General features: G+C 40.7%; 1 protein-coding gene across 1 annotated transcript; it reads right to left on the reverse strand.

The window, feature by feature from the left end:
* Positions 1 to 7687: 7687 nt before the first annotated feature.
* Positions 7688 to 110194, reverse strand: CHRM2 (cholinergic receptor muscarinic 2). The gene is made up of 2 exons (XM_026119715.2): positions 109836 to 110194; positions 7688 to 15222 (listed from the first exon to the last, which is right to left on the reverse strand). The coding sequence occupies exon 2, from the start codon at positions 15182 to 15184 to the stop codon at positions 13784 to 13786; it is 1401 nt and encodes a 466-aa protein (XP_025975500.1). The 5' UTR covers positions 15185 to 15222; positions 109836 to 110194; the 3' UTR covers positions 7688 to 13783.
* Positions 110195 to 144179: the final 33985 nt, after the last annotated feature.

Genomic DNA, 144179 nt, shown 5'->3' on the forward strand with positions numbered 1-144179 from the left:
CATCTCGCCCAGGAGGCTGCAGTTGCGCCATTGCACCAGGCACAAAGGATATTCTTTGTGTCAGTGCTCAGCCTCCTCCTCCCAGCTGAGGAACAGAACAAAAACAGGACAGGAAAAGTCCATGCTCTAAACTGAGGAAAAAGTATTGCTTTTCAGTGTTTTTCTGAGGTTTAAAATAGTTGATTTCTTTCTTGGTCTGTTTAAGCCGTACTAACGGCACAATGACATTTAATACAGATCTCTAACACAGATTTCTGTGTATATGTATGCAAGGAAGACAAGAAAATAGCAGAGACTGATACTTGAAATCTGGAATTTGCAATTCATATAAAACTCAGAAATTATTTTTTTGTTTAGCTTGGAGCAAAAACATATTCCCACAATTTCCTATGAAATGGCAAATCCTGAAGGAAAAAATCTGTTTTGAAAATTGCATGTTATATGGGGCATGACTCTCACTGATTTGTCATAACACCATACATGAAATATATACAAAATATCTATGTGAGATATATACAAAAAGGAATGAATATATGATGGAATTGTGTTTTAAAAGAAATTTTAACTTTTACTGAATTTTTCATTTCTGGTTTTGAATTGCTTTTTGTGAGGCTTTTGCTGATATAGGTATGACATTGCAAAAGAAATCATTTTATCTTTAATACTATTTCCTAACAATGAAATGGGTAATATGTATTCACAGATTGTTACTGAGCACATATTTGCTCTGAACTGAAGGTTAGTTATGAATTTTTTTCATGTGATCTGCTGACCTGGTGACAAACAGCAGAAAACAAAGATGAAACCTGTAGTCCTCCCCACCCAAATTCTACATTTTCATCAAGGTCTTCTCCTAAGCACTTTGCTTTGGGACAGCAGCAGTCACCACCAGTAACATATTTTGTCATCAACAGATTGTGATCACTCTTAGCCACTGAGGAGCTAGAGATGATTTCAAGGCAGTGACCTAGAGACGAGAGGTACTTTATCTCATTAGAAGATAATCAGAGCTATCTAGGCCCCTGAGGAATTACTGTTTCATGATTAGGCCAATAACTAATGGAAAATAAGCCCCTTAGAGGAGGTGACTTCGAACACTTGGCAAAGGTAATACAGCATGAGATAGCCTGTGCAACTGAAATTGCTCAAACCAGAGTCTCAGTGCTTCTTCTGACAAATGAAAAAGCCAGGTTGGACTTTTTTATCAGTATATTCATTGCTTATCCATCACAGCCACAACAGAAGTGTCCAGTGTAGCAGGAAGAGCAGCAGCTTGTATGGAATTGCCTGCAAATATATTGTTTTTAATCTCCTCTGCACAAAATGCAAAGTAGGGGAGAGAGGGAGGGAAGGATGGGAATGGAAAAAAAATGTGTTGAAACCACTGCCTGTCACTACTTTGCCCTTTGGGGTTTTTTCACACTAGCCCCTTACAATCAGATTGCCATTTCCTTTGTAAGGCCCATATCATTTCAGGTTAGTATTCATATGCGATAATGTTATTGGAAAGTGACTTTCATAGCATGTTAGGTAAGATGCACGCTAATATGCAGTGATGGAGAGGAGCTAATGTGATGGGGATGTCAGATGGTGTTAGCAGTGCAGTGCTGCTCCTGCCTTTTCCAGCTCACTTTACCCCGAGTAGGAGTGTCAGGATCTGAGCGTTTCTTTAATTGCTCCACGTGTAGTGCGGTGCATGGGGTGAGGAGGGCAGCTCCACTCCAGCCCCTACCACTAGCTTCAGAGCAGAGGAGGAAGACCACTTTCATATGCCCTTCAGAAAAGTATCTCAAAGGTTGTTCTACAGTGTTCAAGGACGTGTGAATTTGGACATCACAGGATCAGCAGTGGCTGTTATAAGAACCAAAAAATGCTCCCAGAGGGGTGCAGAGTAAAGATACTCCTGGATGCTGAGGGAAGGCATAAGGAAGAATTTGTTTTATTTTCTGCCTTCATCCAGCTCACAACTTTGCATGATGGATCTGTCTCCTTTCCTCCCATCTCTACCTTTTATCTCCACCATTACACAACCCATATCTGAATTAGTACATTTGAGACTGTATCTCTGACTGTGAGCACAAATAACTAATTAATCCTTAAGCAGTAGTTGTTTTCCAACATAATCTCAGTTACTATGATTACTGTTCAGCTGCATCTATAAAATCTAACAAAGACTGAAACCCTGGGGCCCTGCACACCTGGGCTGGGATGAATCTCATTTAACTGCCTCTGTTTAAAAGGAGGTATTGTGAGCTACTTCCCTGACCTTCCCAGGGCTCTCTTCCCTAGCTCTCTTCTATCAGTATAGACAGAAACACCTGTATCCAAAGAGGTCTTCATCTCATGCAAAAAAAGGATCCATTACTAGGGAAAATCTTGTCTCCACATTGTCCCTAGGAGGATGCCCTACTTTTGACAACTGATGCATGACATACCTCACCTCCATTTCTTGCAGTAGCCTCATAGTTCCTTGCAAACAGCATTGCCTTTTGCTTTTCAGTCTTTTCCACTCTGAACTGCATCTGCCCAGGGACTAACACATATTTGAACATTTATGTCTTAAAATATATATTTCTCCCTTTTATAAATAGCTCCTATGTGCAGGGTCCAAAGTATTAGTGTCATTAGTGTCAAGTGTGCTGCTTGTCTGCTCTGGAGTATGAAACAAGCGTACACTGTGGAAAAAAACAAAAAAGCAAAGATCATGTGAAAAATTACACCCCAAGCAAAACTTTTAAGCTGCATCCTCTTGCCACATAATGGGCTCTTGGCAAGTTTTGACAACTCTTGCATGGCTTAGACAAATATCACAGACACTAGACCTGACAGTTTCAGCAAACAGGCCTGGAAGGGCCTCAGGAGGTCGCATAGTCCATCCTCCTGCATGTGGGCAGGTGCAAGGCTCAGCTGGGAACAACAAACCCATTCTGTTGCTGGCAGTACATTTTCCCCAAGAACCTGCCAGTTCTACTCTTCCTTCACCAAAGAGAAAGCCAATCTGTAGTGGTCTGATGGGTGAAATATTGTCACTTATTTCTCTCTGACAGAGTAGCCCTCTGTTCCCAATGAATTGCTATGGAGATTTCCTGATGCTTCTTTTGGATGGTGTGTTTCTTTGGTGTCCTCTTCTCAAGGCTGTGGCAAAGCCATACAACCTGTCCCTGGCCTGTGCAAATTTGCAGTGAGGTGTTTGAGAAGCAGCATTTGGCTGGCTAAGACACCAATATCTATTCATAGTGTAGTTAAATATGATTTCTGCAGGTGTTGTCTGAGCAGAACCAACCCCAGTGCAGGCAGGCACAGCTCTGGCATGGAGCCCTCCCTGCTGCCTGAGGTGTCAGCCAAGCTGTGCTTGACCATGGGAAATGCCTGCTCATAAGAACTAGTAACGTGGTAAAACAAAGATGGTTAAAGCAGGCTGTAGATCAATTTGGAGACTGAGCTTTTGTAAGCACACTCTTGAGAGGTAGTTTCACTATTAAGCACCACCTGGAGAGTTGTGCACAGGCACTGGTGTATGCCAGGTGCTCTGGTGACCATTGCACAAGTGAAACAGGTAATGGGGAGATGCATAAGAGAGAATTTTTCCTGTTCCTGCCAAAATCTTGATGAATAGTCAACCTCAGAAGAGTTTTATGCCCTCTTTCCCTCTCCCCAGTCAGACTGGATAAATCAATATATCAATTAATGAAAGTATTTCATTTTTATATTGATTTTTTCTGTAGTTAAGCTTTCTAAAAGAAAGGTATTTAAACCAAGGGTCTCTTAAGACAACTTTGATTTTTTCCTAAAACTTTTCAAAACCAGGCAATCTATTGAAATTGTTTCTTTCCCACCAAAAAAGAAAATAGATTTAACAAATCAACATTTTATACTGGAGAAAAGTTTCACTGGGAAGTTCCCAACCAACTCTATTATTTTGCAATTGTTTAGCTCATGTCCTCTCAGCATGTGAAATCCAGCAAATAGAAGAGATCCACCCCCTTATATAAAATCATGATTTTTTTTCTCCCGTAGGTGTAATGGAAAATACACCAATCAAGACCTTTGGTTTCTTTATATTTCTCTGTGGTAAGAAGACAGCATAACAAAATCTGGGATTTGGTGTCTGTATGTGAAATGCCATATTTATTTCTTCTATAGAACATGCATTATTTTAATAAATAAGTCTGCATACAGTGTATTGTGCTCCCAGACTTATCCCTTGCCTCCTGGCAGGAAAATTGAAGTATAACCTCTTGTCATAACACATGTTATTATTGACTGTTGCTTAGCTTGTGTTACCGAAAAGGACAGCCTGGCCAAATGACCCAAGAGTATCTCAATTTGTATTAAAGAACATAGCTTTTACAGAGGGAAACACTTGCTCCTTTGGGCTGCTGGCACTTCTCTAGAGTGATCAGTCTTCCCATCTATAAGGGGAGCTGAGCTGTATCTTCTGTGCCAGACGGATTTAATTGCTTTGACCTTGCTCCCTATTTTTCCTTAGGCTGGAGTTTCAGCAGGGTTTGAAAGAATTTTATGAGGCCACAGATCCATTGTGGCCATACTCCTAGAAAATGATTTGGTGCAGCTGCCACCAATAACACTTCCATTTGTGAATATTGCTGCTGCACCATATGGGTCCAATCAGTCCTGCTCAGCCCTGTTCCTGAGCATTTTTCAATTGCACGCAAAATCATTGTAGTAGTTAGAGTGGGGGAGTCAAGGAAAGCCTTTGGTCTCTAAACTTAAATGAATTAACTCAGGAGCTTTTTGAGCATTCCTTCTTACCTCCTTCCCTCTTACGTTGCTTCACATTTTTAAGCTGAAGGCCTTGCTTTTATAGTGATTTATTCATCACCTTTAGCAAGCTGTTAATGAGAGTGTGAAACCTGGAGAGTTAGCTGAAATGCTTCAGGGGAAATAAAGAAAGAAAGAAAGAAAGAGAAAGAGAGAGAGAAAGGAAGAAAGAAAGAAAAGAAGGAAGGAAAAGAGAAAGAAAGGGAAGGAAGGAAAGAGGAGAAGGAATGGAGGAGAGAAGGAGAGAAGGACAAGAGGGAAGGAGAGAAGGAAGGAGAGAGGGAGAGAAGAAGGGAGAGAGGAAAGCAAGGAGAGAGGAAAGGAAGGAAGGAGGGAGGGAAAGAGAAGAAATGATTGCGGGCAGAAAGAGAGGGGTATTTTTTCTATTTCTCTGAGATCATTCTTGCTGGTTTTATTATTCCCCCTGGTTCTCTGAGTTGGTGGAAATGAAAGCTGGCAAGCTCCGTTGAGGAGAAGGCGGCAAAGTCCATTTCCTGGCACAGCCAAGTAGGTTCCCATGTCTAGACAGTGCGTACAATGGTTGGCAGAGTGCCAGAAACAGAGTTAATGGATTTACAAAATAGCAGCATTTCTCTGCATTGATTTTCTCAGGGTGTTTCCAGAACACAGTGAACAGTAGGTAGTTATACTGCACAACCTTTTTTGCTAATAAAAGGCCTCGGAGGTAAACACTTAATAAAGATACTTCTGGTGTGGGTGACATTACCTAAAGTTCTCCTCTCTCAAGAGGGGGGCAGGATGAAGCATCTAGATATTACACTGAGTTTAAATATTACTGGCTATATATGGAGGTTCAGGTGGCAATATTCATTGTGTTTAAGTGTGATTCTACACCCTCAAAGAAAAGGTAACCTCATTCACATCCCCGTGGTGAAACGACGAAGGAGTGAGTGATGGAGGCAGGAAGATAGGTAGTTTGGCACCAGCCACATCCTTTCTTCCCTGTGTGTGACCAGCTCAGGCCACAGTTATTAAAATCTGTGTGGTCAGTGAAATCCTCCTGCATCTCTTCTGGAAGGACAAAGGAAAAGAGAATTTGTCTTTGTCTCAAAGCAATGTATGTACACTCTGCACCAAAAAAGCTTAACTATAGTGCCCTGAATTTCCAGGTACCCTTAGTTGGAACTTTTCTGTAATTTTAAGTGAATTTAAAGCCTGCATACAGATAAAAAGCACTGCATACTTGAAAAAGGGTTTTTTGGACCCTGCTTCCCAAAGCATACAAAGCAGAGGCTAGTTAAATCTTGGCATGCCATGCTGTGTTTCAAATAGGATTGACAACCTCATCCATTTGGAAGTTAACCCTCATATTTGCTGAAACCTCTGCCATCTGTCAAAACACTCACCTTTCGCATCCTGAGACCTTTCTGAAGCCACATCTTGGCAATTCTAAGATGTTACAGTGTGTATGTGGGAATTATTTGGACCATAGTAGTGTACCGGCAATTAGAGTTATGCATATGGTTCTGTGACAGGATGGTTTTCTTACTGGAGTCTGAAACCAATAATCTATGCTTTGCAGAGAAGAGATGGTTCAGAAAATGATAGATTGTGGCTTGTTGAAGGACCAGTTTTTCTCTCTATTGTGACCTTGACAACACCCTTTGGACCTTCAGAATCCAACTGTAAAAGAGACGTAATAGTATTTTCTCATCTCGCAGTGCTGTCAGTAGAGTATATGTCTTGCAGAGTGCAAGGGACTTAAATACAGGGCAAACAAAGGATTATATTCACACAGATAAATTTATATGATTGTTTTGGGGAAAAGGTAGATTGCAAAGAGACTTTTCAGGCTTTCATTGTGCAAAGCTCGGGAACTGAAAGATGGGGAAATGGCGGAAGGTAAGGAGGTAAGGCTGGACTGAAGAAACTGCAGAATGAATGGCAATGGTGGGCAATCTTGCATAGAGATGGCAAAGATGGATGTAAAATCCTAGAAAGGTGGAAGCAATAAAAATCATCAAACAGTGACAAAGGAAAAGATTTGAAAAGAGGAAGTCAATCACAGACCATTTTATTAAAACTACTTTCCTTCCTGGAGCAACTGGGCTGATATCCTTATCTGTAGTGAAGTTGTTATTCCTCTGAAGGATCCTCACAGAATTGGTGTATCCACTATACCCAACATAGACAATATTTATGACACTAAAATCACTCATCAAAGTGACAGACTGACTTTGTGCACCAAAACCAGGTTTATGTGGGCAGAGATGGTCCCCAGCCACTACCACTGGTGTCCCATACGGCATCTAAACCCTGTCTAGTCCTAAGGTGGGAGTGACACAGTATCCTATGATCCTGAGAAGCTGAAGATATGCAACTTATATATTTTCTCTTTCCTCCCACATGCTTTCTATATCTACTGTGTAGCTAGGTTTAGATTTAGAAAGCAAAGGGAACTCATAAAATATATTTGATTGCTGGTGGTGAAATCTTACCTCCACAATTAACCAAAAATCTCCTTTGCTTTGATGTAACAGATGGCTACAAAAGCATCTTACCTACTCCCTTCTAACACTGTTAGATGACAGAACTATATGGAGGGATGTCTTTATTGAAGACCTGTGTTGCAATAATGAAGGGACCTTGCAGTTAAAGGTGAAAATTATCTGAGGGAAGCGGAGTCACCAGAGAGGTGAATTGAAGGGAGAAAAGGGAAGTGGACAAGATGAGGACAAGTAGTATAGCATTTTAGACCTCTCTTGAACTTCATGCTGACCAAGAAGTTTGGAGAAAAGAAAGTTTGATTTTTTTCTCTTAACAACAGTCTCACAGTCCTGTAGCTACTGTGGGGTAGCTATTTTTGTCCACTTATTATGCCAGTTTCACATTTTGCAGGATAGTTCACTCAGTAAAAGGAAAAAAATTAACAGAGATACCACATACAAAAACATTTTTATTATTGTTATAATTTGCGGCTTAATGCAATGCTTTAACTAGGAATACAACTCAGCGGAAGTACATACACATATATTGCATGTAATTTTAGTTGTGTCTTGAAGATGTTTCAAACCCTCATTATCTTAGTCCTTCATGAATTGTTTTGGTGACACACCTTTCTTTTTCATCCTTCATAACACGTTCAAAAGTTGCTGAATAACACAGACATTTTTCCTCCAAATGGAGCACAACATTACATCCAGATTCCCAGTTAATATGACTTTATCAAACTTTGCTTTCACTGTATGAATGCTGTGTATAATATGTATATATCTATACAGTATATATAAATATATATCTATAATGTATATATAATCTAGTGAGTCAGCTTTACACAGCCAACCATAAACTTGTGCTTATCTTATTTATATGAGATCAAATGTACTGCATCAAGAATTTGATCAGTCCCCAATTTGTGACATCCTTGGTTTCCAGTCTGGTCGCATTGTAATATGATTTTGGATATCACGTACATGTAATTGCATTCCCTTTTTCCTTGCGGTAGCATTTTCTTTTGAAGAAAAGAATGCAGTTGTTTTCATATAAATAAATAACAGGTTTTACATACCTTTAAGTTAAAAAAAGTCTCAAGAAGAGATGAGGTCCTTCCTCGTAGATACAGCTTGAAGAGTAGTTGGACATTCATTGTAGATATATTTACATTATAATCGTATCTCGATAGTATTACACATAATGTATTATTTCTGTACATAGTCAGGATATGCTGTTGGTCATGTTAAAACACACTGTCTAAAGGTATTTACAGACTACTAGTCTCTAACTTACCAACCACCTCCTCAAAGTGGCACCAGAATTAAGGGATAAGGTATAAGAAGGTCTGTTTTTGGCAGCCATGGCCTTCTCTCAGCATTATTATTGTTATTACTATCACCAGTACGACGGCGATGTGCTTTGGAGAAGGGCTGTCTTTGGGTGCAGGGACAGAGCCACCAGCAGAGGTCTTCCCCCTCTGCTGCCTGGATGAGCTAGGGGAAGCGGAAAAGAAACCCAGCCATGACCTGTCTGTCCCTTTAGGGGGCTGGGGCACGCCGGGCTCATCCCCCTGTGCTTTCTTCAGTGCTGGCAGTGAAACAGTCTGAGCGAGCATGGAAACACTCAGAGAAATGCCTTCCTTCTGAAGGCCTCTTGAATGTACACTGCATTAATCCAGCATCAAATACCACCGATACCCAGTTCTCCCAGAGAGTCAGAGCACCTTGGGGCATCTAAAGGAACAGAGTTTCTATGTGCTTCTTTGCAAGTGTTGTCTGAAAAAGGAAAAGTAACCCAATGTCACTTTTCAGGTTATCCACAGTCTTGGAGGGGGAAAACATGCCAGAATTTGTTTCCCGTTATTCAGTTAATGCTGTAATAAAACGTGAATAACAAACCTGTCAGCTATCCTGAAATATGAGACCTGGGAGGACCAGCACACGGGTGTAACACACTAGTTCTATAATGCAGAAAAGGAGGTTGTAGCAAAAGAAGGGAAATAAAAATAGAGGAGAAATAATTGCATTTGTTGTGGTAAATGATTCATGTCCAGCTCAGCCTTGCTATAATTACAAACTTAGGCTTGGTTTCTTGGTGAATGCTCTGCTAGTACCCTTTGGAATAAGAGGGAGTTCAAGGGAATGAAGGACTGCCTGACTGACTGCATGAGGTATAAAATAAATCTGTGCATTTTGCTGCGTGATACTCCACCACAAGAATATTCACTCTTTACCATTATCTACTCTTGTTTCTTATTTGTAGATGGCTTATTTACAATTGGGAAGGGAAGTGAATTGCTTTGGCTTTGTTTCATGTACGTTTTTTTTCCTTACAACCCATGCAGAAAGGATTTATGAGTCTTCTCACTTCACAGAAAAGTTTTGACTTCAGTGGAGGTGATTTGCATGTTAGAGAAGGCAATACTTTTGCTGGGGTTAAAGTGTTCGAATGCCAGCTCTCACAATGCCTGAAAGGCAAGAGAAACTGCACACCTGTCACTAAAACACGGGCAACAGATACTTGTTAAAGTGAGGGAAAAAGAAAGCTTTTTGTCAAAGACACTGACAAAAGAGGGAAGGCAGGCAGAGAAACAAGAAAGGAAGCCAAGACAAATTAAGGACCATCTATCAACTTCCTCCAGGGAAAGATTTTCTATAATTTAAAAAAGAAAGGATTCTTAGAAGTATAGAGCTTTTCGTGATCTACAGGAACAATAAATGGGATATTATATAGAAATCATGTCCACAGCAAGTGTCTCTAGACATGTGGCATAAAACATCTGTAGACCCAAGGGAGGAAAGAGAAGATTGCCTCTTTATAGCTTCTTGTTTTCTACCATTTGCACTACAGCAGGCTGTGAGTACAGAGCCATCTAAGAGGAGATCTTTAAAAATATCGAAGGCTGTTAGACTCCAGACTCACTACCTGCCAGCATGCCCAGTGGCAGAGGAGACATGGGGGCATGTTCAGACCGAGCAGAAGAAACAGCAGGAAAGGTCCTTCCCCTCCACACCCAGCTGACTATTTACCCCTGTCCTGGCTGGGATGCCTGGGAAGCAGCAGCATTTCCTTGCTGCCCCGTGGGGTTATGCAGGCTGCTCATGCTCCAGCCACCCTGGCTAAAGACGCCTCCTCTGTCAATACATTTTCCTCCATGAGCAAAACATAAAACAGCCAGCTGATAGACTTAGCAGTTGCTTTTGACCCCGTCAGGCTCTGTGGATACCAAACAACTGCTCCTGGGGGTCAGTTTGAACATTCCAGTTCCCATGAGCACTTGTGAGGCAAAAAAAAAGAAAAAAAGAAAAAAAGAAATCTGGACTTTACTGATTTTTTTTTGGCTTTGGACTATTTTTCATCAAGCAATGTTTGAACTCTGTGATATCTCCAAATGGACCCTCATGATTCCTAAAAATCAAGAGAAAATCCCAGACAGAAAGCTAGCAGATATTTTCCATAGGTTTTGTACTCACTGGAGAATAGATTTCTCAATATTACTTCAGCTGACAATTGTTATATCTCTTTTTTTCCCCCCTTTTTTTAACCACAGATGACTTCAGTACTCACAGAAGATGCCATTCAGATTGACACATCTGCAGGCTGTTGCCTTCTCTTTAGAGAATAAAGGTAGGGATGGCCTGTGACAGTACAAGTCATCCCCCACAGGGCTGTCAGCATGACAGATCCTGCTGTAGCTGGGCTACTGTAAAGGGTAAGACCTCTTCAGTTCTAGCCCCTTTCTGGAAATGATTAATAAAGAAGAAGAAAAGGGGAAGGCAAGATGTGCTCACTGCAGGTTTTGGTTGTTTGTTTTTTCAATCCATGAATTACCTGCACAGTTTGCTCAATTTGTGTGGGAAATGACAACTGCCAGCCTGGTATACAAGGTGGAAGTGCAGCTGGGATCCTTTTGCCATCCGTGGTATGAAACAGCTGACTGGAGGCTTTGAGGGGCAAGGGGGCGACAGGGGGCTGCCGGGAGCACAGCGGAGAGCAGGCGTAATTGCAGCCTGTAGCTTGCACTTAACCTGTGTATGTGCCCTTAGCTGTTAGGGGAATTCGCAATTCATGAACAAGTGCTAGCTTCAAAGGTCAGAATAAAGCATTTGTACACCTGCTGGAAAACTGAAGTTAAAAGGTGGTTTATAAGAATATACAAATTAATCTTCCCCACTTTGGGAATCTGTACTACTGCTGAAAGAAAGAGCAGCTGGGTTTCTTTCAGAAAACTTTTCTAAATAAATAAGATTTAGAAAATGAACAGATTTCATTTTATCTTTGACTTTTATCTGGATTTTCAGCACTTTAAGAGAATAAATGATATAGAAATGATCATATAAGTCTTTCCTTTGAGCTGCCAAGATAAGCCTAGGGAATGTAGTTTTGAAAGACACACAGCGCTTAGTTTTGCAAGCCTTATCATTGAGTAGTTCTTCCTTACAAGCGGGAAGATGAAACTTGTGATAGTAAATATGCTTCAAGGTGAGTGAGGATTGCAAAATTAGATCCTTGGCTGCATGGGGGACACTTAGATATATTAGGATGAAATCACTAGGGGTGTTAATGAATGCATATTAAGACATATTAATGCCAGGTTTAATATGGCCTTAATTTACTGCAGTTTAATCCTCCTCATTTTCCCTTTCTGCCAGGAACTTGTACCTTGAAACATGAAAATTGTCATATTGCCAAAATGCTTTGACACTCAGTTCCAATAAGCTTCTAAAAAGGTAAAACTTGCATATGAAAGATTAATTTCCTCATAATCCAAAAAGCTGCTATTTTGAAGTGCATTTTGGAAGACTCTAATATGGTGGTATGAAACAATAGGATGATTTGGTGTTCCATTTGGTAGGTGGCTTTCACTCCAGAAGACAATCCCTCAGGAGACTGTCGATGCAGCAAGCTACTTTTTGGAAAACAAAATCCATGGGTGTACCTTCATTATCATCTGGAAGTTAGAGTTATGAAGTAGGCGGTAACTGGAATATGCAAAACTCACAGAGGATAGCTATTTTCAGTAATTTGATACACTTTATCCAATCCACACAGTGCTTAGTTGTGCTACAGTAAATATCAAATACTGAGATAGTAAATTCTTCACCAGGCAGAAAGAATCTGAATTTGAGCTGGTGCAGAGTAGCAGATAATATCTGGAACTTAACCCCCACCGGCCCCCATCCAGGCTATTTCCGAATCTGGTTTTGTATAACCACTGTTTTCCCCCCTCCCCTTTTATTACTATTATCCTTTGGCATACAGTGAAAATATTGCTGCCAGCTGGCACAAGGTAACCTAGCCAATATCTTTTCCACAGAGCAAACCTCTTGTCCGGAATATACCTAGGAAGGACACCGGTTTTGTGGTAGGGGCTTAGGCAGAGCTAGTCTCATGTGAACACACCAGTCCCTGTTATTCTCTTCCTCTGCCTCAATAAATCAGTATGGATCCTCTGTTGGCTGGCCAAAAGCATAGTCATGTGGTATTAACTCTTCACTCTGTGGTGCCTCAGCATATCTCTTCACCTGCATATCCAGCGTTAGAAGGATGTAACCTCCATTTTCCTAGTAATAACCTTTGGTTTCTAGTCCTCAGCTGAGGCCCTTAATCTGGCCATCGTGGTGGCTGATTTGATGAGACCTTCGAATTTACGTTGTCTTTTGATATTCAGCTCTTGTGCCCTGGACAAGTAAGGTATAGAAAGGAAGAAAAGGCTGATGGAGGAAAAAGACAAATCCATAGGGGGGTGTTACATAAAAGACAAAATAAACAAAATTGTCCCTAAGGCTTGGGCCTACATGGATGCTGAAACAGTCTTAGGGTGTAGCAATCTGGGAACAACTGCGTTTTTCACTTTTATCCTGACTTGGTGAAGAGATCATGAGACAGAGCTCCTTAGAAATGGAGAACTGTCAGATTTTTGAATAATAAACAGATTGGCAATGGTTACATTTTGGGTGGAAATACACTTTCAGAACCAATGCAGTTTTGGAAATGGGAGTATCATAAACATCATAAAACAACCATCACCATGATTTGCCTAACATTAAGGTTCTTACACGAGAGTGACAAATTAATTTAGTCAGCTTTAAGCTTTGGAAACCTTCTACTATAATTCATTTGAACGGTCCAAAGTCCTTCTAAACCCTGATGACTCTTCCACACTGTTATTGTTAAAATTCCCTTACACTTCCCTCCCCACCCCCCCAGATGAAGACATATTAAATAGATGTAGGAAAAAAATAGTTATAGACTCTAAAGCCCTTCTGCAGAATACTCTCAGAAAGCAAGGAACTGTGCCTCCAGTCCACATACTTGAATAACTCCTCATATCATCCCCATGTCCTCAAGATTTATTGACAATAATTAAAAAATGGTTTTTAGTGTAGTTCTCAGGGATGGAGCTGATGCCCCATGTCAGTATTTCCACTAACATCCTGGATTGCACATTCCACAGTGGAGCATAAAGTGCTGTGGCATTGTTTTTTTATTCAGCTTGGAACTTCTTCACCCTTTCTGTTATTAATTTTTATTATTATTATTATTTTTACCTTGTAGCTCCTATATTCTTGTAATGACACATAAGAAGGTGCTTAAAGGTCTTCTTGAAAGTAGCATTGCAGAGAGCATAACAAGCAGGGTTGATGGTACTGTTGATATAACAGAGCCAGTAACCTATAGTCCATACGGTACCGGGGATGCAGGATGTGCAGAAGCTGTTGATGAGCACCATCACATTGTATGGGGTCCAGGTGATGATGAAGGCCAGGAGAATGGCCAAAATAGTCCTTGTCACTTTTTTTTCTCTAGAAGGAGGCAGTTTCTTTTTGGCTGGCTGCTTTGTCATCTTGACAATCTTCCGGGCTACACTGTTTTGCTTCTCCTCCCCGTTGGTGCCTACAATCTCCACGGTTGTGTTGGTGGATGCACAGCAGTCACCCTTTTGTGACTTGGTGACTATCCTGATGCACGTCAGCTTGGAGTTCTCCACTTTGAGATGGTCCTGGGAGGCAGAAACCTGGTTGGCCTCTTTGACAGCTTCATCCTCTTTCGTGTTGGAGGCGACAACACTGACAGAGGTGGAGTCGTTGGAGCTCTCCTTCTCCTCCCCTTGAACACAGTTCTCCGTCACAGTCTCTCCAGTGGTTTTTCCATTCTGGATTTTGCTGTGCTCCAACCCATCCCCACTGGTTGAGATGTTGTTATTGTTTGGTTTCACTATTTTACCTTGAACAAGGCTGGGGGAAACTGGATCCTGGTTTTGGACAGCTTCCTTTTTCCCTTTTTTTATCCGACTCTTGCTGGCTCGAGAGATTTGCCAGTAAAGGACAGTCATGATGATAACAGGCAAATAGAAGGCTGCAATGGCAGTGCCAAAAGTGACTGCAGCATTGGAAAAAAACTGGATGTAGCAATCCCCATCTGGGACGGTCCTTCCCCCCACAATGAACTGCCAGAAGAGAATTGCAGGGGCCCACAGGATGAAGGAGAGCACCCAAGCAGCTGCGATCATCATGCCTGCCATCTTAGTGGTCCTCTTTACAGGGTATGTCAGAGGCTTGGTGACACAGAAATATCTGTCAAAGCTGATAATGAGAAGGTTCATTACGGAGGCATTGCTGACCACATAGTCAAGAGCCAGCCAGAGGTCACACACCACAGGCCCTAATGGCCAGTAGCCTATCACAGTGTAAAGGGTATATAGGTTCATGGAGAAGACGCCGATGATCAAGTCAGCGCATGCCAAGCTGAACAGAAAATAGTTGTTGACAGTCTGCAGGTGCCTGTTGACTTTGATTGACACCATGACCAGGATGTTCCCAATTATGGTGACTAGACTGAGAGACCCTGCTACCAGAACGATGAAGACCACCTCAACAGTTTTATAGGGACTCTCCAGAGCCATCACATTTTCAGTGGAAGAGTTTATGTACGTTGAGTTATTCATTCTGTGCTGCTAACAAGATACCCAATTATCACTTAAGCCTGCAGAAGAAAGAAAACAAAATAATACTATTATGAAATTATTCCCTTTACATTTGACAATGGATCCCAGAAAAAATATATGGAAAGAATTTAAAAGTAGCAGACTGTGTGCAGAAGGACCATTCAGCTCTGGCTAATTAAAACACCTTGCAACATATAATATTCCATTAGGAATAACATACCAATAGGATTTGACTAAATATGTGACAGACACACATTGTTTGAATCCAGACCTAGATATTTAAATCTTAACATGTATTTTTCTCTTTGTGCTATTATAAAATTTAGAATGACTTGAAAATTTTGGAACTGGATATTGATTCCCATCCCATGAATGTACAAGTTCAGTTTGTTCATTTCAAGTCCACGTCCAAATAAAACATCCAGCCCTGACAATACATCGTTATTGCAACCTGATGTGAAGATGTGATTTACAAGGAACTGGATCACAGAAGATGATCTATCTTTCCTTCATGTTACAACTGGTATACTTCTGTGACATTCATGGAACAAGTTTGTGTCCTCTCACCCTCTCATTTTCTTACATCACAGTTGCTTTTTTGTCAGCGTTTGCAAAGATGCTGGCACTGCATCAAACTGAAATTATTAGTCTGCTGATAAAAAAAAAGCATAGGTCTGTTGAAGTCAAAAGAAATATAAGACTCAGCTAAGCATCTGGCTATCTAGTTAGATGTATACAACATCTTTTTTGTTGTTCTCATTTCTGAGTTAAGTGAGATTATTTAAAGCATTTTTGTATGTCCTCTTGGCTATTTGTGCTTGGAAAAAGGGATTTTTTTAACATGAAAAGGTCATCTCTTGATGCTCGTTTGCTTATACCTTCCTCATAATTTTCAAATAATGATACATTTTAATCTATATCACATAAAAAAGTGACATAAGGCATGAAACAGCAGGCAAATGAAAAGAAAGAAACAAATAAAAACCAATTCTGTTCATACACAGCCATCCCTTTTCTGCCCCATATAATCTATTGACAGGACTCAATAAACAATAATTAAAATACTAGCAATATATGTGTGATAGAAGACCAAGAAAACAGCACATGCTTTTGCCTTCGGGATATGTGCTATCCTTTTGTGCATCCCCTGGAAATCAGCAGAATGCACTGGAATTGTATAGCTGGTCTCTGAGCGCTCATTTTTTATGAGCTATGCTCCAGGGATTACTGAGGCATGAAGGCCAGATGTGACGGAGAAGTTAGATCATTTCTAATTGGAATATTTTCCTTTTTTTCACCCCACAAAGCACCACTTCTTTAGGATAGATATTCTAGAGGTACAGGTATAACTGAAGGAAGACAAAAATTCAGTTGGCTTATGTTTGGCTCCTCTATACTTCAGGGATAAAGAAATCCATCTCTGGCCCCTGTCACAAGTCTGTTGATGCTTAGACACATACAGTCCATGTCACTTCAACAGTGTGATGCATTTTCATTGTCATTTCATCACTGCATATTTTTTTTCAGATGCAAAAGGAGGATGATAATGCCAAATGTGAGCACAACAACAAAAAACCCTTGTGACCTCTGAGAAAAATAAGCAAGTCTGTGTCTGTGGAAAAGTCAAAATGCTACAACAAGGTACAGGCTCTCTATGTGAGGTAACTTTGTGATCTTGCAATTTATACCCAAAGAAATACAACTGGCTGAAGATGGGGCTCATGCACTTGTCTTTGCTTTTAAAAACAGATGAGATTTGTTTGACAATTCTGTGGAGAAGTGAACACTTGAATAAACAGACGAGCATAAGGCTGGACAGACATTTTTTCTTACTATCTGTTCACAGGTACATCCCCAGAAGCGTTGGCATGAGATTCAAGAGAACAAAACTGTGAGGAGGAGGAGTCTGATGAGGGAGAAATGCTTTAATTAAATATGTGCTTTGTACAGTATGAATAGGTCGATGAGAATATAACAGAATATTTACTCTGTACAAAAAATAGACAGGAGAATAGCCTAGACATCTTCAATCTATAAGGACTGTCATTTCAGCAATTCAGTATGTGCTTTTTCACCTTACAGCTGGGCAGCTGGCTATCCAGTTAGATGTGTAAGATATTTTTTTGGGACAAGCTAAGAACTTCTCCCAAGCAGAGTTGTTTATGAGCATTTTTGACAGAATGCATTTTTGATGAAAAGATGAAATAACTCACAGAGTTGTATTGATTTCAGAAAAGATTTCAGCTGAAAAGAGTTTGTGATCCAGGGCTCTCCAGCTACCTTTGGTAACAGAGAGTGAGAGACGGAGCAAGGCATGCTGGGGAAGGCAGGGAAGAGGGTGAGAGAGAGGATGTGAGCTGAAAAATTCATGCCTTTTGATCAGCAAACAGGTGTTTTTGTACACTTTCATTTTGCAAAATGTTCAGAGGTTTTGTTTTCATTCCACTGAAGATCTAAAATTAATTTTGAAACCTTGAAAACTGACATGAATGGAATTACCATCTTCTAGCTAGCTTTATTCCTAACCCTTTTCAGCAGGTATTTTTACCTACTTCCAGTATGGATATATTGGTAATTCAGGAATAAATTCACTGGAGATAATTATCGGGGGTGCAAGGAGCTGGGTGAGACCTAAAGGCTAATTTTACTTGATAGGAATAGGATTTTGGTGTGTTCTTTTGAACAGAAAAAGTGCAAAGGAACCCTTTTCCCAGTGATCTCTCTTTGCACTAAACTTCCCTGCCATGACCAAGTTGGTAGTTCTGCCCTGTAAATCACCTTGGCTGCTATTGCTTTCTTAGGTACAGAAAGACATGGGGACAAATTCTTCCATCAGTTACTCTGATACACTCTTCCCTTGCTTGCATCAGTATGACTGTGAAATGAAACACATTGTATGTGTGTGTGTTGATGAGAAGGTACAGGACTGAAGAAAGGTCTTGATTTCAAGTAACATTTCATCAGTGTTGACACACTGTTTTGCACACATTAGCAGCAGGGTATATGTGCTTCCTAATCCAAGAGTCTCTGAAAGCTGCTGGACTGTTTTCTGCTCGCTTCAGTAGGGTTTGAATCAGCCCCATGTTGAGGTTTCTGTTTCTCATCGTGGCCAGTTGCTCCCTTGGTACAAGACTGCCTGTGGACTGCTTTTGTTTTTTTCATGCCACTAGCCCATCTCTCCTGCTGGAGAGGCAGTTGTTACGGAGAGAGATGTTGTTCATCAGGCAGACCTAAGGGGCAGAGGCATTTTAAGGTAATACGACCTTCCGTTATGAGAAGTACCAGATCTTATTCTTGAACAAACAGAGCGCTCCTCTGCAAACCCATGGGTATTTGTGCGAGTTGCACAATATGGCACCGACTCCTGTGGTCTACCATAATTTATCCTTGTATACAAAGTGCATTCTTGCTAAACAGAGAATATCCAGAAAAGGCATGAAATCTCTCTTGTGAGCTGAAAAGCAACTATTTTTCAAAATATATTTTAAAATACGTATGACCGTGTGCTATGCAAATGCCATAATTACTACATGGAAAATGTCCAAGGACATGAAATTCACATTTAAAATAATTCATTGTTTGATAAGTACATGGGAAACATTTCCAGGGCAGTAGTTTCTCCTCTCTAAAGAATTACTTCATAGTGGGGAAAACCATTCCCATCTCCTCTTTTGACTGACAAAAGGTTTTGGGTAGAACCGGAAGATTTAGTGGCCCATACCGTATGTGCACCCTTGGCGTGGCATGACCCCAGGTCTTTTTGCAGCGAGCAGAGCCATGACAGGCAGAAGAGGGGCACTGGTATGGGTTGCTGAACCTGGACCCCTGGCACCTCCCAGTGCAGTCCAGCCTGGCACAGGCTGCCGTAAAGCTTCCCAGGGCATGCCAGAGCCACAGGTCTTGGAAAAGAAATGTGTCTGCCACTCTTTCCTTCATTTCTCTCCCTAGCAGTCACTAGGAACAGTGCAGCTGAGGTCTGCTGAGTGGTTTTTTTCCCTGCAAACTGCTGTTTTACTGTATATGGGCACTGCAGGGCAAAATGATGCTGTTCAGGACATTCATCCTATTCTTTTGTAGGCCCTGAAAAGGCATGCAAGAACGCAAGGGTAAGGAGAAGGGACAAGGATTGGATGTCACCCTTAGGATTGTTACCCTTAAATACACCACACTTCTGAATTACATCCTACTGACTGTGCTTTTCACCAGCCCTGAGAGTATCCCATGCCTTTGACACAGATGAATCTTGTAGCGCTCATTGCAATTCTTCATTTAGAACATATCTCCAACATCTGCCACAAAACTGACTATGGAAATTCTGCGTATATTGGAAAAATTGGCTGATACGTCATGCCTGTCAAAGTTTATTAGACAAATCTTTCTTTCGTATTGTGTATATTACCGAGTTAAATAAGGTAAGAATTTAACAGCTTCTTTGAATCCTATGAAACCATATAAAGGCCAAGAGATGAAAGAGGAAGCAAACAATCTATTCCTGAAAGTTATATGTGTGATTTAGATGGGATTACCCAGGAACCTATCTGAATTGTTACTTTCAGTGCTTTTCAGCATGCAACTCTCAAACAAAAGTAAAATACATTTTTCTGGCTTCTCCTCTTCCTCTTTGATCCAGTTCCTCTCCAATCCAGAACTATGTAAAATGGATTTGATTTTTGCTGGCAGCAAGAATAGGTTTCTGAATTTTTCCCAAACTCATTTTGCTGCTGAACTGCACTGGTTTGGATTCTAAATTCATTCTTGGCACCATTTACAGCCACAGAGTAAAAAAAAAAAAAAAAAAAAAGAGAGAGAGAGAAACAAAACCCTAAGACCATGACAAATATACTAGGCACATTTATCAGAATTTGTCACAGACTTTAAAAGAGATGACAGATCTTTTCTGGGCTTTTCATAAAAAATATATTTCAAAATATTCCCAAATATCAGAAGATTAAATTCTTCCCTGCATGGGTTACCTTTTGCAATCCATCTGAAAGTAGAGACATGTCTGCAAAGTCTAACTGCCTCTGTCTGGTCCAACCTTCTTATTTCCATGCACTTTTGTTTCTCCCAATCAATACATGTCCTACAAAAAAGATATTTCTAGGGGCCTGTCTGGACCTACTTTTCCCCATCTCCTCATGAAGAGTACTTAAGTGCAAAATAAACAATTTCTGCACATATCTTGAAACAATCAGTGTCCCAGAGCATTAACCAAAGTAAACTAACACCATGCCACTGACAACAACTGAAATAAAGCAAAAATAAAAATACTCCCCCAAAAGCAGCAGGGAACTGTACATGAGTAGGTGGGAGTGCTGGCACCAACATTACTGCCTCAGTGCTATTGTTAGGGCCTGAGGATTTGTTCAGCACTTAATTACATCTTGCTCACTGCTGTTCTAATAGTCTACAGCTGATTAATATAGTGCCTTGAGCCCAACTGGTTTGCATTCAAAACTGCACAAGGGAAAGTATAGGCAGTATAGTAAAAAATATAGTCCCTCTAGTTTCAGAAGACAACCAAAAGGAAGCTGTTGTTCCTCAAAGGTCTAAATAATTATGTATTTCTACTACGTTGGTGCTGTTGTTGTTATTATTATTACTATTGTTATGCTGAGAGTCACCCACTGGTAATAGGGCACTTATTCTACTATCTTTCTGTAAGTGTAGTTTGGCTGCAGGTATGTCTTTGCTGCTAGTGTTTTTCAGGATCTGTGTAATCAGGAAAGTATTTGCATTCTGCCTTTAGGCAGCTGACATCATTCCAAGTTAAATTCTGCTTGTTATTGCATTGTGTGAATCTGAAAAATATACTTAATATGCGTGATTTTATCTGTCTAGATCCACAGAAAGGGATTTTTACCTCCTGGTAAAAAGGAGATATCTTCCCTCACATGTCTCCTTGTTCCTACTAGGACTGTAGATAAAGAACCCTTCATCCCAGAATAGTGAGCAAATAGCCAACTCCCATGGATGAGATATGGTAAGGCTTTTCTCTGTGCTCTGGTGGAACCATCCTGGAGTACACAGGTACAGTGTGGTTGCCATATGATTACAGGGAGCTGGATAAAATGATCCACATCACTCCCTATGAATACTATGTGTGGCTCTGCACACCTCAGCCTGTCAGAAGTTCTTACACACTGGAGGGAACTTGCAGAATGGTGATTGAAAAGACAAGATGTGTTTCACCACTGGCTTTCAAGCAATATATATAGTTCAGAGCAATTTAGCTTTGGAAAGCTAAAAAAAAAAGTAGAATGGTAATTTTTCCTTTTTCAGGTAAGCTGGGGGGGTGGGGGACTGGAAATCTGGTTACTAAGATCAGAACAATTTTATAACCCAGAAATCATTAAGAAAACGAAGTGGTTTTTGGACTATGAAGCATGATAGGCAAAATGGAGCTGCTATTCAAGTAGGACAGAAGAGGCTTTTGCTGTCCTCCTCACGTCCTCGACATTGACTGGTTTCTGTGCCATTTCACCTGACATTTACAGTAGCTGCAAGTGCAGGATCCAGGAAAATGAGGCTCCAACCTCAGTGCTTTCCAATTGGATGCCAGTCCTTCTGTATGCATCTCCAAGGAGGAATGGGGAAAGAAAAAGAAATGAAAAGAAAGAATGGGGAAATATTTATTAGCAGCATTATTAGTATCATTTGCAGAGCTCCTTTAAAGGACTGGTTAGGGAAGTGAAAGCCTCTGGAGAGCTGCCAGAAATCATGTCAGCTGAGGACAGGACAGGTACTGTAGGAATCTAGCTGCCCATAATGATGGGCTGAGCAAAGAGCAGTGCAGTTGTGTTGGAATGGTCCCATGACTAGTGGTTATTTTAAACCCCATTTGTACAAAGAAATCTTATCCATACACAACCTGGTCCACAACCCAGCACATATTGTCAATTAACTACAGTACTAGGGTTCCCCAGTAAAAGACAGTGTTCAAGAGCGTATCTGCAGCTGCAGACAGCTACAGCTCTTTAATGACATAAATATAAAACATAAGTAGTACGAGGCTGAAACTCTCAAAGATGACTCAGACATTTAGATGTGCAATGCCTATTCAAACAAGTGGAGAACTCTGCAACTCTGCAAGGTGGCTTAGGAAATCTTAGATGTCTCAATACAGTAGACGAAATGATGTTTAGATATCAGAAAATGTTATATGTCATTAGAACCGGGGTATGTTCGGTGAATAAACTATCTGTAAAAGTACTGGCTGCAAGACTGGCATCAGCAGTGTCCTTGCAGTGAGATGCAGAGAAGACTGCCTGTCTCTCTATTCACTAAGCAAAGGAGGAGAAAGAAAAACACAAAGAAGAGCCTAAAGTGAGGAAAGACGCCAGAGTACATGATGCCACTGCACCCTGCCCCTGCAATGGAAGCTGCACGATAACTCTGCTGGTGCTCGGCAGCTCACGGCAGTGAATGCCTCCTCGCCCGTTCTCCTTGCAATCAGTCTGATTATTTGGGCTCAGTATGAGCTACAGGGTCTCACTCAAAACATCAATAACAGAGTGGAATACGTACCACATACAGTTGAGGAAAGAAATCTCTGACCCAGATGCCCTATGCAACAAATACTAGATACTAACAAGTGTCTAGTAAATATTAGAAGAAGGGTATATTTTTTAACGTGGCCATCTACCTCCCTGTTGTAATTTTCAGTTTAAGCAGGGTTTTTAAACCAGGTGCCTAAATTTCTAACCCTACAGCTCTCTCTAGAGGGTTGAGTTAAACGGATAGGATCTCCATCTAGAGGCGCACAATGGCACCTACCATGTAAAGCAGGCGTTTCCTACAGGAGTGCTTCAATACGTGCTGAAAGTTAAGGTGCAGGTTAAAGATCTGTAAGGGGACCTACTTTTTATTATAATTCTTTGAGGATCAGAGATACAATTTAATGAAATGCTGAAACCATTAAAGTTGGATATTCTTGTAGCAAATGATCTGAATACTGAGGTATAATTAGACAGGGTTGTCTACTGCACAGATACATGGGCTCAGGCCTGAGCTTTCCCCCTGTAACCAGTATTTAGTCATCACTTTGGGCTTGATCCAACTCCAAGCCCAACTCAAAGTGGTGTTTCCGAGTAGCTCATAAATGGGTCAGAAGAATGGCTGGTGTCATCAAAAGACAACAAAACTAGGGACTAGCTCATGCCACTCACACAGCTCTGTCAATGGACCTATGTTCATTTCCACTTGCAGAGGTTATAGGCTGGCTATAAAAGGGAGGGCAAAATGATAGATTTCAGTAAGTCACTTCCCTTCTCCTCCTTGCATTGCCTCCCTGTTGCTGTAAGTGGGCTGGAATTCTTCACCCTTGTCCACCTGAACAAGTCAGGTTTTATCTAAATATAAGTAGCTTTTTCAAGCACTTTAGATAAAATACTCATATTAGAACTTAGATTAAAATTATTCATATCCTCAGTCCCTGAGAAAGGTTCCATCAACAGAAGAGTTATTTAAGCTTCTGTTAAGATTGACTTGAACATCATCAGATTCCAGGATATATTCTTTGAAGAAGCAGTGCCATGATAGAGAAGTACTCCCTCCACAGCCCAGTATGAACTGGAACTGCAGCACATCATTATCCTCATATCACCTACCATGCCTGTGCTATTAAATAGAGAAACCTCATGAGAGCTACTAAAAGTCCCTGGGTGACAAGTGGCAAAGCCAGGGCGGGAGGAGAAGGTTCAGAAGGCAGACTAAAACTAACTCATAATTTATTCTGAATACTTGGAGCTAATGCCTGACAGAAATACATCTCTTATTTAAAACATATGGAGGTAGATGTAAAAAAATACATATTCTTTATGTTTTTACCTAGTTGGAAAGATTTTTTCCCCAAAGCCTGCAGTAATATTGGTGATAAAATAATAATGGAGAACTATAACACAACATACAGTGTTTTTCAAAGAACGACTGATTAAACCCCTCAACCTGCCAATGAGTCTAGCAAAGACGCTGTGATATTCTGGCAAATCTCTGCAAACCCCTCCTAGTCGTGGAGATCCTTTTGGGATCCTGAATAAACCCATGGAGACTCATGCTGTCCCTCAGGGATTTTGCAGCCTTCAGCTGTGTCTCTGACAGGAATATTAGCATACAGTGGGCCCAGAGAGACTCTTACTGAAGTTAAAGAAAATCTTTCCTTTTCCTTTGACTGGAACTGGTGCTAGCACACTGCTTTTAGCAGTAATTTCTTTATTATCTAGCAGAGTCACATGCAATACCTCTAGCTGATCTCCACATCTGCTTTCAAAAGCACTCTGTGTCTTTACTCAGCAAATACCATCTAGACTTTTTATCAGTCGATCATGGTCACTCTTACATGAAGTTTTCAAGAGCTTTAAAATCCTGTCCATTCTACTTCTGTGTCTAGTGATCTTGGACATTTTTACATATCTCCTGTCTTACTGAACAGCTCACCTAAGATGTAGATTCAAAGCATAGAGAAGAAAACTACCCAGATATAAAAGGATTGGCCCAAACTCTTTACAAGAATTTAAACATATATTGAACCCAAATTCAAACTTATTTCTGAGAGAAAACAGCTTAACATGTTTTGTTTATGTCTGTATTTGTGCAGACCACATTTAAGGCAGCGATAGTGAAGTAGTTTAAGAGACTAATTAGTGCTTACCTTACCATAAGGGAGTGGTACCTAAGTTCTCAAATCAAAATTTGTATTTCTAGACCCATTTTGCAGTTTGAAAGATGAAGTTTGTTTGGGAAAGGATGAATATAAGATCCAAAAGCTTGTGTTCCCCCCTTTTCTGGAAAGGTGATAACAATACTTACTTTTGTAAAACATTTTGAAATATCAGATAAAATGTCTGCTATAGCTAAGTACGAGCATGCTGATCACAACTATGAATCTTTAATGTAAGCCTCTGTGATCATCTCCTCTTTTGCGAAACAGAGAACCGCAAAGATTTCATCTTCCTTGACAAAGGAAGGCAATATTTATTTAGCAGTTTGTCCGTAGCATTTATATTCACCGTTACTACATAATTAATAGGCTGTCTAAGTCTCTGGCTGTATCATATTTCAGTACCTGCTTTAATTACAGAAACTGTAGTTGCAGTCTAATTGAATTTTTATTCTACTACAGGTTTTAGAAATCTGTGTCTACTTCTGGCTCTGATGTATGGCTCCAGATATTGGTTTCAACACACTGCGGTTACACTTAACAAGGTAAAATACCTTAGCTTTGCATACGAGTAATTCACTGTGGCATTAAGAGAAGCCCTTATCTACATTAAACAATAGCATAATGTTTAACAAGGTTAACTTAATAACAGGAAATTGGGAGACTTATCTCTGACCATGTACCTTCTGTTAAAAATATATTCAGCATCACAGGGCCAGGAAGACTGAAATACACAAGCAAACAGTCTCAAGCTTTCTCCTCATTTTAATTTTTAGAGAGACATTGCAAAGGTTGTCCACATCAATCTTTGATATAACTTGTATGCTTCCAAAAAGAAAACAATGGCAACGTTTGAAATGCAGGCTTTTGAAAGTGCTCAATGGGATTATTTGAAACCAAAACTTTTAAGAGTCTGAGGGGTAATAACTAAGACAAGATAGAGAAGTGCAGGCAATTATTGTATGCAGGGAGCTGCACTGTGAGATATGAAAAGGCTCCACATACTGTAGTCAGTTGATGCCGTGGCCTCAGTTCAGCTTCTCCCTCCTGAGGGGCAGCAGCCTATGATCATTAAGCACAACTCCTTACGTCCTAGTCCCCTGTCACAGACACTGCTTGGATACACACGTGTGGGGAAGGTACTCTATCCTACGTGGGGCTCTGCAAATCGCTCATGTCACTTCAGCAAGGAAGATTGAGATAAAGAGCTTCTGCAGGGTGATGGTGATGAATATATGCAATAGTCCTTGCACATCTCAGTCTAGTTCAAAGATGAGTTAATAAAAAAGAAAGAAATTTAGGGCAAATAGGTTAATTTTGAAATTGAGGCTTGTAGAGATTGTGCTATTACATTTTATTGAACAGGAATTGCTTTTGTGGCAAAAAAGCCATGTCAGCTTCCTTACTAAGACTATTGCTAGAATGATTTGACTTCTATGAAGTCATTGCTCTCCCATTTCTGGTATCGAGGATCTCAGACTGTTTTTGATTAATATCTTGCACTTCCATAGCTGTGCTATAGATTACTCCTTGCCTTCCTTTGGCAGGCTTATCTGTTACTTCTGCATGTCTGCCATTTCTAGTTCCTCACTTCAGACCACCTTCCCACAGCAAATACGTCAGAGGGGGAGAAGACTACTAACTAATGCACTGAGCTTCCTGAGGTTTTGTTTTACCCTCATCATCTGCAATGTCACCCACGTGACCCAGTTCTCTCAGTCTAGCACTGTCTTTACTTAGCTCTTGAATAGCGACTTGATGACGAAGCAAGCTTATGGAAAGTGAAATACCATCTAGAAATGGAAATGCTATCTAGAAATGTACTTAGGGAACAATCGCCTCCATCAAACTTGTAAGTTCCTGGGGTGCCGTTTCTGAGATTAAATCCTTCCCACTGTGCCATGCAACAGCAGCAGAATTACTCATTAGCAATTGCTGCATTGTAACGTGCTTCTGCAAGGGATAAACCTGTTTGGTGGGCACTGTAAGAGAAAGGCATACCGGGAGGTGCGGGGCAAGAGAAAAGAGAAAGTAAAGAAGTTGAAAGTGAGAAGAAGGAAGTTTACAAAGAGAGGGCTGGAGACAAGACTGAGCAGTGAATGAAGAAGAAAGGAAGTGAATAAAGAGAAAGCAAGAAAGAGTGACTGCAAGAGAAATGAATGGAGAGCTCTATGAGAGCATTCAGCTGGCTGAAAAATTAGAATTTCATTCCACCACCTGTGGATGAAATGACAATTTATAGGGGTTTCCAGTTCTCCTGACACTTTCTATTTTTTCAATGCAATAACTATCATCTTTTCTGTTAGAACGGAATAACATCAAAATGAATATTTGTTAACATTTCTTTGAATGCCAGTGCCCTTTCTTACTCTTCAGCTCTCCTTTCCTCACAAGAAAAGAAACAAAATAAATCAAACATGTGAGTAAAAACTCCTAGTCAAAATCCCTTGAATTCAGTTACAATCAGGACTATTTTTCAGTTTGTTTTGAACTTTCTTCAGAATACTGAAACACTTCAAAGACTAGGAAAATTATTTACGAATATTTTCATGTAGCTCAAAAAAGTATTTTTTTCTCTTGCTGTCATCCCTTATTGCCTGTTCATGGTAGAAATTCCTTACTAAGCCTACTTCTATTACCTGTGTTATTCCACGCCAGCCAGTGGAGAGATGAGCTAGCATTCCCTCACGTCTTGCACATTGAGTAAAGTTGTCAAGGCACCTTGGTGACTTGAAGATCTGAAATCTCACTCTCAAAAGTCCTTCAGACTTTTAATTTCCCAAATCATACTGCTGTTCACTGATACTTAGTCTCCATACTCTCTTTGGAGAAGGAGATCGCAACGATTTTCTAAAAAGTTATGCTTCATTCACTAATTGTGAATTCCAGCATATTCAATTTTCCTAGAGATATGAGCAGAGAATAGGATTTTTTCCCTCCATAGGTTGCTTTCTCTGTTTCCTGTGTTATTATTAATGGTTATGGATATGAACTTATTCCCCTCTTGCCCAGCCATTTTTTCTTGCTCAGTTCTGGAGCTAGTCTCCAAAAAGTATGAGATTCAAATAACCAACCAGAAGCCCAGATGTAAAGCTTGTTTCAGAATGGCTGAAACCATTTCAAATGACATTTCTCACAGGGTTTCTGTATTCCTGCCTGTGACCCTTGGTGAGTCCAAATCACAAGCAAAAATTAAACAAAAAGAAATTACAGAAAATAAACACAGAAGAGAAACTGTAACTGAACTCCTGGGACCCCTGGAAGTCAGTGTCAAGAAGACAGCACCTCTGCTGTCTCAGCTAAATTGGCAGACACACAGCTTAGCACTGTGGAACAGCCACAGCTTTGTGTGAAGTCATGTCCCAGGGATTTGAGTTGTCTTTGTATCATTTTTTTCCCCCTCCTTGCTTTATTACTAAGTGCTGCCTCCGCATCTCTTCTCCTTCTTAACAGCAACATTCCTCCCTCAGATCTCTGCAGTGGCTCTGCTGGAGGGAAAAGCAGGATATCAGAGCTGATACATAACCTGTGGGCCTGAGACAGACCCAGATCACTCTCCGCTTGTTCCTTTTCTTTTCATTTTTCCTTTCTTCCTGGTGCAGCATCTAGTTCTCCTCTAGCCTCTCTGGCCTTTCTCATGCTCTTCTTCTGCTCTGACTCTTACTCCCTTTGCCAACAGTGCTTGGCTCCCATTTCTCTGAACGCTTCTGCTCACAGAAAAGCAAAAAGGTTCATACAGCCTCATGGAAATCTCATGAAGGGTCCAGCTGGAAGCAATGCTGTAACAACACACCGTGGTGCTGCCTTCCCACTCAAGGTGAATATTGCGTGAAGCCAATCACCAGCTACACCAGACAGCTTATAGAAACACATCTAACCTTCCTCAGCTTTTCTCTGAAGTTTGTAAGAAACTGATACTTCGGTATTTCAGAAATCATGAGAGCCAGGCTTGCTCCCTATTTGAGAATTATCGGTGGGGCACAGTACACTTCATATAATGTTCTTTATGTAACAGAAGTAATGAAAATTGATGAGAATGAGAAATGCAGAAGACCTGTGAGTGGACTGTCAACAGATGCACCTGGCCAGGACTGATGCAGACCCATGCATTTGTTTAGGAAGTGAATCAGATCTGACTAAGCAGAAATTGTTTTTGGTAAATATAAACCATGGTATTTTGTGAGGGTAATTTGAATGGACAACATTACAACAGCAAAGGAGTGGCAGTATATTTTTGAAAGTGAGAAGGTGTCCAGGACTAACAGAACAGACAGTGCAGAGGGGAGCAGAAAGTGATAAGTATACATAATGTATGTATGTATAAATAAATAATTATATACATAATGTATGTGTATATTTGAATATTTGCTCAGAAGCAAAATTAAGCTCATTTTGTATAGCAGCAGCACTACCCCAGGGTGGGAAGGTAGAATCAGGGTGGGAGGAATGAAGGGAATGTCTACTCAATTTTCCCTTGCTGAAGTTTTAGTTGTCTGCTGATCCCAGAATCTGAGGCTGGACAAAGCCTCAGTAATGCCATGCTGATTTGCAGATGTCATGTACTCCAGTCATATATGCCTTGTGATACCTTTCAAGAAGTCTATGGCTCAAAGGCACATTTCACAGCTCCTTGCTCTCAGTCACTCACGCTATAAGCTTATACTTCAAAGGAATGCTTGAAAGGGAATGTTTGGAGAAAAAAAAAAAAAAGAAAAGAGAAAGATTGTCCACTTGTTGCCTCTCACCCCTTTTTTTCTCATGATATAACAGGCTTAGGATACTTTGGTATAATTGCTTCTCAGTGGGTTATTTTTTCCTTCTTACTTTACAAAGATCACAAAAATCAATTGGCAGCAAGGAAGAAAACGCAGCTGTGATCCCAATCCACACACTGTCATCTTAGACTGGGCTTGTCAAAGTGCACTGCAGAACAGGCAGGCGACTTTCCATCTCTAAGCAGATCCCTTGGACCAACCTGCAATGATGTCTGAGAGAGTGACTTCTAGCCTTTTTCATACCATGACTCTAAGCAGTAGCATACGCGAAAGTATGTCCTGTTCCCTGCTGCCTATTCAGTTATAAAGTAAATAAGCAAAACGTCTGAGGACTATTGGTGCTGCTTTTCCAGACTATAGGCAATATCACTAACATGATGTTTTCTTTTATTTTTATGTGCAAATGAGGTTCAGTTCTAAATTCAGTGTACTTCAAGGTTTTAAATGTGATATCAATATCAATGTCTTTCACCCAAATGACTAGCAATAGTGAAGTCCTGAATGTTTTTTGAGTAGTGTCTGAAGTGTGTCTCTTTAGGTGGGTAAATAAGTATATGTAAGGTAGGATTAGTGGGATTTTTGTTTATTTTTAATGATTAATTTGGGTTCTTTTTGTTTTAGCCTCTGATATGCAATGCAATCATATCAAACGGTTGATGCACTGCATGACGCTGACTGGTTAAAATGCAGCCAGTCTTGTTTGTAGAGAAACATAATAGAGGGATTTACAATCAGGTTGATGTTTCACCTCTTAATCTTTTTAATGTTATGGTTGGAAAATACCCTTTAAATTTAATTAGCTGCCTCTTTACATTTACTACTTTGCAAATGAGCATTTTAAAATGTCAGCCATCTCTCTTTACAGAGATCTATAATAATTTTGCATCTACTCATGAATGATGCTGGTCATCTAAGAAAACGTCACTCAACCCACCATGCCATTGACAGCATCATTTATTCCCTGAATTGTCCAAAGCTTGCATATCCCAAGAGCATGCAATTGAAGGAACAGTTTGCTTTCTCTTTTACCCCACTACATATTTGAAGCATTCCAAATCTTAATATATTATGGTCTGGCACATAAATGAAGAGGTTCTTAGTAATCTACTAGGTAAACATATTAGTAGTCATTTGGGGATGGGTTAGGTTGTCCTGAGAAAAGAATAATTCCAATTTGAGAAGAAGATCTAAACTAAAGTTCATATTATGGACTTCTTAATTCCTTAGTAAACAGAAGACATCTTAGGAAGTAACTTGGTATGGATTCTCCGTAAGATACAAAATATCTTAAGGCACATGCTGTCAGCATGTTATCTGTATTTTCATATCAGTCTCTCAAATGTTTGTAAGAGCAGGCTCTGATTTGTGATTTTTTTTCATGGGGGATGTTGTAGAGGGGTTTTCTGTTTTGAAAATAGTTGCCATTCTGACTATCAGGTACAACAGAAGACATGAAAATAATCTGATTCAACTATCTGACAAGGATGGGTGGTGTAGGAATGTCTGGCAAGGAAATACTTATCAGCATCCAACAGTATTTGGGGCACATTGACCCTCCTGCATGTTATCAGCTAATGATCCAGGCTGATTGCCATTCTGAGCTAGCTGGTCAAAGAAGAATGAAAGCACAACCAGGTCAAAAAAATAACTCTACTTTCTCACATCTCATACTTCTGCATACAGGAATGGGATGCTCCATGGGGGGCTGGGGACTGTCTGCTGAGACAGAAAGGAAAATGAAGAGTGGTACCATCACTGATTTTTGCTTGTGGTGCTATGGATCTTGCTCCTGTACAGGACTGATAGGTATTTTAGCCTCAATGTTCACTGAGAAAATTGTTAATACTCCTACATTTAAGGTATTAGGATTTTCTCTGTGCAATCTGTAGAGAAAGATAGATTCTTCCCCAGGGGAGACTAGGAGTGTTAGGTGCTCTGAAGTGCCTTATGGAGAAGTTCCACCTTTTTATTGATAATACAGGAAGACTGCATGCTGAATTAGACTCCTGAATTTAAGTGCCATTATCTCCCTTTGTGTCTACATTTCTACCTTTGTCTACACATGAACTTTCTGCAAACATATCTGTGCCAATAAGCATGTGCATCTGTGCTATGTATGAGTTAGACCTGATTATGTGTGAGTATACACATATAAGCACAGCTTATGTACAGATCACATGTATGCTGATGAGGGAGGGCTAGCAAATATTTTTGAATTTATTGGGCTAGATTCATTCTTCTCACTAACAATGAATCTAGTTTACTTGCATCAACCATCTTGCTTATGCTTCTAAGACTGGCCCAAGGGATGTCTCAGTTATCCACACAGGCTGGAAACAGGACAAAGTAGGAACAAGGGACAAAAAATGGAAGGGATGTGGAAAAACACAAGACATTTGCTTACTTACTTCTTACACAGAAGTGTACTAATTCTCTTTTTCATTATTTTCAAGGCAGGTATTACAAACGCGTAATCCCTTTAGATCAAAGATAGCATATTTGTATTGCATTACCAGTGCAAATAAGATCAAGCATCCAAAAGATGGTATTCCCAAATAACACTATAATAAGACAAATGATAATAAGACAATAATAATAAGACAAATGTCTGTCTTAGCTATTCCTTCAGGGTCTTGGAATTTACTTCATTCATGTCCCACACTTCTGCACAGTCCCTTTATAAACAAACATAGTAACACAGCTCATGATTAGATTCAACTGAAGATACAGCAGAGAGATTAAGAGAACCAAACTCTGGCACTTTTCAGAGACAATCTGTCCTCCTTTCCTCATAGTCTTCACAGGTGAAGGAGGTTTTTTGCTTTCTATCAATGGACTGACTCAGTGCTCTAGACAGTGAGAAACTGATACAATTTACCTTGAATTTAGCAGAGCCAATATTGCTTAAACTGCTATCTAAATACACCTGGACTTCAAATACAAATAGAAATTTGAGTTTCAGGCACTCTATGAGCTATGTCATGGCCGTATTGCTCATGGCTTGGGATACCTTCTGCTATGGCAATACTGAGAAATAGAGTGACTTTTGAGAATGAATAAATGATGGTCCAATGTGTTCTGATGAAAAAAAACATACTGGTATTGGCTAAGAATAATGACAACATAGTAAAAGGAGGAAAAGGTCATGGGTTTCATAGTTTTTCTTTTGCAATTGCGTGATGCACATTACACTTCTGTGCTCAGACAGTGGTTCAATCTACCTGTGCTTGCTGCAGTCAGTATAAAAATAAAGCTTATGCGGCAAGTGTGGATGGGTGAGACAAAGGTTTTGGCTCTACAAGAATTTCTACAAGAACTGATAAAATGTGTTTGAGATTTTACTCTCTCTGAAAAGGAAACTCTTAAAGCTGTTTTTGAGACTTATGAGCAAATTGACAAAAATACTAGTATTAATGATGGGCAATACCACGAAGCTTAGGGCTTCACTTTAGATACACAGTACATAGTTAGAGTGCCCATATATGACTTTTTTAAGCCTGTGAACCCAGAATTGCTCACAGGAATGTGACATTCCCTGTTTCTGGACAGCCAAGACACACCGTTTGCGGCTTCCCCTGATCTGTCTCCTTGGAGCCCAAGAAGAGAACAGTGGAGATACTCCTGGGAGAAAAGCCATATTTTCTCCAGCCTCAAAAGAACAGCCTGAGCTCCCTGTAGTGACTCAGGTATGTTTGTCTCTCCCTATCCAGGGAGATTAAAATTAGGGCTGAGGTTTAAAAAATGTTTTAGAATCTTTGGAGTTTTGTTTATAAATCCTTTGTCAGCTAGGTCAGGGTGGCTAACGGTGTTCAGACCCTGATGGAGCTGTTTCACTTGGAGTAAGAAACTGGTGGTACAGGTCAAGTGCTTGTTGGTGAAATGTCCAACAGGAAATTTCTGAGTGAGTGTCAGTTGGAATTGCATCTGATGTAGCTGAGCACTGTGGGGTCCTTATTGTGTCTGAAGCCTCTTGCTAAAATATCAGTTAGTGCACAAGTGTGTTCATATATGGCAAATCATAGCAATGGTATATGAAGAGATCTTCCAGTCTCCAAAAGAGCTGCAAATGTACTTCTCTCAAAGTAAAAGTTTAAATATAGTTCTTAAAAGCATCCATGATTTGACTATTGAGTGCAGTTTGTAGATTAGGCTTTGTTAAATGTGCAGCTTCACTTAGATTATTACTAATATTGATTAACAGTTACTCTCCAAAAATTTCCTCTCTTGTCCAGTTTTCTCTGTGGTAAACATATTAGCTAGACAGAAGAGGCAATTTTAAGCAGGTACCTGTGAGGAACTGTGCGTATTCAGTATAACCCCATTCAGCATAGCTAGCTAAGTAGCGCAAGCCATCTCCTGCCACTTTGGAAATATTCAGAACATACCTGTGTGCTTCTTTCTCTCACAGGACACATGTATGGAACGAAGAGTAAATGCATCCCCATATCCCAGCTGTCTCTGGCATCTGTTTTTTTCCACACAGATATTAGGTCCTCTTGTGTGGTGTATATCTGATCCTATTCAGTTCAGCTGACACCGTTCTAATTCAGTATTGAGTGTTTCCTTCTTTTTCTTTTATAACCTGGGTTCTGGTGCTTTGTTCCTCTGGTGTTATCTTGGTTATGTCCTCTTATCCTTCTATTGTTATTTAAGGAGCTGTTATAACACCAGCAGTGACAGCCGCTACCACAGAAAATACAAAAGGTGGTCAGGGCTAATCGCAATTCAAGCAATTATTTTTCTTGCTTCCTCAAAAGAAACCTATTCAGCAACAGATATAAAATCAAAAATAAGCACCATGCTTGTGAAATATAATCTCTCTCTGTGTGTGGGTATGAAAAGTATATTTATATTCTATTATAGTTTTATTATTGCCTATCCTTTTGTCCTTTACTGATGTTATTCCTGATACAGTTGATCGATATTGCATTCTTTCCTGTTTATCTGTCTTCTTATTGTCATGTACACAAGGGTTTTGGACAGAACTGTGAATATTAGACAAAGAACAGTAAATTCACTATAATCCAAATTATACAGGCTAATTAACAATAACCCGTGTTTCAGTCAGAAAGTGCAAACCCATTGAGTGTGCAGTATCTCCAATGTCTCTTCCTCTGTTTTGTTTGTTTTTGAGATTCACAGAATTAATCTGAGCTTGCTCTGTACCTAACAGAGCTATGTATTCATGACAAAAATGCACAGACAGTATTTGCTTGTGTTGGAATCACTTCCTCTGCTCTGCAAACATGCTTTTGTGCTTGTTTATGTTCTTAAGGATGAATTATATATTAGGGTGCTCATAAAAACAGCCCTTATTAAGAGAATATTACAGAATCGTCAATGAGTTGTGAGTTTCCACACATCAGCATTTGCAATAGAAGCCTGCCTCTGATGGATCTGAGAGTAGGGGTCTACTGTATTGGCTACATTCCTCATTCAAACTCCAATTCTGGAGTCTGAAATCCTATCATAAATTGCTTTGAAACAATGAAGAGGCCAAAAGCCCTGTGTATATCGATCACAAAACTCCTGTTGGTTTTGGTGGGTTCTGGATTTTTCTGCAAAAAAGGAAAGAAACAGGGTTGATATCTGGGGACTGATCCCAGTTTATTGTTTTATTGGGTCCAGTACTATGTTCCCCTGTTCTCTGCTGTTAGCTGTGCTGAGATCATGCTTGCTATTCATCGTTTAGGAACATGGGCTTTCTCCAGGACGCCTCTGTAACATCCAAAGTGCCCGAGCAAGTGATTCCTACTTCTACAAGATAACACTTTCCCTCTTTCGCTTTTGCAAAGGGTCATGCAGAATTACCTAGGGCCATGATTACTGACAAGCAGCTGGCACACATAATTTAAAGCAGAGCAAATATGCAAAGTAGAAGACTGAGTTGAGGGTTAGGGTCTAATGTGCTGCTAACTATCCCAGCACAGTAGATGCAGTGTATTCTGCAGATTTTTTTTCCAGGTGTGTTAACTGGATAGTGCTTCCCTGCTTTGGAGTACCTGTTGCAGTTCACCTGATAAACATCTGCATTTTGTTTATGGCCAAAGGGATCTCTGTGCATATAATTTGCATATCATTTCAAGTTCATAAATTACCTTGGAATCCTCAACTAATAAAAGCACAGAGGATTACAAAAACATCGTAACAAAGAGCATAGTAATAATACTATGAGGATAATAAACAGCAGAACAACCAAGGAATAAAATTCCATCTTTGTTATTCACCTGTTCTACAGAGAACGTACGGATAATCCACATTCTTTGATTAACTGCAAATTAAAACTAGAAATTAAAAGTGAGGAAGTAGCTGCAGGGAGCAGAGTTACTGGAATGGAAGAGAGGAGGTCCTGGCAAAGACTGGGTTGCCATACTGCTGACAGAAGGGGGAGAAGAAATAATGTGTTGCTGCTGCAGGCAAGGGTGTTTCTGAATAAGTTCTAAAACAAAATAGATCTAAGTCATTATCATTTTTTACTCAGCCCTTGGTATTGAGTGGATAGGACAAAAGAATAAATAAACATCGACAAGACAAAACCAACTGTCCCCCTGCCGTGAAGCCCCCCCCCCCCCCCGCCAAACTATCCCTCTAGTAGAAACATTAATGCTAGATTCTGACATTTCTTTAGATCCTTTGTGCCACTCCTGTGGTGTTAGGTAATGGAAAGGCTATGAGGCAACTAAATATTTACTCCCTGCAGGAAAATCCCTGAGTGGCTTAGACCCAACGTTTTAAAACACTTAAAAATGTGAATAACTGGAAGATACCACAGGTGGCCATGTCTAATAGTTTAACACAAAGGGCACTAATTAAAGTCCTCTCTGTATAAAAGGGGAGGCAAAAGGCAGTGCTATATTTATGTTTCCCTCTCCAAAAAAATCAATGGACACCAACAGGAAATTTCTAAGAGAACTGCTGGGTTGAAGATTAGTTCTTTTAGTTCAGTCACTGAACCAGTACAGAATGGCAGAGGCAATGCAATATTCCTCGTGGCCACTGGGCTCTGCACTACATGACCTGGGGGAAGCATCTCTGCTGGGAGAAATGTGATGTTTCCTCCTTCAAGACATTTTGCTCTCCGTCCCTGTTCTCCTAAGAGTGCTACCAGTGAAGCTAATTACAACTATGATGATGGTGGCTTTGATTAGATGCCTGCCCAATGGGCAGTGGCTTTGAATACCTCCTCATTTCACATAAGCCATGGGACAGAAGGCAGGTCCATGGAGGGCTGTGGTCCAGCAGACCAGAAATATCTGCAGTCTAGCAGAGATTTTTTAATTCATAAATGCGTTTGCCTGGTGACTGATGCATCTTGGAAAGTAGTTTTAGAGCAAACCATAGGTCCAAGATCAGTGATGGAAGATATACCATCTGATATCCTGGAGTACACACCTGGTGAGGAGAGGCTGAGGGAAGTCAGCCTGTTCAGCCTGGAGTAGAGATGGCTTTGGAGTGACCAAACAGCAGCCTGTCAATACCTACAAGGAGGTTACTGAGAAGACAGAGCCAGGCTTTCCATAGTGGTACACGGTGAAAGGATGGGAGATAACAGGCATATGCTGAGACGAGAGGTTTTGACAGCATTTAAGGGAAAACTCTCTCATCATGAGGACAGTCAAGCAGTGCAATGGGTTGCCCAGAGAGGTTGTGCAGTCTCTATGCTTGGAGCGTTTCAAGACATGATTTAGTAAAACCCTGAGTAACCTCATCTGAGCTCAAAGCTGACCTTCCTTTGAGCAGGAGGTTGGACTAGAAAGCTCCTGATGCCCCTTCTCACCTCTACTGTGTTTCTGTGGTTGTGTGATTCTATCATATGCCATGAAGTTCAGTTACCAGGGACTGAGGAAGCAGAAACACATACACTCTTGGTAAATATGGACCCAGATTTCATGAAAGCAACTGCAGTGATTGTGCAGAAAGCAATCTGGGAGTCAGGCAAAAACACGTTAGAAAGAAAAAGGAATCAGTGTAATAGAGCTTCTTACTTCTGAAGTGACTTCTGGCTTCTTTCTCAGAAGTGACATGTACAATATCAAGACTCCCACAGCATCAGGGCTGCACTAGATCGACTGTCCCAGGATTTGACCAGATGTCACCAGCCTGCAGCCTGCAATGCAGGATGTGTGTTGATTCCTAGGAGACGGACCTAAGAGATTGCCCTAAAGAAACAGAAAGGACACATATCTGTTCTGATTTTGTCAGCTCTGACTTGTCTTTGACCAACGGTTACCTACAGCAGCCAGTTCAAAAGAAAGGGGCCTCCAGGATGGATGGAACTACCCATGGAGAGTGGTGCAAGGCAACACAAATTGTACTCTTACAGTTCTGCCCAACTTCCAGAGCTGTCCTGGTGCAATGCACAATGTAAACTCCCCTGATGGATGGGAGTCAAGCTGTCTGCTAGTGATCCTCAGCCACAAGACTGACTTAGATACATGTCTAAGCCCACAACAGAGTAAAAAGGCTTTTAAGCATGAATTAACCAGGCCTTATGTTTGTCTTTAACCCTCATTTCTTTCCTTGCCCTTCACAGGTTCACATACCTGCTGTAATGAAACAAGTGAGAAGATCTCAAGCTGGGTATTGTCTTCCAAACAATGGCTAGCTTATATAAAAGCCAGAGAAACTACTACTTTGGGAGGCCCAAGCAGACTCACAGAATACTAATAAACAGGATGGCAGAGGCAAGCCTTTTCCTCTCTCTTATATGATGTGTGTCTTTTCCCTCTCCTCCAAACTGCCTTTAGCAGGAACAGCAGCAGCTGTCCACCTCTGGTCCCAAGCATGCAGGCCTTGAAGGACCAGCTGTTTCCTCTCTAAGTATAATAAGCTTGACATGAATGCAGCCTGCAATGATCGTTCTGCTTAGATTCATTTTCCAGTGCAAAGGCTCATCACAAAAACAGCAGGAAGATTGGCCACATACGGTTCAGCTACAAAAGCTTGTGGTAAAGTAGCCAAGCTCCTTGTATCATCATTTGAGCGGTTTACATGGCATCCCTGACTCTTATCCATCATTGAAGTGGATGACAGCGTGAGGATTCACACCATTTAAAGAATAGTCCCAAACTGATACTGATGCTTGATAAGTAATTACCTCCATAATTAGTCCCGCTCTGATTACAACCCAGCCAGATCAAGATTGTCACTTTTGGCTATCCCAACATTATCAGAAGGTTAACTTGCAAGATACTTGAGTCTGAAAGATCCTGGAGGATGTGTCAGGGCATGATATATCACACTACAAGTGATATCACACTAGAAGTAATATTAACATTACACACAGTGACACCTACCTTTGAAGGAATGAGGGTTTTGCAGTCAAGGCACTGACCTACAGCTTGTCTGGATTCTGTCCCTGAAAAATGTGGTCATAGCATGTCACCCTTGACATCAAAGGCACCTTAGGCACCCAAATACCATCGGTTATGGCAGTCTGTTCCTCCATATTCAGTCTTTTGCCTAAGCATTTTATATCTTTCTCCTGCTCCAAGTTTATCTTGCAACTCAGACCTGAAAGATCTACAGGGCAGGGGTGATCTCTCACTACACATTTGTGCTGTGCCAGGCACACTAGTTCTTCAAGGTGCTAAAGCAGGTACATAACCATACTGCATGCCACAACTCAAACTACAGGAGGGAGCTGGAGGTTTGTACACTTTTTGCTTGCTTATTTGTTTTCAGGCAGGACATCCAGTGAAACATGCAAAGATTGAATTTATTTTTAGCTTTGTGCTCTCTGTTGTTGCTCAGAGCCTGTGCTTGCTGGGAGCTGGTGGGATTTCTGGGCATATTGCTGGTGGTGGACGTTTCCATATACACGCACAGAGCTTTTGCTAAGGAGGGCTAGAAAAATGCTCAAAGATAAATGGGAAAGCAAGGTCTGAGAAAGGAGTAAGGGAAGTTAAAAGAATTCATTTAATGCAGTGGAGTTGGGCTAAAACTTGGATCAAAGTCTTGAAGTGATACCACAGAGTCAGCTGAGCCTGGCAAAACTGGCTCAAGTAAGACTTAAAAAATAACCGGTTAATGCTTATTAATATCCCCTTTTCTTCCATCTTTATGAGCTGAATAGTAAGCAAGCCTTTGTTCCATATCACTGTGTTCAGTGAAACTGTAACTAAGCAAATGTTGAGCTCCAGCTGTAACAAGAACTGGCAAGAGCCTGACAGGTTTGCAATGTTTTTCTTAAAAACAGCAACAACTCCCAACTGCCACTACACTGTTTATATATTAAAATACCCTGGAAACAGATACTGTCTTCAGTTGTTATATATTACCGCTTCACCTGCCTTGAAATGGGAACCACTGACACTTTGATAAATGAGCTGTAAAGTTGTTGATGTTCAGGGTAACTTCTTTAAGAGCCCCTGTATCGTCAGCCAATATGCAACCCTGTAATTTCTGCAGCAATTTGCTTCCCAGTGAATCACTGCAAGAGGAATTCAGCCTCCTGCAGAGAGGGACACTAAGGGGTGTGTGTGTGTGTCTTTCCTCCCTTACCAGGACAAAATTAGTCCAGTGCCCCAAAGTATTTTATCAACAGACAGAGAAGCTGTAGCCCCAGCAATTCCTGCTTTTTCATGATGAGATGGGCTTCAATCATATCCCAGAGCCAGCTTCTAGCATCTATTAGCTCTCCTATGTGCTAGGTGTCTCTCCTGCTTAGGCACTTTTGTAAGCCCCATTAAATGACTATATACATCTTTAGGCACATAATAACTCACTAAAACTTGGTTTTAAGCCTGTAAATAATCCCAGTGATGTTAATGGGAGTACTTGTGAGCAGAGTCTCATTTCAGACTGCCCCACAGGAACTGTAACTGAATCAATGCATCAGTGTCAAATAGAAATGTTCTGAGACATTTTCTGCCAGTCAGAAAATATTGGGGAACATCAGGAAGAAGATACTACTGGTAAAAATGCACACTGGAAAATATCCTCCCTTCTCAAAGCCCATATTAAGTGAGGACTTTTATCACATAAATGTTTAACTTTCTTTTTAGTATTTTAGTTCATCTTTGAACTGTGGATCTAGCAAACAAATTTAACATTCAGCTTTTTCTGAATACTGAGCAAAGATTACTCCTGTGTATTTGTAGAAGTAGGCTAGCTAATTATTAAGGTTACATTTTGATGAGCCATTTGAATAATATTGTAATGACAGAAGCTTGCAAACACTGAGAAGATTTTTTTCCTTGATGACAGCACATCTCAGGCACCATTTTAGGAGATGTCATGACTTGTCCAGAACACAGTTTACTTCATTACTTTATGATATGGTTTTCATGAGTACTGAATAAGACAGCTCTGATAAATACAATGGTTTAAATTATTTTTGCATGATTGTATATTCACCAGAGATTCTGTATGGTATGCGTGTTAAAACACACTCTTTTCTTAAAGCCTTTCCACTGCACTTTTAGCCCTTGTCAAAATTGCTAACATGCTTTTAACTTAATCTTATATTTCACTAAAGAGTTTTGAAATTGCCTGAAATGTTTGTACAGTGAGGAAAAAGAAAAGCATCAAGGCAGTTCATGGATATCTGTTCCAGGAACATAAGAACGATCTTTTAAGCTGGAAAAGAAGCCAGTGCTTGAAACTTTTACGTTAAGAATTGTACAAATGTTGCCAATTTGAATGTTCTATTGAAATGTTTTGCTCTTCAAGTCTCAAAGAAAGATAAAGATTGTTGCTTGCAGCACAACTGCATCCTTCCAAAGGTGGAAAGCAACCATGAAAGGTGGTCTCTGTCCTCAGCCACAAAGTGAGTGAATTATGTCATATGCCCCCAAACACCCGTGGGCATTTATAGGAGAAATGGATGCAGCTGGGAGAAACAATGCTTCCTTATCTCTCCCAGCAACTGTGTGAGGGGAACGCTAAGGCTTACCAATCTCTTCAGCTTATCAGTCACTTCACACCTCTGAAAATCAGTGTTGTTATTGGCTATAGGGTCTTTGATTTACCAGATCTTTCTTATTTTGAGAAAGGTGTCTCCAGGGAAGCTACTGTTGAAAAAGTGACTCCAGTGTGAAACCACAGTTGGCTTTGGTGAGTGCTCTGTCCTATGACATCATGTGCTTGTCTTGCCTGTTTTGCCTCTATAGTTTTGTCACTGAATTATTTGCTCATAAATCATATCTGGTTGGAGTGGTCTGGGGTATATTGGAACCTATTTATGACCTATATTTTAGTGAAGTATTCATAAATTGCCTTTCTGAACAAATTAGGTCTTCAACTGTTATTGATAATGTGTGTGTTACACAGTAGGTGGTGATTGGAGAGAGACATCAAAACATAGAATCAGGAACGTGACAGAAGGAGTGTGATGAAGAATCACACCTCTGTGGGGCTGATAGAGGGACAGACTGTGGAGAGGTGTATGGTGGTTTATTGTCAGATGTGAAACTGTGGGAAGGAGCCCAAACAGTTGAGAAGATGGGATCATGGGGATGCTAAGGAGGTAAAGAGCAGCAGTGTTGAGATGAAAGAAAGAAATGATAAGGGATAGGCCTGAGACTAGAGGGAAAAAATGTAAGGATATAGTAAAAGACAAAGGAATAAAAGAAGGAAAAAAAAAAAACAGGAGGGAAAGCAAAGGTGGAGTAAAGCAGAACTGAAAGCTAGGAGAGGACTTTGTAATAAACACAGAAGAAGAAAGAAGTAGAGAAGAAGATTCAGAGTGAGACACAGCTATAAACTAGACTGTTAAATTGGGTTATTGGCTTACAGCTAGTTTGTATAGCAGTCAGTGTATGCTGATACGTCTGATAGTAGATAAGGTAGTAGATGACAGCTGAGTAGATGGGCAGATGCCTTAAGCTGCATTATTATTATCAAGATTGCAAAATGAAGTACAAAAAATAAGAATTCTTGGAATCAAGACTATCTGCATGTCCTTAAATCAGGCTATATGTAGATAGGCACAGTGGTACTATGTCATTCAGGGTTCCTATATATTTACACTGAGAACCAGAGAATCCCTTGGAGACCAAAATTTAAGTGTGTAGGTATTGGTACTGGAAGAGTACCTGCTATTTAGCAAACAAACCCCTATGTATAGATCCATTATGGTGCTCTCAGTGTGAGGAGAATCAAGACCTAAACTTTTATCATTACTCATTCACAACATTCACTGTCCTTTAGAAAAGATATTGGAAAGCATAATTCACAATACTGTAGGAGAACAAAAATATCTCAAGGAATTTCTATTTGTCTTAATAAATTATAATGAGTTTTGACAGAACTATTTTGGTATCAGTTTTTACTACTGATATGAGCTAGACTGTGCCATCATAAACACTTTTCTCTGGTGTTAAAAGATCTATCAGGGAATCCAGTTGTAGAAAAATTCCCTTGAACGCCTATACATTCTAGCTCATTAATTCAACCACTTCTATAACTGGTCCTCTGATGCTTTTTGAAAGAAAACTGCAGAAAATAAAATGTATTTGCTTCCCTGAAGATTGTCGATGCATGGCATGGTGTGTTCTGTCTTTCATAGCCATGAAGCTGTACACCAGTTCTCTCTGTTCTGTCATTTGCCACCCTCTCTGGAGATTAGCACGGATAACTTATTTCGTTTTTGATGACTCCACTGGGATGCTTTCAAAGTGGAATTTTTTCATGGCTGTTTTTCTACTTACAGAAAAACCTTTCCTTCTGGAACAAGCTTCTGAACCATATTCTGCTTGATACTTGCTTTTCCTGATAATCTTTTCCTCCAATTTTGTAGACATTTTGGCAAATGAAAGTGCCAGTTCTGAGACCAGAAGCACTGAGGTGCTTAGAAGACATTTAAGAGTGTTTCAAATGGTTAGCGTACTTTCATTTCAGAGCAAGTCATCTGCATGTGATTGCAGCTTCTGCAAATATTTGTGCAAACTTTCTGAAGGGCCCTCAGAGACTAGCAGAAAGAGTCCAGCATCGAGAGAACGAGAGTGCCTGTCTGTCACTTGTAGCTGCTTGATGCTGTGTCTCCAGTCCCAGGCCTCCATTACCAGTGATGCCCTAACAAGCTAACATAGCTCCTTGCAAAATGATACATGCATCCTCAAATTAATGAGCTCTCAGATTGTTCTAGCCCTGTTCAAATGCTCTTCCTATCTGTTAATGAAACCGATGAAGTAGGGGGATCTATTGCATGTAACCTCTCTGTTGCCTCCCAGCGCACGGCAGGAGCATTCAGCCGTGCAAACCATGTTCTCTGCTGAAACACTCCCTCAGACATTCACCACGTCAGCTGGCAGATACCTAATCAAAAACTACTAGGTTATTTCCTCTTGCCATCTCTGCTGGCCTTTCAGTATGGCATGTGAGCAGGGGTTCAACCACTCCTTGCTCTCCTGCAATTACTCACCAGTCTGTCAAACTTTGCTGTTCATGACACAGAGCAATAACTACCAGCGTAGATTCTTCCATATATTCACTGTCTAAATTCACTGTCTAACATTCAGTTTCTCTTTCACTACTACTTGATATGTCAGAAGGACTTGAAGTAGGTTGCCTTGCTGCAGCACTCTTTACCACAGTCTATGGCTACCACATATCCTATTTTCTATGCTTATTGACTTACTTGACATATTTTTAAGACCTCAAGAATTTCTTCAGATAGTCCTCGCTTTGTGTTACATATTCTAAAAATATTTGATTGTTTCCCAGAAAACAGCTTGTTATAGTCATTCTCTAAAATCTCCTTTGTGACTTTTAGATTAGTTTATTCCTTCACAGCAAAATAAATACTTGAAATACCACTTTAAAGTATACCTTAAATGAAGAAGCTCACACTTTAAAGGAAGGTACAATTATCACATTCCTTGCAAGAAATTGCACATTACGGTAACTAATTTGAATCCTGTAAAAGAAGTTAAAGTATGGGTGGTAGTATCACTCTCTTGATTTACTGGCATACTTGATACTATTTGATAGGATATAAGGAGCTTTCTGCAGAGAATATTCCAGCCAATAATTATACTAGTTCTTTCACCTCAGAAATAAGCAGTTCTCTGAATGCCCTTGTGTTTGACTGACCAAAATTGTGTATTGAATAATTGTTATTTTATTATCTTCCTTCCCCTTGGTGTGTACCTTGGAATGTAGCATCCAAGAATAAGACTCTTTCACGTGAGCAAAGGTCCAGCTGAAAAAGGCAGCTGGACTGCCTTCCTCTAGGTATTTTTTTAGCAGCTTCACATGACTACATTACGTAGACTGGCCTCTTTTGGTTATCAGGACCAAGAGTATCAGCAACTTTAGAAGAAACAGCAGCTGTATCAGAAACCCAATGGGGAAAAGGAAAAAGATGCAAGACTGAGTCACTATTGGCAACAACTTCTGTTTTCATAGCAATACTGATGACGGCATATTATACACAAGAATGGGCAGAATGATTCTGTTCAGCACACTTCTGTCTGACGCAAGCTACCCCGACACATATTTCCAGTGATTCCAGTCTGATTTGCTCAGTGCCAAGGGCCTTGAGGGTCAGCAGAAAAGGAATCATTCCTGGATTGTCCCAGGAAGTTATGTGCTGTGTTCATCACATACCTACAAACAGGAGCTGTATTTTTCAGCAATGTGGTAATGTTTGTTTTCAGAAGTGACAACTCATGTTCACTATTGTCAATATCATGCTTTGGCTTATGAGGTATTACCAATATAAAACTGGAAATTGGTAACAAAAAAATATCTAACAAGATTTTAGACCTTTGAAGAGCAGCTGACAAGCATCTAGGGCTTCTGAACTCTGATCTGATTGGGTCACCTCGCTTAGTTCTGGTGACTTGCTTTTCCAGTTTGTCAGAATTTTATACAAAGCTTTACAAATTACAATTAAGATTGCCTTTGATTAAATCTGAAAATAGAGAGGAACATGCAGGGCATTGTGATTGAGATGTGTGATGTATGTTAACTTAAAGCAGATATTCTCTCCACCAGCAAGCAGGACTGACTCTGCTACCTTCATGCTTTAAAATCACTTCTGCATGGACAGTAACTGTGATTATAACAGCCTTACAGACCTTCTCAGCCTCATGAAGGGTATGAAACGAGTAGTCCCTTTTTGTGAAATTTCATGAACCTGTTCAGGATAAGGCTGGGATTATGCAGCTAAGTTGTGGAAAGTAAAGAAATAAAGAGTGAGAAAACGTGAATGTCAAAGAGGGAGCAAACCTGAATAAAAGTTTGTGTTCATTGATGGGAATAAAAGCCATGTAGATGAAAAGGTATCATGATAGAGATATAAGGGCCTTACTATGTTAGTGCACAGTTCAATATCTGGCTTGCAGCAGTGGTTACTAGCTAATTCCTCCAGAACAAAAGAGAATAGAGAAGAGAGGTTTCATTGTGGTGCCTAGGTTAGCAGCCTCATCTCCAGCTCTGTAATAAATGAAGACAGAGAAGTTCTTCCATGGCAGTTTGGCTCTTCATTGCTCTGAATTACCCTCTTGAAGTCTTTCTCTCCTCTCTCCCCTGACTATAAAGACAACCAGGCTTCTAACCCAAGCACCTCAGTTGGGTGCCTGGGGATGTGTAGCATGAATCCCCACCAAGCCAAAAAGTTAACTGTGCCATATAGCCTCTGTTATACATCCTAATCCTACGGAGTGTTTCCGTTTCTCATCTCTCTTCCACCCTTTATTGTGCAACCTCATCTGGAGAAAAATGACAGTCTACCAAGTCTGTTGCAAATACCTTGAAATGAGCAGAGTAAACAGTGGATAATAAAGCTGGCCAGCCAGCCTCCCTCATGAGATGCTTTTTATTACATTCAGCTGCAAGTGTAATTTCCCTAATGCTGCCCATTCATCTTGTACCTGGTTACAACTCAAATCCACATGCACTTTTGCTCTCTTGGGGGCGGAGAGACCCTCTAGTGGCCAGTATGGCAAATAAACTGTGTCATAAAACTGCAAGGGTTCCCCCATAATTTATTCCCCTTTCTGTTTTGTTGCTATGGAGAGGATGGCTGCAACTGGACATTCCTTGAATTCCTTGGCCAGCAAGGTGGTCATGCATCACTTATTTGGGATGCCAGAGCAATAGCGGTGAGATTCAAGGTGGGGAATAAAGGTCATGCTATAGTTTAATCAGTTGTACAGTGGTAGTGTAGCTGAGGGTAGATACAAGAAACAAGAGTTCATCTGCTGCTATAGTGAGCAGTATAAATTTACCAGTACTCCACTAGTGTGACAACTTGCATCTGGGAGTATATTTTTGTACGGGGGAAGGGAGAGGGATAGACAGACGGACAAGGAAGTGAGAAAAATTCAAGCACGTTACTGTAGTGGATAATAGTGCAAATTGCTATGAAAGCAGTTGCTTAATTTCTCACTCTGAGTCAAACTGAGGCAAAGGGTCAGTGAACGCAGTAATGGCATCTGTGATGGCAGTTCAGTATCAATTTCAATCAGCAGCAAAGTGATTTCGCCCTCTTCAGTCTTTTGACATGAAGAAAGAATGCCTTGATTTTTAGCACTTAATAAAGCTAAACCATGCCCAACTCCAGAAAGGTCAACAAACCTTCCTGGTTAATATATTTCAGAAATCTGCATCAAATTATCTAGCTAATCTCAAATCCTAAAGCAGATATTTCTAAAACTCCATAATATTTACGTTTTCTATTCCTGGCACTACAGGAGGCAGAAGCTTTTTTCCTGTGTACTATAAAAGTAGATTTTCTGCTCCCTGTTTTTCTATTGAGCCATGAAAAATTGCCTGCTAGAAAAGATCCAAGCCCAAATTACATCCCTCTTTTTACACCCTGCTTTGATATTGTGGGTTTCTCTACTTCAGAAGTTAGCTTAAACACTCTGTGTTGTCCAACAAGTAAGTAGATAAACATATAAGCAATTTAACTATGAGAGAAAGAAAAGCTGATTTTCACTGTTTACCACAAAATATTCTAAGCAATTCTGCTTATATAATGGCTACATTGAGTTAAGGTTCTTCTCTCTGAACATTTCAAATCAAAATATGTCTTTTACCTCCTCTGCCTCTATCAAGGTTTATTTAGTGGATTCCATTCCTACTGAGAGATCAAAGAGACTGTCACTGTTTATCTTGGAGAAAAAAGTGAGGGGACTTAGTGATAACATAAAAAGCACTCAGTGTCAGAGCAAGGATAAAACGGACACTTATTTTCACCCTTCCCTCTCAAATAAGGAGACACTAGAGAAATTTGAAACTCCACAGATATAAACGTGGTACAAGGAGGTAGATTTTCATGTACTGCACACCTAGCTGTGGAGCTAACTGCCACAAAAGAGCTTTGCGATCAAGGGCTTAGCTGCATTTAAAAAGGATTGAACATTTGCACTGTAAAGTGTTCATAGAATGTGCAAGGAGTATGGGGAGAGGTCATGCTGCAGTTCTGACTCACCCATGTTGGGATTTCAGGTTTTAGGACAATTTCTAAGCAGTCTGACTTAAAAAGATTTTTTTTTTCCCTAGGAATTGTTATGCCAACCTCATGTTTATTTAGGAGGTTCTGATATTTCCCATAAGACTCTTTGAAGCACTGTTGGACAGGACCAGAGACAGGATACAAACTCACTGCACTGCTGGTGTATCCAACACAAGTGACTCCTCTGTTCCCACGTTCCAACACTGTCTCTCCAGCTTAGGACAGGCTGGAACCACCCTTGACTATACACACCTCTTCAGCCTTCATTAGACCGTTAGATCTCCCAAAGATGCTGTTCACTTGAAAAAATGTGCTCCCCCTCTACACCTTTGTCTCTAGGGACCATGGCTTAGTCCTACTCTGAGGATGTGGAAGGAAGGCTAGGAGGGGGATCTTGGCTTTTGTAAATGAAAGTACTTACATTCACATAATTACAATTATTAATAGTGGTAAAAGGATGGGCCCAGTCCATAATCTGAGGTAATGTTTGGCAATTTGTAACAATGTCTAGCAGTTACATGATTCATTCATTAACTGAGTAATGCTTTTAATTAGTTAGCATTACTTTTAAGATGCTCTCTCTCATTTTATTGTGTAATTTAAGGTCACAAACATTTTTTAGTATGTTATAATTAAATTTATATTTATATGAAGTCCCCGCTACAAACAGATACATTATTTGCTTTAGTTTTAACTATCTTTTTTTTTTATACTTGTGAAAAAGAATGTGGGAATAGTGGAAAGTCCTAAAAGTGCAGCCTGTGATATCTTCCCCGTTCTGTATGAAGACTATGTCTGAGAGCCATAGTGCCGAGCCATCAGAGGATGTAAAGAGAAACTCGTGGTACATCTGCCAGCCTGATGTTTCAAACCCTTTTTGGCTGTAAATTGGCTTAATTGTGTTGAAGCTAGGAGAGTTCTACCAGCCAAAAACGGTGAAGATCTGGCTTTGAGCAGGGCCCCATTCCCCAGTCAGTAGGTTTCCAGGTTGCCTTTTGGTCAGCCAGACACCTCTGCAGTTCAAATTAATTACAGTTCTGCCAGCTGCTTCTTCAAAAATCCTAAAGATTATGTGGCCCTAGGGCATGGTCCCAATGTGTTGTGTCAGGCCAAAAGTGAGGGGCTCAGACAAAGGAGTTCTGTTTTTTAGACATCTGAATAAGGCACCTTTTTCCAGCATGGGCTTCATTTCCATTTTTCTTCAAACATATCTGATCAGGTAAGTGAGAAAATCCCCTCTGTTCTGCACAATCCCATAGTTTATATTTAAGCTCTCCATGCTCTCACCGTCCCTAGAGACATTCATCCCTGCACACTGTCACCAGAGGAATGCAGACGGAGCTCCAACTTTCTGAAAGAGCACTAAGACATCTTTAATTGTGTAATAATTGATGTTTTTTATGGAGTTCCAGATCATTCCCTGATATTGAACACTTCAGTGGCTTAATCCTTCCTCACACAATGTGGAGACAAATAACAGCTTCATGGACTTCATCACTCATGAAAGGCAGACAGAGCAGGCGGGCTAGCATGAAAATATTTTAATTATACTTTGTCAGAAGGATATTGCAAGAGATAAAAGTGCTCTCCTTTGCTACTTTCATTCAGAGAATTTATCACAGACTAAATTTATTTACTATTAAAAATTGCAGTTGGGTCCACAGAGTGGACTTCCAGAGGCTAAGACAGAGAAAGAAGATTGGAAGAAGTGTAAGAATGAAGACTAGCAAAACACCACAAACCCTTAGGAGAGCAATTGCTTGCTTTATGCCATGCCTGAAAAGGAAAAGCTTCTTAGCAAATAGTGAGTATTATGGAAAAGAGGATAGGACAGATCACATGTTTTGATAAGTCTTCGCTTTGTATAAATTTAACGTGGGCCAATACTGTACAGTCTCCTGGACACAAATCGGAGGGGTTATCTCACTGCAGCAAAACTTTCCTTTGGCAGATGTTCTCTAGACGTTTTTTCCTACCTTCCCCAAACTATGTTTTTAAAGGATAAGCACGTAGAGATGCAAATGAATGGCACATGGGATTGATACAGGAATGCAAAAAGCTGGCTTTTCCATCACAGAAAAAGAGGTTATGTCATGAATCAAATTCATTTCTGGAGTTGAATCAAACTCATTTTTAAAGTCAGAGGGATTTCGTCCAATGGACTTCAATAGGTTTTGGATCAGGTCCTTGTGAAACTTCCCAATATCAAATGGAATAGGACATGCTGAAAAATAGGGTTGCTGTTAATTAGACTGCTCAATTTCTGCTTCTGTTAGTATCATTAATTTTTATTTTGTGTAAAACACCACCTGGTATGCGTTGTTAAATTTACTTCGTCTACAGTGCAAACATAGTATTGCTTTTATGTGTGAGTGCTGATTTGTTATGGGTTGCTTATCTTCTAACAGAATGGCATAGTAAGTGACATGCCAAAGAATCACGGATAACAAACTGGGGTAAACAATACAAACAATTCTGTTTTCTTTCTTGTCAATTTGTTTTATAGACTGCAGGCTCATGGTACTGCTGAGGTAGATAACATTAAAGGAATAAGGATAAGAAGTAAAGTGTCTAGCTGGCCTTTGATGTGTGCTGGAAAAGGTCAATAGCTTGTCTGCCACCTCAGTTGCCATTGATTGGCTCAGACTGAGAATTAGAGGAGTGATTTCCAAAAAGTACTTAGAATTTGCTTTATTCTGTTGCCATTTAAAGTAAATAACAAAATAATCCTGGCATTTATAGTAGTGGGGCCATGGCATGGCAGGGGGTCTTGAAATTCTTCCTATCCTAACAGCTCTCTGTGTACTTTACTGGCAATGGGATCAAGCCGTAGATTTCAGGCAAGGTACCATATTTTGCAACCATGTGTCACAGAGGAAAGTTTTCTCCAGTCTTCTGTAATCAGCCAGTTTCCAAAACATCGGAACAGATACCCCATGTAATTCATACTAACAAAATCCTTTCTTGAATCTTGCCAAGCTTTTAGTGATGGTAAAATCTCCCTGCAGTAAGGAGCTCCAATATAATTAAATGTTGCATGAAACTGTATTTCTTTTCCCTTGTTGTACATTTGCTGGCTATTAATGTATCCTGCATTATTGAACTCAAGGTAAACAGACATCGCTATTTGGCCTTCTCTATGCAATTCATTTGTTTTTATAACTCTATTATGACTGATACAACTCTTTTTTTAAAAAGTAAACTCTCTTAGCCTCTTCAGGTGCTTATATGAACGTGCTTCCTCCGTGCCTTCAGATCTTCCAATTTCTGCCTTGAGATGACTGAAACCAAAGATGAGAGGACTGAAGCCACCACAGCTGAGGTATATCATATTTCATTTATTTCCAGCTTTTTCAGTGTTTTGTTCCTCTTTCTTTCTTTCTTTTTCTCTCTTTTTTTTTTCCGACTCCTAGAGTGACTAGAGGTCCTTAATCACTATTTTCATTCCTTCATTCCCTAGAAAGATTACTTTAGTTTCAAAGTCTGTCTGTGTGCATGGACAGTCTCAGATGTATCTATATTTACCATCTCGGTATGTAGTGTAATTTTTCAGGAGTACCCCACCACCCTATCTAGATATTGTCTTGGCTAACCTAATCACTGCCATCAGCTGATCTTGCCAACTCAACATTGACCCTCAGCCTATTGACTTTTCTAGGCTGCTAATAACTGTAACTAATTAAGAGCAACCGATTCAAGAGACATTCCCATTTATCAGTCTGATCTTGTAATGATGTTTGACCATCTATTATTCCTGATGTTTTTCTCTCTCATTGAGACCTTTTTTCCTCGAGAGGATGGTCCTTGAGGGGGATTAAAGGATGTCTGTGAAGACTCCTTTGCTTGCACAGGATGTTAAACAAGTCTTAATAGGACATGAGGGTATACAGGTACTTTAAAGGCAAATGCTCTAAAATCACACAGTGGCCTGAACAGCTTCTCAGTCAGAGAAATATGGAAAATTTAATCATCTTGCTGTGGGAAACATTAATAATTTGTTTTCAAACCACACTGATGAGATGTTGACGTTGCAACTATTTTCACATGAAGTTGAAAACAATGTCAATTCAGAAATATTATGCTGTAAAATGTTTATTCTCTTGATCGAAGAGAAGAATATTAATCTCAAAAGGCTAATGTGTTTGGGATTCCAGCATATCTCCAGTATTACTGACAACAGAAATATCAGGGTTTTTTTTATTAGAATAAGGTCTTGTTGGAAATGTTCTCTTTGAAAAATCCTATAGCTGTTGTGAAGAACATGCTGTTTTGTTACTTGTTTTTCTTTCTGTGATAACCTATATTTCATAAGGAAAATTTTCAGTCAAAAGTTTTTAGATTCTTCTCTCCCCTACTCCAGTAGTCACCTATTTACTTTCTAGCAGAAAAAAAGGGAAGCAGCATCTTTGAGATAGACTCTCATCTGGTTCATGAAGGTATAGGTCACCTCAATTTCAGATGCAAGCCTTCTACCTATGCTAGGGAAGGGGCATTTGGAATAGAAGTCATGTTAGAAAGGCACCATGTCTTTTTACACGAGCTCACAAATTCATTTCATTTCATCTAATGACCTTGGGCCACAGTTTATTGCTGACACTCTGGTTAACATATTTGCTTAACTGCACCTAGCTTTTATTTTCATTAAAATGCTTCTGATAAAAATATGATAATGCTGTCTTTGTTCACTGTTGTTGTCGTTAATTTAATGCTGGGGAAAATAGCTGAGAAGTGAACTGTGTTTAGATGTGAAAATGGAGCCCAATACACTCGTATTGGGAATAGAATTAAATGCAGGAAAAAAAAAGAAAAAAGAAAAAGCCCAGTGTTTATTGTGGAAGTACTAAAATCTTGGTTTTGAATTCAGATAAACATCTGTGAAACTGGAACATCTTTTTTTCACAAAAAAAAAAAAGTTGACAAAATTTAATATTCCAATTATATTGGTTTATTTAGATGAGAGAATTCTGTGGAAAAATACATGCTGCCTTTCAAATTTCAAGGGGACTTCATTTCATCTGGTCCTCAGCAGGCAGGTAGCTCATGGCACAAGAACCCTCCGTGCAGGCTTGGCTACCTGCGGACGTGCAGCAAAGGCAAACGGAATCAACTAATGGTGGGAATTAAAGTGCATTAAACATCCTGCGGGTGTTCTCATTCAAATGTTAAGAGGCTGTATGTGACTTCAGTTTAATCTTTCTCTGAGGAGGGCTTGTCCTTACTGCAGTGTTAGCATAAGGTATAACTCAAGAATTGCTCCTAACTCAACTCCTGCACACACAGAGAAGTCTCTAACTTGAATTAAAGAGTGATTTAGATGCCTTTGCCGCATTTTGCATGCATGCTGGAGGGTGAACTGAATGCCAGGTGTGTTGCTTATCTAGCTTTGGAGGCTTGCTAACAGCTGGCATACAGTCTGCCTTACTGGAATAGAGCCGAATTAGCTGATTTATCACAGGTCTAGGTTAAAGGCTGAGTAATGCTTATTTTCAAACCAGCGAGAGGGAATTCAGCTAGTCCTGCTAATCCCTGCACAGAGCATGTCACCAGTCAGCCTCTCCCTGCAACCTGAATATTGGCAGCGTGACTGTGTTTGCTCGAGGGAGGTCAGCTCCAGAGGAATCAAGCCGACTCAAAGGGTACATGCACACGACTGAAAGCAATGGAGTTACTGAGGCTTTACAAGTTACCTCCAGTCAGCTGAGGAGCTGTAACTCAATAAGCTGCAGAGATTTTATTGCTTTTAATTGCCTGTGTCCATCTTTGGTAACCCGAGTGAAGCCTGCACTGGTGGTGTTCCTGTAGACACTACAGTGCCATATAGGCAGAGATGTGAATGGGTTGGAGAGTGATTCTTCGCTGCCGCCTTTGGCGAAGCATGTGAGCTGGCGAGTCTCTCTGGTCTTCTCTAGAGGCAAGGAAAGAAGGGCCTCTAGGGGGTGACTTTGAGGACATAAATTAGGTGCTTACTCTGAGTCACTGGAAGAGCTTACCTCTCTGCACTGGCCACAGAAGCTGTTAGAAAGAATAGCCAGCTATATTATGCACAAGTACTTCCTTTTTTACTTAAACGAAATGGAAAGTGGGCTTTTGGAAGCCTTTGCCATATGCATCTTTTTTTGCCGACAAATGATGAACTTTTCCTGCCATAAACTGGTTTCTGATGCCAGCAGAGGCCACGTACATGCGTAACTCAGAACAGGCTGTGGTTTAGTTACACTGACCTTTTGCACAACATAAATTTAACTTTTTAGTTAAACTTCTTTACTCCTTCAAATGCTTTTTTTCCCCTCTAAATTTGGTCTGTACAAAACCCTGAGTTGTTCCATGCTGATAGGCGATCTTCCCACTTGTCCTGGAAGTGGCAGTTTTATACTGGTTGTTTGCAGTGGGAATGAATAGCACCAGGTAAGGCATGATATTAGACCTACACTGCTGCTCTCCAGCAGAGCCACCTGAAACAGTGGAATGGGATTTTTCATTTTTTAGTGATGAAACATGAGGATATCATGTTGGGGAAACCCAGATTAGATGTGACTGAAGAGCTTGGCAGAAGTAAATTATTGTCAGGGTTCTTTTTTTCTTTCTTTTCCTTTAGCTGCAGGCTTCAGTCACTATATATTTAGATGTTGCCAAATTACAGAGAGAAATAACAGCAAGGAGACATTTCATTTTCTAGATTAGCACTGGCCTTTCATTCACCTTTCCATCCTCCTGGGTTATCCAGCTACATATTAGAAGTATTTCTCTGCCTTGCTTCTATCCCCCTTCATTGTTTGTGTAATTGGAGAGAGTCAGTACAGCTGTGCTTTTGTGGTTTGATTTTAGTTGCTCCTGCTGCTAATTGTGTAGAATATGGCTATATGTTACACTTTAGAAAATCACTTGTATACAAAATCCTTTCACAAATACCAGTTCTAAAAGCTTTTCTGTAACTGCATGGGATACGCAGCTTTTCTGAACTGCGTGCCACCAAGTACCTCGTCTCAGCCCACCTAATGTAGATTTGTTTTTCTGACTAACATACTTCAACATCTGAACTGTCTTTTGTCAGAGACCATGCTGTAAACAAATGTCTGCTGTTCCCATTGCCTACAGATCACAACTGTGGTATCATAGCATTAGATACAATACCTTGTAGGATTAACTGCTGTTCTATTATGTATTGTGAATACCTGTTGGTGCAATAATAGACAACATGGTGCTAAATTCCTTGTGAAAACCTAGGCACTGATATGTAGGTATTCAGACTCCTGAAGTGGACACTGTTATCACTGTAGCCTATGCCTATGTCTGCAGCATACTTACTATTTTAATCCACTTTTATGTTGGTATGCCTACATGAAAGCAAACTACATTAGAGCAGTGTAACACTGTAATAGAGCAGTGGTGAGCTAGGCTCCACTCCTTATAACTCAGCTCATTCACACCTGCTGTTCAAGTATGTCTGTGTATTCATATACATACACATTTATGTATACCTATAGTGTGTGTGTTTATTTGTTTGACTTTGCATATAAAGTCAAAGGGGACTTTGACTTTATAGTCAAAAGGGACTTTTGACTATAAAGGGACTTTTTTCTAATTTGCATACTTATCTAAAGTTAAGGCTGGGTGATCTAATTAATAAATAAATTAAATTATATTTTTGATTATGCTGTTGAGTCCATTTGCCCAAGCTGGGTCCTTAATCCATTCTCTTTCTCTTCCCTTGACTTAGAATGAGTGTCATTTTGTTCATATGTGACAGTTTCAAGAAATTCTTAAAAGAAGAACTTAGCAAGAGCAGCAGGGATTGTCAGCTATTATAAAATCCATAGACATAAACCTCAGAAAATGTTTAACAGCACAGTCTGTCTGGGTGTCACCTAAATTATCTTACAGAAGTCACTGTTTCTTGTAAATGCATTGCAGTGATGTGTTCTGGCCTATGCTAATGTTTTGACTGATGAAATCTTTCTGCTTATTTGTCTTTGTTTCAATTAGCCTGCATCAACAGCTCTCTAATGGTGGGAGAGGTGCAGGTTTGCAACCAGTACTATCATACAAGACAATTCAGACACTTTTGCATGGAAATGAGACATGAATGACTATACCCATCAATGTTTACAGGAACTGTTTCTATAATATCTCTAGGAGCAGGCATGAGAGTTGGTTAGGACACAATATTATAATTGATGTTGGCGGTGAAAGACACTGAATGCCCTAACCGTGCTCCATGCATCTGCACCACAACAGTGAAGATTTTTATAGTATGCCTGTCACTAAACGCCCGCTGTACCTTGTTCTGTGCATGTTCAGGCCCATCTAAGGTTTGTTTTTTCTGCTAAGCTTCAGGGATTTGGGGTACAGAAACTGTCTTAATGGGTTAATCTGTGGCTGTATCGCCCCATTCACAATGGCGTATTTATGCCTACATTGAGGGGATAGTATTAGTTCAAGTCTTCCCTCACCACTTCCCTCCCTGGCATTCCTCACTGCACTATGCCCTGGAGGTGTCAAGTCTACTGATGCATATTGCTGGACTCAAACTGTACAGGGAGCCTAAGCTAGTAGCTGGGCTTGTGCCCATGCTTGAAAAGCAGTTCAGATGCGTAGCCAGGATGAGAGGTTTCCAGACAGAGGTTTAGTTCCTGAGCTGTAGCCTAAAAGGATTGAAACCAGCTAAAAAGGAGGAGATAGGAGTGTGTTTTGCTATTTTTTAAGACTCCTATCCTCCTGCCCCTAAGGCTTTGGACTCTGAAATCCTTCTGAGTTGCGGGTGGCTGCTGACTGCTGCCAGAGGTAGGGGTGCCATCTCACACTATGCCACCTAGAAAGGTGGCTGGGACTACGGTGGCACTAGAGCTGTGACTGTCTTCCACAGAGTTGCACTCAAAGAAAATATCTGACAAGCAGGTTCAGCAACTCCAGGGCTGCTCTACAACCTTGTCATCCTGCAGCCTCAACATTGAGTAGGCACTAGGACAGTGCATACATTTTTTGTTAATGAAAACTTGAGACTTCACACACAAAATTAGATGCACACAAATACATGTACCAGTTTAACCTTCAAAATCCTAAGAGATGCACTAATGTGAGCCTTCCATTACAGATACACATGTATACAAAAATAAAAGGCATTGGTGTTAGCTAAATGATCCCATTTCTGAAGATATCTTTTGCAAGGTTTTCTGTTAAAGTGAAGAACAAACTAAGTTTGTTCTGATTCATGTATTACCAGCAAATAAGCCAGATAACTAGATTATAGTATTTTCAAATTTCAGTGCTGATGTCTGAATAAAAAAGAAAAAATATAGTAATTTTTTTCAAAAGACCAGAGTGAGCTTAAGATACTAGTAGTAAAAAGAAAAATCTTCTTTAGACATTTAATTAATGACTTCTTTTTTGAAGATTCTGGGTTGAATTTGCAGTAGGTGACCCTCTGAGTGCTTAACTGAACTTAGATAAGCCTCCAAGAGTTCAGAACTCTTTCCAAAAAGAAATTGAATTTGTCTGATCCTTGCTATAAAAATCCTGCTGAAAATCTTGTACAAATCTCTTATTTTATTAAAATAAAGCAAAACACAATGAAAATTCATTTGCTGACTAGCTTTCCCCTCTGCTTAATGCCATTTGAAATGCTGCTGGGCTCATTCCTTGAAATTTTGATGACTTTCTTTCCTGATGTATCTGAGAGTTCCTATTTCCTGTGTATTTGAAATAAATTTTAATTAGAACAATCTTTCTTTTGCTCTCTTGGCATTTTTATGTATGGACAAATAACAAAAGAACAAAAGCATACATAAACCAAATCTTTTCATAATTGAAAATGGATTTAGTTTGAGCTTCAGGTTAATATTAAGGTCATTTCTCATTTTAGCTAAACCGTTTATTTCCACTAACCAAACACTAGTCTCAGTTTAAGCCAAAGCCTAATCTGAATGTGAGCCTTTCCCTCAACAAAGACAACATTTCCATGGGCCCTTCTTTTTCAAAATTGTTTGTTATAGTTTGAGAAGGAGCTGCGGTTCATTAGGATTCTCCTGTATTCACAACCACAGTGTTCTCCAAGTTCAATGACTTTCAGGTAACACAGTTCATGGCCAAACAGAGATTCTAATAGAGAGTTTAATCTAAGGCTTCAATGTATTTAGACAGTACACTCCCTGTGAAAGTGAAACAGGGTAGGGGACAAGCATAGGAATTGACACTGTCTAGAAACTGCATGCTTATTTTGGCAACGTTATTAACTTTTTAGAATCTAATGGAAAGCAGCAAGATGAAGAAGCACAGAGTGACTGCAAAAGATGATATTAAACATGTCCAAAACCTGGGGAGCGCAGAGGTCTCAACTGTGCTCATCTGAACCGACGGCAGTTCTTTTCAAATCTGTTTTGGGGCACGCATCCTTCCTGACTTTGAGATCTCAGACCTAGCAGGAACAAAATATGTGGAGAGATATAACAACTGTTCTTTTAGATTTCCAAGGCAAAATCATCAGCTGAGATAAATCAGTATAACTCCATTGTGGCTTTAATTTAATTATACCAGTGTCTGAGAATCTTGCCATTGAATATCTGAAGAAGGAAAGTTTTGCCTCCTTATGAATTTATCAACACGATAGATAAGGATGGAAGAAAGGGAATGTTACTGTTCATAATTGGCAAGTAAGCAATTAAGAGATAAAGCCATAGATAGCTAGATTTTCTTCTTCATTATACAGTCACTACAGGAGAATTAAGGAAAACATCAGGGGCATGAAGACTGGCATAAAAGAGCTTTGCTGTCTACGTGTCCTCTGTGAAGTGCAGAAGACAAATGCAAACTCCTGTTGCAGTAAATTTGCACTGTCTGAGGAGTTCTTTTGGGGGAATTAGTAGCAAGGAACCTAATCATTTTTGCAGATAGTGTGAGGTAAAGTAACAATAGAAAACCTTGTTCTGAACTCTTTTCCAAAGGAAAGCCTAGGAAATCAGAGTATGGTTTGGAACCCAGTTCTGAGGATGAATCTAACCTTCTAATTCAGGAAAATGACCTTCCTCCATATTTTATTTCTTATGTCTTTTCTCCTGGTTGTGGCAATACATTTCCACTCTCCAAAACATTTTTGTTCAAAAACTAAAAGCACACATTTTGTCAATCAAAATCAACCACATACAAAAAACCTGGATGTTACAAGAATCATTCTACCACACATTTAGAGATTCCTTAGCCACTACTGTATTTGTCTCCTGATGTTTTCCAGTGCAACTTTTGTTCAGTTTAGATCACAAGGACATAGATTTTAATCTCCACTACATACTTTTCCTATTAATCTTTTGGTTTGTTTATACCTGCTTGTATTTAAAGAGACTTTTATCTCCTCTTTACATGAACTCTTTTAAATTTTCTCTTGACTTCTACTTTCCTCTATTCCTCCAGTCATTGACCCTGTTATCAGACAAAGTCATTTTGTGCACTGACAAATGAATTCTTTATTCCTATCTCAAGTGCCATCACTAAAACTGAGTTGTATTTTGAGTATTGCACTTCAGCACAAGCTAGATCCTGCCATAGTAATGTGTGCTGAAACACATTAAAACTTACTTTAAAGGAGATGACACTTTCTGAATTTTAGTTCACGTACTTACATCCATTTACTATGCACAGGGTCTGCATCTGGCATTTTTCAAACCTCCCTACAAAAGTGAAACTGTGGCAGCATATCTATCATCTGACCAGGAAGCCCTTGATTCAGGAAACCTGCTAAATATATTAAGTATTTTTCTAATATTATCTTTGCTGAAATGATGTGCTTGTTATGTGACTCTGTGGAGTCACAGATAAAACACACAGTGAGACACAAGGTAATACTTCTTTTCAAACTTGGACAAGTACAAGAACTACAGCTCTATTTCGCCTACCTATGAGAACCACACACTATGGTTTTCATTTGAAATAACAGTAAAAATACCCCTGGCAGCACTCCATCTTGTAATGTCCAAGAAGATAGTTTATCTTCTTGCTATAAAGAAGAGGAGGTCTTTGACTATCAGCAAATTTCAAAACAGATTTTGGATCTGCTTGCTGCAGAAATCAGGCAGCAATTAAGTGGTAGCTCAGAGTCAGACAGAAGGGACCAGTGTTACCAGTTCTCCCAGGTGGCCTAGGCTGGAAGATGAATTTTCCCCAAGAGGGATGTATTGACTGTCTGCAGTGGCTGCCATGATAGAAACCCTATGGTCAGTGACATACTTGCCTGGTTTAACTACCTATGTTCCTACAGAGAAAGGCTGCTAAACCCTCATTCCTTGGGGAGAAATAAGGAGGATAGAAGGAAGAAGGAAAATGACCAAGCTCTACAGCGTAGATGATATAATTGCAGAGCATGTTAAAGAGGTATTATTAAGTGAAGTGGGTTGGATGATTTGTCTGAAACATGCTCAGTGAAAATTTCACACTGAGAGGCATGGGGAGAAGCTGAAGTTAATCATCTGAATGGCTTGTCCATAACAAGCATTCCCTACACCTACCCTTACACATCTACCTGCTCTTTAAAAATTAAAATACTGTAATCAGGGAAGAAGACTGGAAGATGAGACTCTCTACATCATATATTCAATATAAAAATTAATATTTTAAATTGCCACACAGTACTAATGAAACTATGAAGCTAACAGAGTGTAAGGCGAACAGCACATTGACTTCTACATGAAGTGTGCATTTTAAAGTACACTAGGACATACCTTTATTTGTAAGAGGCTTTGCGGTACCTAGATAAAAGGTGTTTTATAAGCCAAAATTGTTTCTGTACTATTACACTGCTCATTAAAGATGACAAATATTGAACTAGTCTTCCAGACTGTTGGATTTCTTGAAGCCAATTTGATGTCGCTATCTATGACTGGTGTCATATTCATGAGGGAAAATAAGATCAGAGCACCTGGCAAGGGTCCTTTGAATTGCAAAATTCAGTCCAATGCCAGACACTGCATCTGGTTGAGAAGGGCAAATATATCATTTGGATTGTCCACAGTGTTTGGGAAATTGAGAAGTTTCGTACAACCCATTTCACTGAGGCATCCATGCTAATCCCATTGCTCACAGCAATCCTCAAATTCAGTTCTGGTTTGCCGAAGTTTAAGCAATTAATTAGGTGCCTAGTTAAGATGTATTTTGTAGGTTATCTTGTCTTCTGACAAAAGAATTTAATCTTCTACATTTCTGTGCATCTGACAGTCACATTGGGGGACCAAAGAAGACCTTAGCTACTGCTATGACACAGAATTATCTTAAACATTCAGAAAGTATTCTGAAGACGCTTTCAGTCTGGGGTTATTGAAGTGTTTGTTTTAATGGTTTGTGTGTGAATTTACAGGAAAATAGTGCAAATTCCTTATTTAAAAGCAGATAAATGTGTTCTTGTTCTCAAAGATATCTGAAAAAAAATTTTGCCATCCAAAGTTAAACTTTGGAGGAAAATCGCCTACTGAATCTGATGTAAATTGAAAACCTCTCTCTTTCTGTTACATTTAAAATCTTAACCGAGATACAGAATTTAGGATATTGATAATTTTAAGTTGTGGTGTTTATTTATCATGTTAGGCCTGGGAATTTGCAGTCCCCTTATAGCCAATATATTGATAACAAAGAACTGTAGGAAAACATGAGGTATCACAGTGTTCCCTGTGGAGGTTGTTCGTCCCATACTGTCAACATAGTTCTCAGCTGTCATGTCTTAAATACACATGCAGTGATCGGCCAGGGCGAAGTTAAGTACAAAAGAATAAACAAGTGCTCAGGAATGATTTGTTCTTTAAGCCTTTTGCTACGGAGGGTGGTAAAGGTTGGATAACAGAGTCTAAAGATGTCTGACAGTCAAGGACCCTTATATGGATTGTGCCACTTCTGAACCCCATTTAATGGACTTGTAGCAGTGGGGGGCCAGGCCCACACACCTGTACTTTTGGTTAATCATCTCAGTTCCCATCTTGCTTCTAAAATCAGGAGAGCGACAGGGCTGGCATACTTCAAAGCAATTTTCTGCTTGCAATTTGTAGCATAGCTCTGACTTTTTCATGCCAGCTGAATTGTGCAGTGGGGCTTCATCCAGGATTTGAAACCTCTCTCCTTGCACGTGCAAGGCTGAAGGCCACTTCTTTGCAAAGTCCTGCTCTGTAGATCTCAAGTGACTGAATAGTGGCTGTATAACACTGGCCATACCTTACATAAAGCTAAGGAAACAGCCTTATAAAGCCAAGACTTCATTCCAAGCAAGGAGAGGATTGCTTTGTCCCTTTATATGTCCTCGAAAGTACTCAAAGAAATGTGGCTGCTGCAACTAACACAAGCTCTAAGCAGAGCAAAGCCTTCCCCTTGCAGTGAGCAATGAAGCCTGGAAAAGGCAGCTTTCAGCTGTGCCCTAAGAGGCTGCACTGCACTGCATCATAACCGCGCCAATTGTTTCAGATCACAGACCCCTTCTTAGGAAAGCTGTGTGATTAAAGGTCTAATTACATTGTTTTCCCTGTACTTGGTCTGTATGCCCTGACCTGATATTAGAAGTCTCATTTACTTAAGCAAATGAAAGATGTCTGTCCCAGCTAATTTATATTTGGCAAAGGTGCTGCAGACATTTTTCAAAGAAAACGTTCCTTCTCTCTTCTTGCCAGAGGCAGGTAAATGTGATGTGAGTGACAATCTGATTGCTGGCTGTGAGTTAAGAATGAGGTGAGTGAGACTGAGACTGTACTTACTGGTACCACGGAAACACACGAAAATGCCTTGGAAGTAAGGCTAGCACGTTGCAAACTCTCTGCGCCTTCAATGCCAAAGTTTCAAGGCTACGTGAAATGCAAGGGAAAACGTCACGAGGAAGAGCTGGATGTCAAATTCAAATAGCCCTTTGCTGAGGAAATGAATCACAAAAAGAAGAAGAAGTTCAGGTTTCTGTTTGGGTGATTATGAGTGAAATGAAATCACATCTTGTACCTGGCCATTTTTCTCCTCCTTTCTTCTCCAACAATAAATACAAGGATTCAGTTATATTCCATTATGACTAGTCCCAGTAGCCTGACTTTCCACCAAATTTTCTTCTGGAAAAATTCCATTACAAAACTGGAGAAATCCATTGTTTATATTATCAGAGAGCTTGACTCATTATCCTCAGTCATAAACAGACACGATTGCAATTTCTGAGGTGTGCACAGGCTGAGGGAGGTTATCAAAGTGTAGTATTAGAAGGGCATTAAGTAGTAATAGGCATTTTAGTATATTTTGCTTATTAAAAACTAGTGGGAGTGGATGAATAAGTAAACAAATATTTGAGAGTCAAGAGAAAAACTGGGATAATCCTTTTACTTTCGCGAAATTGTATGGGACAAGGAGACCTTTCTGGATGGACAGGGAGGGAAATGCTAACTATTGTGCTTAGAAGTGGGAATTATCCCTCTTGAATACACAGGTATGGCAAGTCTGAGAAAGTCATTTACAGAAGGTCCACACATGTTGAAGTAAAGAATTCTGTGTTAATTTAAGCTGAAATGTTAGCAATTATTTCTGCTCTACCACTAAGTATATTAAGTACTATGCAAATGTCTCATTTAGCTGTATGGCTTTGTGCAATATTAAAATTCAATAAAGAAGATGTTGGGATCTGTAAGTCTAAGGAGATAACTGCAAGGAAAATTTATTCCAAGTACTTCTCCTCCTGTCCTTTTTATTCCATAACGTCCTCTGAAAGGAGCGAGATGGGAATAAGCAAAGTATTTTAGCTATATTTGCAAATGTTGAACCAAGTTCTGTCGTAGGTGAATTTGGAATTGTTCTGTACAAAGAAATGGTGAAAGCTCTGGCAGCAGGACTATGAGCGACCCTCTTAGTGTCACTAATGGCACAGCACCTTGCACCAGCACTGTGTCTGCCAGTAAGAGACAACTTGGAATGAATATGACTTTTTCACCTCTAGCTGAAGACGACGTGAGCTGCGTTAGTAGCGGAGAAAAAGAGAAAAACCAAAATATGCCTACATGATTTCAGAATGCACAAGTTTAAAAGAGCAGCAGGGTGTCCGTAACTGCGGTGAGTTTCAGAAGAGATTTGGCTTCTTAGTCACATACGAAATGAGGCTCTCTTAGAAATGTTACCTGAGTTTTGCATTAATGGATAATTTTGTGACATGCCCAACATCCGGTCATGCAAGCAGACAGTGACCTTCTAGTCATGTGATACGGGAGAGAGAGAGCAGCAGGAAGGGGGCTCCCAAAAATACTTTCACCCTCTCACACCTCACCCCATACCATCTCTGAAATCTCATAGGAGTAAGCTGCAGACTGGGTTAGCTGCTCTAGTGGGTCATGTCCTGCCTAAGGCAGGATCCCCTCTGTCCTATGTTTGAGTTACTGGGTAATGTTTTCTGAGGCAATTCCCTCAGATGCTTTTGTTTTAGCATCTTTGGAAAAACATTTCTGTTATGATTTTGTTTAAAAAGTCCCCAAACACATTTAGCACCAGCGATTTATAAACCTAGAGAAAGAGATCACATTTCCAAACCCTACATTTGGAATCAGCTGTACAGCTGTTGCACTAACTTACCAATGTTACTCTCTCAGACTTGAAAGGATGTTTTTCATCTAGACAGGCAACTCAATTAAAAGACTCTTTCCTTGATAAATGTTTATGTGATTAGGACTCCAAAGAAAGGCTGTCCTTCAGGCTGTGCTCAAAGATAGGTTGTCTGGTTATTGATGGCGACATTCAGCATAGCTAATGAACAGGCTTGCCTCTTCTCTGGCAAAGAGATTCAAAAGAGAAAGGCAGAAAAAGGAACAGTGTAGGGATCAGCTCAAAGGCCGGATGGAGATCAAGGACTGGCAGCACATGCAGCACTGTTGCACTGGTCTCTCGCATTTGCTGGAGCAGCAGAACTGGAACCTCTATTACCCTGAGCTTTGGGGATAGTCCGTGGACCAGGGTTTGAACCCTGCTGTTCTTGCATTGCTGCTAAACATGCAAAAGCTTGTTACGTCCACAGTACTTTTGGTATGAGGCAGAGGATTTTGTTTCTCAGAGTCATCAGTCAGTCTAATAACTTTTATCAACACGGAACAACCTTGAAAGAGAAGTGCAATCTGTTTAGTTTAAAAAAAAATTGTCACCTTAAGAATGTTAGAAGACAATCAGCATCTGCCTATTGTAATCATCTTTTACAGGAGAAATGACATGTCCCAGTCAGGCATCCTTTGGGGACATGACCTCTTTTAACACAATGCTTATTAGAGTGGACCAGTGGTCCTAGAGGCTACCTAATGAATACAAATCCACTTGCAGCGTAACAACATTCCCTCTGAAAGCCTTCTGCTGCTCCTGGCTGGCTTGAACACAGGCTGTCCTGTGAAAGGTGAAACTTTATTCTGCAGTTATGTCTCTGGAAGATCCTATTTATATTAATTAATGAAACCTCACAGTGGTCTCATGAGTTCACTGGCTGTGCCTTGTCAGGTCCTCAGCAAAAGTATGGGTGCTAAAGTCACAGGGGCTCTTCTGGGGGCTCAGGGACTGAACTACAGTGAGTAGGTCCCCAGCTCTAGCTAATCACTGGGATCCAAGCACTCTTCCCTGGTAGCACACTAGACATCTCTAAGCTGTTTCATGTGCCTGCTGTGAGAGCACCTGTTTTTCCTTTATCGCAGGTAAGAAACCTTTGAGTAGATGAACAAAGGCAATGGGAAATGTATGGGAGGGAGAAAGATCAGGGAGGAGGAGAGAAAAAAGGGAAGAGTAAAAGGCATGAAAAGGGGGAGAGAAAGGATGGCAAACCAGGAAAAAGGAAAATTTTCTGCTGCTTTCACAGAGACACAGCACAGGTTTTCCCTGGAGGATTTGTCCAGTGATTGTAGTTGGTGAATTACCCAGTGTTTAAAGTTTCAGAAGTTGCAGGCCACCTTCTGGTTACACCGTAGCTGGAAGAGATCTGGGATTAGTGAAGTTCCTTGCTCTTTTCATGTGCAGGAAGAAAGGCTTGGGCTGTTTGAGCCTGTTGTCAGAGGAAACAATGATTTTTTCTTTGCCTTTTTTTAAGGTAAGAAAAATTAAAGGGAAAAAATTTCTGTTCCAGGCACATAAGTAAATAACAGATCTCGGACACCTATCTGTATTTTCATCAAGTAGACATTAGTTCCACCTTTGGAAAGATATATGTGGATCTTGATAGAGGATATTGATAGAAGAATGAAATACCATTAAAAACTTGCTTTCTCACTGTGCTTCAGGATGCTCCTGTTCATCCTAATGCTTTTAACTACAATTGAGTGTAGTACCATTTTGATATCAGATAGTGACTCTAAGAGGAGACTGCATCCTGCCCTGAATGCACTTAGCAGTATTGCGTTTTCTATCTGTAACTGATACGAGCCAGTATACGACATGAGAGCACCGCATTATGCCATGCCACTATGACATTATGCTACACCACTACTGCACTGAGATGCAGCCTGATGGTGTTATCAAGTTGTTGAGCTTAGTCCCGAAAATAAATACTTTAAAGGTTACAGTTATAAATAGACCGGTACACTACCTTATCACCTCCATAGCCTGAGCTGAGGAGTAGCATCTGGTGCTCACAGTAAATGAGATTGATGACATATTCCCTGCCTGCTAGGACATGTCACAGAAGTACCACCAGGGAGGGCCCTGTGTTTTGCCAGCTGTGTGAGAAGCTGGGTGCTTAATGCACTGGAATCTGGGCTGGATCCTATCTATACTAGCAAGTGGTATTGTTTTAACCAGCTCAAGAAGCATACAACCAGTGTTTGGTTGCTGTATTCTTATCTATGCTGATGGGCAGACCCAGCCAGTGCCTACACTGTCAGACGACCAGAGGAGTAAAGCCGCTCTGCTTTGCCTATGCCACAACTCTGGAAAGCCTAGGTTGCCACTGGTGGGGGAAAAGATAAGAGATGCCCAAAAGCGGATACTGCTGCAGTGGTGGCTCCTGCCAGAAACAGTAGCTGCTGCCTGCTCCCTGGGTGCCAGGCCTGGTTCCTCAAAGCTCTCAGCTGTGTCTCTGTCCACTTGTTGCTCCTCTTTTCTCTCCCTAGTCCTGGCCCCTGTACTTGAGGTAGCAAATTCTGATCTTAGCTGTTCTCCTAAGAAGCCATAGCCCAGCGCTCAATTACATACATCGACACCAGCTAGCTTTATTGAAAGCAAAACAGAGTGTACAATGAGTACGAGAACCTAATTTCAACAGCAATGGGTACTATAATATAAATGAATAACAGATAGAATTGTTTTATTTCTATTCATGTCATATGCCATATCTGCATATTAATTTTGCATGTAACACTCTAGGAGACACATTATAAAATTATTTTCCAAAATGAAGGCATATATTATTAAAACAACTGATTTTCATGGAATGTTGCTTTCCCCAGAAGCACTAGCTGACTTAAATATGAACACTGCTGTCTGTGGACTAAAGAAAAACAAAAGATTAGAAACACAGGATATTGGCTGTGATATGGTTTGACTTGGGGAGAGACATCCTCTAATGTGGCTACTGGGAGTGCTGTTTGGTTTAATTTTATTTAACATATTCATTAATAGGAGAATATGAACAGCTTAGGGAGGAAATGACATGAATATGTTACAGGGAATAACAGCAGATGAGAAAATAATACAGATAGATTTGGGCTCTGATTTGGGAAAACACTTAAGCAGTCTCTTAGCCACGAAAACACTTAAAAGTACATGTCAAATTTTAGGAACGTATCTTTAGAGCTGACAGTGGCCAGGATATTGATGGAAGATATTGCACCTCTTTTTTTTCATCTCTCTCAGTGTGTGCACTGTACTGAAGGAATGCGAAGAAAGGAGGAGTTATTTTCCTCTTAGCTATGAAATTTGACCCTGTAATTTTGACTTAAAGTTCAGGATTACAGATAAGCATCTATTTACACCCTTTTTTGAGAGGATATTTTCATGAGCTGGGTTCTCAGGAGATTTGGAACCTGGGCAGGTGAAAAGCTGTATCAATTTTCAAGTTTTAGGAAAAAAGATCAGAAATGAAAATATGTAATAAAAAGGAGAAAAAGAATATTGAGAGACCTGAGCAATAGTGAACATTAACTAGATGGTATATAGAGACCACGGAGCAATGAGATTTTGCACTTTGCCCTCCCACAGCTGTTTGATGAAACTATCACATGGACTAGTGCATTTCTTTGAGTATACCAAGTGATGACAAGCTACAGAGGACTTGACAAAGAGGATAATCCTTCTGCCTCCCAGAAAACCCTATTGTATTTGTTAATGAGGATCATCATATAGCCATGACTAAAGGAAAAGAATAAAAAAGTTGTTTACATGTATGTATGCCTGCATACATTTGGGGTGGGGCTCATCTCGTCTAACTATTATGAGGAATTAATTTTACCTGCTTCCTAAACCTACATGACTATGTCAGATGCCTGTATGATGAAGCTGATCCTATCTCATGGGTGAGTCAGGGAATGAGTTGGGGTTAGACTGAAAGAAGGGAATGGGATGAAACAAAGAGAACTGAAACTTTTTAGCAATGTGTTCTGAGAGTCTGCTAAGCAGCACTTGTGTCAAACAGGGAGGGAGACCTGCAGCGAGCTTTTCTAAATTTGATACTATTCAGTACTTTCTTTAGTGCTTTAGATAGTAGAAGAGAAAGTTCACTCGCAAACTTTGCCAGTGTTACCAAGGATAATAAGCACCTGGAATAAGGATCAGAATTTTAAAAGTTCCAATACACTGGAAAGAAAAATCTGAAATCAATAAGATTAAATTTAATAAAGGCAAGGATGAAGTGTTACACAACGGAAGGAAAAATCAAATGCACAAATAGAAAATGGAGAATAATGGGCTTGTGTAGGAGATGATCTGGATATTAGTAAAAATCAACATGCAGTGTTGCTATGAGAAGATAAATTTAATTCTGGCATCTGTAAATTTGTAAGTCAAGGTAAATAATTACTCCAGTACTTTGCACTAATGAGGACTCAGCTGGAATATTGCATCCCATTTAGCACCTCGCTTTAAGAAACACATAGATGTGGTGTATGTCAAAGGTCCAGGAGAGAGGAACTGAACTGATCAGAGGTTGAGAAATCTTGCAGATGAGGGAAAGTTAGGAGAACTGGATTTGTTTTCTCTAGAGAGGCTTGAATATTAGAAGGCTGTTTTGAAGGGTGAGCAGTTGTTCCCTGTGTTCATAAATAATAGCAAAGTGAATAATTACCTTGCCCTGCACTAAAGGAAATTTTGGTTCATAATTAGGAAAAGCTGTCTAACTAAAAGGAGAGTTAAACACTGGATCAGTGTACCAAAGGAGTTTGTAGCTTCTCCATCCATGGAGGTCTTTAAGATCAGGTTACACAAATATCTGCTAAGGATAGTCTGGATATCCAGGAAGGAAGAACAGGAGCATCTTCTAGCCTCTCCTTGTTCGATTTCTAAAAGGTTTAATCACAATACTTACAGTTAAAGTGCTCACAGGAAAACCCTAAAAAAGAAGAGGCATACACTAGTAGGTGGTTTAATAGCTCTTTTGCATTTCTGCTCACCATGATTTCCACCTTCACCTTATTGTGGCTTTTTTTGGCTGTCTTAAGGAGGACTAGCAAATTCTGACACAATTTTAATACAGTAAATGTTCATGAATGCATAGAATGGCAATGCTATCCTATAATAGATTGGGCTAAATTATATAAAAAATAGTAATTCTTCCAAACTAAGAAGGAGGCTAACTTATATACCAGATGCACATAAGGGAAAAGGCAAAGAGACCTCTTTCCCAACTGCAGGGTATCTATGTAGCATGATCTGTATGCACCTCTCTTCCTAAAAAGAATAGCTTGAGTCTGAGAACTGTAATGAGCCCAGGAATGATAGTCTGGAGTGGTCAGTGGTAGAAGACCCACAGATGTGGTGGTGGTGGCTGTAAAAGTAAGGAGAAGAGAATAAAAAAGTATTTCTGGTGAGGCTGTGAGTATGACCAAGTGTTCATAATTCATATTGACATAATTTGAGGAAGTCACTTGTTGTATCATTTTGATCTTCTAGAAGGTGACTTAAATGACTTGCAGTCATAGGAAGAAGAATTCGCCGCACAATGCTCCCTTTAGCTTCCTCGCTCTGGAAATATTATGGGATAGCTTCTTGGCTACAGCAAATTGCCATTCTATTGATTGTAATGGAGCTGTGTCATCTAACGTTTACTGAGACTCTGGCATTAGGACTAGTTAAAGATATAAGGCCTTTTGACTTAATGTGATTTCTACTTACAGTCATTTATCTTTACCTACAGTCTAAAAATACAAGCATTCATCTATTTATGATTTTTAAATCGAGTCACTTTGTACAAGTACTGGGCTCCCTAATTATTTTTGCCAAGATCAAATAAAAAAATTAATGAGCCAAAGAGTAAAAGGAAATAATATAAGAATTCCTGTATAGATCTTTAGAATCTAAAACCAAATGCCAGTTCCAATATTGGTAAAAATGCCACAGGGTATCACAAAGGTGAGTGGCCTCAGAGTAAAGCAAAATCCCCTCATACTTTTTGGGTTTTAACATTCAATTCTTTACCTAGAGAACATCTAAAATCATATTCAGCTGGGCATTACATTCAAATATATGCCCATTCTGAAAAGGTTATAGAGAGTATTAATAGTTCAAAGTAATCTTTCACAGTAACAGAGAAACTGAAGTCCAGAAATTGTTAGTATACATTCATTAAGATACTGCACAAAACTTAACTACACTATAAATTCAAATCTGCCTAGATTTATAACATGGAATTCTCCTATGGTGGAGTACTCAGACAAAAGCATTTTGCACTTTTTAACACCTCTGAAATATTTTGTTATAGCAATTCAGTTTTAGCATACCCTAAAACCACATAAAGAAAAGGCAGTTTGAGGTCTCAGCATTAAGGCAAGTTTTAGTTGATCCAAGACTGATAAAGTATTGGTAAAAAAGAAATTACACAAACCACTGCCCCAAATCAATAGCATTTTTTGAAGTCTGTAACTTTCAAAGGGGAGAAAATTGCTCACTTCCAGCCTTTGTACCTGCCACCAGAAAAAAAAAAAAAGTTTGAAATCCAAATCTCATTGTCAGAAATCCTGTTTATTTTAAAATTAGTAGACGACTAAAATTAAATGCTCACATGTCTTTTGATAACTTAGTAGCTAGTTTCTCAGCTGGGAAAATAATTTTTTTGGCATATCAGAGGGTCCTATACATAGTTAATGTAATTATAGCTGTTAATCAGTGCAGATGCAACTACAGCATGCTGGTCTTTCATCAAATGAACATCAGTTAGAAAAAGAAGTTAAAAAAAATCCCCCTGCTCCTCCTCCAGAAGATCTGTTTTGACATAAAACATCTCAGAGCCACTGAGTTGGTTAAAGTAGGAAGGGGATCTAAGGTCACTGTAGGCAGGATCTTGATGTGTCACTAGTTACATGCTTATTTCTGAAAGTAATTCCTTTCTGGAACTTTAATGTCCAGGGAATTAAGCTGTCTGGAGCTGAGCTGGTACAGACTGTTTGTTGGTTCAGCATCCAACACAAAGGGAAACTTTCTCAGGAACTTCCAATACTGTTCTATTGACACCCTTAATTAAATAGGAATTAAGTCTGACAGTTGTGGGCATATCTTTATTTGTTAGAAAAAACTAATACATGGAAGCAGCTTGCTCTGTTGATTACAACTAAGAGTATTGGTAAATATCATGCTGCGGCTTAGGATACATTCCACGCTCGATGCCTCAGATCTTAGATATTTTCTTTTTCAAAAGCGGGTTTCTGAAATGCTTGCCATTGTGCTAATGCAGAAAAAGTTCTTTATAGACACCTTGCCCTGTTGTTTAATCTGCTGCTGCAAATCAATGAATAACTGATTAATTATTGGAATGAATAATCCCAATAACTTCTGCAGAGCAATCTAAAGGCTCAAGAAACAAGGTGGTGTGAGAGAAGAACAAGAACAATCACTTCTCTCCAAGTATCAAGGGACACATGCACATCCTGCAAACTGCCAGAGCCTCCCTGTCTCCTTGGCGATATCCTACTGGAGCACTCATGCCTACCTGAAGATACTGCAGAAAGCCCTCACCTTCACCAGCTTCAGCTGGCCATCCTTCGCCATCTAGAACCAAGTTCCTGCTCAACATCTCAGCACTTAGGCAGGACAAGCCTCCCTGAGGTATGCATATGCCTCATCTAAAAGGGCTCTCTCTCCATGTCAATATCCAGACAAGACTAACTCCTCCTAACAGCTACTTGGGATGTGCACCTCCATAATGCACATTTCAGCCCTGACAAAGCAGTTTGCTATGTCATGTCAGTCAGCAAGCACAGCGATCTCTACGGCAGAAAATATGAATATGTTGGAGGCAGACCAGATATCTTTTTTCATGCCTATCAGACTCCTTCTGAAGTAAGGAGACCTTCAGATGCCAGCAGGGACAGTCCATTAAAGATCACAGCCAAACAAATTTGTGGGCTGGCACTGTTATTTCCTCACTCTTTGAAGCTCCAGGCAGTCATGCTATCATCTAGCCACTGATCCAATCCAAGGCTTTCTGAAGGTTCATAGGATGGATGGAAACACATACAGTATGATTCAGAGCTCATCAGATTTCTTATCCCACCCTGAAAAATGTTGGGCACAATACTGTGATATACATCCTGGCCTAGTCTGTTGTCACTAATACCTACTGCCTGCTGGGCTATGATCATTACTGGGTCTCTGTCTGCTACTTCTTTTTATTCATACTGCATCATAAGCCTTACATCAAACACTATGGGATGGTGTCACTTTCAAGTTGAAACAATTATTCATTGGATTTTGGGGCTGGAAGAGAAGAAGAGATGTGACACAGGCATATGGGTTTCTATCCCATGTTTCTCAGCTTATAGAGATTTCTATGCAGTATTTGCTCCGTGCACAAATAAAAAGATAATCTCAGTATCTACAAGCCCTGCAAATCCAGCCTCATGTCTAAAACCTCCTATAATGTAAGCACAGTGACTAAGATGTAGCTGACAATTTCGCTGATGGCGCATACATTAAAACAGAACACAGCTCATTCCTTCGGATTGTAATAGCTGCAATAGTGCATTGCTAACAATAGAAAATCCCGGTCTGGTAAGTAAACAAAGTAGAAATCTTCAAGAACATATACATAATGTGGTTTCAGAAGTGCCTTTTTCACTGAGTCTTTTACTCAGGCTACATTAACCCTACAGAGTTGTGCTGTGCTGTTCTTTCTTGACATTGGCAATGGGATTGCTCCACCACAGCCCATCAGAAGCACTGGCTCATGAGTGCCTGTACTGAAGATCTTTGATACAGAGAAGCAGCAAACCTCTTCCTCCACATCTTCAGGAAGGCAGCAAACTGTCTAAGCATGAGTGGCCAGATATTAGCTAAGGCCAGAAATTTAGTCCATGGTCTCTCCTGTCACCTAGCCCTCAATGAAGTAACTTGTGCCACAGGGGCTGTAACAGGGAGAATTCCTTAGGAAGGAACATGCATCACAGTTGTGTTTGTTCTCTGAGCTGCTTCCCCCGTGCAATTATAGAAAGAAAGGGACAGTATTAATCCAGCTTGTGAATAGGTTCTGTTCCTATTTAAATCTGGCTTTTCATCTTACTGAAGTCCATCAAAAGAGTGTTAATTTCCTTATCCAATAAAATAATATTGAGTAACAAACAGAATTTTAAGCTTCTCAGAAGCTCCAGCTGGGGGAAGAAGCCATTACTGAGAACTCACCTTTATTGATGTTTTTTTCTGAAGATGAGAACAATAATCCAGCACACACACACTAAAAATCTCTGTAAATCAGATGCAAAATCTAGGACTGCCAGATCTTGTAATCTTAATGTAAGTCATATGTTTGTTCTTTTTTTTTTCCCCCCTTTAAACCCCAGTTCTGTGATTCAGGTAAAAATAACATCTAACATTTTGAAAGAAAATAAGTTTCTATTTCCCATTCTGCTACATCTAAGAGTTCCAACATTTGAAGGGAATTGGGAAGCACCAAAATGTTTTATTTTAAAAGATGTTTAGTAAGCGACAACCTTTAGCATGGGAAGATTCCCATAGCTGAGGATAGGCTAAATCCAGATCTGATGTTTGTAAAAAGGAATCACAAAGATGCCATTTAATGTCAGATGAAACTTTCACTTATGGCCCTGTGTAAAGATTTCTGTGTATGTTGTCTAGCTTCCTATATATGAAGCAGCTGTACTTCTAATAAGCACTTCTAATACAGCTCCTGATAAGACACTAACCCTTAGTATGCTGCTGGTGGCATGACTTAAGACCTTTACTCTACTAGCTTACATGCTAGAAAGAGATTTCCTTCACGTGACTCTGCTCCTTTTCCTGCCCATCTGTCTTTGATGACAGGGAGGAAGAAGAAAGGGAAGTTCTAACCTCTAATAGGGAGCATCATGCTGAAAAGGTCTAGAAAACATCCTCCTTGCTGTATTAAATTGAGCATCCCTCTGATGGATCTGTTTTACAGAGTTTGGTGTACCTGGTTTTATATGGACCAGCTTCATACAGTTTGCTACATTGTTTATCCAGCCATACCAGAATGGAAAGTATGAATTTATAGCCCTTATAAAATCAGCAGGTTGAAAAGGGCAACTTGATTAGTCAGTTTGCAGTATGCCTTACACTTTGCAAACTAAACACGCCAGCTGGAACTCCTTAGCCTGCTAACAAATATCCATATGCCACAAAAATTCATAAACAACGAAAATGGTCATTTTTTCCCCTTTAGTTCAAAATGTAATCTTTTAAAGTATGTTTGCATTTTTAAGAACCCATTGCAATGAGACAGAGAGCAACTGGAGTTAAAGCTACAGCTATAACATGTGAATAAGCAGCTGTCATAGTGTATTGTAATTCAGCACCAATCACAGTCTAAAAATAAAAACTATAAATAAGGAAAAAAAAAAGCCCTAAGCCCATAAAAGTTAGAGCTGAGTCTCTTAAAGGAACCTGAGGGAGTAGGAAAGCATTTTCTTCTTCAGGAGGTGAAAAACAAAAACAAAAACAGAAACAGGGAACCACTGCTCCTTACTCTCTCCAGGCATGTCTCGGCAGATGGGTACAGTCAGACCTGAGCCTCTCTGCCTCAGTAAGATCCTGCTCTGTTCCAGAAACTGCTTGGGTGCCTTGGATGATACATTCTGGGGGAACAGTAGTCTCAAAAACAGTAGGGATCTGCTTGAGCAAAATCCACTCAAACAGCCAGAACTTAACACAGTGCATTACAAAGCTCTTACCGAATAAGGGAGAACATTCAATTGTTCTCAATTAACAAGATTTTGCTTAATTATAAAGGTTTGCTGACTTCTGGCCACTTTGGAATCCAAAAAATTTCATTTATAACATGAGGTCACAAGCAGAAAAAGACACGCGGTGTGTTTTCTTGCCCTCTGTCTGCCACTGGCAAATGGTACTCCTCCAGGTTGCTTTGGAGAGGGCTCTTCCCTCTGTCAGCTCAGCAGTATGCTAATAGAGCACTTGAAAGTGAATAATGCACTGCCTCCACTCGCCCTGGTTCCCAGCTCCCCCTGCTCCCCAGTCATTGCCAACAGCTCTAGGGGCTCAAGTAAAAGAATAAAATGAATAGCTACTCAGCTCTGGGTCCTGTACCAATTCCTAACGCACCGAACGGCCATAGCAAAACAGAGAGCAAGGGAGCTTGTAATTCTCTGTAACTCACAGCCACATCACAATCAACACTGTATAATGCAGATGCATTGTTCATCTCCAAAAGTCATTTTTCCTCCAAAGAATTCTTTTTCTCTCTTTCTCTTTTTTCATTTTTTTTTCTAAAGAAAAGAGAAAAGCCTTAAGGAAAGCAAAAGAGGGCTGTGAAAAATCCATCACTTTTAAATTGCTCATCAGTGGCAGCCCGGATATATTTAAATTACAGTTCGGTGCAGCATGCATAAGGATATATTCTGTTTTACAGGGTTCTTGCTCATGTTTATTCTCTTCCAACCTCCTACTCAACACCTCAAAGAGAAATCTTGTATAGTGAATACAAAGTGTAAGTAAGTCCAATAAGCAATGGCCTAAACCTGACCATTGACAGGTCCTGAGAGCAATGCTGCCCGCTTGGCAGTGCTTCATTGTGTGCTCCTTGGAGTGCCTTAGTGCTCTCACACACAAGTGAGTTACTCAGCAGCACCAAGGTCTTTGAACTGAAGAGATGTATTTTGCCCCAAAGTAATTCCTCTCTATCAGCATGACAAGGACTTGCCTTGCCCAGGTGAAAACCTGAAGAGTAAATATTGAAACAAACCAACGAATATAAATATTTGTTATCATGCAGAACACATGATTCTCTGTAGGTATGTCTACATTGCAGGTGAGGAGAGGGCTCAAAAGTGGATGTAAGGAGACCATTCTCCATGTCCTCAGTGTCTTCCATCCACAGTGGTGTTTGCAGCTCAAATGTCCATACTGTACATGGAAAGAGATGGATTTGAGATATCGGCTGATGCTGTGGGAGCATAACATGCCCAGTCTTTCCTCAGCCAGCTCCACCTATACCACTTACACAAGAGTCTGGGACCATACCAAGGCTGGGAAGGGGCTCAGGCTGTCCTCTCTCAGGGAACTCATAGATTCACCTAAACTTAGAGCTGCCAGCACCCCTGCAGGTAATCACTGTGGATGGAAGGCAAGTCTGCATTGGAGAATGAACTCACACCCACAAATTTTTGATAGTGTAGGCATGTCCTTTCAGAACATGCCTAATTTCTTTGCTTTAACTGTTTACCACTTAGTATTTTAATTACATGACTAAGGACATCATTTGCCCATTCAGCCTCTCCCTTTGACAAGGACTGGAAATCTACAGCGTTCACAGAAAGATGCAAAATAATCCACAAAAGAAGCGGGTACACTCACACACACACACACACGCATAAACACACTTGCTAACAACCTGGAACTCTCCTATATCAGTAGTAACTGCATTAATCCTCAACAGCTGGATGTCTTGCTCCATCTTGTCATTTGTGGAAGGTTTTTGGTTTCCCACCTGGGTAATTTCCTCCAAAGTGAGCACAAACAATGCAGTCAGAAGAGCTCCAGCGACAGACAGGGAAAATAACCTGGTAGCTGAGAAGAGGTTATTGGCTTCCGCTGCTTGTGAACAGCTCAACAGCATGGAGTCCTCCAGGTTGGTGTATCTCTATAGTCTTGACCCACCTGGAGATCCATGGTGTCGAACCATGAACTTATGAAGACAGCACTGCCTCCAATGGGTGGGAGAGCTTCTCTTCATCCTCAGCACGTTGAGCAATCCAGGACTTGCTGCATCCTTTGCCATTTCTTCTATTACAGGCAAATTGCTTGCTTTCTTTTACTACCATTTGCTTGCCATTGTACAGTTTAATACACATGGATGGCAAGAGGTGGCACATGCCTCTCATTACAATGTTTGATAAGTGGCAGTCACTTCACACCTTCTGTACTCATAGTTTCCATATCACTTAGAGTATCGAGGAAGACACCCCCAGCAGAGACTACAAAATCTCTGATTCCTTTCATGTTCTAACCATTTCTAAGCTAATTTATTGGGTGCCTGTTCTGTTTCGCAGCGGGGTGAAGAAAGCAAGAAATCATTATGAAAGGCATTCTTGGATGGCCAGGAAAGCTTTATTGAACAAGGGGGTTTCGCAGTATGTCTGAAAGACGGCTATATTCTGGTTTGTCTGTCTATGTGCTAAATAATATTCCTTCCAAACCCAAGTCACATGTTTATTTCTGGAGAAGATTAGACGCCATGGAAGAGCTGCTGCTGATCTTCCAATATCTTTTCCTACCATTGCCAGATATTGAAGTACAATGTCATAAACTGTTCTTTGGTTCCACTGACTCCTTATTTCACTGTATACCTAATGAGACCTCTTTCCCAGCCTATGGCTATTATTTTCCAGCTTTCTGGCTTGCCCATTTCTCTCCTACAGTTTGGTTTTGATGTATAAATAATAAATGGCCAGCATGAGAGCTATAGGAGCTTTATGAAAAAGTATTGTGAAATCTTCTTCCTGTGAAGTTTTAGATACATTAAAGAGTAAATTTCAGCTGACTGCTTGACATTAATTAGCTTAGCTTTACAACCCCCTGCAAGGTATTATATGAATTTTACAACATGCTATGCATTTTACAAATGGGTATGCTGAGATCCACAGAGAGACTAAATGCCACATTACTCTTTTATGCAAATAGCTGACCAATGTGTTGATTAAACCATGTAGTGATACACTCTTGGCAAGAGTCTCTAGCTTGCTGCACTGGGGAGTGATAGCAGGACATTTTGAACAAACAGGCATCTATTTTGGAACTCATCCTCTCTACTGGTTTGCAGCCCAAGTTTATTAATTTTTCAGGCACTGTGCAAAGACAGTCTGATTAAGCTGTGATTGGCTATTTTTGTGGGTGAAAGATAATGCAAAAAAAAATCATCTGAAGGGACAGTTTCTGGAGACATCATGCCTCATAGATACCTTCTGAGGTTATGGACACATGAATGGAGAGGCAAAGCTTGAGGGGTAGACTCAGAATAAATTGTGCAGCTGTGCACAAACAAGACAACTATATATTGAAAAACAAGCATTACAAAGATCTGATATATTGGTAGGAATTTTTTCAGGTCAGCCATTCATATTTTTGTGACCTGAATTACGTCTTTTTTTCCTTTTTTGGAACAAGGCAGTTCACCATTCACTACTGATATAAAGGCAATACATGACAGCATTTCCTGGGGGATGGAGCAGAAGTGGAGACAAGACTCCTCACACATGCACCACCATCCTGGCACAGGGAAGAAGGACACAGAACCAGGTCACTCTGTAAAAGCCTGGACAATTCAGGGAGGAGCATAAGAGGAAATCATGCATCCATTTAGGCTCCTGTTCAGTAGTATAGGAAAAGTTAATCTCTAAACCTCTCTTTTTCTAGAACTGTAGAACAAGAGTGCTATGCTATAATTACAAGAAAGTAGGATCTAGTGTTTAGTTGACATGTAATTCTAAAAATTTATAAAGAGATGCCAGTGACAATTCAGTTTTGGAAACTCAGCTGCATCAAGAAAGTACTAATTAAGGTAAAAAAAAAAAAGTATTACTGCATTTTACAGTGCAACCCTCTAAACATGCCTCCCATAGATATCTTCAAAATATTTGATCTGAAGTGATTTCTGGTTTCTACAATGGGTATGTTTGGTGTTTCTTGCCTTTTGTGTTGTATTGCAATGAATATTTGCCCAGAGACAAAATACATGAGCTGAGGTCGAGGGGTTTTAGGCATTCATCTGTGCTTGCTGCTTAATTTTCATTGGAAATTACAACAAGCCTACTTGTGACATTAACTTTAGTTGCAGTAGAGATGATTATGATGTCACAGCAGGGGCAAATAATGAATATAAGCAGCGAGATCAAAGAAATTCCTGTGCAATACCTAACTTTCATGCACTTGCCTATAGTAATCCTAAGCAAACACATACATAATAATTCCAGTTCTCATGTTGATGATATATATTTAGTTTATACAGTGAATAGTACATTACTTCCTGGGTTGCCTTACTGAAAGCTATGGGATTCCTGCTTACTAAGCCATAACTCTGCAAGTAGCCCAATTGGAACATATGCGTTGCTACCGAGCAAAACCATAGAAATATATGGGTCTCAGAATGAGAAAATGTGGCAGAATCTGACTGCAAGGAAAAAAAGAGGAGAGGAGAGGAGAGGAGAAGAGAGGAGAGGAGAGGCTGCTACAAAACTGTGTTTCTGAAAGTTTCCTACAAGACATCACTAGCTTCTTGATCACTTTATTGTATAATGGCAGCGTACATGACAGTGTTCCCTATTGCATTTCCAAAAAGCATGAATCTGGCCAAAGTTTTACAAAAGCAATTGGCCCGAGAAAATCTTCAGAGAACAGGTGCAGGGAACTGCCATAAATCACTAGGAGAGGTGAAAGACATAATAAGATTAAATTTATGTTCCCACCTTCCAAACCTCTTTTTCTTTTCATATAGTACTCCTGCCTCCTTCCCAGATCTTGTAGGACTGTAGACCAATACTTTCATTATACTGCTGACAATGTGATAGCACATTGCAGAAGAAAGGTAATTAATGTTGCATTCAGTTACTGTCACTTATGGTGCTATCACTATAACGGTACATTTCAGTGCACCACAAGAGAAAGTTTCTTCAGAATTTCCTGACAACAGAGCAGACTGATGCATATGCTAATTAAAGGCTTGAAATGTTCTTTCTTGGGAATAGGATGTAGAAATTATTTAGCTTTGGTTTCTGCTTGTGTCAAACATCCTGGCCAGGGATTTGCTCCAAGATTTCTTTAACACACGTAATCATACAACAGTAACTGCTGGCTGATGGATCACTGTTGATCTAACAGAATTGTCCATCTCCAATAATTGGCTGCTTTGGAGAAGGGGACAACACACTCACAGGGTAGCCTGTTCCCTCTGTTTTCTTCCTTCTTCAAAAGGCAAATGGGAATTTTAAGAGTCTGTTCCATCCAGAACCCATGAATTCTGTCAGTGATTTTTGTTTTGGATTGGAGAGTTCAGATTCACTGTTATATTGCTGCAAAATACTATTTTCTGCAAAATACTAGGCCTCAATTGAATGTTATTGCAAAGTGCTTCAGAGGTTGTTTTAAAGCTATGTGAAATAACTTCCTCAAAGCAGATTTTCTTTTCTTCTTCGTTTGTTCCCTTAAATGGCTCTGTTTGGGTCTTTCTCTTTTCACATTACGAAGGCTGGATAAAACTACCCCCAGAGACCACAAGTATCACCAGCAGTTTATTACCAGCAGTTGTGCTTGACTCAGAAGCCTCTTTTCTCCAGTGATAATATCCTGTATTAAGGAGATAGGCAACTGTTATCCTAATACAACCTGGGTAATTAAATTCCTATATTTCAAATTCTACACGGCATTGCAATGGGATACCATACTCCTGTCCTCTGATATCATGTAATACTGCTGAACATTGTGAAGTAGTTGGCATGTTTCAATCTGGGAATGTACTGATTGTAGTGCAGTGGGGAGTTTTCAGTGAACTCCAGTTCAATCAACTGGTTGCATATTTTATTACTCCTTTCAAGTGATAGATAACGTAAACATGTAAACCATTTCCAATCCAGCGTCCTATTAAGCATAATAGAGAATCTATCTCGGAAGCGTTTATTTTGTAAGTGCTTATATGATAATATATAAGTGCTTACATTATAATATGTAATTATGTATTATTTATATTATATTATTTTACAAGTGCTTGTATTATAATTAAATACAGTGTAATTATTACATGTAAGTGCTTGTATTTTGAGAAGTGTTGAGCACTGACAGTTCCAGCTGAAGGGTATGGAAGCAAGAGATTCCTAAAATCTCAGAAAAATCACCCCCATATGCTTCCCTAACATGCTGCCATTTTAAGACTTCACTATAAAATATTACTAGCAACATAAGGGAATGCAGCACAGACAAGATGAAAGCTGTGGTCATATAGGCATTTTTATAACCATCACAGAAGAGAAAGTTACACACATAAGATGAAAGTCCTGTCAAGTCAGGGCATTTCCTGCCTTTTTAAAGCAACTAGTAGAATGGACTTGTCATAAAAATTGATTAGTATTTGTTCAAATTTTTAACCAGGATGGAATCTTGGCTTAGTGAATTCCAGTAAAAAAATACCATTTATTTCCAAGGGGAACTTGATGGAAGACAGAAACTTCTTTTATGAAGATGCAGCCTCCTCACAGGAGGAGAAAGGTCACATATCTCTTAGGAGGTCTTAGGGTGTACTTTTGCCTGTTTATTTTAATTTGAAGTAATCTATTTTCTAATACTACCTGTCCACAAAGGCATAACATGAAATCTTGTGACCATCCAAATCAAAAGGAAGTATACCCTGGCTTCTGTGGAAGCAAGATTTCACCCATGGCAGATACTTATGACCTGAGACTTCTACCTCATGGGCAAGCCAGCCAGAATTTATTTGATGTGAATTGTGTACTGTGTACCATTGAACTAATGAATAGTTGCTGATGGATATTTTATCTAGAGGGCATTTCGCTTTGCTGAGTCATAAAGTTTTTGCAGTATGTCAAAAACGAAATGATTCTTCTAAGGGCCAGCATTTTTCTGAAGACCAGTAAAGACCAACATGCAGCTAAAATCTTTTTAAGAGACAGCACAATCCATCATTTCAGGCATGATTTTGACATTATCCAATATCTTGGCAACTGACCATGCAAACTGCCTGTGACCAAATGCTACCACATGACCTCTTACCTCAAAGACTTGTAACCAATAGTGAAATGATGAATTGTTTACTCCAATTGCTTTAATTGTCATATAAAACCAAGCAGCTATCTGGCAATACTGTGGCAGGATCCAAGAGAAAAAAGAGAGGTCTGAAATGATCTCATCCACACTGGGATGTGTGATTAAAGACATCAGCATTGTGAAACAATTGCTCATCAAATGCATCCATAAAAAGAAAAGAGAGATGTTGGTTCCTAAAGAGTTTTAGATAGAGCAGTGTTCTAAAATATTACCAGACTGATTGTTACTCACAGAAAAATCAGAGGCTTCTGCCACCAGAGGAATTTGCTTGCAGAAGAAGTGACTACCTGATTAAACAAGAGACAATCCTACCCCAGGCCACGGGTGGTCATTTCCTTTAGGGACTTAAATAAGACTTCCTTTTGGAAAAAAACACACCTATCAGCTCTATCACTATGTATTGAAAACAAATAGTCTGCTAGGGATCAGTTTCAAAAACCTGTCTCTTTTGATGGGTTTAGCTTCTGCTGCAAAAAACATGGGATGTTTGTTCTCAATCAAGTGGGACAAGGAACACCCAGGCCTCCTGGCACTTTCAAAAGAAATTACCTTTCATATTAAGATTTTTAACTCCTTGACAGCTCACAGCTCAATGTGTTAGTCATTTCCTGAATGCCAGAGAATGAACCATCTGTTTGAATTTTGTGTGGAAAAGTCTCAAGCACAGCACACAGCAGTTTGTACACTAAAAAGCTGAACTTCAGATTCAGGATAGCCATATGGTATTTTAACAAACTGTGCTCTATTTGTTACACTATCAAAAACTTTGGCCTGTCAGAAACAGTCCTTTTTCATAAAGCTGTTATAGGAGTAGTGCATTTCATAACTATGTTTTAGACAGGACATTAATCCTCACATGTGGAGGATAATTTTTCACAGTAACATAACTGTGGTGTCAGAACAGCTGTGGTTTTCACAAGGATTCTGACCTATTAAGAATTCAGCTCTATATTTTATATAAAGAAATGATCTTGCATGGAGTGCAAGTGGCTTTAACAGTAGGATTTTAATTAACATCACTGGAGTTTTGTTTCTTATGCTACTTTTGAGTTTTTGTTTTTTTAGACGAGACAAACAGGCATGATAAAACAGAAATCAGTGAGCGTGACTGGAAGGCAAGGCAAGAGAGGACACCTCACTCTCGTGTGTCAAAGCCTTGTGATTCTCCTGTAATGTTAAGCTCAGGAAATGAGGAAATGAGGTTAATTTGGGGGGGGGGGGGCATGCTGCTTTGCCTCTGCCTGAAAGCTCCTAATTTCTCTGAGTCTGCTATGCATCGTTCCACAGGTAGCAAAGAGAAAGCGCACTTCAGAAACAGAGGGCACCATGCTACTAAAACAAAAATAACAAACTAAGGGCAGTAGTCCTATGCGGTAAAAATCATGTCCTGTTTACTACAGAATGCATGAATTTAAAAATGGAGGTGTAGAATATGAGGATCTTTTTTCCTCATTAACGATACTGACCAAACTAAACAGAAAATGAGATATTTATGTAAGGGAAAAATTACTCTTTCAAAACAGATATGTCTCCAGCAAGATGTTCTTATTTAGAAATGGTTTTGTTTGGAGACTTAATTGGAAATCCAACTTTGGTTTGGGTGGTTTTTTTTGGGGGGGTTTCCTACTTTGTAATGATTTTGTCTAAAAGCTAAAAGGAAGAGACAGGCAGGCAGAGAAATGTCATAGTTAGACAGAGGATAAACTGATTAAAATGAAGAATATAAAATTACATTAAAGGGTTGTGATGTGTTGCAAGACAAAAAGAAAAAAAAACAGAACAAAACCCTGGAAGAAGAAGACATTTATTATTTTTTGCTCTCAGAAAATGATGATTGCTTTTCCTCCTAGCTGAAACACTATTTTAGCAGAACTAATTTTCCCAGTTAAATAGATGGATACTAGACTTCCTCTCTGACTGCTGAGGTTCCCAAGGAATACAGTGTTTTTGTACATGCTGTCGTGCATATCATAGGTAACTGGGTAGAGGAGCCTGGTAGCGCATGAGACATCAGCAAGAAGTTTAGAATACAGCTCAGCTCGGTGTGCAACAACATAAAGACCAGGGCAGAGTTTCAGTGCTTCTGCCACTGTGAAGTTAATTCCTAGAAAAACTGCATTGCAGAGAGGTAAGCAGTGCAATTGAGATGCGCTGCATCTTGTCGGAAAGCAGGTAATGACCCGGACAGCAAGCAACCCCACAGTGATAACCTGGATCAACAAAGGTATTTTGATCATCTTTGCTGTTGTGGGGCTTTTTGCTATCCCAAGCTTTAGTCATTTTCTGGACTGATCCATACTTTTTACTTTAATAAACAGTAAGATAATGTCTCACACAGAAGCTCCATTTATCAGCAGTCAGGCAACTTCCCAATATATCGCAGCCATTCTGCCCAGTGGAGGGCTCTCTGTAAATCTTTGTTGGTGTTTATATCACCTGCAGACTCCAGTTACCTTGTGAATTATTTTCCTTTCCCAATCAAAAGACCAAACTACCTACTAACTTATTTCAGGGTAAAGTGGAAGACTTGTTTCTACTGTTCTTGGATAAAAGGATATTAACAACAAGCAGCCATGAACAACAAAGCGATTTTTATTCAAATATTATCATTACCAAGGAAAACACTCTTTTTGAAGAACACTAGTAAGTGAACAGCAAGCAAGGCTTTCAGATTAATCTTTTTACTTCTACTAAGCCTTCCAGGAGCTTTTTCAATAACACTTGAAGAAAATCCATACAGACATACAAAGTATAAATAAGAGGAAAGGAAAAGGAAAGAATAAAGAGTCAAGTTGTTTCTGTTGATTTTAAAAATCTACTTATAAATACAAGGAAAAGTGATCTTTTGCTGCTACAGAACATGAAGATTGCAATACACAAAAGCACAAAAAGATAGAACCACTGTCTACTTTATTTTCAGAGCAGCCGGGACTTTGAGAAGAACTTCTTCCCCCTCTCTACAGCTGAAAGAAGGTTCTTTTCACCCCAGGAAACAGAGCCTGGGAAAAATTACACTCTGCCAGGTCTGTCCCTGCAGATGCTGAGCCATCTAAGACAGCAAGCCTCCAGTCATTGATCCTAATATGCTCACAGAGACACTCACAGAGAAAGCACCAGGTGGATGTAATACATATGGACAGTCCAGAGACCCTGGAAATGCCCTACACTCAAAACCTCCACTAAGGCAATACAATATAAATGGAGACGACAGATGTATACTCCTGTTTCTGTTCCAGGCCCTGTCCACCCTTCAGGGCTGGAGACCTTCGATGTGCCTTTGGCCTGCCATTGCCAGTCTGTCTAATTTAATGTTCACAATGTTGCTGCAACTTTGGGCAATGCTGGCAGGGTGTGCACTGCACATTTAAGGGAGTGGAAGCAGACAAGAAAAGTTGTTCATCTGGCACTTGCTGCCCTTAAAATAATTGTTGCTATTGGTAGCTGATGGTGTGATGGAGACAGATTTCTTTCACTCTCTTTTCATGTCCTGATATTTCTAGAAGAAATATAAATGTAAATGCTCTGAGTGAAACTGTCCTAGTAGCACAGCCTCTGCTGTACAAATACCAGGGCAAACCTCTTCCAAACGCCATGGACGTTAATAATGTCAATGGGTTCAAGACTGAGCCCTCTGTGCCAGCATGTACCTGTGGGTATAATGGAAGGCCATGGGTGAACTGGTACAGCTTTGCTGGGAACCAAAATATAAGTAGTCTTGGGGTAAGTCTGCTTCAGTCACCCTGCATGGCAGGGACTGGAAGACTGACACATCTTGATGCTGGGAGATTAAAGGAGAGCCAGAAAATGAAAGTGAATTTCATATCATACTCTCAGGTGCATATATTGAAAGTAAAGTAAAAATCTGGTCCCAGAGCTGTAAAACAAATCCCAGCTACTTCACTTGGTTTTAGGAATGCCTGTGTGACACCCTTGGCTTGCTGGAGCTGGAGGGCAGAATCTCACCCCTTTCTTCCAGTCCATTTGCTCTATGCAATCCCCACAGCTGAGCCTATATCCCCAGGGAACAAGTGAAGAGGAGAAAGTAGAGGCAGGAAAAGGCTGGGAAAAATCTGTATGTGTGTGTGTGCATGTGTGTTTGTGTGTAAAAAAACCTCTGAGGTCAGCCCCTGTCCACCTTTTGCAGTGACATGTCCTCCTGCCTGATATTTGTGTAATCCTGCAATTCTTGCATTGGTTTGCCCCATCTCTCCCTGACCAGCAGCCAAATATCACTTTCCAGCTCTGTCTGGCTTCCTCCAACCTCGAGTGCTCCTCGTGCCCTTGTACTCATGCCACGGCTCCTACCTCTGCCAAGCGCCTGCCCGCCTGCGGGCTGTGACCAGCTTTAGTGCAAACGATTGTTTGTCAGACTGCTCCGTTTTCTCCTGTATTCATGATTCTCCCTGTCCAAAACGCATCACTTGCAGAAACACCATTGCCGAATGTCAGCTGACATGCAGTTTGACTTGAGTCAGATGTATGCACATATCTATATGTGCTAGTGCTAATGTGGAAAGGAAGAGGGCTTTTGAGGGGGAGGGAGAGAGGGTGGAAGATCCCAAAACACACAACCCCACTTAAATCTCCAGCCGGTGGGAGAAACCGAACCAGGTGACAATTTGAGGAGAATCAACTGCATAATGTAGTTGCCTAGTAGTCAATGCCCTCATGCTGTGACTGCCAGGCAGTCCCAAACAACTGTGACAGTAGTTCACCCTTTACAAGTCGCTGTGCTTTATGGTGATGTTACCAGAAAGGCTATATCTCACTGCAGGATTTTCAACAGAAAGAGGTGGAACAACACTTTCTTTCCACATCTAACACCCCTACTTTGCCCCAGGGTATATACAGTCCCACAGAAGGCATGAGCAAGTACTTCTGTTAAAAGTTAGATGTGAAAACTGTGTGCAGTTTCAGAAAGTGCATTTGTGGCAACTCAATCTATTCTGTTTTGAGAAATACTTAAAGTAGCCTGTTAACAGAAAATGAGATAAAATTACCTCTTTTATAGGAAATTGTAAGGCATTCTAAATGTAAATGGATCCAATCAAATTAAAACAAAATGTACTTTCATTTTGTTCACCAAAATACCAAGCTTTTAGGTCACAATTTTATCATTTAATGGGCTATGTCACAGTAGTAGCAAATACCTTTTTATATAGCTACCATTAGTTATGAAATGATAAGCCATATTTGTCCTTACTCTTTCTCTTATCCCCACTAATTTGGCTTCTCCACATATACTTTGCCTACTGTTGTGCTGGAAGTCCCTGTAGCACTCCCTTTCTCTCTCTCTCTCAAAAAAGAAAAAAAAAGTTGACAAAAAAGATGAGCAATATTTTTAAAATTTTGTTGAAAAAAGAAATAAAAGAAAATCAAACAGCTTCAGTGAGCTGGCCAAAAACTTAGAGAATGCACTGCTTTGAATTCCTAATGAAAAAATGAATCTTGGTTTTTTTTTTTTCTGGGTCAGATATTTTCTACTATGATCTTTAGCTAATAGAAATCAAATATTCTACTGAGGAGAAGTCTTAAATAAATAAATTAAAATAATAACTCTGCTGAGTTTCTGCATTTTTTGACATTCATTGTTTTTTAATACATATAAATATTAGCTGTTGGCAGCTTGAGCTGTTTTATTTCTGTCTTCCTTTGCCATTAGGTGTTTTCTAGTGTTTATACATAGGAAAAGAGTTTATCTAAAAGGAGATAAAGTTCCTCTGCTCTAAAATGTTTTATTAATTAGAGACAGCAGTAATTCTATAATGTATAATATAATAAGGAAATGTAATGTGTAAAGATTCACTATAATGACTGAAACTGAAAGAGGCAGACTGTTTAAAAAAGACTCTCTGAAACTGAAATGGGAAGATACTTGCAACTGTGATGTTAGCTCAGACTCTTGCAAGTAAATTAGGGAGTGGAAAAGAAAGGGACAAAAAATGGACTAAAATGATAACACTTGGTCCTAATTTTGGGTCACTGAATAGAGGTAAGCATAGCTGCTGTCTTACTTTTCAGTTCTATGTGGTGAGCAAAAACACATCCCAGGCTCTACTTTATGCAACAAACCTGATGATACATTTTTTTGATTCCCACTGTTGCCATGAGCTCTGAACTTAGACCAGTCCATGCAGCATAATTACCCAGTTAATGCCATATTATCCTAAAGCAACACCATATCACTTCATTAAAGCACTAAAACGTGTCCATTTTTTGCCTCAGACAAACTCTCCTAAGACTTGGAATGAACATTTTGTCTTCCAAGGCTAACTGTGTACTAAAAAAGTTGTGCTTTTGTGTCGCTACACTGATGCACAGCTAACTTAGCCTATTAGGCTTTTACAGTGAGCTGATGCTGAAAGCTAGCAAATTTTCTCATACCTGTACATGTACACTTGGATTATATATCATCTAAAAATAATAATTCCTGTGCCATGACATTAGCAACCTTCCTCTGCAGAGTTACAATACATAGGTGGGAAATCAGAAATGTATCACCCCCTCATTGTTTGGAGACAGTTGCTGTAATTGCAAAGAGTGCACCTCATTCCCAATTAAGGAGTCCGATTCTGCAGTCTGTGCTTAAATGAACTGCTGTTACTCATGCAAATCTCCTACTTATGTTTGAGGGACCCCTTTCGAGAGTGACAGCTTCAAAGTTCTGTCAATGGGAGAAAAACAACCCTCTCCCGTTCAGGCTAAGGACACCACCGCTGCCTCAAAGGTTGCAGCTACACAAAAAGTATAACCTGAAGCACTTTTTACTATTTACAGACCATAGGGAAAATAAGCCTTCAAACTGAATCATGAGTTGCTAATGTTGCTACAGTTACCACCAAATGCAACTTCTGAGGACTCTGCACAGGCTGGTGCATACAGAGTTATGCTGTATTCAGGTCATGTACAGGTACACTGTGCTGGCTGTATAAGTAGCAGGTCTAACAATTATAATTTTTGTGAATATAAAGGTCAACTAATGTTTTACACATGTTTACACATAGGTATTAAAATAAAAAATCTTTATCTTAAAGAGCACTTTTTCTGTCCAAATTAAAAGGCAATATGGAAATCTGCTCTCTAGGAAGGCTCTCACCAGAGAAAGAACTGGCATTCAGGCAGCCACCATCTTTGTTTTTTACTTCTTTTGCTCCACATATTTTGTTACTGCTCTCTTGAAATCTGAAACTCACAAATATACATTATCCAACACTTGAGATTTTGGGATTGGTAGGAAGAAATGTTTTTAAACTGTTAAGTGAATTTTTGATGACAGATATCTTTAAAAATTCATTATTGGAGCATTCTCACCAATCCTGTGATTTGGTAGTAGTGTCCAAATCTGACACAGATTAAGAAACCAGTTTCTATTGCGAGTGTATTACCTGGGATTCACACCACAGGTTATCCAGCCTTTTAATACGGGTGACTTCATTCTCTGACAGTCCCACCTCAGCATGGACCAGCAAGAGCTCCTGTGTAGCCCTGCACCCCTCTTCTGCTGCTTTACAATAAAGAAACCACAGATATAAAATTATGTTTTACTTGAAAAATGTGAAAAAGACTTAAAGATTAAATGTGAGTACAGGTAGGAGATTTATAAAAAATGGATAGATGGTATTTATTTCAGATCAAGCTCTGCATCAGTCAGGAGCTGAAAAATAAAAACAGCCTGTGACAGGCAATAACCTGTTCCGATGGTACAACGGCCCTTGTAATGAAGCTGCAATCACTCTTCTGATCTCCTGTGGACTCGTTTCTTTCTTTCCCTTCTTGAGGAGCTGGCACTTCCAATCTATTCTAATTTCCCTGATTCTAGGCTTTGATTTATAGTGCTCTGGCTATTGTACTTCCTGTCAGAGGAAGAAGGAGTTAGGGATTCGAGGTGGAGGGAGAGGCAGTACTGACATGAGGGTGAGTAAGAACAGAGAATAATACCAGAGATTAAATGATTCTAATGGGTGACGTTTTAGCCTTCCTAGCTCTGTAATTATACATAATATTTCTCCTTCAGTCCTGGCTGGCTTGAACAAACACACAAAAAAAGCTCCCTTGTGAAAAGACGGCCCCATAAGAGCATGGTGCCGAATTCAGTGTGGGGACATCTGGCTTCTGGTCCCTGTGGCATCAGTGTGAGACTAGATGTAAGTCATTTATTCTTCCTTGTGCCTTTGCTTACTCTTATGTAGAGAAATGGCTTTTGGTATCCTCTGCTTTGCTAACAGAATACACTGAACGAAGACAGACTCTTTAGAAATGAAGTCTTCATTGGAATTCCTCTAACTGTGCTAGTTTACACATTATTTTGTGTGTTTACATATCCCTGATAACCAGAATTCTGTGCCTATCCCATGCTCTTTTTTATCATTCAGATATGAGTAGGAGACATTTTTAAAATAGAAGAATATCCATATAGGCAGAGATCACTAATGCTCCTGTCCAAGAATACGGTAATTATACATGCCGACTCACAGTAATTATTTATATTTCATGCTTCAAGGGAAAATGGTGCACTTTACCCATCAAGCAGCAGTCTTTTCATAAGTGGAAGGATACCTGTTTGAGCTCTGACTTGGTAATCAATGTAAAAGGAGACACAGAGGAAGTGATATCAGCAATAATTTTTATCATAGAGGGCATAACAATTAGTATACCTGAAAGTGATATTTATTTTTGTGACTTCCTAATGCTTCCTGAAAATGTATTACGTTGTATAGTCCAGTAACTGCCCGTAGTCCACAATCCACCAGCATAAGAGTCACTGAGTAAAATATCCCTTGCAAACAGTTTTGAATTTGCTGTTCTGTATTTTCAGCTTGTATGTGAACAGATGGCATGTTGGGGAGAAGAGATGTTAGGAAATGTGAGGTGAAAAAGCATGAGAGATAGTATTTAGTCTGAGCGAAGACTGCACAGTCTCATTCTATCAGTTTTGTGCTGGATCCTGAGACCTTAACTCATGGTATGCAGCAGTTGATGTGGCAGACATTTGTGGGGCATTTCTTCAGCAGTGTTGCACTACTAGAAGTGAGTAAAACAATAGTAGGATTTGGCCCATAGTGAGCAGAAGAGGTGGCAGGTGGCATAAAAAAGGCTATGCTAAAAGATCAGAAGTGCTGTAAAACTGGAATCCCTTTGCTTGCACTTCAGGTCCAAAGCACTTGAGAAAAGGGAAGAGGGAACAGCCAGATGCTGAAACGAAGAGAGTCGGGAGATAGACACTGATTTCCCAGAGAAAGCCCAAGCAAACAGGCTTGTGTTTTCAGAGTGTACTGAACCCTGTGCTGCTGCCAAGGTGGAGGAGATGTGGCACAGCTTCTGTCCCACATGGCGGCAGTGCTGGTGTAAGCAGCGAAAACGTGGCCAAACATATTTCTAGTACTGCCCACCTTTATCCCAGGGAGAGCCATGGGCTAGAGCTGTACTTGGCCTTAATGTGTCTTTGTGTTACCTTTAAAGAGACAACAGGATGACACTAAATAGTAGCCCTTCTAGCCTTAACCTTCGTAACATATCAGCATTATGTTTAGAGATATTGAGATTCTCTTCTTTAAATTCAATCTACACCCAGAAGACTGAAAATGCAGGTTTCTCAAATTCAGATTCTTTCTTTCTTTCTGCCTGCTCTTCTGTATGCTTGTCCCCTCCATCATGCACTTCTCATCACTCTTCTAAAAGACACAACCCAGAGAATTTAAAGAAGAGATCCTCCAAAGCATCCTCTTGCAAGCCATCATTGAGAAGATGGTGAGCTATGGAGTCAGCCACCAGAAACCAACAATGATCACCTAATGTGGGAAAATGGAATAGTAAATACCACACCTGATGAGCAGCCTGGCATTCAGGTTTGTCTCCCTTCTTCAGGACCTCCCTGGTGTGGAATTGGTATGCTTTGTACACTGCTGTTGTGCCCTTCCTAGTGCAAAGGGACCAGTCATTGGCTGGTTTCTCTGTCTGCCCCATCCTCTAGAACACCTTTTGCTTATACACTATAGGTCATTAGATGAGGGGAGAGAAGCTATGCCACATGAGTGAGGTGAACAGTTGTTTCCAGGAAATACCAAATTCTCAGTACTGAACATGAAAAACTTGAGAGAATCTCTTGACCTTGACATGACCATCCAAACTGCTAACCAGACTACTAAGCTTAGCCAGCACTTGCAGATGGACAATTCAAAATAGAGGGGGAAAAATATCCAGTGGATAAGATGTTGACAATTAACTGATTTTTCAGCTTTGGTCAAATTTTTTCAGTGATCTGAAAGCAAAAGAGAGCATCAGCTGCCTGATGGGACCAGTGTCCAGTTATCAGTCAGGACCGAGGGAACATCTGTTCTCAGAAAAGCCCATCTTCACACAGCTTTCTATGAGGCCACTGGAAAGCTAACATAATTTCCCCCCTCTTTCTCAGGTCATCTCAGGTTAATGAGACTCAATCAGTTACTGCTATTTTCCTACATGGAAGCCTGCTAATTATGTTCCCATAATAATCATTTGTGTTGGCATTATGTTCCAGCACACCCGCCTCATCAGACAACTTGCTTCAAACAAATGTCTTCACCATTACCCCGGAGAATGACACAAGCTCGTAATGACCACATGAGCAAGGCTGTGCAGGGAAGGCAGCAGTCCAGAATATAAGGAAAACAGGCATTTTTGTCCCACATCCATTCTTTACCTGTTGCTGGACAACTTTGTGTGTCCTGCCCTCTCTTATCTAGATTAAGAGGTGAAAGATAACAACAAGACAACCTCCACAAAAGAGGCAGATTGAAAATTTTTCAGAGCAGCAATGCTCTCCCGCAATGAATATATGATAACAAGCAAAATAGTACCTCAGCTGTGGCTAGGGCTCTTTAGGTGATCATGTAATCCAACTAATATTGACTTAGAAAATGAAACTGTAGGTGATGTCATTTGGCTACTGTCTGGGTTGTGTCATTTAGAAGAGCAATGAGAAGTGCATGATGGAGGAAAGAAGTGTACAGAAGAGTGAGCAGAAAGAAAGAAAGAAAGAACTTGAATGTGAGAATCCTGTATTTTCAGTCTTCTGAATGTAGACTCAATTTAAAGAAAAACCAAAACAGGAGAAGGAAATCTGAAGAGAGAAATTTTCCTCTCCCCATCTTTTACTCACTGGCTTCCATCAGCTCTGGTTACCAGAGTACTGCCTTCTGTAAAATAATAAATCTTTTACTTGTTTCCAGAAAAATAATTCTCTCTTAAGTTACATGTTTAATTACGGAATTGATGTATTATAAAAAAATGTAAATGTGGAGCAACATTGGCAAAATCCATCCTTTGAAGAGATGCCAAGAAAAGAATGATTTGATTTTCAGATTATTTCTCCAATTAAGCCCTTCATTTCTCACTGTGTGGCAGATAGCATAATGGTCTATGTATAAATAACAGTAATAGCAATTGCATGTCATGAACAGCTCTGCTGTGGAGAATGTGTTGTTTTTTTTGTTTTTTTTTTTTTTTTTTGCTTTTCCCCTTAAGGGGCTGTAGGTAGGAACTGCAGCAAGCAGCAAAAGAAAAAAAAATGTATTAAGTATAGGTATTGTATCAAATCCCAGCTATTCATGAGCTAAGCTAGCTACAGAGGGTCTGCTCCTGCACCCTTCAGCGTACAGGACTGCAGGACTGAGCACAAAGCTGGGAGAGTTCTTACATCATTGCCTATAGGAATGCAAACAGCTGTGTAATTGTTTCGTAAATTTGCTTAGGGAATGCTTATATAAGTGAAGACCAGCTCCTGCTTTCCTTGCTGTTCAATTCACCTCCAAGTTTGAGAAACAGTGGGAGAGTAAACACCATGCAGGCTTTCTCCCCTCTCCCCACCAGCATGTGCCCTTCACTTTAAAGGAAAGGCAGTGATGTTCTTACTTTCTAGCTAAGCACTTCCCTAAAAAGGAGCCTGCGAGCTGGGATCCTATCGGCGGTAACACTGAGAGGTAACTGGAAGGACACCTTGTCTTGTACCACAGGGGCTGGGTGCAGCTGGATGATCTGTGAGATGCTGCCTTCTCATTTTAAAACCTCTCCCTCTCACTTCACGCATCCCTCCTAGAGCCCCTGGTTTGTCAAGCCCTGGTATCAGAGGAGACGTGCTACCAGCCAGCAAGGATGAGATCAGGCTCCTTCTGAGGCTGCAGTTCAAGCACCCAGGGGGGTTCGCTGTAGAGTAGCAAGAGGCCTGGCACTCAGGATACATATTAATCCTCTCAGATCGTGGCAGGGAAGCTCAGGCTGAGCAAGAGATAACAGTCTGAAATCCCCGTGCTTGTGCACATTGGCTGAGACTGTGTGCGCTACTGCTGTCCAGGATGCAGCAAAATCCGAGTGGGGTGCATACCCAGTGAACCCCTCACAGCTGATCGTTGCAGCAGAGAAAAGTGGGTTAAGCCAAGATGCAGGAAAGAGTTGGCATGACGACTGCAGAAGTCTTCTATGCGGCCTGTGCAATAACTAATCATTACACAGTAAAGGGTAATAATTACTTCTTAATGCTGCAGTGCAGAAACTGGCTTCATGGCAGAGCACAGTAGACTGAGGAGATGGAGTGCTTCTGAGTGCAACAAAAATAAATAAATTGATGTGATTCCTACTGAACAGGCCTTACTGGGCCTTCAAAATAAGTAAATGATTTCTCTTTATTTACGTACTATCTCTTTCCTGTCTGTGTGCTCAGTTTTAAACATTTCTTACTTCCTGGCTATTGTGCTTTTAGTTCTCTTTCTTAGTCTAGAGAGGCAATAAGATGGAATAAATAAAATGTTGGTGCTCAGTTCCTGTCATGAAATAAAGAAGAAAAAAAATCAAAAGCAAACAGGAGAGCATTCCTGGGTTTTTCTCTTTGCTCTCATTGCTGTGTTGCATTACGAATGCTACCAGTGGGCTAGGAAACAAGCCCACCCAGAGCCTCCTCATGCCCTCATGAAGGAAAGGGATGAACATCTTTTTTCCTTATTCCATTCACCCTAGCTGGAAAAAGAGTTAAATTGCTAGTTTTTTATGCACTAAGACATGCTGTCAGGGTTCTTTGCTCCTCTCACACATACAAACTCAACATGCCATCTAAAGCATATCATAAAATGAAGGGAATGCTTTTCTCCTTTGCTGTTGTGCTGTAGGTACTTGTTACACTCTCACCCTTAGCACAGCATCATTGCTTCCTCAGCTGGTCTTGTCTGCTGACCGACAGCAGAGAAATGTGGTGCTTCAGCTGCTCTTTAAACAACAACAAAATCGGAAGGGGCTGGCTCTCATCCAAGTGGCAGGCAGGAAAACCCCTATAAATTTTCCAAGAGGGAAAAGCCAGTCTATGACCCCGATCACACTGGAAAGGATGAACCAAAACTCCCCAGGCTCAAAGAGCCTCAGGCAAGAACAAGTCTTCAGAAACTGCACCCTTCACTCAGAGCAGCCTGAGCCAATGCCTCTTCCCGAATGGCAGCAAATTTGAACCAAGGACATCACATCTCTGCTTTTGCAGATAATGAAGAAATCCTTCAGTTCTAGAGAAGTCCATGGGGAAATCCTGCTGACTTCTAGGATGCCATAATGTCATCTTGTCACATCTTTCAATACTGAGTAAATAATGCTGTTGCTGTTTTGTGTGGCCAAGGGCTTTCTATCTGCAGCTCCACAGCCTGCCTTCCCCTCTCACTCAAGCTGCTGGGGAAGTTTTCACAGCCTGTGGGGCATCTCCCCTTGAAGAAGGATTTTTCCCTCATGGTTTCTTGTGCTGTTATTCTTGTGATGTTATCCTCATGGCCTTGCACCTGCACGTTCCCATAGTCTTGCCATGGTCGCTCTCATGTGCAGTGATTGCTACCAGCATGAGAATCACACTTTCTTCCACCCCTTTTCCTACCCTTTGGTTGTAGCTTTGGGTTTATGTGAGGGGACACAATAACGTGCATGCACCAAATTTCACAACCAGTGGGCCATGCAGCCCCTATCAGTACATGCCCCTGTCAGTGCTAACATTGTAAGCAGAGATTACCAACTGGGAGTTTGAGCAGGTCCTCATGGAAACTATATAGTTATGGCAGAAAAAGTATTGTGGGGGGAACCAGCTGCTGCACTGCAGAGGATGCCCAGGAGAGGATGCTCATCTGGGAAGCCTAGGAAGATGCTCTTCCTAGTTAGCAGCTGAGCAGAGTTTTCCCTTTCCCTTCCCCTTCTCTCTCTCCCCTCTTTTTTTTTTTTTTTTTTTTTTTTTTTTTCCCCCAGAGGTAACTTTCACCACTAGAGTCAATATAGGCCGTCAGTGGTAAACCCCACTAATAAATCTTTGTGCATGTGAACTTGTCTCAACAACCTTTGTGCAAACCAGTCATAGTGGGAGGGGATTTCTAATGTACACTAATATGTGGTTTATATACATATCACCACATCTGTTGAGGAAAAACTATTATGTAAACTCATTTTGACTAAAATGGGTCAGAAAAACTCAAATAATCGTATCTGCTGTTAGATCAGGGGAACTGATGAGTAAGAGCTGAGAGGCAGTGCTAAACAGCTGGGAACAGCACTTCCCTAGCCAGCCCTGGTAAACCTAGGATGCATGTCCTCAGACTTAGCTTCTTTACTTTGGCTTCTTTTCAGTATAATTCAGAGAATGTCATTCAAATATTTGTCAAGAGAAGAGCTGCAACTCACAGGAGCCTGCCATAATGTTTTATCAAATACCTGCAAAGTTCTCTGCCAGTTTCTAAAACCCGCAAACACTGCCTCCAGAACAAAATGCATTGCTAATTCATGTGGCGTGGGCCTGGCTTTCTTTTGCCTTCCACATTATGTAGTCATCTGTACATATATAAAATAGCTTGGAAATGTAGCCCAAGCAGAACAGCAGCTTTTTACAGCCCTGTGGATAGCAGGAAAAGTAATTATGTTCCAGATAGAATAGAGCCAAGCCCACATTTTCCTTAAGAATTATTTTGTTGTGCTTGTTAAAGAGTCTGGCTTAGAGTTAAAAATATTGTATCTAAACTTGGATTTCTAAAGCCATACTCAAGAACCCACACTAACAGCTTGATTTTCAAACAAGGAGAGCATCCAGAAATCTCTTTTACAGTTAGTCAACAGAAAATGTGGGGGCTTTAGCTATTACGAGCTTGGAAATCTAATTTTAACTCATTCTGTTGTGTGGGTTTCTTAATAAACTGAAAACCTAGCTTCTGCTCGTTTCAAAGCTTTTCAGCTCACCTCTAAGTTTGTCTAAATCATCGTCTAGTTGCAGCACAGAGCAATCTTGCATAGGCGAAAGAATGATGCTGTGATTCCCACAGGACCGTGCTCATAATGGCAAAACTCTGATCTAGAGACATCTCCAGTGACCTCCATGTCCCACCGCTTACACACATAAAAGATTTCAGCAAAGCAGAGCTCATTGTCAGGGCGCACCTCCTTCATCATAAGTCCAACCTTAGTTTTCTATCCTGTAAACATCATACTTTTTCTAAGATTCACTAGTTCAAGGGCTATAGTATAAATTCTGATACAACCCATGAAATGATAAAGATCTTGGATAATGCTGTGATTTTGGAGCTTTCAAGTGAAAAGCAAGAAGAATGAATCATCTCTTGTTCTGTATTTGGGTGGGGCAGGTCTGCTCTAAAGAGGTAAAAAATTGTATGCATCCAACTGCCGAGGAAGACTTTCTCCCATCGTATTTACAGGGATGCAAATGTCTCTCTCAATGCCTGTCACATCCTTCCTCCATTTTGGCATATAAAGGCTGTTTGTTCCAGTTCACTCATTGGAAGCAGAAGACTAAATAAAAAGATAGACTAAAGGCAGGGTTGTCACCCCATTTCTCCCTTCCCAACCCACTGTTCCCCTGTGCAGACCTATAAAGGGGCTACAAGGATATTAAGCTGAAAGATGTAAGCTGAAAGATGTGTGATTATGCAAGGAGGTTACTTCAGATATTGGAATTACAGACAGCGAGGTAGAAAAGCACATTCGGTAGCTGGCAATGAGATCTACCTGAAAGCCACATGTGTATTAAAATTCCCCCACTATTACAATGAATATATAAAACATAGAATCTTTGAATTTATTTGCAGGAAGTTTTCCTGGGGAGTCAGGGGTGAATTAAACAGCTTTAAAAAGTGTCTTGTTATTGTTTGGATTAGCATCTAGCCAGAAATTACAATAGTTTTACGGTGAGCAATAAAAGTAAAACAGATTTAGCATTGTCCAAAGAAGACGGCTACCCTGACAATTCTAAGTGAGGTTCTGAATGCATGAACAGCTGTACTTAAGCCAGTTCACCACTATCCTGTCTCAAAAGTAGTCAGTAGGAAAGAGCAAATGAAGAGAACAGGGATATGGTGATATCGCCCCAGGAAACCTTTCTTAGGTTGAAGCAATTGAAGGTGTGGGGGCTTCCTCACCCCCAACTTTATTTGCACTGCAAAACCTTGGATAGTGTTTTTCTTCCATGGTTTTGTCTAATTTAAGCATTTTTACCCATTTATGCTTCTGGCATCCACAAAATGTCCTAGGATAATGAGTACCACAATTTAACTACACAGTGATTTTTAAAGCTATGCCTGTCATTATACACTTGAGATCTATGGATCTCATGAAAAAACATGAATAGTCCTGTATTCACCTTTTCCATTGCTTTCACAGCTGTTTAGATCTACATGTATCCCTCTTCATTCATGCCGTTTCTGGGATGAGGAGTCCTAGTCTCTTTAACATCTCCTCTCTGGAAGTCTGACAACTGACACCATCTTTGTCACCTTCCTCTGTACCTTTTCTGGTTCCTCTGTACCTTTTTGGGACTGGCATGGGCAGAACTTCACTCACTATTTAAGAAGATCTATCATGTACACACTTCAGATATGGGCTGCTGAGAGGTATCCCATTTGCAGCTACCTATACCAACGACCCTCGAGGTGAATGGAGAAGTTCTTACTGACTACAGAATGGAAAGATCAGATCCATATTGTAAGATAATTCTTCTATGGAATAAAAAGCAGACAAGTGTTTGAAAGATACTATATCTTTCAATTCTTTTCATGGCAGCCCAGATTAATGTAAGTTCCTGTGTTCAGGGTGTTACAGAACTGTTGCCAAAGACTTTAAAGAGGAAGAGCAGACAAAGCACATGAGAAAGTGAATATTATTTTCTGTGGTTTCCATTTGGAAAGCTGAGGTACAGGAGGTTGCTGGGCTTGCCAGAGGCCACATCAGGAATCTGTGGTGGAACTAGAAATTCAGCCCATGTCACAATCGTCCCAAAGAAGTAACTTAAGAACAAAATCATTCCTCATCTTTTTAGTTATGTGCTATTCCCATTCTCCACTTTGATTTTTAGGAGGCTTTAAAGAAAATAATGTGGTATATTAATTGTCAAATTTGTCATTCTGAAGAATGACAACTCTTGACTTATCTGGGATTTTCAAAGCCAGATATTTTTCATTTGCCTGTGTTTCAAAGTAGAAAATATGCAGTATCACTCTTTCCTGAAGAGACAGAGAGAGTTACAAGCTTTCTTCAGACAAACCAGATCAAATGGTTGTTTTCTTCTTCTTTCTTTTTCCTTGCTTGCTTCTTTCCAATTGTATATTTTTGGTTTCTTCCCTTTACTGAATCACATTGCAAAATGAATAATAACAGTATGATGTTCCTCTCAGGGAACTGCTTCTGATGTCAAAACGTTTCAGTAAAGACCTCTACACTTACTCCCAGTGGATAAGATTGTGAAAATGACTTGCAGACATCAAACAGACATTTTTAATGAGAATTTAACAGTGAGCCCTTCATATGATCTTTCCTTTTAATGGCAGCTAAGGGTGCTGGCTATCATAAATGTCAAAAGCAAAATGGTAGCTTGTATTACCTTCCTCCTTCCCTACTTATATTTAAGAACCTTCTATGTCTGGCCAAAGGAAGAAACCTTACAACGAAGATGACCCATATATATACCCATTGCTAGGGCTCAAGGTCAGGCCTCAGAGTGCATGACGTTGTCAGGTTAAATATAGCACTTTGTTTGCTGATGGCCTCTCCTTTCATGTCACTCATGTTCTGACAGCTTTCATCAGCTGAGAATTCACTGCTAGAAAAGTAGAAATTAGTGTGGGTAAAAGATACCAGTAACAGATCGGGACATCAAAGTCTTCAGCTTAGTCTCAGCATGGAATAACAAATAGCAGGAAAAATATCTCCCTGACTAGTCTCCTCTCCCGAAAAGCTAATCTTACCCCAACATTCATCTGGAGCAACAGTTCAATGAGGGGAAAATTGTTCATATGTTTGTTCCATATAAAGCCCCTTTGTGGGGTTCCCAGCACCAGCCCTGATCAACCTTCATTTTCCACCCATATATTAATTTACAGCCATGTACTATTATGTATAAAACAGGGAACTGAATTTTCCCACCATGGTGGGACTCTGAAGCAGCCACTTCTAATACCACCACATGGCCTTGGTATGAATTGAAGTGTGAAGCACTACTCTTAATCTACTACAGTGATGATGATGGAAATCCTCAAGCGACCCTAGGTAGTGGTGGAGGAAAGAAGTACACCCCTCTCTGTCCACACATGGATGTTACTTGGTCCATGTCCCCTGCTTTCATAATCCACTATCTCTGTTCTATATCCAAAATGAGTGTCGGAACAGGAGCACTACTGGTAGGACCATATAACCTTTGTGAACAACACTGATGTAGCACATGATATGAGTGAGGTCATGGCCTCATAAACCTTGCTTTGGGAATTTTACTCCTTCTGCTTAACACTGACTAAGCACAAAAACTGAATAAAGCTCCAGATCCAGCCCCCAGCCATTTAACATTACTTTTAATTTCTTTCTCTCTCTTTTTTCTTTTTTTCAGACAAGCCCAGAATATAAGATCTACTTTTGTCCATGTAAAACTGCCCTTGTTAGTCATTTTCTGCTTTTACTCTTCACCATGATCTGGGGCAGTTGGGGCCTTCAGTACCTCTTTATTGGAGGGATTTTGAACATTTTAGCTTATCCTCCATTCTGAACAGAAACTTTCCTGATAATCAGCACCTAAAGGCTCAGCTTTCCAAAATCCCAGTGCAATGAAAGCTCCTGTGGACGTGTCTGCTCTGATATTCATGCGGCAGCCCCACAGCTGAACCTCAATACTTGGCAGCTGCAGCAAGTGAATCCACACAGCATGGTCATGAAACCAGGAAGAATTACTCTCCTCACTTTAGAAAGCCTATCCAAAGTCTACCCAAAGTTAACAAGTGTTTGTCTCTGACCTCAGTGGGCTTTGTGTCAGGCCACAGGAACTTGTCAAAGGAAGTTTGTGGCATGGCCAGGAGCTTATCTGTGATCTCTCTAGTCCTTGTCTAGTGTACTGAACATGCAAATATCCTTCTTTAATTAAATCCTGATGCTTGAATAAAACATTAGCACACTTTGTCCAGGAAATGTCTGGGATATTCAATGGATTGTATGGTGAGAGACCAAAGAGGCAACCAAGCCTAACAAAGCCGTAAGCATGGGTGACTTCACCAACCTGTACGTTGGCTGATCAACTATCACAAATGGATTAGAAAAACAATTTCCAGGTCATTTCTAGAACTGCTGGCCTTAGAGTATGCAGGAGTATGTATTCTCAACTTGGTCTTAAGTAGCTGAAGAAATGATAAAGTCAAGCCATTGAACAGTAATGAACTTAATACTACGTTAAGAAAGAGAGGTAAAAAATTATAATTATTAGTGAACTGCTTAAAAAAACACTGGACTTAGAAAGGGAGAGAGAAAGGAAGAGACAGGAAGGAAGGAAGGAAGGGAAAGTAAGAGAAAGAGCGAAAGAAAACGAAAGAAAGAAAGAGAAAAAAGAGGGAAAGAAGAAAGAAAGGAAGGGAGAAAGACAGGGAGGGAGGGAGGGATAAAGTAAAATCCATAAATTCAAAATGACAGATATATTAACAGACAGTTTCTGAGTCAGGGAAGTCATGCAGAAAGCAAACTGAAAGGCAAGAGAGGAAAAAACACTGATATTGTGAAATGTTAAGGTCCAAGAGGTTGTTTGAGCCAAACAACCAGCTTTCAGGAAATGACAGTTCAGCTCTAGTGAAGCCCCTGACTAAGGGAAAGAAATTATAATAAAACAAACAAAATGTCAGCTGTAAATGAAGAGGGCCAAGGATGCATTAAGTGACAAGAGCTGAAGAGGGAAAAATGAAACCAAAACAAAACTGAAGGACATTTCCGAAGGGTCTTAAACTCACAAAGTTTACAAGAGGATCTGCTGGACTTCTCTGGGGTAATGTGAGCAATTAATGAACAAAAGGACTCTGCAGAGATTCTGAATGATTCATTTGCATAAATCTTCCCCACAAATTATGTTGTGCCAATGTCCACACTGGACCTACTTTTTTCAAGTCAAGAAAGGACGTGAGCTTGCAGAATGAGAAATGTTGAAAAGGGAAGCACTGGAACAAACTGATAAACTAAATAGCAGCATGTCACAAGGACCTCATATGCAAGGGTTTGAAAAGCATTTGAAAATGAAGTGGCTGAGTTGATAGCAAAAATACGCAAGCTGTCATTGAAGTCAGATACACTACCGAAGGACTGGATGGTAGCGACTTACATACCTATCTTTAGGAGACGCAGTGCAATATCTTAGGGACTATATATTGGTGAGCCTTATTTTGCTTCCAGGTAAATTGATGGAAGCGCATCAAAACCAGAATTATGTACAGAAACATCATGTGAGAGAAAAAAAGCCATTTTATTCTTTCAAAGTAAATGCTGTCCCTCCTATACGTACTTTGAAGCATCGAGCTAGTAGAATCACCTGATATGTATATGTATATATAAACATATATATATATCTTCTTAAAGACTTTGAAAAATTTCCTTCCAAGAAACTACATTATTGTAGAACGAGTAGATCATTAAAAGTTGGAAACTGTTTAAGAGAGAGAGCACAAGATCATTTTTCATTGTAAAAGATTAACAGTAATCCAAGTGTTCAAGATTTTTTATCAGCTATAATCTATTTACTAAAATTATTGCTGTTAGAAAAACTGAAGGTTGAAGTATTTGACAGTACAATAACTAAGCAGGGTGAACTGAAAATTCTGGTAGCATGCGAAAAGAAGTGTTGGTTGATGAACAACAAATGCAGATAGAGAGAAATATTTAGAAATTATGTCAGGTTCTAAGCCAGCTCTGACCACTCAGGAAGTATCTTGGTGTCACTGTGGACAACCCAGTCACAAATTCTGCTCAATTACAGTAGCAGTTAAGAAAACCAAAGCCAACAAAAAAGACAAAATCTCCATTAGTAAATAGAAGGAATAAAAGGTGTTAATATGAAAACAATTTTATAGTGTTCACACTGGTCAGTCCATCACCAAAAAAGGAAATGGAAGAATTAGTAGTGCTTTAAGGCACACGGAAAGACTAGGTACACCACGACTGCCTAACTGAGAAAGAAGAAGAACAAGAGAACACATGACTGAGTAAATGAATGCACCCGTATGATGAACTGAGTGCCCCATCAGCCTTTTCACATCATGTAACAGAGAGGTAACACTCAATAACATTGAAAGCAACTAATTTAAATATATCAAATGTTGTTTGGAGCATGTTTTTTTCCAACAAAAGACGTAACTGACCTATTGAACTCACTGCTACATGCTATCACTAAGGTAGAGATCTTGGTGGGAGGCAGAACTGGATTAACCTCTTCTCTGTCCAGTGAGAATATCTGCAGTTTGTCTAGAATTGACAGAGGTTTCCACTTAGTTGAAGAAGGCAGGTGTTTGTTTTCATTTAGAAATGGTCACAGGGCACCAAGCAACCACAAGCTGGTGGGTATTAAGAAGATGTATTCCTTGAGGGCAGTGTATTTATCTACTGCAGCATTCCCTGCACCTTCCTCTGAGGCCTGCGGTAGGGGAACTAATGAAGACACAATATTGGACAAGATGAAACACCTGCCTGGTCTGATGTTGCAATTGTTATATTCTAATGTTCTTTAACTGGATGACTGATGCATTTTTGAATAGGAAAATAATGAGTAATGATAACAAATAACACAATTCAAGTTAATCATGCTAACATTCATGAAACTTTTGAGATGTATGAATATTTTCATGAATAAATCATTGGTCACCCACTTGCAGAAAACGACCTCAGAAATCATAGTGGAATGAGCTTGCTGCCATTATTCATGAACACATTTGTGAATCATTTTCAATACATGTCCACTCTGCCTTCTAATTGACTAAATATGATTGATGAGTTTAAAAAGAGACAACAAGAATCCCTCACAGCGCCGAAAGAAAATTTCTCAGGAGCCTGTGAAAATACAAATACTGGCTGAACTAGAAACTTACTGTCTCTATGGACAAATTTTGCTGATTTTTACTTCTCACATGCTGGAATGGATTCCAAAAATAAAGGGTCTGATCCTCAGAGACTGCAGATCACCCTATCCCCACTGAAATCAAGAGAGCTTTACATATTGACATCACCTGAGAAACTTGACCAGAGAAATTACTAAGCAAGAGAATTATTTTTAAATTACTAGGTTTATTTTATGTTGGTTTCCAACACTAATTTTCACAATGATTCAGAAGAAAGAGCTATGAAAACATTTTTTGTTTAGTTCCATCTGTCTCTCAAAACAAACAAACACACAAAAATAAAAAAGCATACCTGCCCACAGTTTACCCAGTGCTCTTCCAGAGGTTGAGGCTTTTGAGGCTCTTTTATTAGAGGCCTGAGAGATGTTGGTTTACAATACTTCTCACCTTTTTGCATTGTGGCCCTTCTTAAAAATCATTATTGCCATCATTCTCAGAGGTCCCCCATACTATTCACAGTATCCAATATCATATCGCACTTTCCTTTCAGCAGAGACTGACTGCTCAGAACTGTTCTGTAAACAGTTGTTGAAACACTGGAATATTCCGATTAAAACTCTTTCTTACTATGAAAGTCAAATTCTGAGCTAAATTGCACTAGAATAAATCAGAAATAATTAAAGTCAGTGGAGTGACCCCTGATTTGCAAGAATGTAATTAAGATCAGAATGTAGCCCATAGAGTCAAAAGAGATGCTGGATAGTCAGGAATCGGAAGAGCATCTTATCATGAAAAACAGAGGGAAGGCTTTCAGCAAAGCAGCTGGCCATAAATGATGGTCTGTTTTATCTTATCCTCATCATATTCTAAAAAATTAATACATGAAGCACATGGACTACCAAAATCCCATTGTGCATCTAAGTTTCATTGGCAAACATTCTCTAGAAAGTGCTTGATGCAAACGAGAAGAAACTCAGTTCACCCCGTCCCATCTTCTGGGGACTTAAAATCATGCTATATGAGAGACGCCCCTTTGAAACCTCTGGTGATATGTATCTCTCTCTACAGTGCCTAGGCCATGTTAAATATTGGCAGTGGTACGCTTTAAAGGTAGGACAGACAATCCAAAATGACAGCCAGTTCCACAGCCTAAAGTACCTTTACATGGAAACAAGTTCAGGACCCATGGGAAAGGAATTCAGCCTTTTAATCCAAATTCAAGGATGGCCTCCCCTCGTAGTTCTGCCCACTTGTATTAGGGGAATGTAGGAAGATAGTGGCATAAATCACTGAGCAATCCCTACTCTGCTTGGTACGGAGAGCGAAGGAATGCAGTCCCAAGGCACACACAGTTGGCATTCAGCTGGTGAGCTGAGGACAAGCAGGTAGACTTTCTGCATCTTTGGGGCAGCTCCACCTCAAGAGACAGTGTGGAGACCCAGGCAAAGCTGAAAGCTGCCTTTGCCAAAATAAAGAACCTCTGGAAAAGGTGTGTGCATGTATGTGTGCTGGGGGGGGGGGGGTTACTTGCCTCACTTAGTTATGGCTTTCTTTTGCAGTCCTCAGTGCTTGATCCTCTGTGCAGTGTGGTTCTTAGAGATGGGAATCCAGGCTCAGATTTAACAGCACTTGAAATGCTACCATCCAATTTAAGCTTTTAAGGCTACAAGCATTTTTGAAAAAGATATCCCTGTCATTCATATGAGTTGGATCTAAGCCTCTTCAACTTCCCTTAGCCTGATTACTATTATGCACCCATCCTCCCACCCAAGAAGCCCCTAAAAGGTCAGGGCAACATTTTCACAAGTGAATAATCCTCTTCTGTTCCTTCAAATCTCTGAGAATTAGCTGCAAGTTGTTGCAGGCTGTGAAGCCCAAAGTCAGAGGCATCTGAAATTTGTGAATAAATGGCTAGATACAGCCCAGACTACCCAGCACCAAATTCTTCCTGTCTGTTCCTCTGTAGTTTAACCCGCCCAGCAGGATCTGTGGCACTAGCCTCTCAATGACTGAATCAGAATCAACTGAATCCCATCTGTCCTTTTTGCAGCTTGGGATTTAAAAGAGGGAAGAGCTGGCAGGAAAAAGACACTGTGTGAGATGAACCTCTCCCATGCCATTCGTCCCTCCCCTGTAATTTCTTATGAAGTCCTTCATCCCCTGTGTCCAGTGATGGTCTCCCTCAACTGCCTCTGGCACTAGAGGGTGTGGAAATTTGGGCTGGAAATCCAACTCTCTGTGGATTCCTACTTTCCCTTAAATTGAACTCAATTTTCAAAGAGGTCTTGATTTCACAGAAGGGGAATCTGCTTCATTATTACTGGTTTGTCTGTGTTTCCCAAGCTGCATTACTATGGAAACAGGACCAGAAAATAAGTCTTTTGCATGTAGGTCATGATATTAGTGGAGAAGAGGAAGTCTGGGTGAATGGGTGAGTGGGTTACAGGAGAGGAGTGGAACAAAGCAACTGCCTGAGACTATCAACAGTAGCAGAGGATTTCACAGCATATCTCCTCAAAAGACTATTGAATTAGACACCCAATAGGCTGAAAGATCCAAGCACCTGGAGCAACTGAGTGCCACAAAACACGCACAGGGTCTCAGCCGAGATGAAAACTGAAATGACAGTGGGGAATGGGACTGAACATTCAGGCAGAAAAATGATTTTCAGTTCACAGATGCTTTTTTTCACAGGTAGCCTCAGTTTACCCCTTCTCATGTCTTGGTCTCCCTCTCAAAGGACAGCATGGCATGGCCTGGCATGGCTGTCACTTCTTCCACCTCCGTGGGACACTCCCGTCCATGCATGGCCCAGATTTCCCCCTAGCTGTGCCCAGCTGCAGACTTGCAACTGTTTGGGTACGGGATAATACTTCAGATCTTAGTTTTGGACAAGCGGAGAGAAAGACATCTCTCTTTTTTATTATTCTTCACTCCTTCTAAAACAACTGAAGCTGGACAATGCCAAGCTTCCCCTCGCCACAGATACCGAGCCCCTTTCTTGGACAGACTGCAGTGCAGAATTGGTGGGTCGCTCGCAGGCAAGAGCAGAGAGGGCCAGCTCAGCTGGGCAGATGCTCGACAAGTAGGTGAGCCCACAGCATGGCTCCAATACAAAAGCAAACAGGGATGTGAAATCACATATTGCAGTCCAGAGGTCCTGCAAAGGGGAAATTCAACCAAGTTATAACCAAAAAGAGCCCGAAGGAGAGAGAGAGAGAGAAGGGAGCAAGCATACTCTGAGCAGCATAACGTGGTTTACAGGTGAGTCATTGAAAGTGGTTGGTGTCATAAACCATACAATTGAGGCTGGAGTATATTTAGACAGGGGCTGCCATTGCAGGCAATGCAATACCATAAAAGCAGACAGCATGCCTACTTTTGATCTCCCGTATTAACCTTCCTCATTGTAGGTCTTTTTTTTCCCCCCAAAACGGCAAGAGCAGGCTGTCAAACAGAGGTCAGCTTTTCTCCATTTTTTCTCTCTCACCTTTATTGCTTCTGCACTGGGAAGATCTTCCTAAGGGGAAGGTGAAAAGGGGGACTTGCCCACTGTGCAAACACCATGGTTGACACATAAGCGGGGAGAAACACTATTCTGTCTAGGTTTGGGACAACAATTAGCTTCCTCCCAACATCCCCCTTACAGCTGAAAAGGAAAAAAGAGACCTCTCCTTTCCCTAAAAGAACTTTAGCACACGAAAAGGGTAGGAAAAAACCCAAACCGATGGTGGGTGGGGGGAAATCCCTTGGCCCCTCCGGAGCCTCCGAAACGGCAAGGCACCGGGAAGGGGGGCACCTGGGCTTCCAGAGCTGCTATTTGGGAAGGCGGCTTTTCTCCCACAGCCCCTGACGCGAGCTGCCTCATCAGCTCTCTCCCTCTGGCCACCAGCACCCCGCGACAGCGTGGGCGGAAGGAAAAGCAGCCCAGAGGCTCGGCCGGGCCCGGCTCGGCCCGGCAAGGGGCGCAGCCGGCCCGGGGTAGGGGGCCGAGCCGGCGCCGAAGCGCCTGGCCCCGGCAGTCCCCATGGGGTGGCTGCGGGGCGCCCCGCGGACCTCGGCCCGGGCGGGGGCTGCACCGCCCGGCTCTCCCCGACCGCCGGCCCCGCTCTCTCCGGGCACCGGCCCCAAAGTTTCTGGGGCAGGTGGGCTACGGCTGGCCCCAGCGGCGGCGACCCTGGGGCTGCCCCCGCCAAGGCAGGACCTGAGACCTGAGGCCGCGGAGATGGGCACTGACCCGGGCCAAACGCACATTCCCGAGGAGGGGTGCTTGGGGGAGAGGGACTGCCCCGACACAGCGGCAGCCTTTCCCCCGTGCCTCCAGCCCTACACAGAGACTGGCAGGGCAGGGATCCCCCCTCGTCTCCCCACCCTCTGCTCTGCCCTCCCATCCGCCACCCAGCGCGCTCTTAAGGGCAGCGGGCTCCCCCGGGACGGCTCCGCTCCCGGCTCCAGGTGACATTTTGCAGGAGTCGCCAACAAACATGTCACACCGGGCTTTGCAAAGGGTGGGCCAGGAGGTGTCTCTGTGTTGGAATGCAGCAGTACCATACAAAAAAAAAAAAAAAAAAAAAAAAAAAAAAAAAAAAGCCCGTGAATAGAGCTTGGAAAATGCGAGGGATTCTCTAAATCAGGTTGCTGCGTCTCTCCTTCTCCACTATACCACGCTAGCCTAGATTCTAGGATTAATACCACAACTGTAATTCAGCAGAGGCAGGCTCTCTGCTGAGGACAATCGCTTTTCTTTCTTCTCTCTCCCTGCCATCCCCTGGTGACCCGCACCACCACGGACCCTTTCAGTAAAAGTTTCCCCCTGTTTTGTTCTGCTCTTTCTATCAGGAAACAGAATGTAAGCTCCTTTCTAGGAAATTATTTTCTTGACGGGGGCTTTCCTATGACAGTAACAGATGAAATCCTAGTTGCGGGGAAGAAGGGGAGGGGAATCAGAGAGAGAGAAAGAAAAGGGGGAGAAAGAAGAAGGCAAAAAAAAAGAAAAAAAGAAAAAGCAAGAGTGGAAATGTCAGGAAAAGAGAGGAAATGTCAGTAAAAAGCAAAGCTTTCCTACCTGCGCTCCAATTACGAGGAGTTGCGTCCCATCCCGCTGCAAGCGATGCGTTGCGGAGGGCGGCTGCGGAGTGCAGCCCGCTGTGGCACCGCGGCGCGCGGGCTGCGCGCACTCAGAGCCCGGCGGCAGTCGCTTTATCTTTCTCTCCCATATCTTCCACGAGGAGGGAGGGGGGTTGGGGTGGAGGAAAGACAGATTACTTGGTACTGCGATAACGGGGGGGCTGGCAGGGAGGGGGAAGAATAGCAGTTTGAAAGCTTTAAACGAGAGGTGGCATTGTCCGGGCTGGTCGGGTTTTCGTCTCGCCCTCTCCCTTCCTCTCTCTCCCACGCGCACACGCACACGCATATACACACACCCTCAGCGGCTCTGGCCCCGGGGAGTCTCTCAGCTCGGCCAAGTTGAGCTTTCCGAAAAAAAAAAAATCTGTAGAGCAACAGTGCTGTCAAAGCTGGCTTAACGGTTTAGACAACACTGGGGGGAAATAAAAATAGCTGAAGCTGACACCCGCAAGTGAACTGGTAATAACTGATATTTCCCCCAGCGCTCCTGAGGAAATGAGGACAAGCTGCCACCTTCATGGGGGTGGTGGCGAGGGAGGCAAGACAAGGCGCCTAGGTGAGCATCTCGGGTAGATGTCCTTGCCGGGGTGCCGCGGCTGCAGTCCCCTCGCTGCCTGCCTGCGTGTGCCTGTGTGTGAGAGCGTGAGCGCAAAGTGGGTTCGATTAGCTGCAATAGGCAGGCAATTTCTGCAGCGAACATTTACAATTTTCTTTCAATATACCAGGATTAGTTGCTGTTGAAAGCTCTCCTCCAATAAGATCAGCACTGCTCTCTGATTTGGTGGCTTTGCTGAATAGAAATTACTGGTTCTTGTTATCTCTCAACACACTCTCCCCTCTGCCTCATCAGACACTCCCCACTTCCTCATCAAAAGTCTTTATCTACAATTTGCGCATCAGAACTGATTTTTTTTCAATTACCTCTCCCCATCTTTCCCCGCAACTCTCTCTTCTTTATTTCTGGGTACTTTTTTTCGCAGTAAGATAGCTGTAAGTTCAAGCAACATACGGGAGGAGAAAGAGAGAAAGAGATCTTGCTTTCAGATTATTGCAGTGATCTGAGTCTCCGTGCACCGAAGGAAAAATGTTATTACACTAAATCCAGTTTAGTTTTTTAAACAGATTATTGCGCTGAAATATTCATGGCATGTTGCTTCCCCGGCACGGCGACAAACGAATTAGGGGAAGGCGATACATTTTGCGGACAACAGTTAATTCTTCTGGGGTGTAAAACATTCCCTTTTAATTAATAGTCATTAGGCTGAGAAGTATTTACTTTGCTTTAGAGAACTTGTCAGTTCGATGGAAATAACCCAGACGCAAACATCTTTGGGTTCGCTTTGCATTTGTTTGCATCTCTCCCGGACAGGAATTGATTTGTGGTTTAGGGGTGATGCTTGGGGTTGGGGCTGTTGGTGCAGAGAGCAGGAGAGGGGAGTTGGTCTGAAGAACAAGCGGAGGGAGCTGGAGAGAGATGGGGGGAGAGGCAGGGTGCCGCCTGCTTGGCCCTGTCCCATCTCCCCCCGACGGGACACCCACTGGGGTCTGTCCCCGCTGACTGTCCCCAAAACAGGGCCTCGGCCGGGTGAAGTCGGTGGCTCTGTTCCCCTCTTCTCCAAAAAAATCCCTTCACTTTCCTGTAGGTATTTCTCGGCCTGGGCTCACCCCAGGCAGAGAAGCTTGCCTGCGCCGCCCGCATACACTCAGCTGTTACTGCTGAAGTGTCTTAGGGATGGGTTTACCCCTGGGAAGGCGATGCGACTTCAGGGTGGCAGGAGCCAGGAAACACTCTGCTTGGCCTGGGTGGGCATTTCTCCTGCCCTGGGCTGCAGGGCTAATTCTGGGGGCGGAGAGCTCTGAGTTTTTGGATGTATTCGTGCTTCAGCCTATCGCAAGTCTGTGTTTCTCTACCTGAAAGCACTTTTAACGGGATTTTAAGCACCGGATCACTTGTAGCTCTTCAGGAGCATCAAGATAGCCGGTGGCTGACCTCTGCCTCTTGGTTTCTTAGCCCCCTTGGAGGATTATGCCTGGACTTCACAGGAGAGTTAGGAGACAGACCTCCGGCCTCCTCAGGTCGGATTTCTGCCCAGGCGAGAAAATCAGATTTGGCTCCAGGAGGCTTTGAAACAAGCCATGAACCGGCTGTGCACCTACGGAGCTACTCTTCGCCCCAAGGGGAGGGCCAGAGGGCCGCCAGCCCTGTGCTTGGCCGCCCGGTCCTTTGCGAGACAGAGCCCTAGAGGCAGAGCCGGCCTCCCCCTGCACCTCCCACGGGCTGTCTGTGAGACCTTGGTGCCTGACATATTTTAACATTCATTAATCAAGATCATCATCAGCCTAAAAAGGGACAATGCATGCCCCCTCTTCCCCTTATTATTATTATTATTTTTTTTTCCCTCTCAGCGACTTTGCAAGTGTTTGATTGTGCCTGCTGATTCCCGCAGATTTAATTACAGTTCAATAACCACATGCACAAATCTGCCTTTCTCAAAGCGAGGAGAAGGGAGGAACGTGGCCTCCCTGGCCCAGGGCGACCCTGGCAGGACCTTGCACTCTTTGGGACCGCTCCTCCCTTCTTTGCAGGAAAGGGGTAGAGGTCTTCAGGGCAGGGGCGCATGGCCAGGCCCCGCTTTCAGCAGCACGCTGCTTCCCAAGGCAGTAAGCGCGAAGGCGGTGGGTAGTCTTCAGGCTGGGGCTGTCTGCTCGGAGTGGCTCTAACCAGCTGCAGGGGGCCCCCCAATGCCGCGCTGATTAGTCTCGCCGCCGCCTCACGGCTGCAGTGCACAGCTCCTCCCGGAGCCAGGCAGAGGGGGACCCTCCGCAGTGCAAACCTCGCCCAGGAGCGCTTCCCTGCAAGGTTCAGGCCGGGGAGGTTCCCCCCCCGCCCCGCAGCGCTTCGCCTCCCAGGAAAACAAAAGGTCTTTGCTGAAAACCCCGCCGGGTGTCAGTCCCCTTCTCCTGCCTGCAGCCCGCCTGGGGAGCGCGGAGATTTCCTCCCGCCGACACGCGCGGGGTGCGCGGCGCTGCCTTCCTGCGCCCTCGGAGCCCCGCTCCTAATCAATCTGAGCAGATGCATCCTGATGGCACCCGGTGACTCCGCGGTAAGCAGCGCCTTTTAAGTTTGACAGAGCATCTGTTATTACCGGCTTCTCTCTTTAGGGCACTACATGTGTTCGACACACCTCCTAAGGGGGAAAAAATGCTGCTTCTAAGCTTAAAATATTTAAAATGCAACCCCCCCCGATCACGAAGGAGGAGGGGGAACGGTGGAGCCGAGTCATTTACAGTGTGCTAAACAGCTGTAGACATAAATCTATCTTAAAACCGCAGAACAAAGCACTCTGCCCTTAGCCCGCAGAAAAAGGAAAGCGCATCAGGAAGCGGGTATTTGCTAATGATGACAGACGCTCCCGGAGAGGGGAAGCAAAACTAGCAACTTTCAGCGGGGACATGTCCAAAAGAAATCACGTCCGTATCCAGCGATGCCAAGTGATCTCTAGCGAGACTTTGCTGCAAGCCTCCTGCCTGGCTTCATCTCCAGGTCTTCCAAATCTCCCTTCCCGCGGGAGTGCAGCTCTCCCGTTGGGCTTGAGCTCCCGGAGGACAAGTTCCCTGCCCCGAAGTGAGGGCGAGGGGTGGAGAGGTGAGGAGGGATGTCCCCAGAGGCCACTTCCAAGGAGGTCCCTTCTTTGCCTCTGGGGGACCCTGGCCAGCCCCTGTCCAAGGGGGCAGCCCGCCCCACAGCCCCCTAAGGGGCATTGCGGTGACACTCCCATTCAGCCCATCCATGCTAGGGAGCCGCAGAGAGGTCCCCAGGCCTTGAGGTCCCCTCAAAAACGAGAGAGGCTCCCGGTGGCCGGGGAGCCAAGTGCCCGGGCAGAGGGGCAGCAGGATGGGTCCTCCCCGCGTCCCCATGGCGCCCAGGTGCCCCCTCAGCCCCTCACATCTGCTTCACTCCTTGCACGAGGTTTCAGGGGGTATGCGAGACAGGCAGACCCGAGGCGAAACTGCTGGTTTTCCTCTCACTCCCAGGGATACTGATGCCTGCCTGCGGCAGGGTTTGACCTTTCTTAATGAAGCTGAGTGACCTGAAGTTAGATGCAAACATCCCGCTGTCAGCCCCTTTTCCAACCCTCCCTACGTGGAGCAGCCCTGCTTCCCTCTCCTGCTGTTTCTGACTTCTCAAAGTTTCCCAGGAGGAGGGAAGAAGGGTGCCGACAGCCTTGGGCATGTGGGTGCAAGGGCTGGGTGCCCTGAACGGTTCCCTTAGCCGGCACCTATTTGCCCACAGCTGAGGCTGGCGGCTTCCCGGCCAGCGGGCGGGTTTCTAGGGGGACTGCGGGCGAGGAGCGGCGTCCCCAGCCAGAGCGTCCCAGCAGCCCCACGATTGGCAGCAGCTGGGATGCCAACAGGGAGCGCAGGATGCAGGGGAAGGGGAGCAAGCCCGGAGGGAGAGCCAGCACTGCAGACCGAGACATTTATTCAGGGCATTTGTTTTCCTGGGGGTGGGGGCACAGCCAGTAATCCCGAGGGTGCGGGGAGCAGAAAATGAGGGGAAGGGACGGAGCAAGACCAACCCAACCCAAAGCAACAGCGAGCCATACTCCATGCAAATCTCTAATAGGCACTTACCGATGGAAATTAAGAGTTAAATAAACTGATGACCAAACTTCTAACAGAAAAGGGCATGTGATCACTTAGCTGTGTCCAGAGCAGTGTGTCTATAGGAGTATTATAAAGTACAGTTATGTCTGCCAGGAAAAGGCACTGAAACATTGATATATCGGAGCCTAGAAGCTTGCTAGTGCTAGGGAGCTAACAGCATCTCGGTTTCTCCTCCCCAGGTGAAACTGCTGAGCTCTCGAACACTGCTAGCAAGAAAGTGAGTCCTTTTCACCTGCCAGCAACATTAAGCACTGCATTACTAACAGAAAATCACCGATCTTTTCTTTCCCTTCCTCCCCTGCATGCCGATGGTGTTTTCCGAGCCCCTTTAAGGTCTCAAAGACCGAGTTACTGGGAATTATTCAAAACAGACAGCACTGAAGAAATTGAAATTCCCAGCAGGCTGACATGAGGGTCAGAGTCTAATTTTCAAAGCCAAGCTGATCCCCTTTTGTGTGGAGCAGGTAGGTGGCGAACTGGAAAATCAAATCTACTGTTTTATTAAGGATAAACACAGTATCTAGAAGAACATCCCGCTGGGCACAGTAAAGCTGAGAGGGCGTTTTTTAATGTGAACATGCAAGTAGTTTGTCTGTCGATAAAGCCCTAGAAATTGTAAATCTCTCCTTTAGTGCATAGGAATAATTAGTATTTGCAAATACTGCAGGGTCCCAGGTGAGCAGGTATTTAGGCGGACAGATTTGAAGACTGCTTCAGAACAATCTGCAAAATATATTTGCCAAGCGCCAGTTTCACCTTTGCCCGGTCTTGAAACGACAACTGCTGAAAATGACAGGCCCCAGTATAGCATATGTTCACTGTGGTCAGAAATACTTCTGGGTACAGAAGCGTGACTTTCAGGAGAAAGCAAACAAGAAGGAAGTACACGAAGTGTATGGCCTCAATTTATGTGAAACGGGAGCTACAAAACGCTAACAAGGAGACAAGCAGCCGTGCGATTGTGGTTATAACAAGGCAGGTTTTATAACTGTGTCACAAGGCTCTTAAAAAGGCCAAGAGTTTAATACAATCCTCTCTAAAGTGTGTGGGTTGAGAGGGGGAGGGCAGGAGGAGCGAGGGGGAGTTACCTGTCATATAAGCATTTTTTTTGCTGTAACTCACAGAAGAAAAAGCGCTCCTTGGCATAAACTCCCACTATTTTTTCTTTTTCTTTTTTGAGGTTGGTCAGCAGAAACTTTAGGTGGGAAATCCTGCAACGGGCAGGGCGGCGGGAGGAGCTGCCCGGCTGCAGCACCCTGGAGAGGGACCGGCCCCGCCGTCGTGAGTGTGCGTGTGTGCGTGTGCGTGTGCGCATATGCACACACGTATGCACATACAGCCGTTGCTGGCGTGTGCCTTTGCAGCTGTTTAGGTAAACGCAAGCCAACATTCAGCAGTGCATCTGGTGCGATGCTCCTTGGTGTCACAGCTGTTATTTTGAATGCTGCTTCCCTTGGAAGATGACTCCCTGCAGCAAGCTGGAGAGGGCTGCCTCTCTGCATTGCATGTACCCACTAGCTGAAGTTAGTGGCTAGAAATGAAGAAGATTTCATCGTGTCCTTTACAAGTGTCAGGCAAGCTCTAACATGCCCTGAAGAACACAGTAATCTGAAGCTCAGGTCTATGAATAGCTCCTTTCAGTCTGGGCTCTAGACAGTTATTATGTGTGCTATTGCAAAAGTGTCAGTGAAACTTTCCTACAGGAGCGTCTCAGTACTAGAAACCTACCCCGTTCACTTGCATTACACACAGGGTGCTCTCTGGTCATAGAAAGCCAGGCATCAGGCAGGCCATGCACTTTTATTTTCATTAGGTGGGGAAAGACCAAGGGGTATTTCAAAATCAAGCTGTCCTCAGAGAGGCTAGACCCTTGGCAACTTTCTGTGCAGGTCTCCAGTTTGGTTTGGTGGAGAGTTTCGCAGGGTTTCACAGTTCTGTGGGAAATTGGGATTACTTCATAAATATATATATATGCGTGTGTGTGTGTGTGTGTGTGTGTGTGTGTGTGTAAATATATATATGAAGTAACACCCTGAAGTTACTTTATGAAGCGGTTCAAGAATGCATTTCCATCAGACATCAGGGGCTCTGACTGCTCTTCAAGCACTTCAGGCCCAGGAACCAAGCTCTCCTGCACTCTAACCATGTAGGCAATTTCTCTTTGTAGTTATGGTTCTGTCACAAGGCTAGCGCAAAGTCCCACAAGTACTGATACCCCTAGCCTAAGCACATAGATAGTGATTGGCTGTTTGATGCCACAGCCCAAGCAAAGCCTAGAAATCCTGAAACAGAATTGTTAAAATAGGACTTCATGAGCTACTTTTTTAGCATGTTACTTCTGTAGGCAACTCAAATCCATCCTAATAGAAAATACAAATAGAAAAATGAATGTATTTCCTTTGAGGGAGTGTGGGTTTGAACCCACATCACCTAGATTCCCAGTGAGCATTTGCAAATGTGATTGGTTTTCTCTTGCTTTGTCATCCTGAAACTGTTTTATTTGTATTTACTGTCACTTATGAAAACAGCATCACTTAGAGGATAAGAAGCTGAAACTGCATCTCCTGTTTAAATGGCCTAATTTCATGGTGGTGACACACACATGCATCTGGGATGAGAAATCACACAGTAAAAAGATTAAACTTCACTAAAAATCAGAAAATAATAATCACCTTCCATTAATGGTGCTGGGTAGCGCCTTCCTCAATTTACTGTCCAGTGAGCTGTTGATTTGAGTTACAGTGAAAGTAGTCCCACTTGAAATATGTGCTGGAGCAAACGTCACTCATCATGGCCAGGAATAACATCACATTGTCTAATCCTTTTCCTTTTGTCCACTGGAAGTGACAGAAGTGTCACAGTCATTGAGTCTCTGTTCCCCACAGGGCCAAGAGTCCTGAGCTACCAGAGACAGAGGTGCTTCTGTAATTAGGAGCAATATTATCTAATGAGCTCTTCTATGGAGCAAGGCTTACTGGCTCTGATGAAGCTCCGTGTTTTTGCGACTGTTCTGCTTTCAGTATCTGAACTGGTATCTCCAAAGTCATTGTGGTGCATTGCATGGCTGTGCCAGTTCTCTGAGGGCCAGCTTGGCAGTTTCTGCATCACACTCCACTATATTTTATAGATATGGCCTTAGAAATACATGTTTCATTTGTTTCCCTTGCTCTATGAACTGAGTTCCTCAAATGTGGATCTGATTCTCACTTCTCTTTCACAACTGGAATTTCTTATGAAGTTTTTAGTGTGTCTCAGACTCACAAGACTAAGAAAGTAAAGAATTCCCAATATGTAGACTGTCAAGTTTAGCAGCCTGTCTCCAGCAGCGGCCAGGATCAGGTATTTCTTTTTTAAAAGAGCAAAACAGTTTCTCCCATAGTCGTGAGATAACTTGCCTCCTCCAAGAAGTCCCCTTCTAATCACAGAGAATTACAGCTACATAAATTCCGCTGCATGATTTTTGCTGTCTCTTCCATCATTTATTTTGGCATTAGCTACTGTAACTCAGGATATTCCTGGTGTATCTGGAAATGCCCAGTTCTTCTTTGAACCTTGCAAAGTTTTTCAGTCTCAAGGTCATCCTTGACTTTGAGAACTACAGTGTAATTATGTGTTCTACTGTTCAATTAATTTTGTGAAAAATGTGTTTTCTTTTATGGGTTTTGTAGTTGATACCTTTTATTTCAATTGATTACCTCCACCCGGTTTTGTGTCTGAAGTAGCAAGAACAATTCTTCATCTACATATTGGGATTATTCATTAGACCTTTTACTTTACATGTCCTCACTTATGCTCCTACATTCTAAGGGTAAGGATTCAATATTTTTCACTCTCTGCTTAACTTAAAGTGTCTGTTTTTATTTTATTTTTTTTCCATGCATCATGGCAATTTTTATTCCATCTCCAATCCCCCTATAATTCCTCACTGTCTTTCTTGAGATAAGGTCATTTTATAGCATGCAGTACTCGAGGTGAAGCCACACCACTTAGATAGATGGCCTGTATAATGGACCAATATGATTGCCTAGTAATATTTCATAAACCAGTGCAAGCCTCATTGCTTAATATCCTTATGCATTATTTGCTTAGCTGCAAATAACTCTTTGCTAATCTGTCTGGAATTATATCCATGTCACCGGTACGTTTAACTGAAAACCCCCAGAAAATTATATCAACCTATTTTTTCCCCTTCTCCAACATAGACTGCTCTGTATTTATCAACACCAAACTTCATTTCCTATGCTGTTGTTCAGCCACCAACCTTATTAAATGTACCCACCTTTCTTTGTTTTTTCTATTGCTTCCATTCCAGCCCAAAAGCTTGGGCATTTCACTCTTTCAAACTGCTGCTAGAGCTCCCTCATCAGAACTCATTTGTAAACACTTACATTACTAGTCACTGAGTGCTAAATTCTAGCTTTCATTTCCTTCACTCTCGTATTTTATTTCTCTTATCTGCTTACACTTTGAAAGAAAAAAGGAAAAATATTAAATGTTCAGGCTTCCCCTCCTTCCTGTTCCTGGTGACTGCAATGAAGTTGTACTGACTTATACCAGCTGTATATCTACAGCTTTTCAACTGTTTTGGGAATCAAGATAAAATTAGTAGCACTTACAGTCACTCTTTTTTTCTGTGAAGTTTTGAACTTCACAGACAATATTATCTTTCTATAAAAGTTAAAAATCCTCTTATATTTTTTTTTTCTTTCTTCATCTTCATTATCATCACAGAAAGAACTTATGTATTTTCCTAATCATCCTGGAGAATTCCTCATGTCCTTTGTTGAAAACTGATCATTATTCCCATGTAGCAAGGGTGAAATATGTCCATGAAACATGAATATATGAAGCCATTCTTTGCTTCCTTCTCTTATTTTAGGTTATTCCCTGTCAATGTTTTATGTTTTGTAATTATAATATTAACAACAACAACAAAAATGACAATTCTTGTTGCACTTTGACCTAGCTGACATAGAGTATCTAGACCCTCTGCCAGTATTTACACATGCTACTTCTTAGAGTTACCTGTTTATACATTTCTATGCAATAACCTGTTGGGTGAATTGCTTTGCATGAGGAGGAACAGGGTCCCTTGAGGGGATATGACAATAGCTTTGTGGCTTAGGATGGTATTAAATCAAGTGTAAGAAGCCTTTCTAATATACCTTTTAAATTAGAGGGAGAAAGGTCTCAGCTGAAGTTCTGCATTGATGCAGCGATTATTAAGAACAATGAATCATGGCCCAGGTTAGGCAGCAAACCAAATATACTCTGGAGAACTCTAGAAATGTCTCTCGCAGGTACACATATGGTATTGTTTGGTGACCCAGCAAGACTACAGATCACATGTGGTAATGACACACAGAAAAGGAGACCTGGATCCCATAGCATCCGATTTCTGTATGCATCTTTAGAATGAGGAATAACTACAATCTACTTCTTTTTGTATGTTCTTTCACTCTATAAGTTACCGGGTAGGCTTCTGCTAGGCCAAAACAGTGTCTTTTCATCCAACCTTCATTTCTATCAGCAGTACCAAATTACTATGTTTTATACTCTTCTTCACTTTACCATGCACTTTTCATACAACTGAATAACCTCTACTAAGAGCAATTCCTTCTTCCATCACTTATAGAGACAGCTGGAATTTAGTGCAAGTCCATTAGGAAGAAGAAAGTGTGATTTTTTCCATCTGAGCTGCTAGAAAGACCCTTTTGATGCTAATGACAAATATATGCTGAAGTAAATCCAGTTGTATTTAACTGTCAGCCACTAGGAATATTCTCAAGTCAATGCTTTTCAGTACCTTTAGGAAAAGTCATTGTGTCATGCAAAATCTCAATATGTTACAAGACCTGCTAATATTCTGCTCTTGATTTGCCTCTTCAGGGAACAACCAGACCTAGCCCCCTGACCTGCCTAACTCAGTATGTTATTCCAATTGATTAAGTCTATTTAATTTTTCATGACCGCTTCTGAAATATTATAGCTACCGTTAAAGCTGAATCATTGCACAGGAACTGACCAAGGAAAAGGGGTACTTTTGTAAGCTGTGAGGGGAATATTTTTTCATACTTATTTCCGTATGAAAGACAAACCCAGGTTCTGCGTACATTGATCTCTTTTGTAACATCCAGGCATATTCCATGAGCATTCCCATTGATGTAATCAGAGTATCAGTCAAGGAAAGCACATGACTGAGTGCTCAATGTTCAGCACAAATGTATTTGTTTAAAAGTTAACAGATCCTCAGTTGCTTTCCTGACTAGGAAAGTTTTGTCCTGAAGTGGGCCTTATGGACTAAAGAACAAGTCTGGGAGTCAGGATTACCGCTTTAATGAATCAGTTTTCAGCTCCAGTTTTCTAAAGGGTGTCTTCAACTGTAGGTGAACAGTTCTTGTGCTCCAAACATGCGCTGCTTTAGCTGAGCAGCTGAATGTTTAAAGTGTCCAATGGGATTGTCTGTGGCTGTTGTATAGAAGAACTATCACTGAAAAACAGGGCTTTGGTATTTTAAGTTAGTTGTTAAAAAACTGAAGCACTTATGAAAATATAGGCTACAATTTCTCTTGGCTTGGTTTTCTAATCTGCAAAATCACTATAACGCTTATCTCCCTCAAAGGTGTGTTATAGGACATCATTGCTATTTAAAATCTTTTAAGTAACTGAAGATGCATGTGTAAAAGGTGCGATAGCACAAAGTATTAGGAGAACAGCAACCATGTTCATATCTATTTCATTTAGTGGATGTGTTACTCATTTCTCCTACTCATGTCTCTGATTCAACAAAGTTAAACTTTATGTGCTTAAGTATTCATGAATAGATTTAGATTCAAGCACATATTACATTTCTGTATGGGTGTTTCATTGAATCAGGGCCTCTGTCATGGCACTGTGTTGTAACAGTAACTGGAAATGGACAATGCAGTTTGGATTTTTCTTTTAAAACAAAAAAATATGCATCAGAAAATTTCCATATTTTTTCTCTGTGAACTGAGTTTTCTTCTAGAGATTGCCCGATATTAATGTATTGGTGAACATCAGCACAGCTTGCAGACTTCACATTATTCTCACACTGTCCTTGGTGACAGACATTTTAACTTCTGGTCTTCACTGAGGAGGATTTTATGAAAAGAAAGTGACAATGTCCTTATTAATATAAAGGCATCCCCAGAAAAGACTTCCTTTTATCAACTCCTGGTTATTATGCAAGCTGTTATCTGAACTAAGACTGAACGACCCATGCTGGAGTACAAAGACAGAAATTTCTTCACTTCCAGACAATAATAATAAGAGACAGGGAAACAGATACAGGAGAGAGAGAACAGAAACTCTCTTTAGATGATCTCAACCCATCCTCTGGACCTTTGAAGGGTATGCAGCCAAGTCTAGTTCTGCAAAAGTGGCCAGTCTCTTGTTATCTTGTGGATCAAGGTACCTGGGTCTTCCTGTTTTAGGAAGGTCCTGTTTAAGGATCTAAGATTCACAGAAGCTGTTCAGTGAGCAGGCAACTGTATAAATTAACTAATAGGAAACCAGAGGAAAATTGATCCTTTGTGCTCGGTGTTTCTGGCTACGCATATACCGCTAGATGAAGTTTCAGCCTCTGTGTATGTCTATGAGCAAGGAGATTTGGGGCTTTTTGCTGATCACTTCAATCTCTGTCCACCCCTTTGGTGGTTAGCCCACCTGCAGTGCCCACACTGTGATCAGGGATAGCTGAGCTGTAAACATCTGCTGATGTATTTTAAGACCCCTGCACCCAGATTGTCCAGACTTTGGGTAGGAGACCCGAGCTTTTTCAGAAGTGGATATGAGGGAGACTGGCTGGATTGACTAATTCTTCTCTTTTGAGAGAATTTGCTTTCTGAGATTTGAAAATACAGCAAAAATACAGTTATTGTTAGCTAGTGATGTTTGTATAAGACTTTTGTCATTTGAAAAAAAAAATCTGGAATACAGGTTATCTTCCTCTTGGACAAATTTTTCTGCCAGTCAATAGGACTGAAGCCATTTGAGGACACGCTCAAGTTGAGTGGCAGCTCATGGAGTAATGGCTACAAAGAGATTCACAGTTAGGTGAATTCACAGAGGACGAGGCAACAGTCATGCATGATCTTACTGTGGAAATTAGAGCTAGCTGGAGGATTGCAATTTCATTTGGTTAAACCTACCAGTGTTTCACAATTCTTTTTTTCTGCACTAGAAATAATTAAAAAACCTTTTTTTCAGTGTTCTGACAGCTGTGTCAAAACATCAATTTGTGGATCAAAGAAGTCAGCCTTTTGGGAGGAGGAGGGAAAGATAAGGAAGTCTTTCTCCCTAATCAGCAGTGACCGGAAAGATTTAGGTCTCTAAAACCTTCTATCTTGAAAACATACATAAATAAATATGTCCTTCAACAAAACAGAAAAAAATATATATTCTGTAGACAATACTTCCATTGGATCTAAATGGCAGACTCTGGCCACTAAGAGTAAGGAGAATAAAAATAAGGGGTGAAGAACTGAAGAGTTGTAATAATTATTATCATTATCTCTCCTCAGACAGATACAAAAACACTTTAGATGTTTTAGTGTTCCAGACTTTTACGGGTGAGAAATGAGGCTCAGAGCTGGCGCTCTGATTCTGTAGCAGGTAAAGTGGTAGATCAGAGAGGAGATCCCAAATGTGATTTGTGTGATGAGCATATGATCTACTTAAACACAACATCGCTATAGAAGATAAATATTTGTCTTCACTAAATCATCGAAATATTACCCTGCATGGTCTAATCAGAGTCATTACCACCAAATGAAAATACATTATCTTTGCTCATGAGTGCTAGGATGTGGGCAATTAATACACAAGAAAGAAAGATCAAGAACAGTTGCTATTTTGATATAATTTGTTTCCAGGAGAAAGTACTCATTAGCTTAAGCTAAATGTGAAATGTGTTTGCCCTCCTTAATCTTGGAGTGATCAGTTAACTGATGTCTTTGAGATACTTTGGTTCTGAGGTCATGGACTAGACAAAGTTAAATGATCCTCTGATCTGAAGGGCCAGTTTCTGTGATGCTGTGTGATGAACATGGATGTGGCTTGTTACAGCTGAAGTATTTTCTGTGACTTGGACACTTATTCCCTTTTTGTCTGTTATAAGATTTATTCCTCCTCTTCCTGCAGCAGTGAATTTATAAGATTTCTACGCTAAGTAGAATTTTTATCTGTGTGTCCTTTATCTGAGCACCCGTCACCCAGGATCTGAGGTCTCCTGACTAACGAGGTTAGCCTAAGGAAGTTGCTAACGGCACCATTATGATCTAGAGCTCCTTCTGCCTTTCCGGTTCTACAAAGGACCGGGCTCCTTTTGCCCTTGGGATAAAGATACTCAAAAGTAAGTGGGTTCAAGCACAGTTTCAAAGCACTGTGCTAATATGAACTAATTTATCCTGTCTGAGCTAAACAATGGGCAGCTAGCATTAATAGCTCCACTATTCAGGGGAGGGAAACCAGGTTGCTTCCAGGAGCAGCCAGGAACAAACCAGGAACAATACTTGCTCCTTATTACAATCCATTAGACCATGCAACCTCTCAAAAGAGCAGAGCAGAAAATGACATTTTGTCTGAGGACCATAGTTTACAGGCAGATTGGTGCCAATACTAATGACTGTATTATTTCCCTAGCCTTGCTAGTGCAGTGTGTGCTGCCTTTTATTAAACTTCTTCTCTTCTAGGCAACTCCTGCAACCTTTAGGCGGCAACTGCAAGGCAATTTAGCATCGAAACTCCCAATGACCCATGTGCCAAGCAAGGATGTGGTTCTTACAGTCATTGCTTGCAGAAGGCTGTAATTCAGGGAGCAACATCACAGCACAGAGCAGTGATCACTTGTGGTGATAAAGCACTGCGCTTCCATGCGCATATTCGGGAGGCAGAGGCAGAACTAGCCACTGCTCTCCAGCAGAGAGAACCTATTTGTGAACATGTTCAAAACCACCCAGTCTGTGCTTCCTGTTGTATAATTACTGTTTACCTTACTGAGTTACATCCACTTTAATAGGCAGTATCATTACAATGGCTCCCTCTCATATACAGTGAAAGACAGCAAGAGACAATCACCCGTTGTTCTTATTAGGATCAGCTCATTTCTGAGAGAGCAGCAGCAGAGCTATCGTTATGTTCTCAGCCAGATCTATTTATACACTGTCATATGGAATGCTTTGCCTGCGTTCATATTTTTCTGCTTAACTACTATGGTCGGCTTTTTAGGTTATTATTAATAATAATAATGACATCCATGTCACCATGTGCAATTTCAGGAAAAAAAAAAGCACTCTTGTGGCTGAGGAAAAAAAATACCCTGAAACTCCCAGGAATTTATGTATCTGTTAGTATATCTTAGTGGGGAGGAAAATCTACTAATTAAGTGGGTAAATGATATTTGCCTCAAAGCAAGCAGCTGTTTTTAAAAAAGAACAAAACTCCTCCTAAAATCAACAGTCTATTTAGTCACAGTACATTCTAATCTTATTAAAAGTTCATTGTCATAAAAAGGACACAGAGCAGACCTATGTGTAGCATTCATGAGGAAAACCACAATTTCTTTGACAGAATCACTGAGATGTCCATCTCTTATGTGAGAAATTACTGGATCCTACACCCATCAGCTGCATCCTTTCTTCTCCTATTCCCTTGTTACTTGTCATACTTCTGTACATTGCCTAGTGTCTAATACCTAGATTATAAGATCCTAGAGCAGAAATTTTCAAACTTTTTCATTTTGTATATCCTAAAAAAAAATTCCTAATGAAGCTGCCAATTTAAGCGTACCAAGAACAGATTTGCTTTTCTTAGTTATAGTTCCTGCATTCCTTAGAAATAGCCAATGCATCTGCAGGTGGTTGTGGACCAACAACTGAAAAACAGTCATGGAAGATGAATTTTCTGTATCTTAAGGCTAGAGTCAAGCACAATTTTGGATGTTATCCAAAAGCACTAGAGCTTTGGGGGCTGAGAAAGCTGTTCTGGCAGGATGTACCTAAGTTTGGGGTAGCATGACATATCTTTTAGAACAGAGCTGATGTAGTCTGACATGTAGCAAAAGGAGAGAGAAGCACTGTTTTTTATACTAAGGAGTATAACAGGGCCTCTTAAGTTGGCAGGAGCAGATCTTTTACCATGTCTCGGGGTAGATGATGTACAATAGCATAATCTACAAAATTCTTTCTCTTTATGGGAAGGGTGGGGACATCTTTTGAGACTCAGCTCTTTAAGCAAAAGCACACTGTCCACTTTGGCTCTTCCTTCAGTAAAATACAGCGTGAGTTGCATATAGGCGTGTATGATATTCTAACTGGTTGCAAGACCAATGCTTGTTGATTAATGTAGCATATAATCATTCTTAGATTTAATTATTCCAGACTTACAAGTCTCAAGAGTAAGAGGGTATCAGTGACAACAGCAGCTGAGAAATAGTTCAATGATTATGTCACCCTCAGAAGATGGCTCTTTGCCATGGTGAAAAAGATCTATGAAAAACAGTGTTTATTGTGCCAATTTCAGCATATGTCTGAATAGGAAAAAAAGCATTGCTTGCATTTGTTAATCAGAAAGAGTTCACACTTCAAGATTAAATATGACTACAACTCAATGGAAATGAAAAATGAGAACATGAGACTCAATTATTGTTTATATTTGAAATCAAATTTTGATAAATGATTCCAGGATCATTTAAATATGACTTTAGAGGGGCAAATGAATACATTGGTGGATTCTTGGGTTAAAAAAAACTATTGTGAAACCTCTATATATGTGTATATATGCATATATGTGTAACTTCAGAAGCCTGCATAAAAAATGGAAAGTTTTTTTTTTTTTTTTTTTTTTTTTTTTAATAGTAAGTGTATATTATGGCCTAAGGTCTTCTACATTTTTCCTAGTTTTGAATTGCTCCTGATTTCGGTAGACATTACTGAGGTTGAACTTTGCCTGAAGTTCCCTTGTGATTTTCATAAGAAATGAAAAATTTCCATGAGAAAGAGTTGCAGACATTACGAACTTTCTCCTTAAAGTGAAAGAAAGAACTAATAGTGACATGCAGTGCCTGGAACATTGTTGCAGCTGTAGGGCGACCCTCGCACCCTGATGTTTAAGGGAAAGGCTCTTTCAGGAACCAGTTGCTCTCCCTGTTTGAAAATGCCACCCAGTGGTTCTAGATTTTTCTAGATCAATTTTCTTTGTGCCACATCCAATTCTGCTAAACCTACTTTATGCTTCAGATTTTGTAAGAGCTTGGGCAAGTGAAGGAGAGGGACTAAAATCTATTCTTAACAATACTGCTTCATCTGTCAGCAAGGTCTTCCCTACTGTTCTTATTATCCAGTTCAGAAAGCCCCAAGGAAGCCCATGCTTATCTAGAAAGATGTTCTCCACTCATTGACACAATTACTGATCTGAACTGATTTAGGGTACCTATTGCTTACTTCTTGTGGATTGCACAGAAATAAAAGAAGCAAAAGAGAAAAAAAAGTTGTCTATGAATGCCAAAGCACTCCTCGTTCTCATTTGTCCATACTAAAATAATACTTAATTGTATCTAAAAAGCACTAGTCTTTGCTTCACTTCTTGGTGAAAAGCTAAAGGATATAGCTTCCTACAATGAGTGAAAAATTTGAGCTTCGGTTACTGAAGAGGAAAGTGGTTTCCATATTTGAGGTATTGTCTTTGCTTTCATTTATCTGCCTCTGGTAGTGCTGAAAATACACTGTAAAACAGAGCTTCACGATCTACTGCCTCCTTCCTCTGTTAGCAGATATTTTTAAAATTCTGAGGCATAATCAGTGATGTACTAGGTCCAAAAGCCAGCCTTCATAAACAAAGAAAATACTTCAAGTAGATACTCTAACCAGCACCAAGTTCTGCTGGAGGAGTGCTGCTCCCAGTGGTGTATCCACTGTGAATCACCGCTGGCAATGTACTGGCGTAAAAAGCCTCCCAGGGAAGAGCTCTACTGTCCCAGCTGTCAAGACAGCTCTAGGTCTTGCAGCAGAAGTAATAGCACCCATTTGGCAATGAATGGCTCCAGCTAGGATACATCTAAAATCTGTGCTGCAAAGATCTTATTTGGGGATTTGTAGTACTTGAAAAACCAGTATCAATAACCATCATTTGTATGATTGACCCTCATGGTACATCTCAGACCAGTCCAGCAAACTTTGTCTTTGCCTGAACAGACCAGAGGTATTTGGGACGATCCTAGGACTTGGCAATGACAATCATGACCAGATCTAAGAGAAACTTCTTGTGCCTCTTCCCTAGGAGGAATGTGCTTAAATTTCAGGGACCTAGAAGGGTCTAGATGCTCCTTAAATAATCTTTGCTTTACTTAATTGACTGTGACAGCAGAAACTTCCATGCCACCTCCTGAGGAAGCAGTAGGAGCGAATTTTAAAAGGAGTAAAGATGTTATTCACACCTACTGTGCCTGCCTAATTACATGACAGGAACACAGACATCTGCAGCTAGGATGGGCTGGAACAAACTGTACCATAAAATTACCTGGGAATGCCAGAAAATGCATCAACACCACCACAAAACACACACAAAAGTGTCAAAGTGGCCTTTAGGCAACTCTCAGGTTAGTAAACCTACCCATACATGGATAGCAATGGACAGTAAAACCATTTAGTTCAAAAAATCTTTTAATTCCTCCTAACTTGTTGGACACTTATCTCTCAAGGGATTAATTTGGTTGAGGCAGCTACCGAATGTTTCCCCAGCATCACTGAGAATGCTCCGCTGAATGAGGGTAAAGCTTCTGAAGTTTGTACTAAAGCAGAGGTCAATTTAAGAAGCTGTGTCTGTGTGTCTAAGGAATACGCTGGGTCATTTTCTTTTGCCTTTGAAAAGAGAATCAGAAATTAAAAAAAGATCAAGCAACTTGACTGTCAAAGAATGAGCATAAACTTATGGAACTTGACTTCCCTGCTAATTATACTGGTTTTGCATCACAGCAGCTCCATACATTTTAAGGAAATTACTCTCAGTTTATGCAGATGTAAGTAGAGGAAGAATCAGCCTTTGGTCTAAGAAGAGAAGGCTATAATAAATGCTGAATACTTGCCCTACAAAATATTTTATGCAAGTTCAGATAAATTCCTAAGATATACTTGGTTCCATTTAAGTTCTTCTTGTATCTGCTCTTACTAAAATTTGCAAGAACATATTTGCAAGACCCAAACATCTTATATGTGCTCATGAAAAATAGCTAATGTGCAGGCTTGCACAATGAGAATTTATATTCACCCTTTTGAAAATTCCTTCACTTTACTTGAATAAAAGTAATGAATAATTGAAAATTGAATAAAAGTTCAGTTCATCCAAATACATAGGACAAACAGTACCATATATTTTAGATGACCAGTCAAGCACCATAAATAAAGAGCAACAAATGTTCAAAGACTTAGTCAAAAATATTGATGAAATACAGAAAGTCAAACATATGTTCATATAAAGTCTTCAGATAGTATCAAGTAAGGATAGTCTTGTGTGGTGGTGCTAGGGAACAGAGGACAAACTTTTTCTTGCACTTGCATGTCACTGCTTCCTATATGAAGAGGGAAATAGATTGTATAATGTACAGTGTCATATGCAAGAGAGATGAATCCTGGCCACATCCAAAACATTCCCAGTGACATAACTGAGGGGAGGAGTATTATGTTCAGTGAGAAGAGAGAGAGAGAGAGAGAGAGAGAGAGAAAGACTTGATATTGAAAGACTTGATATTTTTCAATCTGCTAAAAAAATAAATAAATACAATATTATAGTTTTTTAACTTTCTTCCTCCTATTTCCTTCTGTGTCTGTGTTTGTTTTGCAGCTAAGCAAAAATTTACCTTATAGCAACAATAAGACAAACCCAAACCTCTAGCAAGCTTTTGTGATTTTTCGGTCAGAGGGTCAAATCCTGGCTCTGATAATGTGAATTGCAAAAATGTCACTGATTTCTGTAGGGTCAGGTTCTCATCCATAGTCATGAAAAAAGGCATTTTATTTTTTAGTTTTTCTTCAAAGGATCAGTTTGAGTTCTGTTTCCAAACACAGGAAATAAATAGTTTTCATTCCAACCATGATGAGTTCAGTAGCATTCTTGCTCTTTTGCTTTACACAGATAGAGCTTGGAACATAACAAAACCAGCCTCTCCATTTTTAATTCCACAGAGTATCATTCACACCAGGAGGACTTAAAACTTGTATGGTCTATTTCAAACTTTTTAATGGAATCTGACTCACATTTTCAGGGCAACAAAGCCATGAAGAGAAGTGGCTGAATGCACTATTTTGAAAAAAACAGCAACATGCCAAATTTTTAGAATTCTTTTTCTTTAAGCTGTACTTGCAATTTCTAAAGAAATTTTCTAAAGAAAAGTACTCTTGCAAATCCAGTTATGCCATGAGAAAAGCTGGTCAAAAGTATTCATTCTAAAAAACACTGCCATTGAGTCTGTCTAGGAAGAAAACTGCAACTGCCTGTTAGTCACAGTTCTCATCAGGTAGTTTCTAGCAGTAAATTTCAGCATATGGCAGCTCCACAGATAATTGGCTTTATTTACATATCATTTGTTGCTCACAAGGGATGAACAGTTGTTTAAATCACATGATAAGGTTTCTGCTCCCTGATTGAATTAGTGAACATTTTACAATTGGCAAATAAAATGCACAATAACTAGGAAACGGGAGAGTGAATATCTTTGCACAGAAAGATCTTTGTTCTCATGTTTGGGTGAGTGTTCATGTGATGCACAGCTATGCCTCAAACATCCATGTGAAAATAACTTTGCATGCATGAAAGACAAGAGAAGCAAGCATTACTGAACTGAGGAGCCTTTAACAAATAGTTTGAATAATCTGCATGCTATTTATACAGCCTGCAAACTCTTCCATGACAGATTTACCGAGACTAACAAAATGGTTTAAAAAGCCTTAGGAAGATTTTTTCCCTCTCGTGTCCATTGTATGCCTTGTCTTGTGCCAGCTCTCTAGAGTTATTTGAGGCCCCCGATCCACCTGCAAATTACAAGTATCGGAGGCTTCCCTGGGAAGTGGGATTGCTTGTACCATTGGGGGGAAACCAAAACACGTGGTAACTTAAATAACTGCAGTGTGAAAGGCAAGTCTTTGAGAATTTCTTTGAAGAGTCTAGGAGAATGCTGTAGAAAAGCACAATGTTGAATAATGCCCATAATGTTGAACAGATGAGAGAGTGTCTGTGGATGCTGGGTCACAGAAGTCTCTGCTAGAAGGAGCGTCTCAGGCTTACTAGCTATTGCACAGCCCATGAAGGGTGCTGAGACCATGGGGTTGCTATCTTTTAATCATTTCCAATCTCACTTAGGAAATAAGAAGGAATAATATTTCAAGTAGGAGTGTAAGTCAAAACACCAGATCTACACATCCCCCAGTCTCAGGTAAATTTGGATCTAGAGCCAAATGTTTGTTGCCTGGGCTCACTGCCAGTGATCTAGTGTAGTGACTCATTATTAATATGTCCAGGGTAAATAAGGGCTTTCTAGAGGTGCAAGCATATGCGTTGCAAGCCTGATAGTGCTGATGGAAAGACTCCCTCCCAAAAGTTTTAAATCAGGCTACTAAAACTAGATAAACTAGATTCCTGGGGATAATTATTAATACTCCATCACACGTCCTGGGCCCCTGCAGAGCTGTAGCTATATGTCTAACTTGATGAAGCACAGAAATTTCCAGTAGAAATATCTAATCTGGTACTGACTCCACCAATTTCTATCTAGTTTAAGTTGCAATAGCCAGCTACAATGCAATATGGTATAAACTGAGCTATGTTTTTGCAGGCATCTCATACACATCAGTGATGCAATAATGCTTTTTGCCCACACTTTGCATATCTTTATACAAAAAGATGCATTAAAACCTTCCCTTTTATTAAAGAGGTCCAAGCAAGTATCCGTAGCATCAGGAAGGCATGAAGTATTTGCAGAAAGAAGGTCAATTTAATGGATTGCTATTTGGTATGCAAAAGACACATCTGTAATAGCAACATCTTTTAGCAAGAAAATAACTCAACAGAAAAAGTATTTAAGGGAAAAGTGTTAACAATTAATTGCATGCCTCAGAGAGCTCAAGTTACAAGTGTGGGCATAATGGTATTGAAGGTTGAATTTAGAGAAGCAAATAATTAAATCAGCAAATCATTTTTCATATTAACAAACGAAGGTGTCAGCATAGGCAAAACACAGGAAAAAAAACAATAGTTGCTTTTTTTTTTTTGCAGTCTACACTTTTTTACTGGAAAGGCTTCAAATATATTACCACAGAATACTTTGAAAGGTTAATTTATTGCTGAGGTGATGCTAGGTCATTTGGTGAAATTTGGAGATCCAAGGAATGATCTTTAAGTGTGCAACAGAGTGGTAAAATATGTAACAATTATAGAATATAGGCGAGGCAGATAAGAGATGGAGTGGAGATGGACACAAGCCCATCAGGTTTTTTTTTTGACTTGCTTGCATATTTAGTCTAATTGAAAGGATCAAATTTATGTAAGCCTAAGGAATATCCTTGGGCCCATGTTTCCAGGGAAAGCAAAATATGAGAGAAGGGAAAGAATTTTCTAATCAAATACTGTACTTGCATCATATAAAAGCCACACTACTTTGTCCAGACTTCCTTCCACAAAAAACAGTCTTTCTGTACATCTATTCTTCAGCAAATGATGGTTAGATTACCAGTAGCTTATTACTAGTTTGGTATTTGTTTGAAATTGCAACAAATGTGAAAGTGTCAGTTCTGATGCTCTCTCAGTTCTGATAAATCTCCCAATCTAGAAAGGGTGGGGGGGGGGGGGGGAAGATAGGTTTCAAAGGTATAGCAATATCTCATTAAAAACTGAATATGATGAAGAGATTTAAACTACTTCTCATTTCAAAATTTTAAGTTAATTACTATTTTTAAAAAGGTATCAAATATGAAAAAATGCTAAAATAAAATGTCTTGCTAAAGTTAACATTTTTTTGAATATAGTTCTTCTTCATTTCTGAAAGACTATTCTTTGTTTGTCGAAGATTGAGATAGAGAGAAATCTTAAACAAAATCCTTATAAGGAGCATTTTTTTTCCTCCAATATCAAATATCCATGGTATCTGTCAATAGACTTCATACAAAATTTAATCCGAAGTATTAATCAAGAAGAGTTGTGTGAAATATTAACAGCTTTTTAGTCAAATAATCATATCTTATATTAATGCTCAGGCCCTGATAGTTTTATAAAAGTGAATATACTGTTTTTTTACCGCATTTTAAGAGTTACAGGTGAAAATCGACATAGAAATAACTATTTTTAATAAAATACCTTGGAAGAACACTACTGAAATGTGAGGTATCCATTAGCAATGCCAATAAGCAAGTCATTGACTTGTGGTGGCACCTCCTAACAACTGATTGCACCTTAATAAATTTATTAATAGTTTACTAACAAAACTATTCCTGAATGAAACCTTAATGGAAAACACAACCAGTGAAATATTCAGACTACAAATTAAATGAGAGCACAGAATAAGGCAAATCCTCAGACACTATGAATCGATCAGAGTCCATTTAATTCAGGAGAGATGGACTAGTCAGTGCTAACTGATACAAACTTACGTCTACTGTCCTCTCATTAACCATAAAACAGCCAGTGATATTCGTGCACTTAACTATGCAAAGCCTCCTCATAGTGAAAAAAACATTGTTGTTCTTGTGTCACAGATGGAATTTGGAGGTGTGAAGAGGTTAAGTGATTTGCAAAGGTCGCAGAACAGATAAGTGGCAGAGCCAGGAATAGATCTGGTGTGTCATGACTCCTATGCAGTAACCACAAAACCATCTGGCTTGTCAGAATAAACTCACATTTATTTCTGTGATGTTCTAAGGGCAAACAAAAATGTCAGCATAGGTTAAATGTCATCTAATAATTTGTCCTCACAGCAGTTCATTCCTAATGAGCCATTGTATAACCCTATTTCTTATTTGTTGTGTCACTACTTCTGTACATGACTGCTTAAAAAATGTTTGTTTGTTTGTTTTTTTAAGACAGTGAAAATGCATCATCTTTGTCCTAAAATGCAAATTCAGAAGGTGCAGTGCTGATTAGGCTGTGCTTTGTCTGGATGTAGCAATAAGGGCATTTTCCTGATTTATTCCACTGCAGCTCAAGCAATGTTGAGTGCAAATATCAGATCGCTTGACCTTTACTGATCTTTCATTCATTAAAGGTATTACCCAACTAGGAGCGAAAACCCACCTGATTTTATTGGAGGTAGTTCTCCTAGACTGAAATTCAGGTGGCCCCTGCTTGTAGTAGCAGTCCAGCACTGACTGAGAGGACCTGCCACCTGTAGGAAATGGGGCAGCTCAGCCAGATGTGGATCCAGTACTGGATGAAGTTATTGGGATGTCTCTCACTTATCTGGGCTGAGAACCTAAGCTCCCTAATAGCAGACTTTTTTTCCCTCTGTTTTCCTACCTGCCATCTCCTCCAACAATAATTACATGCAACTAGGGGCATCATTTTCTCCACTGTTTAGCTGAGGACCCAGCTTTCATAGCTGGATGACTTTTAACCTTCTCTACATTAAAACAATAAAACTCTGAGTGTGTTTCACTCAGATATTCTTTTTGATTGTAATTTGGCCTTTACACGTTTTACTCCTACAGTCTCTTCTCTATAAATGTTACCTTGATGAGAGATTTTTTTTTTAACTTCCCTAAGCACCTCAGAAAATCTCATTTACCTGAAGAACATAAAAGTGCCCATAAAATATTATGCAATATTAACAGTGCAGGAAAGGTAGTACATAAAAATAAGGGAGCAGAGCTTCAGATGTTGTAACACAGTTACAGTAACCCCAAATTACAATGATTGCTCCAGCTGAGAACCTGACTTACAATGGGTGATAGATAACAGTTGGCCTCTAGGCTAAGACGACCTTACTACCCTTTTCATTGTGAAGCTTAGAGGAAGGCTGTATGTTATTGTTCAGGGAAGGGAGAGAACTGCAGACTCTTTTGATGAGACTAGCCATCGTTACCTATGCCAATCACATCCTGTCCCAGCAATAATTACCAGGGAGTATGAGAATGTACCTGTAATCATAAAGTGAATTAAACATATAAATAAGTTTTATTCAGGTAATTGCAAGCAAAATGAAAAAAAGAGAGAGAGCACAAGAGAGAAACAGAAAGGCGAAACAAATATAGAGACTTAAAATGAGAATTTGATGAAAAGACTTTGAAGATCTTCTACTCTAATTGATGACTTCTATTCATATTCATGCAATTCATGAAGAAGGAATTGGGAGGGAAATGAAAAGAATAAATTTAAGATATATATTTTAAATTATTCTGACTGACTGCCTTTGCCATTGCTTTGTAATTATCTAACTGGGTTGTTCAGTTCACCAAAAGGACAAGATTCATCCCCAAGTTTCATTCCCTCCTGGCCTCTTCTCCCATACCGTAAGACCCTTTGACCACTCATTAAAGAGCTGGTACTGCTCCTTTCTGTAGAAGACAACGTGACTATGAATTTGTTGGCCCAAGCTCTGGAAGTGAAACCTGTCAGGTGACTATTGAGCTCTGAAGACACCAGCCCTCCACTCTCTCTCCACTATGTCCCCTAAAAGTGACCTTCAGAAAGAGGATAGAGACTTCCTTTCCTCATCTTTCTATAGTGCTTATTTATACAGTCCAACCTGCCAGTTCATTCACGTTAGCTCTGTATGCTGGTATATCTGCAAATTAACAAATCTTACTGTCAGAGCCTCCTGCTGCTTGCTTCTTTCCCTATGCCTGGCAGTGTGACTTTGCACTTTGATTCTCGAAGACTATAAAACTCTGCGAAGTGCTTTGAATTCTTTTACCCATTTTGTTTTGGTAACCTCTATACCAAAGCTTCTAGCATCTTTTGAGGCAGCCTGGCCAGGATAGCTTTCAGACCCCAGCAATCACACAGATTTTACTGCATGAAGTCATCACTGTTCAGCTAATGGGAGGTACATGTTCTACATGCTGATAAAGCGTGTTTCCAGGGCACTTGATGGGCTCCAGAAGTCCAAAGGATAAGAGAGCAATATGGGGGTATGAACCTACTAAGTTTTCTTGGCTAGAAATGGAAGTTGTTACAATCTGCATTCTTCACAAGCAAATTGAAATCAGAAAGTATATGCATGTGTGGGTGTATGTATATTTGTCTATATTTTGAGAAATGACTTCTCCAAGGGGTATACTAAATGGAAGAAAAAAAAGAAAAGATGGCTATAGAAGAAGCTCAGCTTAACAGTCTATCAATAATGCAATTCAACTTTATTTTTCCAGTCTCTTTTCATACAAACTGTATCCCAAAATGCTTTGCAAGTTTAAATAATACAAGACCACAAGTATTATATCTATACATTACAGACAAACGGTGTCACAAAGATGCTGCCTATGGAATATATTAAAAACAGATTAAGGCTAATACAGAAAGAGAGAGTGAAAGAAACTAAGAGGTCCAGGCAGGGGAATGAAGAGATGAAATTTGAAAAGAGATGGAGAGTTGATGAGGCAGACAGATACTGGAAGGCTGTTCCAGATGGCAAGAGATTACGCGAAGGGATAGAGAGAAAGCTGGTGTTAAATGAGTGGAGGGAGGAGGCATGGGAGAAGAATGCAGGTCTGGAACGGCACTAATGAGGCAGGCATCTGTGAGCCAGAGCCCAAAATGAATGGGAGGCTTGGGGATTCCTCTGGAAACAGAGGGGATATGATCTGGTGTTTTGGTACAACAAGTACAAGATGGTGCAGAGCATTTTGCTTGCTGCCAAAGAAGAGAAGAGCCTGGGGAAGGATTATATTTAAATCAAAGAAACTTGGAGTTCCACAGGCAAGAAAAAGCGATAGCATCATTTGGCCTATCTTCAGACAAAACCAGTTAACTTATTGACTAGGTCCAGGTGCAGGGGTAGGTCCAAACAACAGCAAGCTCTCTCCAAATATTAAAGGCCATTCATCTGGTACAGCTCTTCAAATTCCCTCATTATTCCCACTGTGCCTCTGACTTACTCCTCCTACTTGTTCTCCTACTATATCTATGATCATAGATAATTTGTCTATAGCAAACATATTTTGGACATTTTGTGTTTTGAAGTTACTTCATTACTTCATCAGCAATTTTAAGACACCACATGCAAACATAAAAATCTGCCTATGCACATTTGACTTGCACTCACAAGTATGAATGATAGCCTCGAGATGATTTGTTCAATGCTTTTTTCTGCAGGCATAAAAACAGATGATGTTAAAAGCTCTGCAGGTTTATTTTCCACCTTGTGAACTGTGACCTTACTACTCATGTCCCTCCAAACTTTTTTTGTCTTTAAATATTGGATCTTGAGCACTTGTTTTGACCTGTTTCTATCCTAGTGGGGCTATATCTCTGAACACTGAGGAATATTTTAATCCAGGATCAAAGGGTTATCCCATGGTGTATCACAGAACCTGAGACTGAGGCTTCATGAGATTTTATTTTTCCAGAAGCTGTGAAGGGCAAACATTTCTGTGTCACTTCCCCCAATTCAGCCATATTCCCAAATTCGGTGTGAGGTCATTTCCATGCAAGAGAGCAACTTGAATAGAGTTTAAAAGTGAATTCATTTACCTAAGCAAATAAGCACAGAAATGAAATGACTTCTCAGACAGCTGATCTGGGGGCCAGTCCAGAGCTCACTAATGATAGTCACTCCTATGAAGTCAAAAGGCTTTAAATTAAGCCCTTAATTTTGATCAAAGGATTAAAATTCTGCTAAGACCTAATATTAATAAAGTACTCCCTTGAACTCCCCAAACTTTCACACAGAAAAACAAAACAGAAATAAGCAGTCAACATATTTTTTTTTCTCCAGAGGTCTCCAGAATCACTCACCTATTCTTCTTCTCAGACTGATGTAAATATAAGCATTAGGCAAGGAATAATGCCAAAAAATGCTACAAGCAAATGCAAGTGAACAAAGGAGCCAAATTTCAACTGAACGGCACACCTCCCCTCCTGCAACATTAGGTACACATGCTCTGCATCAAAATGCTCTTTTATTTTGTCAAAGAGATTAGCTTTAATGAGACTTCAGCTATAATGGTAAATCAGTAATTGTTGGGCCATTTATTAGGCAAGTGATTTTGCTGAAAAATGTAGTCATACTCTTATAAAACAATAATTTCCAAAGAGAAAGCCAAAGTGTGGTATTCCCTGTCTCCCTGTCTCCCTTCTCCTCCCTCCAACCCATACTGCAAAGAACCATTTTATGGGCAATTAGTTTTGTTTCCCAACAATGTGTTACATGCAAAGTGTTACTGACTGACCTGTAAAGCTATGAAGACAGTAGCAATGCCACTTGATTTTCAGCTAATGAAGAGAATAAAGAATACCAGTGTAATAGTCTAGGCCATTTTCTGATATATTTTAAACCACACTGGCAAGATAGGGTGGGCATCGGATGCAGAACTTACGCATGTACAGGACAGTGTTTCAGGTAACGTACAGATGCAAATATATCCATGAGGCACATGTCAGGAAATGTTTGTCTTGCAAAACTATAATTGTAATCACATTGCTTTTCTTTTAAATGGCCTGAATGTGCATCTCAGGACGCATATCTTTTTAAAATACACTGCTCATAGAAAATAACTAGACACAAAAATGACAACTAGCCCCAATTCCCGTATTTACAGGCAGCATTCTAGCAAGACCCATGAGCCTTGCTCGGTTTCCTAAATGCTGTTTGATTTGGATTCTGACAGAAAATGAAGAAAAAAATGTAAAAAATTTAAGTTACCCCTGGAAGATGTTTGTCCACCAACTCTGAGGTGTTAGCCCAACAACATCTCTGATCATTGTTGTCTTCTGATAACCAGTGCCAACACCAGTGAGAGAAATGTCTTAAATTACATTTTCCTCTGGAAGAAATAAGTCACAATTTTCAGAAAAGGGGGCTAGTATGGTTCTGATGGGTAACTTCATGTGGCACTCACAGACCAGTTGAACTGTGTGCCTGCTGTTGCTCTGAAAGGTCTTCAAGCATGGTCCTGTGTGGAGAAAGTAATGTGCTGAGCCTTTGGACAGCTGTTTTCCAGTAACTGATGGAATTAGGGCTAATAACGTAAAAACCTAGGCCATTGCCAGCGAGTTGGAGGATGTATGGAATTGCTTTGCCCTGATCTTTTTAACCTGATCAGAACATGTTTAAGGAGAATATAAATCCTCTTTCCTTGTGAATGATACCATATACAGACAGCCAGGCAAAAGCCAACACATGGCTTAAAGTTCACTTAGACTCTTACAGTAGGATATAAACAAGACTAAGTAATGCCTATGCTATTTCTTCAGCACTATTAATTTCTCTAGAGGTATGAATTAAATATTCTGAGATCAGCCTTCTTAGAACTACTTTCAGAAAGGGAGAGAGAGCATGAGAGTGGTGAAAAATGCAAGGAAACCACTGCTAAACAGAACAGTTCAGTTCACTAGAAAAAGATTCAGATGACATACAAAGGCTTGAGCAAATCATAATATTGTTCTTGATGTCTCCATCTGAAAGTGTGTTTCCCATATGGTTAATGCAACTGATCTGACATCTAAAGCACTTTGGAAAGCACTGTCCGAAAACTCTATAACAAAAAGTGGATGTTATCACAAACTGTAGAAGATGCATTTTGGGGAAAAAGGAGTTACAGAATTAAATATAAAAACATAAATTACTTGGCAGGTATTTGCAACATTTTTCATCAAGTTCTCAAGCACATCTACTCAAGGAATTGGTTTATTTGCAAGGATGTTGCCAGAAATGAGGGTGTCACAAATATTCAGGAGAAGTTATACAATATCTCTGGGCAGAAGAAATCATTTGCTGCTGCCAAAAAGGGATAGTTCTATTCCATCCCCCACATTTTGTTGCTGCTCTTATCCACTGCTCATCTTGTGGCAGCTCTGGCACTTGCTGGACTCCCCTGTGAGCTGCCTCAGCTCATTAGCTGAAAAAAAAAAAAAAGAAAAAAAAAAAGAAAAGAAAGCTAACAAATGAACAAACCCCTTGAACCTGCAGAGTTTTCTGCAGCATTAATGAGTTGAATCAGATCGGTGAAAGGCCCAACACAGATGCAAAGGAGAGCTATAACCATGTATTTAAGAGCATGGAGAGAGGAATGGAGAAATAATTGCTTTCCCTTTTGACATAGGTTAAATTTTAGGCCCTTTCTCTATCGTGTGACTTCACTCTTATTCTCATGCCATACCAAAAAGAAGAACTAGCCTTGGAAGTAGCTGCCATTTTGAAAGCTCTTCACAGATACAGGAAGAAGGATTGCTGCTAGTAGACATGGCAGTCTTGTTCGATCCAGCCTGCAGTGATGCTCTTGCGGATGCCTATCAGCTCTGTGACTAAATTTTATTCTGTTCTGTGTCATTCAAAGCAGACCATATCGACTTGAAAATAAACATCAGGGAGAAAGGCTAACTTACAGAAAGATGGTAGAAGTACCCCAGTGTCACCTCTAGTCTCCACAGGAGTGGGCTGACTCAGAAGTGACACATTTTTGACTGAAGAATAGAACATCTATACATCTATGGCAGGCACATTACAAACATCAAACCACATTCAACCCAAGCCAGTCCATGCCACCTCCCCTGCTTGAACAGGATCCAGCTGTGAGGAACCCAGCTGACCAAATCATTTTCAGCATCAGGAGCTCATGACGCCTCTGTGTCATGACGAGCCTACGAGAAATGTGGCTTGAGGTGGCAAAAAGAATTCCAGCCTCAATCCTGCATTCATATCCATAAAAAGCAAATAGTCAAACTTAAACATGTAAATGAGGATAGGAAAGGAGACCAAACAAATGCAGGAACATCGACAGCTTCCCATAACCCTTTATAGCTCTCTGGAGTGATTACATCCTATTTACTTCCACTTCTTGCAGCACTGTTATCGTATTCTGCTACAGGAAAAAAAAATGTCTCTTTAATTATCCTTCCATGCTTTGTGCCAGCCAGGCCCTGTGTCCTGGATTGAAATCAATGTTAATGGTTTTTGAGACTCCAGTATAGTTATATTTTTAATTGATGTCTCCTCTTCCTCCTGCTGACCCAAATCTCATTTTCATTATATTCAAAAACACATTGATGATCCACTCAGATCTGATCAATTATTTTAGCTCCTTTCTGCAATAACTAAATTTAATAGTGCTTTTCTGGCACAATTTAATTACTGGCACAAACATCTGAAATTTGTGAACAACAGCTGAGCTGCAGTGACAGAAAGCAGGTGGTCTCATGGCTGTTGGGATTCAAGCGGCAAGCAAACTAAGACAATGCAGGTTACTGGGTAGACTCATTACTACAGTTTTGTTGTTTGAAACTCTTCCTTATCCATCAGCTGTAATCTTTATTCCATCTGATGTGCCAGTAGTCATTATAGCTTTCTTCTGTGTGACTATAGTTATGGAGAAGGCACATATTTAAGAAATTGCCAGACTAGGAAAGAGAGAATGGAGCAGAAATAGAAAAGTTGCCTAGAAAGACAGTAAAATGATTCAGGATGTTGAAGACAAAGTATGTGGAGGATAGATGTGCAGGGGTTTCCCTGTAAGCAGATGGTGAAATGAGCACTTCCAGGGACATTGTAATTAAATAAGCCTGAATTTCTACTGCACTGTGATCTGTGGTTGGATTTTCTGATGTCCAGTGAGGGTGGGGCCTATGTTGCTACCTCTCCCTTTATTGGGGTGTCTTTTCTACAGCTCTGCCATCTACAGAAGCCTGAGAAGAACTGGATGTCTTTGGGGCCTCTGTTTCTTCACCAGGTTTAGTTGAAATTAATCAGTAATTTCAACAGTCAATAGATGGGGAGTGGAAACACATGGAGATTGCTGGAAACATGTAGACCTACACAATGCATGACTGAAAGTATGAGGCTTGTTTCCTTAAGTCTAAAATCTTAAGAAGTTTCAGGCAATAAGGAAAGGGGTTTGGGTAGATAATGAGTAATATGAGAATAAATTCTTGTGGTGTTGCTCCTCTTTATCTTCTCCTGCAAGACAGAAAATTGGGATATACAGTCAAAGGGCCATATATATAATGCTATTTATATATATATATATATATATATAGTTAACTGTGGATTAATAATACTCTCAAACAACAGTTATTGAACTTGTGATCCCCACTGTTGCAGGAGAGAGGCAAGGAACTCTAGAGCTAAGAAGAAAATAATAGACATTTACAGCTGGTAGAATGATCAAAACAAAATTTATCAGATGTTAAGCTATGATCTTTCCTGTGGTTTTGCCTCTTATATGCTCTTGACCAGAACCAGAGGTGGATTTACCAGGTGGGTTACACCTATGTTAGCACTGCCTCATGTGGTAAACACTGTTCCATGTAAAGGGGGAGGAAATGTACTTTTTCAATAGCCTCTCCTCTATGAGCATTGTGGCTTCCTGAAGCTGTGCTTGCAGCTAGCTCAGGGCCCCCTGCCTCTGGGCATCAGGAAGGCATGACGTATTTGCAGAAAGAATATCAATTTAATGGATTGCTATTTGGTATGCCCCATGCAGGGGACTAAGTTGTTCAAGGCAAGGAGACTGAGCTGATCTGTTGCACTGGTACCTCCAGACCCAAGATTTTCTGAACATTTATAGTCCTCCAGCTGTTTTTCCCTGGATAGCTGTGCAATGAATCACTTCCCCCAAGAACAGAAATATCCAAATGTAAATCCTGTGGGAGTCTTATGAAACAGCCCACTTGCTATCAACTCCAGGCAGAGAAGCAGGAACACTCAGTCCCTCAGGGTCTTTCTCATGAACTTTGCTGCCTACTGCAATAGGAATACAGTCCACCAGAGGAGAAAACAAATTCACTAAAAGACATATTATTACTCCACTATATGCTTAAATAAATCATCATTGTTACTGTCATGATCAGATACAGGTAATCTAGTTACGGCCTAGCACTCATTTTCACCAGGTATTGTCTAAACACGAGAAAAAAAAATGTTCTGAGCTCCAAGCAGTTTCACAGTCTGCTTCAAGAGAAAACAGGTGAGTATAGACAGACAGAGAAGCACAAAGAAACCCTGGGATGGCACTGTGTCAGCATGATAAACAGTAGCCTCAATATACCAGAGGCATCCTGTTTTTTCCTGTTATTTCTTTGGTATCTGCTGGAGGATCATGGGGGACCTCCACAACTGATTATTCAAGACTGACTGAAGAAAAAGTCCACACTTCACAAACCCATTAAAACTAGCTAAATCATTACAGCTGGAGAGGCCAAGAGCCTGATCAATATTACTCTTTTTCTCCTTTTGGAAACTAGATGCCACTATCTCTGTACTCTGAGGCAAATCCTCAGTCAAGGGCTCAATGTAGCCATTCAACAACAGCTACTAGATACAGTTGAATGGTCATCAGAAAAAAAAAAAAAGATCTTCTTAAAATGAAATTCAGGGACCTGTATGAAAGTCTTGCCACAAACTTTGTGCATTTGAAAAAAATGATGGGATATTGGCAGCTGCTTGTATACTGTTCAGCATTTCTGTTGGATAGGAAATGTCCTTGCTTGAGGAGATCTTATACATCAAACTCATGTTTCAAGCCAGTGAAGATGAAGAGGTAATCAAGACTGCTAATGGTCACAGTAAGGAGTTACAAATCTGGACAAAAGTGGTGGTTGTGGGCAATAAATCCAGCAACCTGCTGGGCCTGGCACAAAGCCACCTGGGACAGGCTGATTGCCAGCAGTTTTGAAGGTGAATGTAAAATGAAACATCCTCTAAGTTAATAACACTCATATAATGCATATAATCTTTTATTAGAGCACGAGTACTACGACCAATGCAAAATTAGCCTGCCTGAGTGCATGAACACGTGTGTTCAGAGGGAGATCTGGCGAGAGGCAAACAAGATGACGAATGCACCTGCAGGCCATTATTTTCCCTCCCTTTGGCTTCTCCAGTCCCTGTTCAGCAGCTATATTCTCAGAAGCCTGCTTATATCTGAAACTGTGGTGTCTCATGATAAGGTTATACCATTCTATGATGGTGGCACTGGGTGTGATTTGGCCATATCAAGATCAGGTAGTGGGGCAGATTCAGGAGGTTGTATGTTAAGGGCAGTTTGGATATCAGTGGTACAAAATCAGCATGTTTGTCTAAGTAAAGATAGTAATGGTAATAACCATCAGCACAGGCTTCCAATACTGAGATAAATCTGGAAAACTGCTGTTGTCCAGTGGCTACTGGGTATTATGCAACCTGCTTAAAGGAGGGAGAAAGTCCTGCCAACATGAGTGTCCACCAGGCAAACAACAGGTACTCTTGAGGGTCCTTGGAAAACTCCTCAAGGAAGTTTCTCTTAAGCTTAGTGGTTGGCATGCTCTGACTGGCTAAACAATCATAGCAGGCTTGTACAGAGCGATTAAGGGAGATCCATAGTCTTTGCTGCTCTTTCCTCCCACAAGCTAGAAGCTTAGTGTGTATGCTATGTTGTGCAAATATGCTCCATCCCTAATGATAAGGCAAGGAGGAAGGGTGAGG

Source organism: Dromaius novaehollandiae, chromosome 1, assembly GCF_036370855.1.
Source record: "Dromaius novaehollandiae isolate bDroNov1 chromosome 1, bDroNov1.hap1, whole genome shotgun sequence".
NCBI lineage: Eukaryota > Metazoa > Chordata > Aves > Casuariiformes > Dromaiidae > Dromaius > Dromaius novaehollandiae.

Bases quoted from the DNA above. Each gene is read 5' to 3' on its own strand.
- CHRM2 (XM_026119715.2), bottom strand. From the start codon at position 15,184: ATGAATAACTCAACGTACATAAACTCTTCCACTGAAAATGTGATGGCT.